This window comes from Pagrus pagrus (genome assembly GCF_965226575.1).
Source record: "Pagrus pagrus genome assembly, chromosome: 19".
In the NCBI taxonomy this organism is placed as follows: domain Eukaryota; kingdom Metazoa; phylum Chordata; class Actinopteri; order Spariformes; family Sparidae; genus Pagrus; species Pagrus pagrus.
The window spans coordinates 22,620,154-22,764,332 of record NC_140203.1 but is presented as its reverse complement, the minus strand read 5'-3'; the positions used below and the strand labels follow the sequence as shown (position 1 = coordinate 22,764,332).

General features: G+C 42.2%; 1 protein-coding gene and 1 long non-coding RNA gene across 2 annotated transcripts; one reads left to right on the top strand and one right to left on the bottom strand.

Moving 5' to 3' along the window:
• Nucleotides 1–3,623: 3,623 nt before the first annotated feature.
• On the top strand, nt 3,624–7,680 carry LOC311274988. Its single transcript, XR_014624803.1, has 4 exons — nt 3,624–4,879; nt 5,305–5,410; nt 6,197–6,267; nt 6,698–7,680. It is a non-coding gene; the product is annotated as an uncharacterized lncRNA (long non-coding RNA).
• Nucleotides 7,681–53,872: 46,192 nt separating this feature from the next.
• LOC311275151 (ephrin-A5b-like) lies at nt 53,873–135,124 on the bottom strand. Its single transcript, XM_084383444.1, has 5 exons — nt 134,237–135,124; nt 65,119–65,411; nt 56,911–56,976; nt 56,705–56,785; nt 53,873–55,217 (listed from the first exon to the last, which is right to left on the bottom strand). Exons 1-5 carry the CDS (start codon nt 134,359–134,361, stop codon nt 55,093–55,095), a joined length of 690 nt encoding a protein of 229 aa, XP_084239570.1. The 5' UTR covers nt 134,362–135,124; the 3' UTR covers nt 53,873–55,092.
• Nucleotides 135,125–144,179: the final 9,055 nt, after the last annotated feature.

Below are 144,179 nucleotides of genomic sequence, written 5' to 3'. Positions count from 1 at the left end.
CGTGGGCCCTTAGAAATTAACAAACCAAAAAATAAACAATATCTCCTGTAGAATTAAAGCTTAACACTGTATTTCAATTATGGAAAATAAATGTGTTTTATAGACAGTTATTAACTGTTACATCAATGTTTTCCTTTTTACTCAAGTAAGACCAAAGTTTTGGTCCTGGGTCCAGTCGTCCTCTTAATTTACATCCTCCCTCTTGGCCACGCTATATTTATAGACATAGCACTGACCCTGCAAACAACTATCAGAACAATGTAAACCTGCCGACCAAGATGTCACAAAATGTCCTGTAGCTGATAAGACAGAGATAATTGATCTTAGGTCAAGATTGTGTAAATACCCAAATATCTAACAGTAGTCTCTATAGTCTTGGTGTCATGTTTTTTTTTAATCAAAACCTCAACTTAAGACAAACCATTCCAGAAATATTGCAGGTCATAATGACATGGATCAGGCCAAATCAAGGCAAATCTTTTTGTAAATAATTTATGCCATTATACAGTATTGAATCTTTTGGTTGGTGGTATCTTTGACAAATCTGGTACAAACTTGACTTGATCATGCTTCATCGATGACATGCAATATAGACTCTAACCTTCTAACCAATCAGAAGAAAGCACTTTCTGTGGCCACAATATAACAATTATTAGTATTTTAATATACACATTTGCAACCAACTCACAAGCTGAGCACAGTTGTTAAAATGAGGGTCAACAGTGTGAACAGCCACTGTTGGTTGTTTTTCTTTCCAGAGCCGGCTGTATGTCTGAGTCTCTGTAGACATGGTAATGACTCCAACAGAAAGCTACAATGATAACCAGCTGAAAGACAAGACTGTAAGGGTCAAAGCCAAGGAGCTCAGATAATAGCAAGTATTTCTGCAATATTTATAGGGAAGTAAGAGTCTGGCAGAAAGTTTATTTTTTTATTGAGACAGCAGCAACATGAAGTAGAAGTCGCTGAGCGGAGGAGAGGAGAGTATTTCTTGGAGAGATAACATTTCCCCGTTTGACATCAGCGATCGCAAGAATCACATAAATTCCCACACCCTGCAAGAAAGACTAAACATACCAAACAAAACAAAAAATAAAGCTCCAGCTGCAGCACAGACCTTGACCAGTGTGCATATCTCAGTGAACCGCGAGTTGGATCAACAACTCCACACGTGGTTCAGGTCTGTAAAAGGATTTCAAGATGCTCGTCATTCTGTTAACAAGGATTAGACATCTAGGACAAAGGCAAATTGGAGTGAGACTGAACAACAGGCCGCCTCTGTCTGTCCTTGGTCCGTCACCAGACTGAAGCTTTGTTATAGAAATCATTTGTTTCTGCAGTTGTCATGTTGTTTTAGTGTTTTTTATACTTTTATCAGGGTCTAGCAGGATTTTATGTTTTAACCAACTGCATACCTCCTCCAACACAACCTCCCACACCTCAGCCAGAGTGGGTTCAAGGCAGGTCGTGAAACTGAGACACCCTACTTGAGTCACAGAGGCAATGCAAACTTCCTCTTGTCTGTCCTCACAACTAGAGGACATTGTTGTCTCGCCTTCAAGCCTGCAGCGACTGTATGAGTAGTCATAACACATTATTATCATAAAACAAGGGCTGAGCTCCGACACATATTTTCAAATATTAATTATGGTCCAATAGACAAAGATGTGTCCACCCTGTCTTGGACCAACCATGTTTGCACTGAAGAATTATGTTTTGGACATGTGCAATGTACCGTTACTAAAATGTGGCCAACATTTTATGCAAACCATGCTTTTCTAAAGGAGCACAATTTCTAAACACATCATCCATCACTTCATATGATTCTTGAGTTCTCAGCTGCAGCTCCCCTGTTTTTAGTAATGAGAGTCACAATGCTGTTAACAGACATGTCTGAGCTGAAAAGTAGCTGTGTCTATGATTTGGGGGGAAATGTGAACATAATAACAAAGAAGCACACAGAGCTCAATCAGAACAGCTGTTTCTACAGAGCAAGAACAACTTGGGATCATAAAATCTGATTGAAGACAACAAAATGGGTGACTTTGAGCAGCATAAGCGTGAACGACACTCCTACGATACCTTAAGTAACCCATTAATAAAATACATTATAATGACTAAACTGTGTTGTTGTTACAAATACTGTGACAGCATACAATATGTTAACAGACAATTCAGTGCCTGGCATCTCTTAAGTTTTGCAATATGTTTGTCAATGAACAGACATAATAGCTACATGGATAGCATGGTGCAACCTGTTAGCAATGTGGTCACGCTCGGAGCGATCGGGCTGCTCAGTGGTTCACTTCGGCAACAAGTGTTCTTTGTAAATTTCACGTGTTGAACACAACAGGCAACAGCAACTTCCGATACAAAAGCAGTCGAAAACTGCTTGGCCTGCATCCAAAAGCTACATCTTACTTATCATTCTGTCTGACTACCAGGCCCAAAGGGAATTTGCAGATTACAGTTTTCATTGATGATCCAGAATGAAAATGAGCTAAATTCAGTAGAATGTTTTTTTGCTGCTTGTTAATGTGATGGACAATGTTCATTTACCATAACAAAGGTAGTTTTGAGCATAAATAAGCACACATATTACAGTGAAACACACTAAAATCACCTCAAGCAGGCTGAAATAAATACTTAGCAGTCACTTTCGGTGATATCATCTCAAATTAAAAGGTTGAAATAAAATCTGCTAAGAATTTACAATTTTTGGCAAAGTCAACCAACCTAAAATGTAGGACATGTGGCTTCCAAAATGCAAGGTTCAATGTGGAGAAGCGAGAGAGCAAAAATTAATGGGAACCTGCAAAGACAGCAAAAGAGAAAACATGACATTCATCAATAATACTTTTACAGATGCTCCAGAACACTGAAGTGCATCTGCTTGAAATTCAAAACTATTTGGATATTTGAAATATCCTCATAACTGTCCTACAAAATTCATTTTGTCAAAAGATAACAAATGACTCAGTGAGTTATGTGACTGAGTGAATGACTGAGTTTTACCTTGTTTTGTACTAGTCTTGGTGTCTACAGTTGAACTTGACAATCAGCATCATCTTCATGTTGTTTTCAGTCAGGCACCGTCTGCACTGTGTTAGCAACATTGTGTTGTTGGAGAAAAGTCTCTACATCCACTGAGGTAGGAGGGAGGCCGAGGTACAGAGCTGCTATCAAGGCAAGAGTGGGCATCCTGTCCTCCCTGAAGGTCCAACACTGCACAGGACTGACCTCCACAGTGCCACTATCGTCAGCGTGAATGTAGCGGTGCCATTCCTCAGCTGACACCTGGGTAAAGGCAGCTGTGGTCTGGACATAATCATCAGTGCTCTTTCTAAGCCCAGTCACCTTTGCTGGATCAAACACTGGAAGGGATTTGAAGAGCTCCGAGAAGGGATGCCTTTCCATCACAGCCTGCAGCTCTGCAGAACATTCAGCAAAGGCCTGCTGGAAGAGTTGAGAGAAGGCAAACCCCGGTGACAGATGGCGGCAGAGGAGGGTCTGGATGTGTCAAGGTGGCCAAGATCTCAGTAGTGTGCTCGTCAATGAAGGTAGCATGAGCTTATATGATGTGTATTGTTGTATGTGTATCCTTCCTCTTAGGTCCCGGAGAACCTTAGAAGACAATGGTAAGTTGGGTATAAGATAAGTCATGTAGAGATGTCAATGTTCTCCTTCAGGTATCACATAGCATCAATCCAGCAGCACCATCTGGTCAGGACAGCAAAAAACTGTCATGACAGGTGGCAAGCCTAGAGCCTGCATGTAGGCTCCAGGAGACGCTGGAGGGGCTTACAGAACAGCTTCTTCACAAGGCTACACCACTGATTAATGTCCTCAAAGGTGTCGGGAAAGACCTCTAGCACCAAGCTGAACAGATGTGCCAAGCATGTGATGTGTTCGGCATCTGGAAAGAGGTCTTGCAGAACTGCGGAGGGCTTTCTTCATGTAGCTTGCTGAGTCTGTGACAAAAGCCCAGACATCAGTTGATGTTTTAAGCGATGACTACCTGGGACACAGTGGCGAAGTTTACTCGATCTAAGGCTAGAGGAGGTTTGCCCACAGGCTGCACAGGCCACAGCGACCACAGGCACCTGTTGTCTCATCCAGTATAACACAGATGGCTTTTCCCTTCACTGCATGTTGATTGCTTCCACATAACGAGGGAACAGCTCCACCAGTGCTCTTCTTTGTTCAATACGCTGATTCCCTTCAACTCCAATCCAGTTCAAGACTCTGGGGCTTGCCTGGACGGCAGTGAAGGAAGCTACTCCTTCCTACGTCCAAACCAGGGTCAAACCATCTCGTGCAACAGTGGTAAATGTGGTAATGTTTGCTCATCTCAGTCAAGACACGTTTCTGTCCTGGCCTCACAGTGATGGAACAAACTCTGCATTAAGGTCAAGGCAGGCAAACACAATAGCTGAATTTAACTTGATTAGGAATTGGCAAATAAGGGTTGTGCAGAGAAAGCATTTTCAAATACCGATGAGACTTTTTTGATGAGCAACAACTAGCTAATCATTGGATTTCTTTTGCAGGGCAATCTTTGGCAATCTTGCTTGTCTGCCAGAATCTCAACCCCATTTTGGGAAGGAGAACAAGACTTATTTGTTTTTCTGTTGGCTTCTGTTTTCTCTGTTGCACTCAATTCTAAATGAAACAACCTCTGCTGCTGTTCAGTTTTCCAGTGAAATTACATTTACTTAATTGCTTTTAGCCTTTGTATCGAAGGGACAGGTATAAGAGTCAGACAGGAAAGAGGGTGAGAGAGGGGGGATGCCAGGCAGCAAAGGGCCACAAGCCAGAATCTTAACCCAGGACGCTGCTGAGGACTCAACCTCCATTCCAGGGTCACATGCTCTACCAGGTGAGCTATACAGAAGCCCTTTACATCCTTTCACTTCAACCAGACTCAGTTAATTACAGTCTATCTATCACTTACAATTTAATTTCACAATTTTGACCTCATTCTGTAATCATGGTGAATACTGCTGAGTTATCACTTCCATTGTTACCATGGCCATCACCTTAATTACAAACCCTAATCACCAACATCCACACCTGATTTGATTTCAGATCATCAACTGGTGTGAGCCTTGTTATGTTGGACATATTTATTAAAGGACACACTGCTCACAAACAATCATTTATACTTAACCTGTTCTTCTCAGTAGACGGCTCTTTTGTTTCTGTAGCAATGAAACTCTTGATGTTTTTACCAATGTTTCTGAATCATATTTGTGGAACAACAGAACAGACAGGTTATAGCGTCATTCTTCTATGATTTCTCAGTAAAAAAAAAAGCCATAATGATAGAGGATGAGCTGACTCCTTCATGGCCGACACATCACTTTAACAAAGCCTGAGTTGCAAACTGGAGGTGTGGCGTTTGAAAGATGTGGGTATTTCCTTCATTCCGTCATGATCTTCTTGCCAGAAATGCATTAAGCTTCACGCCAATACATCACACACCACCAACTATGACGGCGAAACTGGATCACATTTTGCGAGGAGAAAATGTTTTCTGGTTTTCCCTCTGATGTCCTTTGACTGCTCTGCCTCATCTCTCTGAGATTTACAGAGTTTCCTGATGGACAGGTAGCTTTATATAAGGGCTGTCACCCCATCAGATTTTCATAAAATGGTTATTGTGATCAAAAGAATTCAATATTCTCACAATGTCTATAGAGATTTTGAAAAAAAAAAATGAGTCAAATCTATCTTTAACTGTATTGTGTTTTGTCTTTTTATTGTCTAATTAATAATACTTACAAAAGTAGGGAGGTGGAGAGAGTCTGCATCACCCTAACTGTACTTAAGTGTACCAAAAGAGCATTTACACTTAATGAATAGTTAAAAGGCAGCCGAATTAACTGATAACCAAAGAGCCAAAAGCCCAAACATCTGCCATCAATACAGTGGCAACAGAAACATAATCACTTGCAGGGAGCATGGCACAGAGAGTCAGGGTGTGAGACTGCCACAGGCCAACAGCTAACCACTCTGATGTGCTGTGATGCGCTAACCTTTAGCAATGTCGTGCTTTTCTTTCTTTCTCCACTGACTCGAACAGCGTTAGTTCACCTGTTTTTCAATCGCCTCTTTGACAATGCCTTACAGCCACAATAACTTAGCTTTCATAACACAATTAAGACCTTAATGCAACATTTCTATAATTTTCTAGGTAGCAAACTGGCTGACTCTCTCTGCCATGGTGAAATCTGCAGGAAAGCCGAGGCGAAGGTGGGTGAACAGGTGGGTGGTATCTCCCCCTTTTGCAGTTATTGGGTGTTTTGCCATGTCTGTTGGCTTTTGTTGGGCAGTAGTAAATCAATTAATAGTAGCCACACACTTAAACTATCAAAGTTGATGTAACACTAGGTTTTCCTCCTCTGACATGACAAAAAATATTTTCTCTTGCAATACTAAGAACCAGTATAAGAGTCACTATATTGTTTATAGGCCCACACTAAATGTTGGCTGCCCCTCCTGTATCTTATATCCAAAGTTGTTAAATTAAAGTCTATCAAATGTATAATATTTTTCTCATTACCGTTTAACCATCATAGACTCTTTATAGGCCTTTAATCATTGTTTATTATGTCTAGACTTAACTGAAAACATGCTTTCTCATCAGCTGACACACTTGACTGGCATTCACATGGACACGTTATTTTCCTCTCAGGAATTCTTCCCTCCTGGCGACCCGGAGAGTCTCCTCCGTGCTCACGGGATGACCGATACCTGATCCCGTCCAGGAACCTCCGAGATCTTCTTCCCAGCCAAAACGAACGCTCTGTTTAATGAATAAATAACGGTACGTCCCGGTATGCTGGATCACAGGCAAACATGTTTTGAGTTAGTTCTCTGCAGGAAGAGGCGACACAGATACTGCCGTGGAAATACGATGAGAGCAGGAATAACATTCACGGGGAAGAGAACATCAGAGCTGGTTTGGTGGAGCCCTCGCTCACATCGATACAAAAGGCAGGGTGTGTATTTGATGTGGAATCAAACTGAGAGGAGTGGGTTCGGTTCAAATGGATGAGTGTGCAGGAAGTGGTCACTGGTGGAGAATTGGACTGATGACTTACAGATATTCAACATATACTGCGCCATGTACAGAAAAACTCAAGCATGTGAAAAGAATTCCTTCCATTATACCTCATGTCATGGTCATGGTTGCTGTTGAGCAAAAAACATGTATCTCCAGATTTGATATATTTTAAATTACTGTACGGGTTGACAGTTTGGATGTATCACACAGAATCTGAACACAGCGTTGGAGGCAGGGCTCCGTTCATTCTGATGAAAGTTGCTCAGTGGAGCATAAGGCCAAAAAAATGGACTTCCTAGATTTAAAACGACCCTGATGTTCTGCACAGCTTCCACACTGCAGGCACCACAGAGCGACGCACCAGAGACCTTTGCCTCCCGTGCAGCTAACTTCCGGTTTTGCCCTCCACTAACTTGAATGTGGATAGAATGATTAAAATCGTGTGGCTCCTCTTGGCTTTCCATCACTATTGGACCGATTGGATCAAATTCTGATACCTAAAAAGAGTGATTTATCAGGGGCTGTGACGTTAAATAAAGTGTGTCTATCATTTTACAGCTGCTTCTTCCACAATGTAAGCCTATGGGAAAAAGTATTTTTGGGCCACAAAAAAGAACAATAATAAAAAGAACATGTTGTCATGAAAGGTACAGAATGTTATCCTTATAGCTGTTGTGTGTTATGTGAGTTATTTTCTTAATAAACTAAGTGTTCAGTAGCTCTATACTGAAACAATAATCACTGTTATATACTGTTTGGTTGTAACTCATGTCTCTCCTCCACCTGCTCATGCAGCAAAAGAGAAAAGAAAGAGGCTTTAAGAGGTAACATGTAATGTATGAAGATTGTTTTTATATGTTTATTGAGTGGTTTATTGTCTATAAATCACTCTAATTCACATGAAACGTATTGTCTTGACAGACATATTTGGCTGATATTTTTCACTTCTGCTGCCTTCCTCAGGATCATCTGTAATGGCAGTGATTTTGGTGATGTCTGGCAGCTTTTGTTCACTCACTACGGAGCAGTTACGTCCCTTCATCCCTCTTTACCGTCCACAGCGCCTATTGTCAGATTTCTGTTCTCTCTTTAATCCAGCGGTGACATCTGTTACTTTCAGATGTGACAGTTTTGGCCCCCAACCATGACGAGCTGTGGTCCTTTCTCTTGTAATAATCTGAGGTTATTAGTTTTCTTAGCTGACAGTGTGACCTCCAGAAGTCTCCCTGGTCACACTGGTTTCATGCCCCTCTTTTTGTGATCCAAAGACTCACTACAATAACAACAACAATTTGGCTCGAGGAGTAAGAAGCATTAGATCTCCTCCAGCATTCCTGACCTCACATACGTGACAACAACAGTTTTACTCACACTGGCAACTTTTTTGCTTTAACATCCCTTTCACTCTGCTGTTTTGTCTGCCACCCACACTAAATCTAAGGTTACTATTGAGTTGTATTTTACATAAACCTTGGATAAAATCAAATCTTTGATAAGCTATTCAGGATATAAAGTAAGTGACTTCCACTGCTCTGACTGTGCTCTGACTCTTAAGTTCAATGCTTTGTCTCCTTCAAGTATTTTGCAGTACAATATATTTCCCTCAGTTTTCAGGAGACTTGCAGACGTTTGGTTTCAGATGAAAAACGCCCTCCACTGACTCGCTTTGAACGTTCCCAGTGTGCTGAGTGATCTGACCTGTTTAGATGTCTACATATTGGATCTATGTATGTGTTTTGGAACAGAAGTCTCGAGGTTCTCAGATGAAATATTTTGTTTTGTTGAGGAGGTTCATGCATGAGCAGAAGCCCCAGGGGTCCTCTCATTCAATCGGCCCCGCTCCTCATGTCACGACCCCGCTGTGACCCTCATCACTTCTCACTTCCCGCTCCGCATTTTCCCACCAACATAATAACACACTCCTGATGGCCTCAGAGGCCTTTTTGATACGACCGCCGCCACCTTATTTAATCTAAACTCAACAGAGAGCCATAGGTCAAAGTCGTTCAAATGTGTTTTCCTACTTGTCCTTTTCAAAATAAACTCCTCCCTGCTGTTTTAGTGATACAATGAGGAGAATAAAAAGGAAGGCTTGTTCTCGGATAAAAAATGTGTGTTCAAGCAGAGACATTGTTTAAACTGCAGGTGAAATGTGTTTATAGGTCAGTTCAGAGGTTCCTTTTGGAGTGACAACCTTGTCAAATAAACACCACGCTAAGTGTTAGCGCTTGTTCCCCCATTTCCCCGCAAAAGTCAAACATGCCACGGTCATATTTTATGCTACCAGCATGCACCTCTCAGGAGAGTTTGTCGTACATGTGAAACTGAATTTTAATGACTGCTCATGAAACATATTTCCTGGAAGAAAAAGGCTGAATAAGAGCTTTGTTTTAATGAAGCGGTGTATAATTTAAATGGCTGAGAAATTTCATCTTAACCATAAAGCAAAGAGAGACTAAAGCTCAAGAGATGCACATAACATGTCCCCAGATATGCATTTTAGGCCACCATACATCTGTGAGTAATGTGCTGCCTCCACAGGGTTTATCACACGGACTCTAAGGACTTTTTTCTCCCACAGTATTTATTGCCCTTTTGCATTATTCATAGAAGTGTTGTCATGTTGAAATATACAAATAAAAGTGTAGTCCTTGTAGACATTATCATACATGTTCTTATTCTGTATGTGCATAATATCAGGGCTACAGGGTCGACTTAAAGGACGTCTTCCTCTCCTTATTTTTAAACATGGTTCTATGGATTAGCGCTGTTGGTCAGTCCACCACTAGCTTAGCAACTAATGGACAAGACAACTTTTTTACTTATCGAGTGAAATATCTCGACATCTATTGGATGGATTGGGACAACATGTTGTAGACATGCTCCCCCTAGGATGAATTTTCCTGTTCCCATCATGAGGTTAGCATTTTTATCCCAGATGTACCAACACAACCTTTAACATTCCCGTCATCCTCAATTATCCGTTGTGTTAAGAGCAAATGCTAGCGTGCTAACAAGCTAAACTAAGATGGTAAACATGACAAACATTACACTACTCACACATCAACATGGTTAGCATTGTCACTGTAAGCATGTCATAATGTTAACGGTGATCATTTAGCTCAAATGACAGCTGTGTTGACGTACAGCCTCAAAGAGCCGTTAGCATGTTTGTAGCCTTAGACATGAGCAGCTAACGTAGCAACAAGACTGTCAAAAAAAGAGCCATTATCTGAACTGCTTGCAAGGTTACTTGGCATATTCAGGTTCCCAGAGGATGATTCTTCTATGAATTTGGCAATTCCATTGACATGTACTGTAGCACCGTTCTCAGGGGACTGCCAGTTGTTGCTTTGTTTTATGGATTCATGGTCTCCAGAGGAGCAATCCGAGTGATTCCCCCCCAAATATTTTATTAACCGACCCCATGACCTTTCCTATAGTGTCAGATTTTTTAAATACACATACCAGAGATCAGCTGTTTAACAATTAATAAATAACCAAGACTGGTTTGAACATATTATTAGATTAAATGCTCTGGTACAATGTTTTTGTTTGTGCAGTTTCAAGCTCAATGTAATCAGTCTAACCACAGTTAAGATAAAGGTCGATGTAGCTTGTTTTCAAACATGCGGGTTATCTAAAGTGCTTTAATCAAGCGGCGGTGACCAACTGTGTGATTGCTGGTGTTGTTGTTGTTGTCGTTGGCACCGTTGGCTCTCCTTCTCCACTTCTTCCAGACCTGGATCTATATTTAGAGAACAGGGCTGTGGTAATGGGATGATAAATGGACTCAGGGAGGCCTAATTTCATGGGGCAGGAAATCACTGGAGAAAAGCTAAACTGTAGAGGTTGTAATTATCCTCAGGGAGAGATCAGTCACATACTACAATACAGGAAATGGATGTTTCATGATTCATGGTGAAGTAACATGTTGTACATTCAATCTTCCACGGTGATACCACCTTCACGTGCCTGCGCCCCTGTGTGTGCTTTCAGTGGGATGTTTTCTTTTTTTTCTTTAAGTGATATACTATTCTAATGACCTCATCTCATTCTGCTTCTCAGGAGACACTGGCTGTTGGTCACTCACCACTGTTTCCTCTGCAGCTGCAGCCTCGCTGCATGACGTACATGCATATTTAATGTTATATGTAAACAGCGTTTGGGGTGATATATTGCCCGATACATGTTGTTCTTTTGAATCGTGTGAGATTATTTTGCTCCATATGCTCGAGCCTGCACAGTAAAATATTGTCAGCGTGTTTTTGCATCCATTCGGAGGAATCTGGTAATAAAAACCCAGTAGGGGAGGCCGGGGTCGAATGACTACAGGTCTTTAATGTCGTAGAGTTTTCACAGCTGTACCACGGAGTGCTGAGCTTTCAATCAAATACTGTATGAAGCTACTACAGAACCTGGTTAGGTGGATGACTTTAGTCCATTAAACTATATTTTTCACCTAAAATTTGTACTCTCAGTAAACTACATACCTCAGTTTAGTAGTTTAAATGCTTCAATAACCTAATTTATTCAATTTAAAGGAATAATTGAACCAAAATGAAAATTCAGTTTTCATCTACTCACCAAATATTTGTGACCTGTTTCAAAAATTAAATACAAAAAGTCTTTGTTAATAAAAAAGATGGTATAACAGCAACCTTATCTTGTAACAGCTAAAACCATAAAACTATTAATGTATCTCAGATCAAAATATGCTTAATGGCAAGGCTGTTGATGCATCAAGGACATATGGAATACTGTGATAAAACTGTTAATAACCCGCACTTGTGAGAGAATGAACTGAGAAATTTGAGGGCACAACTCATTGGTCAAATTACTGAAGTAAGTATATTTATTTCACTATAATGTAAAGAAGTGTTAACTACTCTGCAAAAGAAGACAAGCTGCTGGTGTGAGCATTTGAATGTGGTGATTTTATGAAGAAGTTTTAAAATGATGATACAATATTTGTAAAATATGGCTGTAGTGATATGTTATAGCCTACAAAAAGTTTTTAATTACTCTCTTTTATTTTTACATAAATCACCATAATTAATGTTAACAATGTACATTTGTGGTCAACGTATGATGCCACAGTGAAGATGTGTGTTTGTTCCCTCGACCAGCAGAGGGAGCCATTCTTTGCCAGTTTGATTATATCAAGTTTCTTCTTTTGGTTTTAACACAAGTGTCAATCTTATCTTTGCCTGCTTTTCTCAGTTCTATGAGCCAGCTATGGTAAAGTTATAACTCTCTCTCTCTCTCTCTCTCTCTCTCTCTCTCTCTCTGTGTGTGTGTGTGTGTGTGTGTGTGTGTGCCATGTAATCCAAGCCGCTCCGGTCAGAGAGCTGTTTGGCCTTCTGATACTCTGGAGTAAATATGAAAATAAAGCTTTACGCAGGAAACCCCTAATTAGTCTGTCACTCCAAACTTACCGTTCAACGCCCCCTACACCCCCTTCTTCCTCCCCCACCCACCTTCCTACCGTCCCCCCTCCTCACCCGCAGTATTTTCTCCCCCTGTCAGACTCGGTCATGAGTGTCAGATTTAATCTGGTGCAGGGGTCGACCGAGCCCCGGGGTGCAGGGAGAAACCCATCATTTTGAGTTTGTTTGTGTGTGTGTGTGATGGATAGAACAGATAGACGAAGGGATTGGGCCGCAGAGAAGGAAACAGCCTGACAAATTCAATAAAACACCTCTGAAGAGCGCCGGCCGCGCCTTCTGCTTCACTTCGCCCCTCAGAATAAATATGAGTTTGTCTAAATCCGCCGCGCAGTGCATTACCGTTGTGTATAATTGTCTCATTTTTTCCGGAGCGTTCCTCTGTTCCGTTGTTTCACCGAGTGAATCCAATTACAGGTGTCACCATCACTCACGGTGGTGGATGGAGTGGATGATGCAGGGATCCGCACGACTGATTGGCTGTTTGCGGGGTGATCGCATCGATTATCCGTGAAACACGCCGGCCGACGGTTTCTATCACTCACTCCCCAAATGAGGCTCCAAAAAGCTAAACTTGAACTGTGGGGGGAGTGAGACTTTTATCTATGACGTGCCTCTATTGACGTTTCCTCTGAGCTATGCTAAAAGTAGACGCCAGATATTTGTCTTCGGATTCCTTGTGGGGTTTGAAAAACAACATATCCAACAGTCCGAAGAGATCAACCCATGTGAAAACACTTGCCATTTCCCCCAGATGTAAATATAACGGGTGTCATCGACTTTTGAAAATGAGGACCATGAATTGTGGATTCCCCAATATCTTACCTCCGATTCATGATAGAATTGTGGATTTGAAAGAGATTTTAGACTATAAAATTACTAGTATGTAGTATGTAGTATACTATACATAGCATGGGTATCTAACAATAGTCTGTGTTTGTGGATGAGAAGCCAGTGAGGGATCTCATTACTCCCTGATGGTGCACCAGCAAACCGGAGCTGGTGAAACAAAATGGTTGAGACACCGTGGATGCTTATGCTCTTATTCTTTGCACCTCCATCCTCTAACCCAGAAAGCAGCCTGCCATTTTTGACAACAAATCCCGAGATTCATGGAGCGTGGAAGCAACAACACATCTTGTGTTTTGAGCTACGCAAACACCCCTACGATCAGGATTAATCCAGCAAAGGTGAAAAGTAAATGTTAAGATTTACTTAAGTTAAAGTGTGTGCAGAAAGAGGAACAGTTGCATCAATGTCATGTTTGTGATGCTGATCATAAAATGAAACCTTGGTCAATTTCTTCTTTTTTGTCTCCTGGTCTCAGTATGGAAAACAAACATTTACTATCTAACCAAATATTTGTCCTATTCGGCTTAAAAGTTGCCGTTACTATTAACAATTAATACATCATCTTAAACCTTAAAAAAACAGATTTACTTCACATGTCGCCCTCAAAAACTAAGGCTACATTGTTTCATTATTGCTCCTTCATGTGTCTCTATCTTGTTCTTATGCACAATTTTTATTTTCTGTTGTTATTTCTATCACTGACATGCTGTGATGGCCTGTAATTGCTACCAGCAGTCACCAGGTCAGTTTTTTCCCCCTACAAAATTGCAACTTAATTGTAAGTTAATGAGGAGGTCTCATTTGGTAAAAACAACTCATCCATCCCTGCATGTCTTCCACAAAGCTGCATCCTCATTGTAAGGAGCTAAGATGCAAGGAAGAAACTGCAGTGAAAGAACTGAGGAGCCCAGTGTTACAGTGGTGTACTGGTTTTAAGGTATACTGTGTTAAAAGAATTGACATTTATTACATCGTGTACTTTCTCTTACACACACACACACACACACACACACACACGTTAATGCCAAGTTTCATGTCTGTCAGGACATAAGATTGTGTGAAATTATAATAAAGCATTTGTTACACCAAAGACCCTTCTGTTTTCAGTCCTTTAAAGGTGCGATATGTAAGAATTGACCATCTGTTGAATTTAACCCGCAAACAAAGAGGGGGCAGCATATCACCACTGTGACTGCTAACTGCTGCTAAGTGTAGCTACCATTAGTTAGTTAGCTCAGTTAGCTGTGCAGCTTGCAGTCCAGACTGGGAGATCGAGTGGTTTAACAAGAATACAAATAGTTCTCATGCTAACTTTAGTAGATATTGCTGTCAAACAATACACATTTTTGAAATAATGTCAAAACTCTCATTTCTTCACTTTCTTCTCTTGATAATTGTAGTTCCTTCAAATGTTTTTTCTTTTCTTTCTAAAAGCTGACACTCTTACATATAGCAACTTTAAGCGTCACACTGTGACACCATGAAACCATATTCTCTTTGAAGGTTATTGTACCGTAAAATTCTCAAACTGTTGCAACCCAGGAGCCACATTAGCCCTTTGGAGAGCAGCCCATCTGTCAAAGATGCACAGTAGGACGCCAAAAATGGGGCGAGTGCTCCAAGTGGAGAATCTGCAATTTAACAGCAAAAAAAGAGAAAAGTAAGTTGGCCATCACATTGACATTTGATAATTTTCGGTGGTTTATTCGACTGTATAGAGTTTTAAATCACATCAGTTTGAACTAAAGCCTTAAATGAGACACAGTGAACCTGATCCTTCTGTGGAAGACAGCAAGTATTATAAACAGCACCTTTGTTCACAAAAAGAAGAAAAACATGGATCCATTTGGTGAACTAAGCAAAAACATAACAGTGGGTGTCTGTTTTTGTGGCTTTGTCGGGGTCACAGTTAAGTGGCGGGGTTAGAGGTGCAGAGGACCGATGGCCTGCCCCGAGTTTCAGAGGGTGAGGGCAGGAATCCCTCTAATCAGTGGACACAAGCTCTCAGGATGAGTTGGTAGATTACAAACACATTAAATCCACAGCGAAGAGGATAAAAGTGACACTAATGATCCCTCCCCATAACTTCATGTGGAGTTAATTTCATGGTTTTCAAGTGTTTGTTTGAAAATGAATCAGCTGCTCCCATTACTTTAATACGACTGGTCAGATTGAAATCATTCCAGCAAGTGATGATAAAATAAAACAATACCAAACCACAAGAGCCAAATAAAACAAAGGGCAAAAATCATGAAGGCATTACAAAAACTTTTTATGATTGTGTTAATCATAGTATAATTCATCCTTCATTTTTCCTTGAGCTTTTTTCACCATTTTTATGCATCTTTTATCTTTTCTTTTACCAACAATGGAACAAATGATTATGTCTCATGTGAAATGTGTCAGCCGTACTGACAGACCCAGACAGAATTATCACCCGACTCAGCAGGTCGACTCAGCTCTAGGACCTTGTAAACTTTTTCAGCTCAGTGTTTTGGTTTTGCTATTTTGATTCCCTCTCAGTGCTCTTTCAGCCTTATTTAGAAAGCAGCGGGAAGTATTTTCATTGAAAAAGCTCTGGTAAAGCTCACTGTGCACTACCTGCTCATCATTAAATGGCAGACTAGCTATTAGCTGGTGGATACAGTGAAACAATTAGCATCTTAAGAGCAGATTTTTTTGTTCAGGATACGGTGGAGCGTAAAATAGAGTTAGTGACTATTTAACGCAATCGTCAGAATAAATGTTGGCCCCACTTTCAGTCAAAAATATAAATTTCCCGTAAGATCCTATGTGTAAAATCGGAAAGTGTAGATGCAACACGCATATTGATGCTGATGCCACAAGTATTTGCTAAAAAACAACTTTATACTGTGTGTGTCATTTTATAAAGGCATTCTGGTGCTGAAATTGTTTAGGCAATGAGGGATCGCACATCAGCAACCACACAGAAATCCAATAATTAATATCATCATGCTCACTGCCTGGTGTCAGCAAGAATCATTGAAACAGAATGGTGACGTGAAGCAGGTGCCCATAACATGAGCTATTATCAGCCCTGTCAGTCATCGCAAAGCAGCTTCTGATAAGTAAAAGGAAGACAACTTTTTTTAGTATTTTCCATGGTGAGAATTTTAATTGGACTTACCATGAACCCTGTAAAGTATGCCTAAACTGATGCGTGATACTATTTGGAGACCAACAGCAAGTTAACTAACGCACCCATTTGGATAAATCAGTCATTAGCCCATTCTCTGAAGTGTGTTCTTTGATTTTATAGAATCATTTCTTTTTTTCTTTTTTCCGAATGATTATTTTTTGCCCTTCATGGCTTTCGACAAGACAGCTTAAAGAGATGACAGGAAGTGGGAGGAGGGGGGACATGCAGCATATGGACACAAACCCTGAGCTGCGGCGGCGAGGACACAACCTCTGTACATGGGGCTAATGGTCGACTAGCTGAGCTACTGGGGCGCCGCCCCTGTAGAGCCGTACCTTCAAAGGTCATGAGACGTTGGGTTGGGGTTTTAGTCTGCTTGTACACGAATCTCCCATAGACTTTGATAGAACTAGCACCAATATCTGGCACCGAGAATGTTGGAATGACGATGTGATGTCATTTCCTACTTTGATACGTTCCTTGCCCTCCATCAGCAGTTTGCACCATAGCAAAGGAATGACATGACATCATATGTAAAGCCTCAGAATTCAGTCTTAAAGAACTCAGATATATTTTACACATGTGGCCCTGATCCTTCCGGCCACACACAGCCTAATACCACCTGAGCTACTGCTGCTGACTGTGAGTGTGAGCTTCTGATTTGTAATATAAGTGACTTACTGCAGAACAGGCTGTCATATAAAAAGGAGAGAAATGATATGTTGTCATTGTGTAGACTAGCTTTATGTTGTATTCTACACCTGCCGTTCTCTCCTCTTATCTCTCTCCAGCACCTGAGCTGCTGCTGTTCACTGTGGAAAATAAAGGTGAGCGTGAGCCTTTAATTTGTAAAATAAGTGAATTAGAAGAAGCTGACACTTACATAAAGAGAGAAATAGGTAATCATGTCAGCCGGCTTCATACTTTGTGCCAGACCTGTTTAAACACATTATATAAATCATTCAGAGGTTATTTAAGCTGTCTTACTAGCCATTATGTGCCGTCTCTGCACTTACCTTCCTCCACCTGAGCTCCTGCTGTTCACCCAGAATTATAAAGGTGAGTGGGAGTACCTGATTTGTGAAATAAATTAATATAAATAAATAAATAGGCTGTCACTCACGTAGGTAAAGAGATGAATGACATTTTGTCTTTATGTAAACTAGCTACTGCAACCTAGAATTGACCATCAGAGAAATTCATGTTTGTAATTGTCTTAACCAGTTTGTCCATTTAATAGTATTCACTCAATAATTCAAAGATGACTTGTCCTACTAACTTTTTTCAATCTTACTTTATCTTACTCAACCTTGTCTGGGTAACACATGAGTATGTAATTCTGACTTATAAAGAAAGAAACTTTAACAGACTGTAACATAAAAAAAAGAGAAAGTAATGAATGTGAATCTATCTATCTATCTATCTATCTATCTATCTATCTATCTATCTGTCTATCTATCTTATATTCTTTATTATCGTTTCATCATCCTCCATTACCTGAGCTGCCGCTGTTCACTGTGGGAAATAAAGGTAAGGCTCTGTGTGAAACGTATATATAAGCAGAAAACAATCATTTGCAAATAAACTACCTGAACTAAACTAACCTACAACAATTTGCAAAGTCTTCATGAGCCCAGGTAGTAATTTCTTTCATACAATCATGTGTTTGGAAATCCTCCCATCCTAGCATGTTAACGACTGAGCCTTCAGAGGACGGCCCTTTCATACCCAGTCATGTTCCAAACAGATGTTTTTGGAGCATTAGGCCACTTTCCCAGTCTGTCCCAACTTGTTTGTAACCTGCTGCTGGTATCAAATTCACAATAAGCATATTTATTTGACATAATTCAGTTCAGTTGATGATGTTTAACATTAAATATATTGTCTTTGTACTGTTTTCAAAAGGATTAAGTAAGCACATTCTGTTTTATTTATGTTTTACACAGTGTTCCAACTTTCTTTTTGAAAAGGCTGTATGTTCTTAAAATAGCGTCATTTTCTGTTACCCGGTTTTATGTTGCAGAAAAACTCATTTCCCATGAGAGAAGAAAATCCTTTGTGGCTGGCAACTTAATTAAAATGATAGTTTTACACTGTCTGGATACACCAAAAGCTTCAATTTGTTTCTCTTTCATATATTCACTCAAGAAGTTTCATTTTCTCCTCCACCTGTGAATTCTGCTCAATGTGCATAAACTACCTTGAACTGTTGATAATCAATGTTCACCCATAAAAAACCCGGTTGAGCCTCTCCCCAGCGCGAGGCGTGGTGGTGTCTTATTTATGAAATTCAATATGCGTGCAGAGAGAGTGGACGGCGGTCCTCGGGGGTATCAGTAATCGTCTGGAATAACTTCCAATTAATGAGCCAGATGGTATTTTCACAGTAACACCTGGGATGTCCAGGCACTCAGTAGGCAGGAATTAATTCCACTTAGAGTAATATTTCAAAAAGTGTTATCCCTGTCTCTTCGTTTTTTTCACTGGTGGCTGCTTAAAGCTGTAATAAATACCCTTTGCACCTTTCTAATGGAGCGAGTCTGTTTCGCCTGCACAGATCTCCTCACTTGTGTCTGAGGACGGTTTTAGTCTTTGGTAATCCTGCTGAAAGACGCAACTGTCCAGAGCGACTCCCAGGGAAGCACGAGGGCAAAAAATTGAAAAATTCCATTTGTTGGTCTGTTTAGAACTTAATATGCCACTCAGGCTCCTGCAGCGGGGAGCGAGGGCTCTGGCCCAGTGCACACGGGCTAAATTGTGTTAGTTAGGCAAACACTGCAACATGACGGGATTAATCAGGAATGTGAGCAAAGGCACAGCAGCCAGCAGAGACTGAGTTCAACTCACCGTATTTTGTCTTGTAATTATGACTAAGACCAGTCAGTTTGTTGACCGCACTGGCCACATCGGTAAATCCATGCCTCAGTTGTTATGAGTGAGTCACCACAGGACTATCTGGACAGAGTAATACATTTTGGGTGAAAGGTCTTTAAAAGGTCTTCTACAGGAGATATCTGTTGTTAATTGAATCAGTGTTTTAAGGTTTAGTCCAGTTTATTTTTTATTTTTCTAAATATTGGCCTATAAACAGAAAATATATCACAAAGCAAAGTAAGGAAAATGAAAAACAGAAAATCATGAAAAAACATGGAATTCAACTGCATCTTCACAAAGTCAGTGCAACATAAGACACCAAAAAAGTAACCGTCCAACCATGACATCAGCGTATCCAGTGGTGGTGTTCATTGCTCAGAAATACTTCAGCATGGGTGGTATGAATGTCAAAAACATTACAAAGCCAACAAATAAGAAGAGAAAATGACCAAGTGGAGCTCCAAACCACAGCGCTGAGGTTCGTGTCTTCACCCCGGGCTCCAGGCCTGCACAGCGCTGATCTCTGACCAGAGAAATTCAATGAAACGGAACACTTTCTGTAACATTTGTCCACTTTTATTTTTACAGGACACATCATATGATGGCCACAGAGACAAAAATGTGGTTGGCTGAGTAATATTCTCAATTGATTTAACCACAATAACACCACGGTATTAGCTTTGGAGATATAACTACAGCACTGCATCGGCTCTCTATTAGATTCGCTCCAAACCGTTGCCAAGTAATGCCGGCTCCCTCATCACAGATGGCATCTGTTCAGCTGTGACCAGTGGAATGGTCTCAGATTGTTTGATTTTCAAACTGCTGAGGAGGTAAAACTCTGTAGTGTTTCACAAGAAAGACAGAAAAAACTTGAGAAAAGATTTGAGAAAAGTCAGAAAAATAAATTCAGTTTTTTTCCTTTTAAGTAATTCCAAGAACCCCTTTTTCATCTCGTGACCCCTCGGGGGGGCCCTTCCCGCAGGTTGGGACCCCTCGATTTAGAGAAAAGAGGGAGGGGAGCAGAGAATGATGAGCTGTCTGATCAACATTCAAACTGCACTTTACTAACTGCATCATCATCATCATCATCATCATCATCATCATCCGTGCAAATTAAAATGATTTCTCCCAGGGCATAAAGAGATAGAATAGATTACTTATCCGGAGATGTCAGCTGCATAATACAGTCATCATTCCACAAGCATAATCATTAAATTTCAAGAGTAAGATTATTCCAAATATCTACACTTACCACCAAAGTGTTTGCCCCTGCTAAGAATTCGAAATGCTTCATTACAGAAAACGTGACGAAGAGATTCCAAATAATGAAACTTGCAATGTTTTGTCTGCGCCGCTTCACAGCGACATTGAGTTTATTGTCAAGTGCACAATGGGCGTGCTGTGATGAGCTGCCTTTGATGATCATAAATGAAATCAGAGTTCATTATGATGAGTCGATGCTGATCATCATCCGGCCCTTTTTTTGTTCCGCTCATAATGATCAAAGTCAGCTCGAACGCATCTCCCTGGCAAGTTCTCGTTCTTGCGGTTTGCCGTCGTCTTGTTTCCAGGGCCAGAGCTGCAGCCCGGGGGCTCAGCCCTCCATATGGAAGACATATGCACCCAGTTATTTGCTCATGTAGAGACAGACTGCCTCTCTGCCTGTACTATGTGATGTAATTAGTAGCTTCTCTTGTCAAGAATGAGCTTACTGTTTATCTTTGTCAAAGCCCGTCCATTAAATCATTATTAGCAGGCTAAATGCTGCAGGAGGAGTCAGCTGCCTGCGTGGCCGGTTCACTGAGTTATGACCGAATATCGGCCGTGTCTGACTGTCCTATAATTGATGGCTCTGGTTAAGCTTGGGCTGATCCATAAAGAGCAGTTTCTGCACTGTGGGTAATGCAGGCCTGGAAACTGAGGAAATATGAGATAGGGGAGGCAGTGAGTCACAGGAGGACACAGAAAGTCCCCACATGAAAGGCAGAATTGATATTACACAGAACCATGTAATGTAATGTTTCTCATGTCCAGCCCGAACATACCGAGTATTACCTCTCAGGAGATTAATAAGAGGAAGAAAAGAAGCGGTTCTCTACAGGCCTTTTATAGTTGCCTTTTTATTGTTTGGCCACATTCAACATTTAGGAGAAAAATATTATTTGTTTGAGCCCGTTCTTTTTTTTTTAATAGACTTATGACAGTCGGCTTGAATAAAAAAAGATTTGATATTAAATCAAACCCTATTTATTTTATGACTCCTTGCTGGCATTTTTTCAGCGATTGTCATTTAATATATCTTTAATCACCTCTCTAGTAGCTTTCATTAACCGTCATGGAGTCTGCCATTCACGTTCTGGATTATGAGGAATTCACAGGAAGCGATGCATGCATGCACTTCAACACATCCTCATACCTAAATGATTAAATATGTTGATTACCAGTGACTCTGAAAATGAAATCACCATTCTCAAACAGCATACCAGCGATAGGTGTACTGGACCTTTGTCATATAGCTGCAGTGTGGTTTGATTCCGGCACTAACAGTACTTGGTTAGGTTTAGGAAAAGATTGTGGTTTGGGTAAAAATAAGTATGTTACTTAAGAAACTTAAGTTACGTACATATGTACATTATGTACAAAAGTTATTTTATGTGATGTCTACTTTACTAAGTTATAATAACTCACTGCTGACTTTTGGATTCGCACTGGGCAGTCAGCCTCATCTGAAAAACAACCATAGAGGTCGCAGGTTATTACGACCTATATTTATGTTTCTTGTTAGGCGGTGACCTCTAGCAGCTGTAGTCATCTTTACAACTTCCAGAGTAGGAAGTGAGGAGAGGTAGTATAAAGAGCAAGAAGTCTGATTAAGGAGAAGGACCTTCATTCAGGAAACTGCTGTTCATGTCCAGTTTGAAACCAAAAGTCAACAGATAGTTCTTTTAACTTACTAACATAGTTATGGCACATGCATAACATAATGTAAGTTACTTAGGTAATGTACAGTAGATACATTCGTAAAATTAAGTTACAGAAGTAACGTAGTGACCAAGATGTTTCCCTAAACCTAAGCAAGTAGTATTCTTCCCTAAACTTAACCAATCTGCACCAGTACAAAGAAGGTCTGGTACGCCTGACGTTGGTATGCTGTACAGGTCATGCTGTTTGGGGAACGGTGATGTCATTTTTGGAGTTGCTAGCAATCTCCCAAGTAAAAGCTTCAGTCATCTGTAATAAAACAATATGTCCTCAGCCCAAGTCATCATACACACACCACTTTGTGTGCAACACGCAGAACCTTTCTGTTAGACAGCCTTTTCTAGCACGAGTGGTTAACATTGTGAAATTGTCACAATTTGGTTAGGTCAGGCTCAAAAACTACTTGGTTAGATTTAGGAAGAATGTTGACTCATTTCACCGGGGACACAAACCTGTGTGGCGAAGGTCCTGTGAACTCCTGGTCCCGAGACTTCACTGAGTTTACACTGGGGTTACCAGAGAGGCATGACAAAATGCCAGTATTTGACAACCTTAGATGAAACCAGGACAAAGAAATGCCTAACCCCACTGTGCCCTGCTTGTGTGGAAAAGTACTTGCACCACATGCATTCTAAAAATAGACTGAAGTTACTCATGGCCAATCATGCCAAGTTGGCAAAAAGCAGAACACTGATTGACTTCATTAAAACAATGTGAGCTTGTTTGGTTGTGCTGTAAACAGATAACCCAGTTGCTCTTCTGTTGGAATTCTGACAAAGTGGCTGCTGAATGAGTGTTGCCCTGATAATTCTGGGCCCCACACAAAGTTCAACAGTTTGGCCTGATTAGTTTACAATGGAAATAATGTAGCTCATGCTCCCCAGAGGATGAGCTACATTATTTTCATTAATTTTATTTCTACCGCTACAATTTTATCTTGGGTACAAGTTTTAGGAGGGTGGAAGTTCTTGGAGAACAGTTCAGGATGTCACTGAGAACATCCGGACTCATCCTCATGGAACCATGAATGTCAACAGCTTATTTAACTTTATTTTACAGTCTAGCGTGCCGGATTGATCTTTTCCATGAGATTTTTTTCTTTTAGGAGGGATTGGTGTTGACAAGCCAACAGCTGTGTGTGATGACAAATGCAGCATCTGAACTCCTGACATAAATGTGAAATATTAAAACCTCCTCACACTGTTTGATATCCACAGCTCTTGGCAGACCTATAGAGGACTCACAGGGAAACGTCTGTCTTTAGCAACTCAAAAGTGTGTGTGTGTGTGTGTGTGTGTGTGTGTGTGTGTGTGTGTGTGTGTGTGTGTGTGTGTGTGTGTGTGTGCGTGTGTGTGCACGCATATTTGTGAATATGTGTGTCCCTGTATAGTCCCAATTTGCCAGGAAGTCTGGCTCTGTGGGCAACATGCAGTGATGCATGCTGGGAGCCTTAGGCGTGGAGATATTAATTAGCTCAGAGGAAACAATAGATGACTTGCTAACAGGGAGCAGAGCACAATAAAGACATTTAAACAGCATCATTTTCATTTCAGATAAATGAAAGATCTCACATACATTTTGTGATTTAATCATTTCTTTCATTCATTGTGCTGGAGAAACACTCCACTACCTGCCATTTTTATGGTTGCACAGTATAAAAGGTTCATATTAAATTTTTACGACGGAAGATGGAAATGGTGCTCTGTAAAGAGATCCCTGAACAAATAATGCAGCTTGTTTGCAAAGTATTAAAAAGGCAAAACTGCCACAATGTGGCTCTGAGTCCGAGTCTTCATTACAGGATCTGAAATTGTTCTCCAAAGTACTGCAGAAGTGGGTGGTGCTGTTCAGTATCAGGTTTCCCATCAGGCAGTAAACATTAATTGAAATTCTTTGTGCAGTGAATTTAAACACGTCGTCATGTTCTCATCTGCTGTGGTATTTAGATTGAGTTCTTGATCTTTATTTCGTAACATTAATATTTCATTCCTGCTGCCAGGGATTTGGTTTGAAATGAGGACATTATTATACTGAATAATTACTGAATGAGATTGATTTTTAATAAATAATGTTTTTTTGTACGAAGAGATGACAAACGAGGGAGATTGAAACAAATATTGCAAATTATCTGTGACAGTAAAAAACATGGTTATCAATTTATAATGTATGAGAGCTATTAAAATGAAAGGTGACTCTGCTGTCAGCGCTTGTTTGTTGTGATTGAAGAAAAGACAAATATTATTTTTGTTTCTGTTCCTCTGGAGATCATACAATGAATGAATAATACAACTATACAAACTGACAAATTAGTCTGAGCACTATTTGTAAGCCATAACTAGCCATAAATAGCCAAAACAATATTCTTATAATGAAATATCACATTCATGATTATGTGGGTTACATCATTATAGTCATAATAATAATAATTAATTGTTACTTTTGTTTCCACTATAGTGTGTTTATATTGGTTTAGAAATATAATACTAAAATTTTATACCACAACCTCTATGATACCTTTAGTAATTATTGATTATATGAAATATATTCCTCTAATCAAATTGACTGTGTAAATAAGACTTTGTCCTGATATTGAAGGTATGCTGCTGCTATTAATGGAAATACTGTCCAGGAAACTGCTCCTATCATCTGAGAATGTCACAACTGACTTCATTTGTGATGGAGATGTTTCTGAAATAACAGAAAAACTCATACCATTTTACTTTGAACTGCTTTAGAGCCATTAAAAAGCCACGAGCTAAGCTCCAAAGCTGCTTTGTTGTTGACTACAGAAACCATCACAAATTACTTCATCTACGGCAATCTGAGGATGTCAGACCCAGTGGATTAACTTTGTGTTTTATGGAAATGTGACATAAATGTCCTCACAACGACACAAACTGTGTATGCATTTTAACATCACTGCGTGACTGCTTCGACGATGAGGTTGGAAAACGGGACTTCAAACTTGCAAGTTACAAGTTTTGCCGTGTTTTATATTGTTTTACTGTTTATTTTGTACATTAGCCTGTTGCTCTGCAAATGTTGCTAATCTGGGGCAAGACTAAACTAATGTTGCAATATTTAGGGACAGTCAAGAAAAACTGTGTGAACGTTAAGCTTCATTTGAAGCCAACTAAAAAATTAGTTGGTGGCTGGATGCTGACAAACGTTCCTCATGCTGCTTTTTGGTTGTTTATACAGCAGCTCAGCTAGCATTAGCTTTGTTGTTAACCAAAACCTGTTTTGATTCAGGATGCTCGCCAGTATGTATTTGTGTTGTTGCTGTATAAATTTACATGATAGACATGCACCCAGCAGTTAGCTTGCTAACCCCGTACAAAGGCAGTCACAACTGTGATTCAAGGACTATATTGTAGAAAATAATGAGTTACTGCAGAACAGACTGGAAGATAGTATATTAATGAATCATTAGGTAATAATTAGTTCATACCCACTGAGCAGGCAACGTCTGTGGACGTCCGAAACAGGTTGATATCATGTCCGTCGTGCCAGGCCATGATCTAGACATCCACTGACAGCCAGAATTAGTTGAGAATAGACGTTCATACTGGCTATGATCTGGACGTCCACTGACAGCCAGAATTAGTCGACAAACCACATATAAACGTCTATACAACGTCCAGAAAAGACATATAAAAAACTTTCATTCTGGCTCCCCAGAGGACGTCTTTTAGACGTCTTGGATGTCCTTAAATGACGTCTCGGTAAATATCTGTGAATCGACATACTGACCACTTTCTTCATGAGTTGTTCTCAATAACCTGTCAACCACCTACTGAGTGGCATTAACTAGTGACGACTCATTAGTTCCAAATTACTGAATCATTAGTTACTGTTTTTGCTCACCTTCATATTAAATTGATACATCATACTGAGTAGTTACTGACTAGTCTGTCATTACTTAATGATTAGACAAGTATTTCCCGGGAGTTCACAATTAGTTCTGTCATATCAGACCAAAGACAGCAGGAGTCGCAAAAAAATATTTCAATAATTATATTCACGCCACATACGCTAATACTTCACCAGCCACCTCTTTTTCCAGTGTTTAATTCAAGGTATTTGTTGATTATATTTTGTATTATTAATCTTAACCTTGAAAATAAGAACTAAAGTTATGAAATAAATGTTAGTTGAGTGATAAGTATTATATTTGCTTTGAATTGTAGTAGCAGAAAATTGAATTACTTAAGTTACAGTAATTAAAAGTACCCTAGAAGTACAGTACTTCAGTAAATGTACTTTTTACAAGAATATTGCAGGACTACAGCATATGTCTTTGCTACTGTAGAGCTGTGACTTGCTCTTTTAGTTAGCATATTAGCCAAACTGGTGAATTTAAATAATGAGACCAACAGAGGTCATACAGTAACTCCTCTTTCACACTTGTTTCCCTTTCTGTTGCCATTTTATGATTCTGACTGACACAGGACACCTGTAATATGTCTCCAACCTTTTTTTAATCACCATCATTGACACCTACAGGCAGTGAGCAGGTACAGAGAAAAAGGCGATTTACTAGTCCACTAAAAAACCTCAAAGGTCACAGCAGGATGCGGGCGGAAAAAGGCTGAGCCGATGCTCTGCGATGACGAGGTGAGAGCTGTTCTCGTGAGGCAGCGTAACGAGCCGCGGCCGCAGCGGGCGAAGCTGCGATTTCCGCCCATTAAAAACAGAAATCCCGGGTTCGCCCTGGCCGCCGTTAAGAGGCAGCTGTGTCTGCGCGGGTCAGTGCTGACACGGAGCTGCACTCTGATAGCGTGTCTCCAGCTAATTGTGAGAGCACTCATTATGTCTGATAAAGAAGAACATAAATCACAAGGCGAGGCTTGACCCGCGGCTGGCCCCGGACGTTTGGCGGGGGAAACTCTCAGGGGCTGACTGACTGAGAACAGCTAAGATCTCATTACGTCTTTGTCTTGACAAAGAGCCAGCAGCATCTTTGATACTGCCGGGGAGACCTGCTTTCATACACACTGCCTCTGTTCTGTAGGGCCGGATAAAAGCAACCTGAGACTGACACCAAATCTGGCAGTGAGTGATGCTGGTGGCTGGGAGTCCTGCCTACATCACTGAAGATATCAATGATCCGTCTAAAGGGGCCTGTAATCCAGACCAACAACCAGAGGTGAAAAATTCAGCAGTGACTCATGTACAAACTACATTCACTCTGTTTTACATTAGCAGTTATGTTGTTGGAAGAAATATGATGGTACGCTGATTCAGGACTTTTGGAAAGAAAAATGTTTAGTCATGATCTTTCATCTCTTTCAGCAGGATTGGCTCTACTGCCATAGACTGTTAATAAAATGTACGTATAGGGTGCTTCCACACCTAACCTATTGGGTTCAGTTCAATTACCTCTCGTGCTTTGGCCGTATGGTTCAGTGAGATTGGGCTGGTGTAAAGCTGTCCATCAATCCGCGGTGCACCAGACTGCTTGCTGTGGTTCTTTTGTGGTGTGAAAGCAAAGCAGATGGACCAACAGACTCAGTGAGAGTAGATCTGTGATTCTAGCATCAATTCAAAAGCTAAACCACTTTTATATCCAGCTTCTGATAATGAAAACTCAACGAAGTAACATATTTAGAAATGGCTATTTAAGCAGCTCGTAACCATGGGAACAATAAATGTCAACAAGCAGTGGTGGAAGGACTTTCAATCCTTTAGTAAAGTAAAAGTAAAAAATGTCACTGAAATGTAGAAATATTCCATTACAAGTAAAAGCCATGCATTAAAAATATTAACCAAAGTAAACAAATTAACAATATTAGGATAAGAATATACTTTAAGTACCAATTATGCATGATGGCCCATTTTAGAGTAATTTACATTATATTATTGCATTATAATTATTGTTGCATTGCAAATTAGCTTAGGCTATAAAGGCTGTGGTATACATAAATACATATATACATAAGTAGAGTATAAAGAGCAACAGAGTCCACATAGGAAGGAGGTTGGGATGGATGGATGGATGAATGGATGGATGGATGGATGAATGGATAGATGGATGGATGGATGGATGGAATGCACCCAGACTTTCACCCACGACACTGCTATTCCCTTTCCTGTGTGAAACCAAAAGTCACCTTCGACTTGTTTTTGAACTTAGGTACTGTATGTAAGTTACTTATATAACTGAATAATTATAGCCTACTTATTTGAACTCAAATCACGAACTTTTCCTAAACTTAACCAAGTAGCTTTAGTGCCCAAACCTAACCAAATGTGACCATTTCACAATGTTAACCACCTGATGAAGAAGGTTCGGTACGCCTATCGGTAATATATGTTGTTTTTGGATTCACTGGCAAATGACCCATCCATTTGAACATGTTGATCAGAAAGTTGCCAGTCGGTCCATGTCACTTCATGTTTCCTTATCTTTGGTGTTTGTAATAAATAAGTGGGACCACAGATTGGACCAGAATTACTGGACTGAAGTCAAATCGCTGTGTATACAGAATATATTTTGCAAATTGAAATGTAATATATGTTTACAAAGAAACAAATAGGGTTTTTAGATAGGTCACATCGAAGGTCCAGTTGTTAAAATCCCTGATGAAAAATGTCAGGACAGTCTGCATCCACACTGCTTTGTGCATATTAGTATAAAGACTGGATTGCAAAATAGGCAAGTCAACAGTGAGGGACTGCTGGGAAAACAGTTTTCTGTGTATCATGACCGCAAGTGATTTTTGATATCTCCCTTCGACTGAGCACCACTTCCTCCAACACAGATCAAGTCTTTTCCAACATTTCACCTCTCAACAACTTCACAGATCATTGACTTCTCTCTGTGTGCCTGGGAATGCAGAGAGAGGATAAAATGTGAAAATTGATGAATACACTATTTCACTCACTATAAACCATGACCTTCAACATGCTGTTGTTTTTCTAAGTTCTGGTCTTGAACTGCGCCAGCTGCATCAGAGTGAGACATCAGCGGGATCTTTTACAGCAGCCCATGTTGGACTCAGGAAATCCAAAGGGCTTTACTTCAGTAATGCTGATTCTGGAGCTGATACAAGAAGTTCAGTCTCGGGGGCTGTTGTTTCAGACTGTAAATATGTCATTCCTACACTGCCCAGTTGCCAGAAAAATATAATTTTTTTTGTAATAGGTATCATATTAATGTTCAGATTACATGTATATGAGCTGACTTTCAAATCAGGAGGGAAGAGGTGGTGGTGGTGGTGGCATGCCATGCGAGAGCCCCATGTTCAAGTCCAATTCAACTGAGTATTTTTAGACACTGGTCGAGACTTTTTTGCAATTCTCTGAGTCGTCAGAACCAGGTATTGTCAACAAAAAGAAGATCTTTTCCTAATCCAAACCAAGTGGTTTCCGTGCCTAAACCTAACCAGACCTTACCCACCTCATCATGTGCTCACTCCCAACTTGGCACATACGGCAGCTTGGTCATAAGCCTTAAGCAACGACGCTCTACTTATTTGCAAATATATATATATGCATTACTTAATTACATAATTAACGGAAGTTAACTTACCCACGCAACATATCTTAAAAACAATGAAATGTTGATACCCTGATCTGCTGTGGGAAAGTCCTGTGTATGACCCACTTGAATGCCTCAACCAACCCGACCTCCCCCTCAAGTCAGGGTAGTCCAGCTCTTTATACCACTACGCTAAGGGCGACTCCAGAAGTGGAGCTGGAGGGGTTACTACACTCAGAAGCTCAGGGCCACTCCACACCAGGGTGCTGTATTTGAAGCGTTGGGAGTGAGAACAGGCTGACCACAGTGTTGTCACAACATAAAATTCAAAACATAAAGAAACTTTATGGTTCAGCGTATCTGTATGATATGAAATGTGAAACTTAAAATATGAAACGTACAGACTAAACTGTCCATGGTTTGCAGAAATGTACGATGGTTTCTGGAGGCTGTCTGTGTTTCTGTTTTATTGATAGTACTTGTGTAAATGTTACATTCACCATGAGATACAGCTCAAGGAAAAACCTTGTGTCTCAGCCTTTCAGCTTAGTTATACAAAGTGTCTTTGACATTTTATAATATAAAAGAGTTCAGCATTCTTTGAACTTGTACAAGACTGCATTTCTTCTATCTTCACCCCCGTTTCATCCTTTTGTGTTGCTTAACTTCCATCTCTCCTCCCTTTTTAAGCTTCTTTCCTTTTTACTCTACTTTTTCTTCCTTCCCTTCTTTTGTTTTTGTCCCCGCTTCTTTTCCAATATTGTGTTCCCCTTTCTTTACTTCTATCCATCATTTGTCCCTTCCTTTTTTCTCTCCATATTTTATTTCCCTCTTTCCTCCCTCCCACTTCCCTTAATTTCTTCCTGATTTGCTTTTTCCTTCATTCCCTCCCTGCTTTTGTCCTTCCCTATTGGACCAGAATTGAAAAAAAAAGAAAAAAAAGTAATGTATTTATGTATTTAAGGGTTGAAAATCATGTATTTCCCCTTTTTGTAGCAGGTGCGCTTGTACTAGTTACTGTATGTGTGAATATATCATTAATACCACTAAAATAAACTATTGAAATTCACTCTTGGACTTACTGCAAAAACTTAATTTTAAAAATCAAATGCAGCTTTTTTTTATTATAATGGAGTATTCTCACATTGAGGCATGGATACTTTTATTTGCACAAGGATCGAGGACTTTTTTCGTCGGATGTTTCTTCCATGTAAACCTGACGTTGTTATGGTTGGAGAGGAAGCGGCTCTGTTCAGCAGGGGGAAGTATTGGTTTGAGGAAATGGTTGACCTTTGACCCCGGCTGGTGGGTTGACAGCACACGACGTGTTTCCAGCTTCCCTTCAAACACACCTCGGCTCGGCCCTCCAGAGGAGCGCGCCTGTACATTACTGCAGGACTTTGACGTGTGCTGTTATTCTAACACATGGCTAATTTTCTCCCCGACACATTAGAAGCCAACATAAATATTCACTTTCACTCTACTGTGTGCGTTTGGATTTGAGACCGGAGCTTTGACAGCACAGTATGGAAACAGCAGACTGGAACATTTTGCCACTGTGGTGGACTGCTGACACTCATCGGAAAAAAACGTAATTGTTTTGGACATTTATAACACTTTATTTTGACATCAGAGACGTGGATGTCTCCGTGTCTTTAGAGAGTGTGATTCAGAGTAAACACCAGAGCATTCCAACACTGTGAGCAACAAGGCGTACTAACCTTTGTAAGCCACAAACACCTCCTAATTCAGCTTTTGACCGCAGAACAGGACAAAATCATTTCTAGTTTGATTGAAGTATTCAATGTAGCTGCTTCAGTATAAATGCAAGATCATTTATATGGAGGCAGAGAGAGACGTGTGACCCTGAGTAATTTCAAGTAAATAATTTTTCTCCTTCACTTATCTTTAAAGTGTTCATGACGATTTAATCTTCCCTCAAACGTATGAGACACTTCAGTCTGCGCTGCAACCTTCTCATTTAATCACATTTTGACGAACATCCTGACAGCAGAGCAGAGAGTATTTTATTGAGACAGTGCTCTGACTCGCTGGAACCATCACTCTTGACAGCTAATCAACATTTGATCTCTACATTTAGTGACAGCTACAGTCAGTCACTTAAACTTCGAAGGCTAAGGCGAGCTAACATGTTTGCTTTGCGTAGAACAGTGCCGTGTTCTCTTTTTCGATACGACACAAGATGATGCAGACGTTTTGAATTTTCAAATTTTGCAGAGGAGCAGTCAGTATCTGTGTTTGTCGAGGTGTGAGTCATAGCAGAGCGCTCCACTGGCTGTGTCACAAACATCCAAGACTACACAGGAAAAGGGTCTTGCATTCAACCACTTCCTAGTTAACATTACCATTTGATTACATCCAGTGTGTTTTGCTTGTAGGCTTAAATGTGTGTTCAAGATGTGCGTTCATGTATAGAATTAGTATTAAACTTTCCAATGGTATCATCTAACACTGACAAACTGTACGGTAATGTTAGCTAGGAAGTGGATGAATGCTATCGTTAGCTGTTAATGGAAGCTAAAGAGTTGTCAAAGTTGTTGTTCTACAGTGAAGTACGGCCAGATGTGTCTTTTCAGCTGCTTATCAATCAGGAAGCAGCAGGAGGAGATTCTGGGCGTTTATAGGACTTGCAGCCTGGAAATAAGCAGGACCACATTTGAAGTCGTACTGCTTTGATTTGATGTCAGAGGAAAATGGCCGCCATGTGAATGTGGTCTAATGGGCATACTGGGATTCTCTACAGGACAGCCTCACTTTCTCGATCAGACACCAAAGCTGTCATGGCACTGTCTTATGACCACAATCTCACTATGAAAGGATCAGTGAAGAAAAGCAAGCAAGAGCACAAGCAAACCGAAGTGGTAGTGCCAGAATGCATTTCCGACCACCAAAAACACATGAAAGACGTGGGTGTTCTGGATCAGATGGTTGGATATGATCGGTTCCAGCAGAAAAGTTGGAGGAGGCTCTTCTTCTTCTTCTTCTTCTTCTTCTTCTTCTTCTTGGCTGTCAAATCCTACAATGCATATGTCGCTGCAAGGTGTTCTTGAGGAAAAACATTTACAGCCAAGTACAAGTGTGACTGCAAAGGGTGACTGGAGGACCTGGCACGGGAACTTGTTGCCCCAGTGACAGCAAGGAGTCCCTGAGGGGGTAACACTGGAGCATGACTGTGGGAAAGTCTCTCAGCAGCAAAGGGTCTGCAGGGAGTGTGTGCTGTCAATTAGTGGTAATGGTAAATCCTGCCAGTGTCACCGTCTATGGCTGCAGACAGTGTAAAAAGTCCGGACAGCTCTGGTTACAGTGGGATGATGACATGCACTAACTGTGTACACTGTGAACAAACTGTGGTGTGGTTATTGCAATAACACTACAGGTTTGTGACTGGAAACAACAAGCAACATTTACAGTTCAGATCAGTTATGGAACATTTTTAGATCAGTAGGATGATGCCTATAAGGACTGACTGTATATGTATATAGTTTATTTTACCCCACCACATGTGAACAAATCACTGTAAAATGTATGCAGTTTTTTAGTATATTAATTTGTTTGTGTTCATGAACATTAGGGGAAAGGTTTTCATCATTTTCAATAAAAACTAAAGGTCTGAGCTCTCTAATGGTTTCTATTTATCAGACACAGAAGCTGTAAAAATAAAGGTTTATTGTGAACGTTGACAAGTCTTATTCTGAGAAGGCTTTAAATCAATGCCTTACGTGGTTTTTTTACCTAGAGGGGTTCATATTTGGTTAAAACCCACACAGCTAATATAGTGGACTTCCTCTCAAAATATAAGTGGGGTGACATTCTATATTTTATGTTTGCAAATCCAGTTAACAGACCAGAATGAACAATGAATTGATCCGACTAATGTTGTCTGATATATCTCCTTCCTTCCACCTCTGTTGTTGGGATTAGAAATGATTACAAACACATCAATGAGCCACACTGTTGCACTGGGTGATGTGTTCCTTCATTAGCATGAACACACACACTGAAGTTAATTTTTACTCAATCCCACACACACACATCCTGCTGCTGGAAATACTTAGTGCGCCAGTTATATATTATTCCGCCCTAAAGCAGAACATTTGCAGAAAGCAACAGTGACCAGGATGTTTTAGGTTTTTTTTAAATTATTTTACTGTAAAACTTTACAGATTTCTTGTTTATTAGTTTTCATGTATGTTTTTCTATTTTTATAAACACAGTGGTTGAAAAATATTAGCAAGAGTTGACGACAGACAGTTGCCCACATTAAAACAATATGAGAATAACAAAATATTGTGAATAGGATACAGTCAGAGATACATTAGAGATCAGACACACACGTGAAGGAAAATGAGAACAGGGTCCTGCCAGACGCCCCAACTGAAGTTCACAGAAAATACAAGAGCAGTTTCATTTTTCACTGGTGATAATCGGCCGTCTCTACCTGACCTGTTCAGCCCTTTGAGAGGTGCCTTTTAGTGGTGCTGCATGACTAATGGACCCCAGTTACTCATCCATCAAACTATGAGAGCAGACGTCTGCGGGCCACCGTACAGCACATCGCCGATCCCCGGGCTGGTTAACGGCACTGTACTGTAGCATGGGAAACAGAACCAAGCGTCACCTCAGCGTAAAGCTATGCTAATTAGCCAAGCAATAAAAACATTCAGGCTAATTAACAAAGAAAAGGCATATAAAAGGAAGGAATGTCAAACAGAAGAAGGGGAGGAGGGGGGAAACTCAAACTGCGGCTCACAAAGGGAAGGAATGTGGGAGACCAAACACCAGCTGAGGGTGTGCTGAGCATGCTCCTGTGTGTCTGCGGGGTTTTGTGGGCTTTTAATTGTGTGTATGTGTGTGTGTGTGTGTATGTGTGTGTGTGTTAAGAAGTTTGTGTATGAGGCAGAGGTCATAATGTCTGAGAATATCCAGCTTCCACATGTCTCTGGGGTCTGTTTTTATAATTACAGCCTCGGCCATGTCAGGCAGATTGTTAATTTTCTTCCTCAACATTGTTTTTTTTTTTAAAAGAAAAAAAATGTTTTATTCATTAATCTGTGGGACACAATGAATCCAAGAGAGAACATATTAAAGTATAAACACAGTCCCAAGATGTTCAGCAAAATCACATAAAATTAAATAAGAATTTTAAAAAATAACCGAAAAATAATTATCACCGTAAAACTGCTGATACAAAAAGATAACAAAGATCTAACTGATGCAGATAAGTGTCTCCTCTTTAAGAACTTTTTCTTCATGGTTTTGTTTTTAGCCCTGTTCTGTCTCAAACCCACAACAACGTTACTCTTGCTGCAGAACAATCAACTTTGGCATAAAAGCTATATGGACGACCCCAGACTCTAACAGCTACGTTAAACTGCTAAATTGAAATGTTGACCTGATGATGGCGCCGGAGGAAAAGTCATTTGAGTCAGTAGGATTCATCATCTTGGAACCATGAATGTCTGTAATAGATTTTATTGCAATCCATTTTGAATTGACATGACTGGTGAACACTTTGACCTGCTGGTGGTGTTTTAAAAGTCAGGGGGTCACTTCAGTCATTAAGGTTCATCCTGTGGGAAAGATGAATGTCTATATGAAAAAAATCCATTGTTATTCCCTACTTGCACAATTTACTGTGACGTATATGCATTTCATGACCTGCAAGTCTGTTCACTTCCTGTCAACTCTACAGTAAGGTTACGTGCGCCTCCAACCAGTGGTCACACTGCTTTATCATCCTTAAGTTACTTAACCCATCACAGTTAGCTTCGTACATACAGTTAATAGCCTAGTATTCATCCTTCATTTGTGTATAGGCCCATTGTGTTTATGATAATCACTTGTCTAACATTGGAATGCTATCGCTCTTTTTTATACCCGGTGCTGGGAAGAGCTGCCAAAAATTAAACTTCATGGTGGCTTTCTTAATTTTAACTGGCCAACTTTTTCTAGTAAGGTAAAAAAACTATCAAAAATACAAAAATGCATAAAAAAAACCTATTCCAAAATGGTAGCCTCAATAATGTTAACAATATGTGCAAAGCTAAATGGTAAGGCTCATTTCTGCTCAACGTTACATACACAAAGGAAAAGTGGAGGTCCATGCGTGACAGATTTAACACTGTCACGCATGTATTGCTTTACATTTGTGCCAACCTGAAGGAAGTAAGTGGGCAGTGACGGTTATAGTGTTTGAAATGGACGCACCTTCATACATAAAGGGAGCATAAATGAGCCTGTACAGGTGAAGTCACTAACGATGAAAAAAAACACTGTGAAGGTTGGAGACAAAGGTAACGTCAGGCTATTGTAGAGTAAACAGATAAAACGGATAAGTTACACTAAATTTGCAAGGACAGAATTCATCCAAATCTTATTTATTCATTTATTTTTATAATTGCCATCCCATGGACTGTAATAATATTTGTGATTCCTTTCATCAACTTACCAACATTTACAGGTTATGAGCACAATTTTACTTCCACAGTAGGTGCACACAAGTTAATTTAGAAAGGCAATCAAGGACCTCTTTCGAGAAGATTTGGAGCTTCCAATGCTTCAACATACCAAGAGAAAATAACAATTTTCATATCATGATCAAAAATACACCTGTATTGTTAACTTGCCGCAATGCAACTCTCGTAATTTAAATCCAAAGCAGCAATGTTCCTGTTACAAAGACTTCTTTTAAATTGTTGATTTCCGCAGGTCACAACAAGGTGCATCTTCACTTTTATTTCACTCAGCAACAACTCTGTGTGTCTCATAGATTACCACACCAAACAGGCCTACCTAGTATGGTTGGTGGTGCTACAGTATGTTTCTGTTTCTGAAAGCTGCAGGCTACACAATCGGAAACAGAGCAAACCCAGCTGCAACAATGTGAAGCTGTAAAATGGACTGTAAAAAGCAGAAACAGGAAGAACTTCTGGATTCCACTACATCTGTGTGTTCAACATGTAGGTATTTACGAGAGCAGAGTGAAGGACTGAAAACCACCAGCATGTTCTGGCTGAGCGTCTTTGTCAGAGAGTTACAGAGCATGAAACAAACAGGATCTTATTAAAGGCCACACCCGCAGAGGTAAACAACTGATCACAGCTGTGTCTGTGTCTCGCTCGTTTACAATATGGCTTAAACAATCTAGTATTTCAAAATAAAAGAGAGAGAACCTGGATTAAGTCAGAAAACACACACAGATGTCTTTTTAAACATATTTTCTATGTTAGTAATTGCAACCTATCAGATTTATCTTGAGAACAGTTGACCAATAGCATTATTATACAACTCTGAACGCTGAGAGAACAATGACATCAAATCAGAGGAAGCTATCATAGCCTTTAGCTTTGTCGCACCATCCAATGTAATATTACACTAACTGGTCAGCAGTAGGAATGGTTAACAGACAGTAATGAGACAGGAGTCAAATGCACTAATATTTGTCTTGACTGTAAAAGTCCCGTTAGCATCTCAGCTAGCAAAGCTCACGTGACAACTGACAGCTCGCCAGTTAGCTTGGCAATTATTGTGACTTATTACTGCTGAAGTGTTTCCCACATGTTAGCATGCTAACCGTTAGCTCGCTGCATACAGAAGTTAGCTAACCTTGTGAGGATCACTAGGACATGTGGTTAAGCATGATTTTGCCACTTTCTGTTGAGAGTAGGGAGAGTAAAATAAAATACAGCTACATATAAATGGTACATTATATTATATAAGATTATCAGGAAAGGACATTTTCAAATGACATCAGGCATAAAATACATTTCCCTTAATGTTAAGAAACATTTCTATCAGAGCAGCCTTAAAATGGGCCCTTTTCCCCTTCTGTCTCTTTAAATCCACATTTGTGTTTTAAAATGTTGCTACATAGACTTTGCGTACTTACGCACGTACTTACTCAAATGCACAAAAATGTTTTTCTTTTAAATAACTGTGCATATTGAAATAGTGATTCCTGCAGAGGGAGCCTTTCTGCATATATTATTTCATTACTTTTCCTGGTCTAAAAGCAAGAATTAACATTTCCTAATTCTCAAACTTTTAATCTCCTTTTTAACACCAACTTTATATTGGAGAAGGCGTTCAACCTGATTATTTATCCTGGCAGGGCGGTATTTGTCCGTGATGAGCTGCTGTATGAACAGTTCAGACACACCTGTGATCAGCTGTCCTGATAGCACTTGTTAGCCTGCAGGTGTGGCTGTGAGGACCTGTGTGGTCTCTGCTCTGTGAGCCTGCCAGCCAGCGCGTTAGTGGTTTAAGGACTTCCTTGAGCTCTCATAAACTCACACATGCCTGGTATAGATTTATATGCTCTAAAAACCAGGGTTATGTCAAGCCCAATGTAGGAAATAATTTCTTCCCAACTGTGGTGCGTTGAAAGCGACGTTTGAATGTGTTTCTTGATGTATTGTTGGGAGGGAACGTGTCGTTTAACCAGGAAAACACAGCAAACAGAGCAAAACCAACCCGTCTCTTCATGTTGACTGTTTCCAGTGCTTCCTCCAGCCCAGGAGGAACTGGAGTCGTTTAAGATCCTGAAGCGCTCTCAGTGTTTTGTCTTTTTATTACAGTGTAAATAAATGAACTCAAAATCCAAACAAACCCTAATGAGGCTTAAACAGTTAGAGACAGAACAAACACAACTGTCGTAAACAGAGCGGTGGTTGCAGTGATGTAATTGCAGCTGCGCGATGAGCCACCAGAGCTTTTAAACACATACAGGTCAGCCGATGGGACTTTATTCTCTTCTGCTAAATATTAAAATGTCTTCTTAAGTGCAATCTCTTAATTAGCAGCCCATTTATTCACAGCCATCACACAGCTGCAGTGTCTCTTCCACCAGCTTCTGCAAAAACAATCTCTCTCACCAAGTTTGTATTACGAGTGTCCTAAAAGACAGAATCATGCAGATCAGTGCATTAGAATGAAGAAAAGTGACACTTAATGCCGGCTAATTTGGAAACATTGTCAAACTATGTCATCACAATGGCAGTTTTTCAAACTAGTTTTAGAGCAGACTTTATGTGAGTTGTACAGGAGACAAAAAATGATTTTCACAGTGCACCAGCCTCAATTCTGTTAATTAGGCCGACTGAGTCTGTGCATTTAAGACAACCAGGAAGATCATTCTGCCCTCAGATATATACAGGTGATAGCTACAGTGAGGACTGTCCATCGTTACAACGACCCGTCATTCCCAAACCCCAATAGTGCAAAAAATGTCCACAAAGACCTGCCCAGTGTCCCTCTGATTGGCTAAAAGTGTGTTGCTTGGGTGGGGTTAGATGGTGTGATATTTAGAAAGAAATGTCAGGGTAGGAGCCAATCAGAGGCAGAGTTGGGGCAGGCCGTTGCAGAGTGGAAAAAAATTAAGGCGGGTTATCAGAATCCTCTCTCCAGCCCCATCGACAGTAACATTTTTCAAAATACACCGCTGCAGCGTTCGAGCCTGGAAGGCTTAACACAGGAATGTGAGTACGTTCCCACAGACGAATGACCATGTGACCTGATGTTCATGAATGATAAGTCAACAGCTCTATCATGACTTTCTAAATAAAGCTGCTTGTATGTATAGACGCCATTCAGAACACAGACAGAGACAGAGTGCCACAGTCAAGATCATCATGTGAACAAAGATGACGAATGGTTTCACTGAAAATGTCCTCATCGACTGTGCACTTGATTAGCACAGAGACATTAATAGTGTTTGTGCACTTATTAGCCAGTTTAATCCAAATTTAGCCTACAGTTTCTCAGGATAGTTTTCCAAACCTTTTTTTTATTTTTGCCCAAATTAATTGTTTGCATTGCAACGCTACATTTAAGTTTAACAGGCAAATCTGTGCCCTTGACCAATGGTAAGCTTTCTTAGTGGTAACCTTTAAATGAGCCCAGTGCAGTTTATTTGGGGAAGACATTTTAATGAGAAGAGAAAGATCTTCACTGACTGATTTGTTATGCCTGAATAAGCTAAATAAACAAACTCTCTTCATTTCCATGACTGAATAAACTGAATAAACAAACTGACCTTAAAGGACAACACAATTTCATACCTTTTTACCTTGTTTATATGTGGCGGACCCTGCCACCTTTCTTGCTTCAAACAGTGTTCTGGGACCTTATTTTCCTCTGAGAACAGCTTGTTTATTCAGTTAAGGAAAACAATAATAATTCTTTGTTTTTATTATTGCCTCATTAATATTGTAAATATCAAAATTCAAAAGTTTGAATTTCTTCTACAAAACTACGTAGTGCCCCTTTAAGAGAATAGAGAGCCACAGACTCCACAGTGAGGGAATCTGCTGTGGACCAAAATGCTCCTGCCACAGTACAAACTGCTCCACAAAACAGAAATAGTTTAGACAGATATTAAAAAGGATGGTGCAATAAAAGTCTCTAGAATAAACTGTGTGAACTTGACCTGTTTGCAACCAAGCTAGCACGCTTGCTAACAGCAACAAACCCAGACAGCTGACAGACAGGTCAAGTAATTTGTAAAGATGCACAGATGAATTTTGCTCCGCCTCTTTCTGGTGTGACTGGGCCTTTAAACAGACTACAAACAAACACAGTGATGGCCATGAAATAAGAGCTGAATCAGGTGTACTGAAGCAGGAAACAACAGACTAAAGACTCCATTTTGGGTTGTTGGACTAGCATCATGTTTCCTCTGCATCCATTCGTTTTTTTCTTCGTAAATCTTGGTATGCATTTCTAGTGCCGTCGTGTTTAACATGTTCTTTTAACGTCCATTTTAACAGCCCAGCACTGTGGTGTCACGTGCTTGTACATGGAGAGCTCCTGAGTAGCTCCAAATTCAGGATTTGTGACACTAGCGTTTCCATGATAACTTTTTTTTAAGTCGCATTTTTGTTGTTCACCTTTTTGTTTAGTTATCACGCACCCAGCCAAAAAAGTTCCTTGTTTTTTTCCATTTGGAAAGCACTGTCTCATTAGTTGGCTTTGAAGGCAGCGCAGCGCTCCCTTATAATAAGGAATACGTCGTGTTTGTCGAAGCTATCAGTGTATCAACAATTTGCAACCAGCTGCTCTGGATTTGTTTCCCAGAACTCCTTGTTCCTGTTCCAGTTACTTTGTACCACTTTGTACTAATTCTACTTGGGCGGAGGTCGTCTCCTCAGCGGCAGGCTGTGTATGTGAGTGTGTGTGTGTTAAAGTGTGTGTTGTTGAGCTGCCCTGTCTGAGAGCCGACTCCTGGGATCTCGTGCAGTTACATTGTTGGGAAGTGTGCGTCGCCGTACAGTAATTGTCTGCGTGTGTGTACCTGAGTGCCAGGTGGCCACCTGAGGCCCCGGGCTGGGAGAAACACCTGCCTCTGACTGCCTGCAGCTCCGTACTGTCCCATGTGTTTCAGCTTAATGTTGTTGTTGTGTAAGAGTTACTGTAACACACTGCTGAAGGCTCCACGGAGGCATCGGACGCATTAAAACCAGGCAACGCTGTACCTATACAGCACACTTCATCAACCCTACCTCTACATTACATCAATTTAAATTATTATTGTTGCGAAGGTCACTAATGTTGTGAATCCATAAGGCTTCATGTTAAAAAGTTGACCTGATGCCTTTCGGATTCGTGCAAATTAAAGCAGGGCTTTAAAGACTTTCAGCGTCTTTTGGTGATAGTTTGGAAACTGTGCCCTCGTTACACACTGGGATGAGCTCGGGGGACTAAAAATTAACAAAATAATGACTAAGTGTCTTTGTAATCCTCTTTCCTTGGTAGCTTGACCTTTCCTAAACCTTTTAGTGCCAAAACAATCATAATTATCTGTGTGGTTGTAATCTGTGAGGGATGTGAAAGGCACTGATGTCTCTCTGTCTGTCCATCCTGTGGTTGTGGTGGATTAGGCAACACAAGCACTTTGGTTAATGTCAGGAAAAAAGTTTACAGTTTGTGAAACTGTAAACATTTCATCTGTAGGATTCACTTTGATTAAGGTGAGGGAAAGACTGCAATTCTGGATATGTTAAAGGGGCTCGGTGTTACAATTTGTAGCAATTTCCATGTATTAATCACTTTTTTATTGGCCAAATGTAAGTGGATTATAATGTGAGGTGAAAAAGGAGACCTTCACCGCCTCTCCCAGTTGCCTATACGAGCCTGTGGTTGATGAATTTGTTGAATGCTGCTGGACTGATTTCTTTGTGAAGGACTCGGTTCTGATTTTCTGCGATGATGAGACTTTATGCACGTTCTCGACTGCCTCTTCTCGGTGCCTCTCTCTGCTCTACTAACAGAGAGCAACAGTAGCTAACATTAATTCATAAATGGAGTCCACTAACATAAAGCCCCTTTAATAAAAAAACCTGTACTTGAAATGCTACTAATAGGATTGCCTTAATAGAGATGATCAGTTGTTTAATTCTCATCCCGAGTTCATCAAATACTGATGCTTGGGCTGGCATCTGACCCGAGCTGCAACCTCATGAGACTGACCTGTGATTCTACTGGCTGACAAACCTGTTAGAAGCTGGAACAAACCATCACAGTTCACAGGGATAAACAAATAATCATTTTGGACAACAATTCTAAAATTATTAATTCACAATTATAATAAAAGTTTTAAGGAAAAGAGATTTGTTTGAGACTTTAATTCTGCACCTCGCTACAAGAGTGCTCTATCCGGACAGTTTAGGTCTTATGTAAGGTCTGTCACAGCAATTTTTAGAGGATAAACATTTTTGCCTTAAAATGCATGAAGTTATTTAACTGTTTTATCTATTTATAACACAGCGTGGCTGACCAACCTCAAAACTTCAGAACCATTCTTCTCAACTTTTCTGCCGGCGCCGGCCCCAGAAGTGTCGGGTCGGCCCTGCTAAAGTCGATATCTCACACATTACAGCAGCCCCTGCAGCAAGGAGTCCTGCTAACTTTGCTTACGCCAAACTACACAGAACCCGCTCTGTGATTTTAATCTGAAAATAATTATGCTAACATGACATCATATGTAATAATGAGATCGATGCGACACGGCATAACGTTATTTTGTGGCTCTTTTGTAGAGGAACAACTAATGTTAATGCTTTTTTATGGGGAGCACTCGGGGCATGTAATTGTCCTTGTTGTAAAGCACTTTGAGTTGCATCTCTTGTATGAAACGTGCAGGACGAACAAAGATTGTTAGTGGTAATGATCAATCCTGCTGCTCCATACTGTGCCGCACCAGTACAAGAGGCCATTTTGCACATATTGATTCTTTTTTCCAAGGTGTGCTCTTTACCTCCCGGTCCTGTATGTGTCTGAATAATAGATTTAGCCCTTTTCACCAGCCTTGAGTCAATCACAGCGCCGTGCTCTGTGTTTTCTCTGGCTCGGCTCTCTCCTTTCACAGATCCCATTCAGCTCTGAGCCATCTACAGCGCGAGCACAGAGCGATGAATATGTTCTGTTCCACTCAGTCTTTATTTTTAGGTTTGAGTAGACTTACAGATGGCCTACATAAAACTGAATAGGGCTTCATTTTAACAGCGGGGCAGAGAATTGGCCGGGGTGCCATTGTGTGGTCTCTATTATGGGAATACGGGGGAGTTTAGTAATACAGCCTGTCCCTCGCTTGTCCGCGCACACGGCCAACGAGATTTTCCATGATGATTTCTGAAATGGGTTTGTCCTCCGGGTTTGCGGCTGCGCTGCCATGCGGTCGAAGGTCGCCGCCTCTGAAGAGGTGTCACGATGATATTATGTCTCGCCCCCCCCCCCCTCCGCCGAACGATTCATCTACCAGGGCCCGCCGCCCAATTCCATCTGCTCGAGCCTTCATGCTGAATTGACGAGGACAGGAGTGAAAGTTTGAAGAGGGAGCGTGGGGAATTAAAGTGGAGATACTACGGGGGCTCTCCCCTCGAGATCAAATTAAGACGAGCCACATGAGACGGTCTTATGACCAAGGCGACAGGAAAATTAATCAGGGAAATGAAGGATTATGAGTTAGAAGGTGTCAAATGGGTAACATACTAGTCTGTTCAGTGTGCTGGCTATTCAGAGATTTCAGCTCAGTCTTGCATCTCAATTTAACCTCAGTAGCTGTCAATGTATCCCCTAAGCTCTGATTAATTTTAGAGTAAGTACATGCAGAAAATCCACTGCCATCAGCGATCCATGATTTTTCCTTTTTTAATAGCAGGAACAGACCACACAGTTTTTCTGCCCTTCATGATGATCGCTGTGTCAGTTTAGGTAATTGTACAGCCACACGTTCTTGCTACGACCAGGCTGAGAGCAGTGGCACACTGATGGCCCCCGACCGATCGTAGGTTACCGTTTTTCACAGCTTGAGTGGTGATCGACAAATTGTCTCACAAAGGTCAGGGAGGGGGCAGCGCTGTGCACGGTGTACGTTTGTGAATTAAAGTGGCGCTGGACCCACGAGTCAGCCGTGACTCCTCATGTCAGTAGGAGAGTGACTGCGTGGGTGCGGCGTACATGTGTGCAGAGGGTGATGACAGCACTTACAGATGGGATTTAATACATTATGGTATAAGGCTCCTGACTGAGTGAAATGGACACAGGATCATTGTGTTGCTCTTCACTTTGTCATGTTCACAGTTGTCAAACTATGCAGAAATTCTCCTGAAATCCTCGTCTCGGTGTCGTCTTTGCAATAAAACGAGTCGTGCCCGACGCTCATTGTCACTCTCAAGGCTCATCATTTGCCATTATTGGCTTGAGTCTGTCTTTTGCATGAGGAAAAAAGCTCCCTTTTGAATCCCTTTTTTTATAATTTAAGGTAACACTTCGTTTTACAGGTCCGTACATTATACAGTAAGTAGGTGATAATTACCAAGCAACACTTTGGACTGTAATTTGAGGGTAATTTCAAAGCAATTAGCCTCACCTTGCTACAATAATTACCTCTAAATTGATTGAAAATGACCTCAGTATTATTTAATAACATTTTAGCAACATTCTGCTATTTTTTAACAAGCAGTTAATAAATAACTGGTCATGTCTGTCTCTCTGCATGTCCAGGAAACTTCCAGCTGCTTACTGCCTAACTTCTGCTGATGATGTTATTTTAATTTCCAACTAGTTTCTGTCTGACTTCTGCAGGTGAGCACATTTTTTTAACCATTTACATTTTCAGCAGTTCATTTCAGCAGGTCAGTCCAACGTGGAGCAATTTTCCAAACTTCCCTAACTTGATTCTTGATTATGTATTTGTCGATAATTGGTTATTTATGGTGCCTAACTATTCAAAACAGCCGGACAAGAGTCATTTTATGTTTTACTCTGTTGTTGTTTTATATTTTTTATACTAGTCTCCATCTACTTCAGTTGTTTAGGAGAATGCTGCAACACTGTTTCGCTGTGAAGCTCCAGAAATGTTTCATAAACTACAAAACTGTACACAGCTTTTAATATTTAATATTTGCTTCATGGAATATTATTTATTTTAGTTTAATTTAATGGTTGCCTTTAGCAGAATAATCATTTCATGGTTAAGTGAGGAGAAACTGTTGATGGCATTAAGTGTTTTAGAAGAGAACTCCCTGGTGTTACATAACATGCTCCCAAAGATTAATCAAGTCCAGCACACTTACGCCAGGTCGTGGATTGCCGTGCCATCTAATGCCCTTGGCTTGCTCCAAGCACAATGGTCAAATATATGTGGATATCCAGACATTACTACCACACTGTCTGTTGGAAGTTTCCAACATTTTGGCATTGTGACCCCTTGAAACAAAGCGATAGTTATCCAGAAATATGCAGGAAAAAAGCTGAGTCAGAGTAAGTTAAAAACACAACAGCAATAATTTTGTGCAGCACAATTATTCCAAAACTGAGGCCATTAATCTGCTGCTACATCAGCCTGGCTGCAGGAATTTGTTCCCATTCAGCCACAAGAGCATTAGTGAGGTCCAGCGCTGATGTTTGGCTCACAGTCAGTGTTCCACTCCATCACAAACGGTGCTGGACGGGGTCGAGGTCGGTCGAGTTGTCCGCAATCGAAAACATTTCTTTACGGAGCTTTGTGCAAAGGGACATCGTGTTGAAACAGGAAAGGGTCAAACACAAACTGTTGAAACAAAGTTGGAAACACACTATTGTCTAAAATATCACTATATGCTGTATGATTTCCCTTCATTGGAACCAAGGGACCCAGAAGCAACCATGAAAAACAGCCTCAGACGAAAACTACAGTGGACAGCGTCCTCATACGTTTGGACATATAGTGTATCATTTGGGAGAACAAACCCGGTGCAGCTGCTGTCAGGCTCCACTTTATCTCCTGCACTCTCTCAGACCAAACAACGGCGAACCGAACCACCAGACTCCACTTCCTGTGGCTGACATTTTCTCAAGGTGGCAGGTTTCTCCACAGCGGAGTTAATGAAGGTGACGTGGCTCGCACCTCCCACCGAGGCGTCTGCTGCGTGAGGCGCTGCACATGGAGAAAATGACAGAAAACAGCTTCTAGGCCTTTACTGTTTTCAAGAAAAAATGATGGCAGGCTTCCTAGTCACTCTCCCTTACTCTCTCAGGTGGTCTAATGCGGGATTACACAGATAATCAGCTGCGAGCTCATGCACAACACTCCCATGATGTCACATCGCTGTCCAGTGAAAATCACATCTATAGATTTGAAGTTAGAAATATTGTCTTAGTCCAATAAAACCTTTCAAATCAGCTACAGGGATGGGTTGTACAGAATACATCATCATGGTAATCAGCAGCTTTTCCAGTCTTAAGTTGATCTATCTAACAGCAGAGCAGATACAGTGAGTCTGTCTGTAGCTAACCCTGCCACTGTGAACAGGTTCCTGGATTTATCCTCCCTAATCTGACAATAAGAGTTTAAACATACCAGAATCCCTCGGTCTTAAACAGGTAGAGAACATTGATTACATGTTTACTGCTTGACACTGTCTTCATAAGGCTGAAAATCACAGCTCGCGTAACCACAGATGAGGCCAGAAAATCAGCGAGCAGAGCAAAGAGGGCAGGAAGTGTCTGACATGTACGTTTCCCTCAGACCCACAACACAGATAACAGGACCGGTTATCAGTGGGAAGTCCAGTTTGAGACATTCCCACAAAACAACATCTGTCATCATGAAATGCGGACAGGAGGCAGCCAAAGTAATGGAAACAGCTCACAGTGAGAGGACTTCAGCGGTATGATTCTGTAGCAGACTGTGATTAATGTTATGATATGTAAATTTCCACAACAGGAGGCAAGAGGTAACATTTACAGTGCATCTATAAATTGCATCAGTCAGAAACATGAAATTACTTGAAATGTCAGAGGTAATGTCATGTTTTGTGTTGTTTCTATGGTAATGTGAGGAATAGATTAACTTTAAACCTTTGTGTTCTTACTTTCTGCAGCTTTATACTTGATATGTTTTTGTACTTACGTGTACATTGCATATAAACAATTTACATCCCTCTAATTAATTGTTTTTGGGCCAAAACATCTGTGTTCATTCTAGCTTGAATGCTGCAATAACTCTGTTTTTTGTGCTTATTTTCCGTACATGGAAATAAGACTGAACGGCTCATCTAGTGGTGAGGTTGCAGATTTCAACCAACTGAACACCCCTCACCTCACCCTCCCCTATGATGGCCATTAAAAACAAATAAGTCAAAAAGCCCCTCTCTAGAGCCAGTGTTTAGTTTGTCCATTCTGGTATACTGTAGAAACATGGCGCTACAACATGGTGGGAACAAAAAGAGAATTATTCTTGGTGTCCTAAAAAACATACTTATGAAAAATCTTTTCCATTTCTGCCAATAGATCCTCCTAAATCCTACACACTGGTCCTTTAACTGCTATTGGATCAACTCCTCCAGTGCATTATGTATTAAAGTCCTCTTGAATAACGTGATGACATACTTTTTATCTATTTTCTGTTGGAACATTGATGAAATGTGTTATCATTGAACATTTTACTAATACATTCAGTATTAAGACTTGCTAAATACATTAATTAACATTCACATGTTGCATTGGCAAATGTTTAATGTTTAAAGGTAGACAATAAATCCACAATATGATCATTTTCAGGTTCACATTTTTATTTTAGGTGTCTACCAGCTAGAAAATGTTTACATGTTCAAAAAACAAATTATTTTCCTCATGCTGTCCATTGCTGCAGCACCTCTATTCACCCTCTGTCTGAACACTCTGTTTAAGTGCCTGTCTCTTTAAGACTCTCTCCCAAAAAACCCACTCAGCTCTCATTGGTCAGCTCTCACAGGCCTGTGCAGGCACAGACCACCGTGTTTCTGCATCAGCTTTGTCTGTGATTTTGAAACCATGGCCATGCTGGGGGCGTGGCTTAGGACGGCGTCTGTACCTTACAGAAATAGTGATGGCTCGCTTCTTCCTACAAAATGGAACCTTTAACATAAGTTATTTTTCTTGCAAATTTCTGTTGCAAATAAGTAGTATAAATAAAATTTCTAGCAGACCGGGTTGATAAAACATATCAGTTCCAGCCTATAACTCTCCATGAGTCATTTCAGAAATTACAGACTGTGAACTGACCTCAGTGGTAGCTATGGCCCTCATCCTAAAACACTTTTCTTAAAACAACTTAACAAAATCTGTCAGGGTGGACTCTGGCTTCATAAAGAGACTGAAGTGGTCCGCTGTGCATGCAGTGAAGTCTCTAACCACTAAAGATTCTCTCTCTCCTCTAACCACAGTCGTACTGACTGAACTGTACTGTGTCCTTCAGTTAACACCTGACCACAGGGCCGTCTGAGAATAGAAATGGCCACCTCAGGACTAAGATGGAGGATGTTCTCGGACTCGGATGTCACTGGCAGTTATGAAAGAGACAGCATCTCCTGACATCACTGATTGTTCACAGTAAGAATGCACTTTTCCCTTCACTTTTCACTGAAGGGCAATGAAAATATTCAACATCAGAAATGGTAGATGTGTTCATTTGAGTGTTGCATATTTACAGGGATGGTTGCAAAACAGCTCATAAGCATCAGAGTGAAATAAGAGAAGAAAATGATGCCAGTATGAAACCATGGTTACGAGAAGATAACATTTCCTGTTTCTGTCAGAGAGAGAGAAGTTTGTCCCAAAGCTTGCCTTTGCCCAACACCTTAAAGTGATCTCTCTCCGGGTCTTCTGATGTGGGGTTGTATGAGGTATTTATCCCAAGTCAGTGTATTACCTGCAGTAGAAGCACGTAGCACCGACGGAAGCAGACCACTGTACTGCAGAATGCTACCGACAGCAAGACAGTGCCCAAGTCCGACCCAAACACCTGATCTATGGTGTAATACAGCATGCGGCACATTGTACGGTTGAGGGAATGTACTGTAGTGCCAAAGGAAAGGGCTGTCTGACTGAACTGTAAATACTAAAATGTTCAAAATATACTGTACACTTAAAATGATTAATATTTTTGGTGGGGACTAGGTTGGACTTGCTGCTGGTCCTGTTTTGCAGTACAATGCTCTGCTTCCTGTCGGCGCTACAAGCTGCTTCTCCACACAGGGGGAGAGCTGGTAATACACTGACTAGGTATAAGTACCTCAAACAACCCCACATCAAATACCCCAACTATCACGTTGATAAAGGGTTCTTCATGTAGCTGCAAGTGTGACTACAAACAGAGTTACACCGTGTGAAGGAGTTGGAGTGGCGAGGGTCAAGCTTGAGAAAAGGCCCAAAGCCTGGACGTGAAGTTTTATAGACACTGTTCCAGTCAGGGGAGGTCTATTAAACGACAATTTCAACTTACATTATCAGAACTGTAGGTCCAGTGTTTTGGAGCTTGACCCCTTCGAGGCGTAACAAAACCTCCAGATCTATCAGCCTCTGTAGTATGTACTATATCACTGAAGTACCTCCTCAGTGTGGAAAGGCTTTTCTAACCACTGAGAGTTCAGACCGTCCAGGGCAGACATCAGACAGCACACAGTTTTGATTCAGACACCTCAGCTGCACCTTCATTACTGCTGATAAAACAGGTTGTACCGCGGAACAGTGTGTTCCTGACCTTCTGCTGGAAATGTTCCCGTTGTGTTCGTGACAACACAGTGTGAACGCTATGATAGCACGTCCAAAAAGTTTGTGCAGCGGGTTGATGAAAGGTGGCAAAGTCACCGGAGAGACAGAGGGAGGAAGAGAAAGACAGTAAAGGGAGGAATCAAAGCAGACAGCAGGAGAGGCAGAGCCAGGCGAGGAGCAAAAGACCGTGTGAGACGGAGCTCTCTTGGCAGAGCTCCCTAAAGCGCTGCACATTCCCGCAAGATTAATTGAAGCTGTTTCTGTTTTTGTTTTTTCAGTCGGTGAATTACCTCCAGATTATAGAGAAACAGCTGTTCACCCACTTCCCCCGGACTCAGCCTGTGCGATTATGCATCGAGTGACAACCAAGACAAACATCCAGCTCCACTCGAGCCACTCCGACGAAGCCTTCACGCCTTTCTGATGTTCTTTCCATTTCACAAACTGCCAGTCATTTGCATAGCCATTAATAAAACAAACCAGACACGACAATTACAACGACAAAGAAATATTTATTAAATCTTTTTTTGTTGCTTGTTTTTGTTAGTCATAGCTGCTCCAACACGTGTATTTACAAAGAAATGGCCTTTTTGTAGAAAATTCTAGTGAGGGGGTTGAGCAGGAAACAGACATTAGAATAGTTTGGATGAGTACAGGAGAGGATGGGGATCATATAGGCACAAGGTACGGTTACTACAATGTTAAAAGAGACGTGCACTTTTGTGGCACATCCACGACAAGTTTGGGAAAAATAAGCACAGTCGTGGCGAAAGTAGCAAAAGCCTTCCCAATGCTAGATGCACAGACATAAGCACACATCCTTTCAATAGATACAGAGGATGGAGAACAGACGCTGCAAACTAGGGACACAGTGGTGTTAGCTTCAGGCTACATGGTACCAAAATCAGGTGATGAAGAAGTCCTTAGAACATAATACCTGCCCTCCTCGTAGTACATTTTGCTTAATGAAACATGAAACATCAAAATTCCAGGTGGAAAACAGACTTTCTCCCGCTGCCACAGACAAACACACTGAGCGTATACACCAATAAAAGCCAATCGCACATCCTGAAGCCTGCAACACGGTCATCACAGAGATCTAAACTGCGGTTTTGGCTCGGAAACAGTTGGAGGTGAATGTTAGCAGATGACCACAAACAGAGAGAAAGAACATCCTGCACCTTAAACACACTTTCGATGCATCAGTACAATGAACAAGAGTGGGTTTTTAAAAAAAAAAAAAAAGGAAGAAAAACAGATATTGTAGCTCTCGGAGATCCATCTGTTGGTTCTTCAGGCCCTTTGATTCATGATTGTAACCTGACCGCACTGCATGTTTGCACACACACATTTACAGATAGAGGGGTGCAATGTTGATCCTGTATTTTTTCTTGTTTCATATAAAAGACATATAAAATGAAACAAAGCATTTTTTTTATATCAAACAGTGAACTTTTTTTTTTTTCTTGCTAAGAACATTAATGTGTCAGTTAAATTGCCCTTCAAAAGAGGTGTGGAAAAAAAGAGAAAGTATCGAACACTGTATGTTACAACAGACTAATTGTTGGATACACAGTATCCACGAAACTAACTGATTGGTTTTTCTCATCATGACGTGGCTAGAGGCGATGATGACAGTGACAGTGGGCTCTTAATGTTGGCTGAAGTAAAATGGCTGGAGGCTGGTAGGTGAGAGGAGGAAAGGATTTAATCAAGAAGTAATTTGAGCTGTCAAATGAAAAATGACTTCCTGACACTAATCAGGATGAAGAATGCACTTATTCACTCCCAAAACTGAGTAATTCCAACATGTCCTCAAATCCAAACGACAGATGGTCATTTGCCACAAACTCCCAAAACGACATGTGACGATTCCCAAACAAACATGATGCAAGTTACGTATGTGATGGAGTTAACGTAGCGTAACCTAACAAACGGCGATACGCAACATTAACTGCACAACATACCTGATGTTACGTAGTTAATGTTGTGCATCAGCGTTTGTTGGGTTAAGTGTCTGAATCTATTTGGTTAGGTCGAGGAAAGCAACATGGTGACGTTACATTACATCAAGTCAGGTCACGTTACAAAACCTTACGCTCCGTTTAGTTTTGTTACGATACGATATGTTACGTTACGTTGCGTTACCATACTAAGATAAATTACGATCCATTTTTCAAATCTGTCTCTTGAGATTGACTTTACTTTATAGAACAGCGATGTTAAGTTGCCTGAGTGGCCCTTTAATTGCGTAACCCTTAGAAGGATTTTCCTCTCTGACACCAAGCAGCCTTTGCACAATGACTTTTGGGGTCAGACTGCAAGATAAAGATTTATTATTAAAAAAAAAAATCATACTTGAGATTACACCTATATTACCAACATATTTCATCTTAAAATTTAAACTTTTGTAATTTGTAGTAACTTTTTTGTAAACTTATTTTTGCTTTTCTTCTAAAGTCAGTTTATTATTATCATTATTATTATTACTTCCTGTAGTATTCCAACTTTATTCTGAAATTTTGTTTCACTTTGATAGTAGTTTTTTTATTAATAAAACTTTATTCTCCTCATATCATTACTTTTTGTAGAATTAGACTTCACTCTACTTTTTCTACTTTGTAGTACTCCAGGTGTTTTTCAGCAGTGAAACCATAGGACTTTTACTGCCGTAGGTTTCATGAGGCAGGTAGTGAATATGAGTTGTATCAGTGCTGCTGAGAGTGACGGGTGGAAAATAAGGTAAAATCGTCTGTATTTTCATATCGTAGCGGTGTAAATACCAGAGATCGTCGATAGGCGATTCGTTATGGCCTCCAGCAGCAGATGGGGGGTCTCCCCTCCCTCCTTCTTTCAGTCTCTCAGTCTCATAATTTGTAAAACTAGTTTTGCGATATTTTAGACAAAGTCAGTAACAAATGAAATGCATTATTAAAAAATAATTACAGGCATTTATATACATTCACAAGTGAATTTCACTCTCCAGAGACAAGAGACAGTGAAAAAAGACCGCCAAAGTTAGCTGAACGGGAGAAGATTTGTTGAAATGACGTGGCTCACGGACGGAGAGGACAAACATTGCAGTGCAAGCTAGCTGGCTGCGAGCATCGGTGTGCAGGGCAAAGCTTCGGAGACTGTAGATGTAAAGTTTAATAAGATTGCACTTAGAGGGATCGGCAGATGAAAAAGCGATCTAAAAAGGCTTGCTTTGACTTAAAAAGCACAGTCACTTGTGCTGATTAACAGCAATCATCATCACCAGGCGCGGACATGCCACTCCACCACAAACATCTCTTGCAAATGCACAATAAAGAGCAGTTTTCAGATTCTGTTTTCTATACAAAAAAAGTTCATTAATATCAGCAGGGGGGAAAAGGAAACAGCCATCCACTCCTCAACGGTCAATAGTGGATTTGGATTTGCGCCAACCAGAACAAGCCTAGTGGAGACGATATGTTTACCGCTTGTACTACTGATCTCAGCAGGAGCACTACAACGCTCCTCATCTCGCCCTCCCCTTTCCCCCCTCAGGTCCACCAGTGGTGGTTTCAATTTGCCCCGGGAGAACAGGACACCTCGCTCTGTTTATTCCGTCTCCGCGGGTGGTCGATTTTTCATTCCAGAAATAACCAGTACGAGGGTGCCCGCGGTGTATCTTCTGTACAGACGCCACTTTACACGACATCAAAGAGGGATACTGAATCACGCATAACCCCCCCCCCCCGACCCAGACGCACTACTACCACCTGCTCTGTAACTCCGTCACTGTCTCACTGAAACATCTTTAGCCACAGAAAACTTGTGCTGCTTTATTCAGAGAAGAGTAATCCTCCCTGATTAAAAAACAATAATCTTTTTTTTTTTTTTTTCTAACCTCATGTTAGGCATGGACACATCCCTGAACTCTGTAGGAAATTTTGCCTCTATATACAACAGCTGTGTTATGACAGTGATTCACAAAAGCAATAGTGTAATAGTAAAACTACATTTGTGACATTTTTAATGACATATTCGAAACACAAACATTCTACGACTTCTACACCCTGATAGCACATCAGACTTTTTTTTCATCTCGGACATTGTTAAAAACAATTAAAAAAACCATCATCAGCCATCAATCCAAGCAGATACATAAACTGTACTCAGTGTTTTTGTATGATTGTATCAAATAAACGGCGTGTAACCTGAACTAACTGAATGGGTAAGTGTGGTTGTTTTTTTTATTGCCTTTCTACTGTACTTACAGACTAAACCAGAACAGAAAAAAGCACGAGGACTTCACAATAAATAGGAAAATACATTTCGCCTGGCAAAATACCATATCGACTCCTACGCTCCGTTTCAAATATTTTACTGTACACCCGTGTTGGCTGCTACAATTGAATTACGTGATTTATTAAAAAACAAATACATTAATCGATCATTAAATCGCCCCTATCCAAACTCTAAAAGATGAGTGCTTCTTTAAATTTTCGTCTTTTTTACTCTCAACAAGGGTCCTCCACAGTCTGAGACGATGCGTCCGGCTCCATTTCAACCTGAGAGGAAGGTTAAGTCATCAAAGGCCCGCCCCCTTTTACCCAGCACCTTTGGCAACAGTCTCTTAGCAACAACATCTTTCTTCTTTTCCTTCCTGTTGGCCTGTAAATGATGCGTCGCTTCCGAATGTTCTTTGAAAACCTCCTCCACTTTTTGATGTGAGATATAATCATGTTACATGTCAGGGGGGTTAGGTGATGTTTTCCTGAACTTAAAAAATGTTAGAAGTCTGTAAACTTTTGAGGGATCCTGCTGTGCTTCTTTGCCATTCAAGCTAAAGAGTGAACTGATTGTGTTCTGTGTGTGTATATGTTTAAAAAGCATGTATGTGTGCTTGTCTTTAACACAAAGAAATGTTTAATATCTGCATACTGTGGACGGCAGAGAGTCGAACAGGTCAGAGACTCTGTCACCTCAGGGCGCCTCCGCCACCGGCACCCACAGAGAGTCAAGAATCACACTAGTTGGCAAGTCAAAAAAACAGCGAAGGCTTCAGTGTTGAAGTCCCGTCCTCTCTCTTTTCATATAGAGAGATTGTCAGTGTTTTCTTTTTTTTTTTAAAAAGTGCTCCTTGAGGGGAGGGGTTGCAGGGTAGGGCGGCCTGTGGTCCAATCAGGACAGTCCATTCCCGTGGGATTCCTCACACCGGGCGCTATAAAGACAAGATGGCAGCCAGGAGGATGAGGGCGGAGCTGAGCAGGAGGACTGAAGTCTGGCACCGGCTGACAGAGTTCACATTCCTTCGAGCTGGCTCTGGTGACTCGGGGCCGACGCCGTCTGAAGGAAAAAAGAGATACAGGTTATTACATTTTTAATGCTCAATAAACACATCAGTTTTCTCACACTGTCCAGTCCTGCAGCTCTGTATTCCCCCTCTATCTGAAACGCTCCTGTCTCTTTAAGAACCTCCCCTCCTAGTCTCTACCTAGTCTGCTCTGATTGGCCAGCTTGCACACGCCTGACCCAACACAGCTGTGCTAAATCAATATTTGCAGCCAAAACTAGCCGCTAGGCATTAATTGTGCAAATGTGTGACATGGTGACGTAGTGTGATGTCACAAAGTCACAGAATTAAAAGGTGGGGCTATTGACGAGGCGTTTCTGTGGGACAAAGGAGTTTCTTTTTGGTGTGGACCTTTTTCATGCACAAGAACGTACTGTATATAAAACAGTGAAGGAAAGGGAATAATGAAAAAGGATAATAGGTCTCCTTTAAACATTTAAAGTTAGATGACAAGATCAAGACCACTTTCATGTCTCTCTGTCAATTATGAACCTATAGCTCAAGAGACAGTTAGCTTAGCTTAGCAAAAAGACTGATAAGGCAATAAGTTGGTTGTTTTTTTGTGTACAAAATGAGATAATGCCCTGATGAGTGAACTTTAGGGGTGCAAGAAGGTAGATTATTTGACCTTTGGACATAGGAATGCTAGCTGTGTCCAATCTTCATGCTAAGCTACGCTCACCATCTCCTGGCTATAGCTTCATATTTGGCATACAGACATGAAAGTGGCATCGACCTTTTCATCTTACTCTCTGTAAAAAAATAATAATAAGTGTTTTCCAAATTGCCAAACTACTTTTTAATAACCACATGAAGCTCAGCTAATTTTTGACCCCACACCCTCTAGCTAAATTCTACTCACTGCAGACACAAACAAGTCATTTAGACACACAGAAATACAAATGTTTAAACACACACACACACAAAAGACAGAAGAAATATTATTTTAAGGATCTATTAGCTGATAATGAGTCAGGCATTCATGCTAAGCAGTAGAGATGATTCGCCGGCTCAGTAAATAAAAATGTGTGCATCTACTGATAACCGCTACTTTACAAAAATGTATGCAGTATTTAAAGTCATTAATATACTCATACACTATGCATACTAAAGTAGATATTCCTTCTTTTGTACAAAAACTACTTCTACTTAGTTTTGTACATCATTTTAATTTATCCACTGTGAACAAATACTCCAAACTTGGTTGTATTTAGTCCATAATATAAACTTGAGACAGTTCATGACATTTTGCCCTGGAAAAAATGTCACAGAAAACCAATTTTCTTCATCATTTGATTCTTCAATTCTTTAACTCTCCTTAATACGTATTAAATGAAAGACAGGTCTCCAGGAAATGAAAAGGAAGGAATATCATCAGCAGACGTAGCAGTTAAAAGAAATATAAATTCTGTCTGTAATGCGCACACACGCGCGCACACACACACACACACACACGCATGTATTGTTTATTCCCACCAACCTCTGGGTTCTATTGAGTTGTGACTGTTGTCGTCAAAGTCGACCCCTTCCTGCACGGTCCCAGAGTTTTTCACACAATTGTCTTGGGGAAACAAAGAGGAGAGAGGATATGTGAAGATTAGAGAACTTCAACGTCAGCCTGATCGCAGGCTGGTGCACAGCAGAATGGAAAACTGGGCAGAGTAGACACAACAACCCGTGACTCACTTTGAGGCCTGACGAAGACTTTGAGTCGAAGGCAGCTTCTTCTTCCCTTGTCGTCAGTGATGGCGGCTGTGGAAACATCACGTAGAGTTCAGAACATTCCCAAATACCTTCCTGGATTTAATCTAGGGTTGCATGTTTATGGTTTAAAAGGGCAGTCAACATATTACAGTCAAGAATGAGATCATGATGAGTCATCATCTTCAGAAACAAACAGTTTTGTTAAAACAAATTGAATTAGAACATTTGATTTTCTCATTTCTAGGTTCAGACTTTTATCGTGGGTGTCTGCTAGAGAAGGTTCACATGCTTTAATGTTCAGAAAACACTTTATTTTACTTTACTTTTTATTTTTTCATAGTTCAATTGGCTGAAAAGAACCGACAGAGTCTCAGTCACAAAGTACAAATGTATATATATATATATATAAAAATAGATAAATCAAAAGATCGTGTTAGGACATTTAACATTTGAGAACTTTGGCAACTTTTGTTAAATCAAAAAAAGAGATTGTTTTTAAAAATAAGTTATATTTCAAAGGTATCGTAAGGAAGTGTTTTTCGATAGCTAGACTCAGATATTGTATCATCAGCGCCATTTTCAAAAAATGTCAGCCAGCTATGAAGGCAAACACAGTTAAGTGCTTCTCCATAATATCTTTATTAAAACAAATAATAATAATACACTTGTGTATCCACTAATAATCCAGAATCACAGGTTATTCAAGATTATCAATGTGTGCTTAACTTAGCACTTCAACTTCTAAAGTCAGTTCCTGCCGCCTCCTTCCTGTTAAACTACAATATGTATGTAGTACCAGTCTTGAAGGACAGCACACTGCATGTTGGACAGCACCAGATCACAGACTGATGTATCTCCAGGTCGAGTCACAGCGAGAGCTCCTGACCCTCGATCACCTCATCTGCATCTAAAGAGGCAAAAATATTGTGCAGTCCGACTCCGACATAAGTTTTGAGGTTCTAGTCGTGTAAACCCACTCAGCATTCTCCATTCACATTCACTTCACAGCTTCACCTGAGACCTCTTCACTCCCCACAATCTACCTTCATTCATTAACGTCGGCTAAGCAGCCAAAATGAACGCTCTCCCACAAGGTCGACAGTTTCTTCATCAGAGGTACTCCACACGCATCTCCCTTAAACACAGTCTGAAGAGCCTCTGAACTTCCCTCTCACCCTGATGTGAAACGCTCCATATTTTATGATATGAAACATCTCAATGTCACCCTCACATTTCCAGGCTAATTTGGCCAGGGGCAGTCATTTCTGCAGATGTGTGTCATGCTGCTAGGCTCACCTACAAAACCTCATTTCCCCTGTTTCCTGATTGTGAAAGGCAATCATTAAAAACTTTTTGGTGGGGTTTGCTGCGATTGTTTTGCAGCGCTACCAAAACTAATTAGTTTCCAAGTAGTGCAGGGGACCAAGCAGCTAATAGAGCGACTGAGGGTGTCTCCAGCTGTGACGAATGACTCCAACTTCTGTCTGAGCCGCTGTCAGGAATATTTTCATGTTTTGTGGCTGCGTTTACATCCAACAATAGATTTTCTGTTTTTCCTTTTCAGACTTTTCTTCGTGGGCTTCAATACTCTGACCTCTGTCATTTCCTGCTGGCTGCCAAGTCTCTCTCTCACACACACACACAAACAACCCTGAGAGTGTTTGGATATTCATGACCATGTGCTGGGTATGTATGCATGCATGTATGTGGTTTCACGACTATGTGCATCTGTCCACAGACGTGTCCAAAGTTTGTCCAGACACTCTTCTATCCTTCCGCCCAGACGCTCTGTGTGCTGGATTCTGGCCCAGCGGTGAATTCCTGATAAAAAGCAAACCGTGTCAGTGTTTCCACTGTCGCCCGTGACTCTGGCTCCTATTTCAAAAGGCTCTTTATCAGATACCGTGCGGCTGTGAGAGGAGATAAAAATCATCTTTAAAACTTCACCATGAGAGGAATATTGGAATTGAAGCAGCAGAGGGGGGAAATAAACGGAGAGAAACGGTGTCAATCACGCTGCTTCTGTCTGTGTCAGCGGGTATCGAGTAACTTACCTCACACCCCGACGGTGACTGGAGCAGAACTCACTGTCTCAGTTTCTGTCTCTGAACTCGACTGGCCAAAGCCTCGTCTCTCTCTTTCTCCGTGCCTCTCGTACTCCTTCTGTCTCTGTTTCCTTGGCTGTCATTATCGCTCTTTACTCTGACTCCTATAAAAAGTGTACTCCTGCACTCTCGCACGAACCTCGTGATGGACAGATATATTGGACAGAAGAAAGGAACCATTGTCTCGAGCTCCCATCGAGGACGGTTTATTAATCTTGTGAAATCATACCATAGGACAGCACCTTACAATTATTTTTGGCTTATTCCATTCGCACGTTTGGCCACACACAATCGGACCATGGTGCTGCGCTATGCATTTAATAATCAGTAACTGCACCAGAGATGGTCCATTATCAGAGTGGGGACTAGCCTCCAAACGGGTTCTGGTGGTGACTTGGGATCACGGACAACGCGTGACGACCCCCCTTCTCACCTTCACACCACCTGCATTACTCAACTCAGGTCTGTAGAGGAGACCAGAGAGAAAGGAGGGGTTTGACGTTAACTGCCGGTGAAAACCAAACATTTCCTGACTTTGCTGCTACAAAATAAAAGCTTTTGAATAACTAAATAAACTTTGGATGGAAGGAAATGAAACGTGTTCATGAGTGAATTAGAGGAGCTTTCTTAGCAGCTTTTCTTTAGTATGCCAGAATGTGGGACTTGTTTCTGAACTTTAATCGATGAATCACTTAATCCTTTTAGCACATTTATAATTGTGGTGAAAAAACAGCTACTAATACACAAATTATTACAGCTACAGCCTACATGTCAGCACTGAGTTTTCTTTATGCAACTGCTATCAGTGGCCTATCTTGCTTTTTTGTAATGATGTTCTGTGTGTCTATATGTTTACTGGTGTTTTACTAACAGTTGTGTGTCCTCTTCCAATCTTTCAACTGCACGCCCTGATTGTTTTTTCCTCGGCTTTATTTTGAGAATCCTTTTTATCATCTTGTTCAGATAAAAACTAACCTCTTGGCTAATTCTAGCATCTTTTAACCTTTTGTTGATTCTCTCACATAAACTAAACTGAAGTCAGTGAGCAATTTATATTAAACTGCAGGTAACCATAGCAACAACACATATGCCTCACACTATATTTAATTCCCTCTCACCTGAAGCAGCCACAGTTTGAATGGATATAAAATATGTTTTATTGCCACATATTGAATTAACAGTTTTCAGCTCCTTGGACAGGCAAGCTGTTCAGCTGCTCTCAATATTAGTGAGAAAAACTTATTTGCTCCTAATATTAAAATAAACGAGCAGAGAAAATCAAAACTGTGCAGACAGTTATATCTGCAACTTTGGTAGAAGATCAGTGTCGCGTCTAAAATCCTGCTATGCACAGTTTTAATTGACAAAAACAGAATCTAAGTTGGACAAAGTGCAGAGTCCAGACTCCTCGGTGCACTGCACAGGTCCGTGTACGTCCACAAAAAAGGGAAAAACAAGTAGCTGTGCAGCTGAGTCTGTGCTGCAGAAAGAGAAATGAAGCAGGGGCGGGAGCTGCAGTTGTCTTTTAGACGGCAAAAAGTCCTAATTAAAAGTACAAAACCACCAAAAGAATGTAAAAAAAATAATAAATAAGAGAAAATAAATAAAACTCAGCCTCCAGGGGAATAAAACAAAACACAGCCACTCTTGTTTTCAGTCGGTAATCGACCATGGTATAAGCAGGATTATGCACCCTGAGGTGTCATCTATCAGCGGAGATTATCTGGTGTGTGTTACGGACACTTTGATGTGGTGTTTTTGGAAGACTGACAGTAGGACGTGTTCTTTAAAGGAGCACTATGTAGTTTTGGGAAAGAAATTTTAAAGATCTTCGCTGATGACTGAATAAACAAACTACTTTTAAAGGACAACACAATTTCATACCGCTTACATTTGGCCACCTTTGTAACTACAACCAGTGTTCTGACTAATTATGACTATGACTTATGTAAGATTATGTGTCAGGTGACCTCTACTCTCAGAGATACTGTTTGTTCCTGAGGATGACATCTTCCAAAATGTCCTGCAGAATCTTTTCTTCCTTCTTCCTCTGTTTTTCAGTCACTTCCCCCCTCATTCTTTAACTTCGTCTGTCACACTCTTTTTCCCTCATCTCACTTTCTCTCCGCCATCCCTCCACAGGTTCAAACACACACACAATTACCCAACTGTCTCTCTCCCTCTCTCTCATGTCTGCCACTGAGGTCAGAGTCTGGCTTTTCTATCCTCGAGCTACACAGCCGTGCTTCACCATGACTGTAACTCCAGCTCTGTCTGCAACCCTAGACCCAGCGCTACTCAGGTCATCCGGCCGCCGCCTGGCCATGACAACAGCGCCCGGTCACACGCTCAGGCACATGTTACGTGTTCAGTCATGTGTTGTGGGGCCCGTGATGGTAGCGATCGCACTCTTGGGACTGGTATCACAGATCACCAAACAGGCAGGAATGCAGTGTAAGGCCGAGCTTTGGTGTGGCTGTGAGCTGAATTAGACGGATCCTGATATAGCGGGATGAGAGATGTTTTTCTTGTGATGATCGGTTTATCTTGGGGAAGAAAGCCTTTTGTCTTTGCTCCAGCCGCAGGAAGCTAAAGGGAAACTGTCGGGGCGCTGTGCTGGCTGGGTTCATGTCATTATCGATGTAGATCTGCACTGGCTGTACAGAGCGGGACTCGGGCGTTTGAAGCGCGAGGGCTTTACGGGGAGACAGTCATCTCTCTCACACAGGGAGAGCCAGACTCTCAACTGTCTCCTCTGAAAATTGGATTTCTATCCCCTGAGATTAGGATCAGGCTTTCCCCGCTCCACTGAGGCTCTATTAGAAAAACATGCCGCCCTCTGAGGCCAGGAGAAGCTCGCAGCACAGACTTCGCCGTCATCTCGGTGACCTTTGACCTTCTAGGACCAGCCGCAATACTGATCCCACACCAGGGTGGCTTTCCTCCGGGTGTTTGTCTGGCTGCCAGACGGGCATGCCCTCAGCCAACTGCAGGTGTCATGTATTTGACGTGGACCCACCCCCTCTTCCACCCTGCCTCGGGCGAATGACGATCACCACAGAGGAGGACAAAGGAGAGTCTGTCTTCACTGAGACAAGCAGACATGAACCCCCCCCGTCAACATGTCATTTACATGGTCTCTTAACAGATTCCCAAACCATATTATGTGCACAACACTGGTATTAACTATCAGCTATTGTTCAACTCTTGTCAGAGCAAGACATAGTCAACATGCAATTTGACACTGATACCAGCAGCTGATACAACAGAGTTTACTGTAACCAGTGTTTCTGGATGTGGATGATGCTGCTGGGAATAAAACAAGGATCCATCTGGAAAAATGTTTTTTTTCACATGTGACAGCAATACTTTGTTTTTTTTACTGATGTCAGTGAGTTTCACAGCACCAGGGAAGACCTAATAAGAACACATTTGAGTATAAATAAAGAATTACATTTAATTGAAATTAAGAAAAATAATGCCTTTCCTGCTAAAATGGAGGCTCGAGAAGTATAGCTCCTGTGTTTTTGCAGAGACAATACGAGCTAACTGACAGCTAGAGCTGCTATAGGCTCGCAGGGACATTAAAACTCAAGTACAAATGATAAGAAACTGCATAAAAAAATAACTTGTTCTTTGATAAAAAAAAAAAAAATAAAAAAAGCCATAGACTGTCACCAAAAGAAAAAAACTTTTTTCAAAACAAAAAATGAAATCACCAGGCCCAGAATTCTGTTGGTGCGCCGCTAACAGTGAGCTACGGGAAGCAGCTGTTTATAGTGGAAAAGCTTTGACAGATGTCGCACACTTCCTGCCCAGCACCAAATGACAGCCAAAGCTAACAGCTAGCTAAAGTGAATATAGTGTAGCATTTAGAAGCTAGATATTTCCCTTTGATGTAAATGGAAACTAAAACAAGGAGCTAATGCTAAAAAGAGAGAGTATATTGGACTATTGGATATATTGGCAACACTAATGGTTCCTTTTGGATATTTAAATTCTTTGCTGGCACTTTATAAGCTAACGTAACATGATAATATGGAAATGTTCCTGGTATGTGGCTAAACAAATTGCCAATGCTGCTTCACATAACTTTGTTTTTACAGAGTCTGGCTCAGTGTTAGATAAACTCAGCATCTGCATTGTTTTTTTCACAGCTGAGGCTCATGGGTACACAATCACCTACACAATCACCTACAAAGCAGCATTTCATAGAGACACAGGACACTTGTTTTTAGACCATTTCCATGTATGCCATCAGTAGAATTTTACTCCTTGTTTTCCTTTTTTTAAACTTATTTTTCGAGCAACATTTTGCCAGTGTTCACAGGTGGATCATGTACATCTCTGTCAAAGAACACAGAGGTTACCATTCAAAGGGGAATGTATCGGTATATATAATTCCACAAGCAGCTCCTCTTTCCAACTACACACCTCTATACATGTCGGACAAATATGGCTATTATGTGAAATGATCTGACTATAAGTCCTAGGTATTTTTCCCGGAGGTGTGTCTGTCTTTTGTTATTTCATCCCGTGCTCAGATCCAGTCTTCTGTCTGTAGTGAACGAGGATCTGATGGATGAGTCATGGATCTGAGTCAGCAAGAGATAGTCCATATGGCCTGAAACTGCTCGAGGCCATGAGGACTGTCTCTGCCTTTCTCTCTGGATGATCAATCATCGTCATCAAAGTCTCCAAGAACATCTTCACTCGGTTTCACATCAGCCGGAGCCAACTGAACAAATTACGCAGAATTAGGCAATCTATGACTTTTCTTATCAACATCCAAGGAATTGCAATAGCATCAACAAATCTCTGGCACGGCCCTCAACTTCCTCAACAATGCAGTCGCGTCAATTCAATGGAGTCAAGTAGACTAGCCAGTGGACAGAGAGATCCAACAGAAACTATGAGTGAATGTGCAAAAGATCACAATACAAAACACTGCAACAAAAATACAGCTTTGGATTTGGCTTAACCCGCATGAGGACGATCTTGATGATGGTGTGCGCCCAGATGCTTGCCCGTAGCACTGTCCAAGATCAGTGAGGCACAAAAAAGTGTTGAAAGACACAAAACAAATTTTTACCAGGCTGCCTCACAGTTAAATAAATCATCCTTGTGATCTTAATCCTTTTAAGTCTTTTTTTTTTAAGTTTTCAAAGCTACAGACCATGTCAGGATGGAATATATTTGGGAAATCACGGTTCAGATGGTTCCATCACTGAGCAGATAACAGATCAGAAATCCTGAAATGCATTTTTCCAGAACACAACATGTCCTGAGATCGGTCAGATGAGCCAAACTGTGTGTTTCTGCGAATTCAGAGTTTCAGGCAGCTTTCTGAAACACCTGCTTTGGGTCTTGTTGCAAGGCTGAAAAGCTGCACCAACACTGACGTATAGAGATAAAACTTTCCCCACACTAGTCTCCTTGAATTTGATATCTTTATTATGTATATGTTGCAATGCCAAGAGAGCACTCTTTTCACTGACTTCTACCGCTGTTTCCTGCAAACTCTGAAGTTCCTCTGACCGATGTCGGTTAAATACCAAAAATCTACCGTGGAGCCCGCTGTATCTCATTTAGTCCCTCTCTTCTGGCCCTGCAGGGCACTGACTTCACTTATGAAAACAGGACACCCCAGCTGTTTGTTTTCCCGTGTCTTCTCACGAGGAGCAGAAAACTGAGCTCAGCCAGTCAGCAACAAAAGACACTTCAGACGAGAGCTCAACAGTAGAGATGTTTTGCTCCCCCTGGCTCGTGTTTTGGCTTGGCCCTCATTCCAAGGACTTGCAAAACAAAACCGGAACGTTGCTGCTGTCTTTTTTGCAAAACTCCAAATAGATGGAATTGATATCAGTCTTCTGATGTAACTGCCAGTTAAAGCTGGATATCACTGTGAATCTTTCCACACTAATGCTGATACCATACCTGAGTTTACTGATGCTAAAACATGACTTTTTAGGCACCTTTCTTTAAGACATGCTTTTTTTATCAGTTAAAGAAAGCTAAAGAAGCCAAAGTTGCCAATGATACAGTCATTTCTGTAAATAATACAGGGAGGTTAGTGCATACTCACAGATATAATAATACTCTCTGCCAGGGCGAAACTCGAAGCCCAAAGAGAAGGGAGTGAAGAGCTGGAACTTCTCCGAGAACTTCAGCGGTCCGTTCGGCGACAGAGGCCTGTTGCACTCCCAGCGTTTGAAGCCCTTGGCCGTGTGGTCGCAGGAGCTGTAGCCGTCGTAGTTCACCATGTAGAGGATGTAGCGCTCGGCCCGCTCGTCAGAGACCGGGCCAACGTAGTGCGGGCAGTAGACGTCAAGGTAGTCGTTGATGCAGACGTCGATGTGGTAGTCACCCCGGTAGAACCTGAAGAGAAAAGAGAGAAATGTGAATATATGCAGAGTGGTTGAGGGAAAGTCTCTCAGGTCTCTGAATGCTGATAAAGTTACAGTCCTAAGTCAAGTCTTTAAGGAGTCCTAGGTAAGTCAATGCTGAAGCCCTTATTTTCATAATTCAAAGGCAATCTGTGGAGTTTCTGACCACTAGTAGTGAATGGAGCAATGTTTTTACATGTGGATCTCTGTTTTGTTTTGCACACACAAGCACATGGGTGCCATGGTTTCACACTTTCCTACTGATGGACAGGTGGTGACAACATGCCAAGAAACCAGAACAGAAGAAGCAGAATAGAAGACTGCTGGCAAGGACAACGTCAACAATGTGGGTATGAAAATTACCCCAAAATTGGCTTTGCAAATGTTTTGAGGACAGAAAGGCATTCACATTTGTTAGACCTTCATTTCACCATGTTAATTCAGCCGCTAAGGGTCTCTATGTCAGGAGTCAGGTACAGAGCCAGACCTTTTGAAGGAATAAACACCTGGTGTCACACTGGATTCTGATTGTTCTCAGAGAACCGGAGCCTGGTGAGCACTGAGATATGTGAGAGGCTGATCTGAGTTCAGACACACGGACACATACAGTTGCTTAGTTAGTTTACAGCAAATGTACAATGATGTAATCTGGCTGATCTTCTGTTTACAGCTCTGTGAAATACAATACTTTAATAAAATCATGTTTGCATTTACACCAACATGTGACTGCATGTGCTTACTTGACTGTTTGAACTGTGTTTATAACCCACAGTGAGGGCCGGTTTGTGCATGTCAGCAATAACACTAACATGATTAATGTATTATTGGTGAGGCGATTGTTCTACATGTTAACATGCAGGGATAATTCCCACAAGATACCACATCATGTGATCTTGACCTTTATTTACCCAATGATAATGTGCTGAGCGTGCATGTTCGCTCTGCACCAGCCTGCTTAATGTTTTCTACACATTTAACACCGGGATCCCCTGAAGCAGCAGTGCTCTGCTCAAGGGTACACTGGCAGCAGCTGTTCAGATGGGAAGATAGTTACTCATTGATTTGTTTGGGGAGTCTCTCGCCATCATGCTCCATGATTGTGCGTTCTCCAAAGAGCTATGAGTGCTCCAACACCTGATGACAAGAGATGATGCTTTGGGTCTCTAAGTGAAGGAAAAGTTCCCACATGTGTTCGGAAACTGTGGAAGACACAACCAGGCTCCTCTGGTTTGTTCGCAGGGTCTCATCATGTCACTCTCGATCATCCCAGAGGCCTCTTGTGGGACTCATCCGAATCCCCCTGCAATACACCCGCCCCGGCAGAAACCTCTCCCGACACACGCTAGTCAGTCCTAAGCCATATATCAATGTTAGTGCTCAGCAGCGATGACTTATGCTGGTGCTGAAATTAAAGTCCCCTAGCGTTACAGGGCTAATCCCCTGGTTAGCATGTGCCTTTAGCAGCTTTAAGAGGATCCCTCTGTAGAATGAGATTTTCATTAGCCCAATATGACAGCTTGATGTAGGAGCCCCTTGTGGAATCTCCGACTCTGGGAAAATGAGGCCTGTTTCTCAAGCTTCGCCTTGAAACAGCCCCAAGATCTTGCGCCTGGTGTTTACTGTAAACCGAGCGGACAGGAGAAAGGGGAAAAAGTGCAGCGGCGAGATATGCCAGGTATTCATTCCTGAGGAGAGTGATTGGAAACACATATTCCCATAGGCGCCGTATAAGGTTGCATTTCTGAGGCTTTTAGCGGAGACAGATTAGGCTTGGACAGCCGGCTGCTTGTGTCTCTGTAGCTGCTAATGGCCCGCGGTCCAGTATCACTGACATACTGCGGATGTCTTCAATACTCCACCTCTGTCCATTGACACAGTGAGGGCCATCAGGGGAAGACAGGCCAGAGATCGTGTTGAAGCATGCAGCAGCCTGATGATCCGATACGGGTGAACACGCCGGGGGGTTTTGCTTTGACGTGTCGCTGCCCACGGATCAGATATTACACCTACTCCTGCTCCACGCCAAGGGAAAGGGATGTACCAGTCAGCTGATCTGAGGCCAGGTGAGGCAGGAGGGAGGGGTTGAGGCGCAGCTGTTGCCGTTGACACGAACATGTTGGGGCTTCGGGAGGCGTGAGTTAGCATAAAGGGAGGTGTGTGCTCGCCGCGGCCTGCTGGGGGTATCAGGTTGTCGTTACACAGATTGTAAATGTGCTGCAGGATTAGTGGCAGTCCTACTGTGTTTGTATGAGAGGATGTGTGTGCGCGCGTGTGTCTTATGGCATCAGCAGCCGTATTCTAATCTTTTTCTCTCTCTAATTATAGTCTGGTCAAACGTGAAACCAAAGCCCTTGTTTTCTCTCCCAGTTTTTCCTTTTTTTTCTCCTTCCTCCAGCACCAGCTGAGCGCTTTGGCTCCAGGCAGGCACAGCATGGCCTCCCTCAGCCTCGGTTTCAGGGCTGCTCGCTGATATTATGACTAGCAGGGGTCAACCGGCTCCGCGGTATCATGTCCTCAGCCAGAGGCACTGTGGGAGAGCCTGCTTTGTCCTGCCGTGTCTTTACAAAGCCTTAAATGTTAGCCGCAACCTTGCAAGTGTCAGGGGCTGTCAATCAAGCCTGACCCAGGAGGAGCGGCTCAGATTAGGATTAAGACAGTTTCTGACTAGTGGCTTTGTTAGAGATAGGTGGGGGAAAGTTTGCGAAAGTGAAGATAATTGTATTCAGATACATCCTGATCGCCTGCTTTACTCCTGGCATCAACAAGCAGCTTAGAATCAGTCTCCAGTGACCACTTCTGATTGGATTTCACTTCTGGACTCAATACAAATCAATGCAGTCATCGCCACTCGATGCTGCAGTGCATTCTTTCACTGAATTGGTTAATACTAAGAGCTGCTGCACCTGTTAAATTATGATCCTTGTGCAACTTTTTGCATATTTTTTCACTATGCAATACACGTGTGATCGGGCCACTAAAACCACAGACAGTCACACTTAGTTACATTTTTGCGCAGAAGAATTTCATAATGCTCTCGTAAAAATTCTAAATCACATCTTGACAGCGCCATATGATCCCAGTGAGCATTCTGTTGCTGAAAAGACGTCACGGGTGAGAAAATGGTCAAAACTGGCACAAAAGTTTTTCAATGACTACATCGACTCACCGACGTTGATTAAACGTCCACGGTTAGACTGTGTTCCACCAGGATTTGCATTCCTGGCATTCAGCTCAGAAATTTTGAAGTGGTTTCTTCAGTCAGGCTCCAAAACGATGACAGAATATTATTTACACAAGAAAAATGTCTCTACTGCAAATCCTGTGATAACCTAATGTGAACGTCATTTCACTGCAGGGGTAAGGGATCAAACTACCAACCTCCTGATTAATGTGCAGGCGCTTTGTGTTCTTAGCCACAGTCACCCCTTCTATTATTTGAGAGTAAAAGCCTCACACAATAACCTAGAAGCTTATTGTTGGCAGCTCACAGCCTCATGGTTCCAAATTTAGGACATTATATATGAAAAGCTCAGTGTGTTGAATGGGTCTGCATGTAGAGAACATTTTGCCAAACAGTCAAATATGACTTTGGAGAACTACCTATCGTTATGGCCTCTCTTTCAATCTACTGAACAAATGGTCAAACTTGAAGAGCACTCAGCAGAGCGCCTACCTCCACCGAGGCCAACAGTTGCTTTTAATTAAAGCCATTAAAGGCTATCAAAGCTCAATAGCCCTGTATCACTCTAAATATTAAACCACCCATAACTGCTAAACCATAATTTAACCTCACCAGATCTGCATCAAAACTGCACTCACTCATAGATACCAGCCACCCAAACACGCTGTTTTCATCGAGATCCATGCATCACGCCCTGAGAAATGAAACACAATGTTGAAAAACGCTAGCCCCTATCTCACAATGTTACAGAAAGAGAGAGAAAAAGAAATCCTGGAACCGTCGCTTTATCTGGATCAGCACCAAAAGTTAATGGGCTCTATTCTGGACTGAGACCCATCCTCCATCCAAGTTTTGGAGAAATCTGCTCATTAGTTTTTGTGTAGTCCTGCTGACAAACCAACCAATCCATAAAAGGACACGGGTGAAACCATGATCTCCTTGGAGTTAATTGTTTTTTATCAGAAATGAACAAATTTGTGTTTTGTGACAAATTGATGCTGATGCACCTGGTTGAAAAGAGGGCGAAAAGACGTCTTAGATGTTAGATGTCTTTTCCACGTTGTTTCCATGATGTTTAGTCAGTGAAACAACTTGACAGTATGGCAGTGTGATAGCTATAAAATACACTTGAGTCATCGAGATTTGTTGCCACCGGTGACATGACCAAACTTTTTAAGCTCCAACTGGCTGAAAGCTGCATCTGAACTGTATTTATGTCGTGCTGTGAAGTTGGTCTGAGGCCGTACTAAACCTTCCTGCCATAAAAGATCAAAACAGCTGATAAAACAGTTAATGAAGGACTCTAAATAAAATATTGTGCCGTGGGAGGGCATCAGGGACAGGCCCGGAAACAACAAGCAGCCAAATGTAGCTTTTGTAATCAGTTTCTCATCTTTCCTTGGAACCATGTGCTTTTTTTGCTATCTATTCACTACAGATGGGTTTAGAGAGCAGTCAAATGTGGCCAAACATGTGCAGAGGAGAGTCTGTGTACATCTTAAGTCTAAAATATGGACTGTAGGTGTTTATTACAAAGGATGATTTAAAATGCAGTGTGAGAGTGCCAGCAGATGTTCCAGATGTTTGCCAGATGGAGGCTATGAGGAGGTTTTTGAGTGGCAGAAATGAAATATTGATAAGACACGGGGCCATAAACACACAGCCTGGCTCAAGATGTGGCCGGATGGATGACATTTAATCTCTCAATGTCTTCTGGTTTCTTCTTTTGACTTTCCCCTGCTGGTCTCCACTCTGACGTCTCTACTCTGAGACCCTGAGAGCATCCGTCACCCCCCCAACCCTCCTCCGCCACGGGCTGGACTCAAGTGTGAGAAAAATTCATTCATTTACCGAGCTGTAAACCCTCAGCAGCGTTCACAATCTTCCGCCTTTTTCATTACCGGCAAGACTTATTCATCTGTTTGTCTAAATGGCTTTGTTGTTACAGGCTATTTAGTGAGTCATTAAGCCTTCACAGGGCCGATCGAGGCAATCTCAACAGTTGTGTTTTCCTTTTGGCGCCTTTCTGAGCAGCAGGACTCGGTGAAGGCTGATCGCCAGTTTGAGGGCTTTAAAAGCAGGAGGCAGAAAGAACGATCAGACCTTGGCGAAAAAGAAAAAAACAGCACGGTTCAGCGGTTCAGTGTCAGTTATAAATGTGTCATAATGAGCCATTAACAAAATAAAAGCACCTAAATCCTCAATTCATTTGTCTTGGGGATTAATGATCCCTGATTGGCTGAATTACTCACAGCCAGTTGGAGGGGCTTATCAATGAATCAGTAACCGGAGCTCTTAACAAAGCACACATCTACGGGTAATCCCTCTTTTCACTGAGCTCCCCCTGCATGTTTGCTTTCTTTATCCCCTTCTGTTGTGTTATTGTCGCTCTGCGGCCTGGCACAGGTAAGGTATGGCAGAGCCGGTGTAGACACAAACAGACGGAGTGAAAAAAAAAACCCACAGAGCTGATGGGGAGGAGAGAAGAGAGGGAAGAGAGCGGGGGAAAGTAGAAGAAAAGAGCCACGAGAGTGTAAAAGTAAAAGACAGGAGAGGTAGTGGAGGAAAGATATTGTCACCAACAATGCGTATAACTTAAACTCTAACTAAAGGATCAGCGTGAGAACTTTGTCTCTATTTGCTCAATATTTAATGGCAGATTACATGACCGTTTCCAGGAAACTTCAAAGGAAATTCTTAGGAAATTGGAGAGCCGTACATCCCATAAAAGTGTTACCGTTTTATTTCCTAACTTCAAGGACCAAATGCTGTTTTCAAAGTCCTCTCCAAATTGCCCGGAAAAATTTAATTCTGGTGTAGGAACAGTGAACGCTTTGTGTTTTTCTGTTTTATGTTGTTGGCAGGAATACAAAAGAAAAGAGAAACTCTTGCGAACTGTCTCCCTCACTGCTGGTGAACACTTTGGTGAAGTTGGGCTTCTTATTTAGATGTGCAGACATTTTTTTTTTTATTATTTGTTGACACTAAAGGAAAAGTTCACCCAAAAATGAATTTTCAGTAACAATCCTCTCACACCCATGCTGATGAAAAGTCGGGTAAGGTTTCTTAGTCCGCAAAACATTTCTGTTTTCTGTTCTCCTAAACAACTGAAGCAGACAGGGACTTGTTTTAAAACGGAAAACAAACAAATAAGTAAATAAATTACTGAATTGTCATTTTTGGGTGACTTTTTCCTTCAAAGTAGTCAGCTTTAGTATTTTGAGTTGGAAAAACAAACAAACAAACAACTAAAATCAGCCAAAAATATTTAGGTCAGTTTGAAACTGTAGCACATCACAAAGGAGAGGATATAGAGATATAGAGAGAAATAAAAACTAGACAGGGGTTCTGAGAAAGAGCGCGGAGGAGCAAGTGAAGAAGCGAGAGAGGAGAGGGAAAGAAGAAAGAAGAGAATAGAGAGAGATGAAAAAAGACTGGAGGAAGAGAAAGTGATGGAGTGAGGAGCAAAGAGATGAACACAAGATAGTCGAGGAGCAGGAGACAAAAAGAGAGGAAGAATACCAGGAATGTAGAAGACATTAGAGCAAAATAGGGAAGAAGGGAGGAGGGAACCGAGGGAAAGGAGGACAGAAGACAGTAGATGGGGGGGGGGAGCTCAGAGGAATGAGGGGTAGAAAAGAGGAAAGATGGTGGAAGGAAAGTAGTCGAGGAATGGAAAAGGATAAGAGATCGACAAAAAGAAATGGAGTATGTAACAAACAAGAATGGGGGACAGAAGAATGGGGAAAGAAGAGAGAAGTAAGAAGAATGTAGACAAAACAGGAGGGTGGAAGAAGGCAGAAGGGAGGAGGAGGAGAGGAGGAGAGGATAAAGCCCTCCTGTTGTTTCCTCATGAACACAGTTGGGTCAGACAAGGGGCAGCTTCCCAGGGCTATCCCACAAAGACAGAAGAGGAGATGCTTTCAGCCCACAGAAACACATGAAGCTCCTGTCTCAACACACACACACACACACACACACACACACACGGGATAATGTCTGCACTGAAAGACGCAGACCGCAGAGTGCAGACCTCATGTTGCTTCTATATCAAGTCCCTCAATTTCCTCCTCCACAAACCGATGTGTACTAACTGTCTTTCTAAACAACACCATGGAAACCTGCACTTCCTGATTACAGCCTCTAGGGGGAACTCTTTATGGGGCCAAAAAAGGGGGTAATCAGGTCATGTGACGTGATGTCACCAGATGGGGTCTGTCTGTCCCGTTGCCCTCAGGGTGGGGAGGTCTGATCACCCTCCCTCCACCTGTCCCATCATTCAGCTTTGTTCGCCGCTGGGAGGTTAAAGCCATTATTACTTAGCTGTCTAATTACATACACACACATCTGTCCGGAGACTCACAAACACACACAGAATGTATTTGAACACATAATGTGTCTGCCAGGGGGCTCAGTCCGACTGGGCGTTGACAGCGCGGAGATGGGAAAAATGGAGGCTGTAAAGTATAGACAGTTCTCTGTTTCTGTGTTTTTCCTGCTGGGAACAAAACCAGAGGAGGTGAATAATTGGCCTCAGATTGAAAACACATTGCTGCTTGTGGGAAGGCACCTCGGATAGTTACAAAACTAAAACAGAGGCTGGAGAGAGTGGAAGCGGAGACGGGGGGAGAATGAGAGCGGACGGTCTGTTTGTGGACGGCGGTGGTCCTGACTGTGCCAATCACTAAGTCGTCCTTCAGTGCAGCTGCAGACACACTGTGTGCCAGGCTAAGTGAGTGCACACAGACAGGGAATGTCTTATGTAAAGCTTCATGTATATTCCAAACTCTGTCTGTCTGCAAATGAGGACCTGCTGCCTCTGAGGCGCGTGTCTGTGCACACTGTAAAGAAACAGATAAAACTCATTATGAAAGCAAAACTTTCTTCAACACATACGTTTAGGAGTATAACAATGTTTTTCTACATTGTTTTTAATTTATTTAAAAAACAAATCCTCAAATATTTTGTCGTAAAATGTTGTTGAAATACAAGCACTCTAGTTCGGGCTTTATTTTTAAGGGCTGTAATTCTCTAATAATAAAGTTTCCTGGAAAAACTACATAATTATACTGTAGTGTTAAAAATACAAGTGTTGGAAAAAGTACAGAGTAAAAGTAAAGACAGTGTGTTAAAATTTTACTGTGATCAAAGTGAAAGTCACCCGTACGTTACTACTTAAGTAAAAGTATCTGGCTTGAAATGTATAATACATGATGAACATTTACCCGCCTGATTGATTATTGGCTCTGATATTTTTTCTGATTATCAGATAGATATAGATGAAATGAATGAATGTAAAAATGCTCTACTTTTGCTCTGATGCACACATAATCTGCAAAGAAACTAAAGTTGTAAATGTAGTGGAGTAAAAAGTACAACTTTTGACTCCTAAATGTAGTGTAGTGGGAGTATAGAGTAGCAGAAAATAGAAACACTAAAGTAAAGTACAAGTACCTCGGAACAAGTCTCGTTTTCACTTTGAGGACATCTCGCTGCAGGGACGGATCCTTTCTCTTGTATCCGGTTGTTTTTTCCTCAAATTCAGTGTTTATTTCTTGTATTTTAGCTTTTACTTTTTTGCAGTGCATGCAACTGTTGTCAGAGGCTGAGAATTACTAAGCATGACGAGTAAATTGATCCTTTGAGTTAAATTGTATTCATTATTGGAATCTTTATGAGAAATGACACCAAAGCTCAGACTAACAACAGTCTAAAGGTCTTGCAAAAACTCACTTTTATGACTCTATAACTCATTAGTAGTGGACTTACTTTGTCAGCTGACCACTGTGTGTATTTCCCCCAAAACACAGCTGACAATCAGAGCGTGATTTACTTGATTTGAGTGAACTGACCCTTTAAGGTGAATATTGCTGACTGTGTCAGACAAGAGGGTCTGGATGAGGCAGGTTAATTACTGACAATGCTATTCTGGTGTCAGGGGGGTCAAAGCAGCAACAGAAGCATGGGGTTAGTGTCAGTCAACACACACACACACACACACACACACACACACACACAAACACACAGCATGTCTCCGTCATTCAGTCAGTGTAAAACCCCATGGGGCCGACAGAGCGACTCATAAACCCCCTTTGTGCCAAAGATGGTTGTTCAGGTTGCCATGACGCCGGTTTACAACAACACAATGTTCCGACCACAGAACCGGCGCTTCCGACAAACACACAGCGTTCATACCTGCAGGTGTATGCATGCAGGCGCGCATATGTGTCGGCCCAGACACACACACACACACACACACACACACACACACACACACACACACACACACACACACACACACACACACACACACACACACACACACACACACCACCAGCCCTAACGTCACATAACTCCAGGAGGCCCAGAGCCGGTCCTGTTAAAATAACCCCACTGAAATATGTCCCATCAGCACCTGCTGGACATACTGAGGAACATGATGCTACAGATCACTGAATACACACATAGTGATGATCATACAGTATAGTAAGTGGATGATTTTTTTTAATCTCGCTTCAGAGCACACGGTCAGCGTGTGACCTCCGGGAGCAGCTCAACATCCCAGGATGCCTCCCATCACACGAGCTGCTCACCGCGCTCGGCTGATATCGATCTGACACCTTAGACTCTGAGCTGAGGTCAGGGGTTAGTGACAGCCCATTATTCAGCCTCAGAGCCAGTGTTTGGCCAGAGTCTGAGCCCAGGTGACAGAGTGACCTCGCTGTCGTCCATCTTAGGAGCTGCTGAGGGACGGAAGGTGAAGTTTAAAAAGTCTCTTAAAAAAAACTCAATTCCCCATGAAGTGCTTCACGCTTCATTCACTGCTGTGTGTCCTTCCTGTAATCTGGACTCCTCTCTCTCTCCCTCCTTCTCTCTGACTCTCTAACTGCTCAGAGAGAATCCCATCATCCTCTTCTTGCTTATTTACTAAAGGTTTCTTGCTAAGGTATCTTTAAAATAGAGCTGCAACATGTAAGTAAAGTCCTTGTTAACTTCTAATGATTCCAGCTTTTTAGATATTATATAAATATTATATTACATATTAAATAAATATTAACATTATATCATTTTCTGTTTTCTTTCCTAACTTTTCATTATTTTTTAAACAGAACACATTTTTTTTCTCGCTGTCCTGTGGGCACAGCTGCTTTGAGTGACATTTAAAAGTTAAGACTCCAGAATGGACCCTCGGGCTGCAGCTAACAATTATTTTCATTGTCGATAAATCTGTTGATTAGTTTTGATGAATCAATTAGTTGTTTGGTCTTTTAAATGTCAAATAAATGCTGAAAAATATCGATCAGTGTTGCCCAGATCCCAAGATGACGTCCTCAAATGTCTTGTTTTGTCCACAACTCAAATATAATCAGTTTACTGCCACAGAGGAGGAAATAAACCAGAAAGTAATCACATTTTTTAAAGCTGGATTCAGAGAATTTAAACTGTTTTTCTTAAAAATAAATAAATTAAAAAAAAAGATTAATTGTTTATCAAAATATAGATCAATTAGTAAAATAATTGACAACTAATTTATTAGTTGTTGCAGCTCTCAGGGACACACAGAGCAGACATGCATGTGGTTCTGTTTTTCTGTTCACAAACGTGCAGTAGGTGTGCACAATGTGCTTACACCCCCGAGTGCATGAGCTGATGATGGACAAACTCAGAATGTACAATTTGAGTTTAAACAAGAAGCTAAAACAAGAAAAGTGACTCTGACTACCTCCAAGTTATTAGTTTAGTCTAAAATTAGCATTTATCTTTCCTTTATTTTATTAATTTGATGCTGCACATGTGTGATGTAAGCCAAAGAGCAAACACTTACACTGGATGAATCTATATACTGATGTAGATGCGGGCTGCGTTCATGTGTAAGCACACTTTAAACATTGATTGATTGATTTCCTCAACACTTTTCAGGAGGAAAAGGATAAAAGTAAAGCAGAAAGATAAGAAGAATACGAGGAGGGATACTTAACCCCACAGAGGCAAGAGGAATGCACGCGCACACACACACACACACACACAGAGAAACCCAGATGCGAGCTAACCTAAGCAGAAGTGAGTTCTGCAGGAAGGCCCCACCTGAAGCTGACTTCACCAACACGGCCCTGATCCTCGCTCTGCAGGCCCCGAGACTCAGACCTCTGACCTCCCTCCCCAGGGGCGATCCGAGCCCCCTGCGCTGCCCTATCACTTTACTGCACCCCAGGGAGCCGTGGCCCCACCCGCCCCGGGCCCAACACACTCTGAACCCACAACCAAGAAGAGGGGGGGAGGGGACGGCGGTGAGGAGAGGAACCCACAGCGTCTGGACTCAATCACCCGCCCATGACAAGCCTGCAAAGCTCTCACACACCACCACCGCTGCATGCACACATACGCACACACACCAACACCAGCACTTATCCACCAGTGAGGTCTCGCACACATCAAAGTGCGGTGGGGCTGACTTGGTTGAGTAATAGGCGTTCTGTGGGGAGATGGTGAAATGCTAAAAACTCGGGCTCGGAAAATTTGTTGTGTTCATGGTTCTGAGAAGAGAGGGGGCGAGGGGAAAGGGTGAGAGAGGAGTGTAGTCAAGGTTTGAAAGGGAGAGGGGGGGGGGAAGAGAGGGCAGAGTGAAAGATCGACTAGTGGGAGAAATGTGAAAGAAGAAGCCAAAACAATGTGAGAAAATGTGAGAGAGGGGAGTGGGAGAGAGCACATCGTTGATTTAAAACTCCCATAGGTGCAGTATAAGAGCTAGGAGGTCTCTGTGCATGTGGGTCTGAGAAAGCTGAGTTTAATTGTACGGCCCGGTATCAAGGCTCTAAACATCAACAGCTCCCGACCCCACACAACCTCTCAAACAAACTCCTACAGACAGAGAAAGAAATAAAAACCTTTGTGTCCATCTCAGACATGTGTCACTCATGTATTTCAACTCATAACTTTCAGGCAAGCGCTCCACGGCGGGCGGATGACAACAGGGAGACTCTCAAGAGGTCACCGCGTCATGCATGCCGCGGGTCACGCACCCAAAGTAGGCCGCTGAAGTCATCGGTAGACTACTCATGATATAAAAAGGTAATGAGCAGAGAAGCCGACATCAGACTGTCCTTGAAGTTCAGCTTTTAGTCAAAAACGAACCAACCTTTACTGTGAGATGTATTAAACAACTTGTCAGGTTTCTTCCCTCTATAATTTGTCTGTGATTACAGTGATTGCTGTGACTCACACGTCACGGTGGTCCTTACTGCTGAAAAACACTTTAACTTTTCAGGAGATGTAGATGTGGCCCTCTTGTCAAATTGCCAACTAAGTGATGAGAGATTAGAGAGGACCACACTGTATTCCTCTCTGTCCCCGTCGTTTAACGCTCCCAGCATCTTAAGCACACGCCGCACCGTGTTAGAGAAAGGCAAGCAGTCGGCCGTATGTGTGTGTGGGCACGCTGCTGCAGGTACAGGGGAGGGGATGACCCCCAGTGTGCCAACGCGGTGATCCCATTGAAATGAATGAGGTGGTTGCATTTGACACAGGGCTTTTACTGGTCATTGAAAGCATGTTGAAGTTACATTAGTCCTTTTTACAAGTAGAGTAAGTGTCAGGGATTCAGGGTAAGTGCAGAAATGTAATACAATATTCTTCATTATGTTTTCATTAAGGTATAATCACCTCAAACTGAGAATGGTCGTGTTTTTAAATCTACAGAGGGAGCAGGTCCTCTTCCGCGGAGTCCGCCGTGTTGCATCGCCATGATTCTACAGTAGCCCAGAACGGACAAACTAATCGATGGCTCTGGAGAGGGCTTTGGTGTTTTTGTGCGTTTTATCGTCCATCATAGGGAAGGGTGAGACAACGGGTGTTCGGTTGGTTGCAGTGTGTAACCTCACCACTAGATGCAACTGAGTCCTACACACTGGACCGTACAGCTGACACTGACACCACAGTGCAAAGACATGTGGTGTTTATGGGGTCAAGGACTGAAGTGGATGCTACCCTTCATCATGGCTCACATTGTTTGCTATCACAAGAAGCAGTCACGAGACATAAATATGCATTAAAGACACACAGCGTGTTTCTTCACTTTAGTACAAAAAATGAGAGTTCTTGTAACGAGAGCTCTAACGTTGCATGCTGGGAAGTTTTTTAATATGCTGCTTAATCTGATGAGTTCAGTGAACCCTGGGCGTGCATGTGTTAATCTGAAAATGAACAAACACTTTTGTATTTATATCTAATATATATTAGTATTTATTTATAATATATATATATTTGTATCCAATAGATGCAGTGTGCAGTGTCCATTGTAAAGGCTACAGTGGGAGAAGCACTTAAGAGGCTCTGCCCCCTTTACATCCCACAGCAGGCCCAGAAAAAACAGCACATGTAACATCATGTAAGGACTAAACATAGACGCGCCCTCCGAGTGCCCCGCATGCCAGCGCAGAGCCGTACCACCTGGCCCGCTCAATCTGCCCCCCTCAGGGCCCCATCACGCCCCTCGCCCCTTCCCCTTGACACAGAATGTCTGTCATAGTCTCGTCCATCAGCCCGCAAACCGGAGACTACCTCAAATCTGCACATGCCACCTTAAGAGAGGCCGGCTCGGATTCACACGCGCTGCCTTTAGAAGTCCGGGGCTCAGATTCACGCGCTCCACCTTAAGGGGCTGTATTTCATATTCACACCCGCTGTAGCATTCCGGTGTCAGCGCCGGCGGAGGCCATGTTCCTCATTCACATATTCAGCGCAGAGCACGGCGTACTGTCAGTGAGGTAATGGCCCGTCTTTTGGGACTTCCAGTGGGCAAATTTCAATGCATATAAAACGGTTTCCCACTGCTACAGAGCATAAATGGGCCTGAGAGGTGCTCCAAAATTTTAAGCACATGTGAATATATATACAGTAAGTGCAAACACACACACACACACACACACACACAGACTCACACATACACATAGAGAGGCAGCAGGAGACAAAGGTTTAGGAGGGGGGAGTAATGACTGAAAGATTGCTAGTTTGAATATCTCACTGAATGGGTCAATATGTGATGTGGAGGAACACACACTTTCAGTAAAGTAGTGCCTTTAGCCAGTTAATTCCATTCATTGGACATGAATCGAACCTCAGTATTAAATGTAGATGTCAAATCTGAGCTTTGCCGAATCCTTTATCCAATCTAGAAGGTTGACTGCAACTAAACGATTATTTTCATGTCGAATAATCTGTCAATCATTTTCTGAATTAGTTATTTGGTCCAAATGTCAGGAAATGATAAAAAATGTCAATTAGTTGCCCAGGGCCCGAAATGACGTCCCGAAATGTCTTCTTTTGTCTACAACCCAAAGATGTTCACTTTACTGTCGCAGGGGAGGAAAGAAATAAAAGAAAATATTCACAATTAAGATGCTGGAATCAGAGAATTTTCTAACTTTTTGAAAAAAGATAGTTGATGATAAATCTAATAGTTGACAAATAATTGATTAAAAGAATAATTGTTGCAGCGCTAAATATCATCAAGGGTCATTCAACCAAGATAACAAAATTAAGTATTTTTATTCAAGGTACTTCTCTGTCAATAGTTTTTTAGGGACTATTTCTTTGGGAAAAAGTTGTCCCAGTCCAATCTGTTGAGTGTGCTGTGTATTCTGCAAAGTAATTGGGATATCGTTCCTGATTTTCAAAAAGAAATATTTCGAGGACCATAAAAAAATTCCATCCACCACCACTGTACAGGACTGGAGACAGCTATTTGGGTGGACATACCCTTAATGAACCAGAATATTTTACCAACCTGGAACCAGATCCGAACTGAATCCACCTCTCAGAACTTAAGACCATGTGCAACAATTAGACTGTGGAAGGAACTCTGTGAGCCTGAAGCAGGGCGTCGCCAACAGAAAAACCTCCCTGGATAAATAACAGTTAAGAAAAGATACACACATACAAATCCCTCCGCCCACATGTACATGCACTTTGCAGACACAGCTCTTATTATTCTGAGCAAAAGGCCACAGAGAGCAACAGAAATCTGGCCCGGGACAAAGCGGTCCGATCCGACAGGGTGGACCAGCCAAAGGAAATATCCCCAGCTGCTGTCCAACAGCTGATCAGCATTAAACTAAACCGAGCCCACTCACACACAGAAACACGCCTTCCAAATGTTTGAATAAACTCACATCCGGCCCACATCCAAGAAACAGCACGAGCTCCTCTTCAACAACACCTGACGCCTACCCAGTCTCTATCCACCTCCCTCTGAACTTCACAACCGACCCCAGATCGGCTATCAGCGCGTTCCTCGCCACGATGAGCGTCGCCTCGGCTGAATCCAGGCCAGCTGTGAAATCCCCAGATAGGAACCACATGTCAGCAGCTGCATGTCGGTTTGAGGAAGGATTTACTGCTTGGATGTGATGATGGAGAGGGCCATAAAGGAGAGATAGAGCCGCTGTTGATAGATCATCTCACCGCGGGCCGGTTTCCATCTCTCTGAGAAGACTTCGCCTCCACACCTCGCCCAAGGAAAGGAGACATAAGACAGATGTGTATCTATTTTCTAACAACCCCAAGTGTCGGAAACTTCCTTTTTATCTCCATTCACCGACTGCCACAGTGTGTGTTTTTACATGTACAGTACGAGCCTGGGTTAAATTAAGCATTTCGCGGCAACCGAATCCTCCCCTCTGCCCGTCATTATTGCTGCGTTTTAGGGAGCAGACTGCAGTGATTAGCCCCAGCCGCTGAACCGTGGGCCACCTCATTTAACACACCACTTGATGTAATTGTTATTGGAGTGGAGATACTAGCCTGCTGTTCAGACTGCAACACGCAGCAACACTTCTCTCTGTCTCCCTCTGACAGTTGCTGGCGACACTGTCGCCGCCTGTCCTTGTTTGTGAGTCGGAGGAAAAAAGAGAAATCAAGATTTGGCAGAGGCGGCAGAGCTCAAACAGCGTACGAGATGTATGAATGGAGGCCAGAAATACAGTTAAAGAGACCATCTGTTGAGCCAAACACATGAAGACGCAGAGATATCCAGTTTGGGGGATTTGTTAAAATATGTTTGTTAAAGAAGTTTAGCTGAAAAGTTAAGTTGTTTTTTTTTAATTACAGTATTTGTTTAGGTTACATATAACTGTTGTTTCAACAGTATTTGAATGCGAAGGTCTAACATGTAGACTTACCTAACTACAAATTAGACCTGCCAATACATACATTTAACGATATATTTTGTAATATTTCCGCATTAAAACGACTAGAGGATTTGGCTGAGTTGTGCACTCATATTATAAACGTTTCCGACAATGTTCAAACCCAGAGAAATCTGTAATGGGTTTCTGAAACGACGTGTTTCATTTGCTCGCTTGTCGCTACAACGTTCAGGAGAGAGTCGGAGTGAGGAGGGGGGTCAGTGAACGAGACATGACGTGAATAAAACTATGGAACAACCTCTCACTTGAACATAGAATATATGGATAGAATATAAAAAGGAAGTAGTTTGTTTGACTGTGCTATAAACAGATACAGTGTGATGTTGTCATTGTCATTGACGTTGTACTGAGACCATCATAACTATTGTTGGTTCAGGCCGTCATTTCATCTTACCAAAAAGTGCACAGCCGGAGCAAGATGTGGCTGATTGAATTAAGTACCGGACTCCTACCCGGGAGACTGGGTCTGGACATTTTATACCATTGTCCAATTATTTTTACACGAAGCTCACTTATTATTTTCCTTTTTTTCAGTTTTCTGTAGCAGATTGTTTATTGGTTTTTGTGAGCTCTTGGAAAACATGCTTTGGGTTAAAATAGAGTGTTTTATGATGTTAATGATGAGCTTGAGAGGATAACTTCTCCCCTGTGCCTATTTTTCCGGTCTTATTCTGGATTCCTTGCAGTCGGAAAGCTATGAAATTTCAAAAGCGTCATTGGTCAGTTTTAATGATGGTCCTGGAGCAACATTAATTATGATGTTCGAGCAACAACACCATCATGGGGATATCAGATGGTGCACGATTCTGCACACCTCTGCCTTACTGAGATACAGATCACTGCTCTAAAAATACCCATATTAATATCAGAATATTGATTTCATTACACTTGCAAATCACCAAATCAGTGCCTGGAGCGGGAAGGAGGTGCTGGGGGGGGGGGCTAAGACAAATAGACAAAGGGATATATTTAAGGTTAAAAGAAGAAGGGAGAAAATTGAAAATGAAAGATTTAAAAGAGGAAAAAGAGGAAAGGAAAGAGCTCAAACAGAGATAGAAACATATTCAGAGAGAGTCAGCGGAGACGGCGGGGTGGAGGGTTGGATAAATATACTCCCCTTCACTGAATGACAGGCATTCTCATCTCTCATCTACCCCCTGGGGAGACAGAGGGAGCGGAGCAGGGCTGGTCCTGCCATCTTAACCCTTCCTCTCTGCTCATTTTACACCACCATCCCTCTCTTCATCTCACCGCCTGCTCGTCTTCCACTCGAGCTCAGGGCTGCCATCTTAACCCTGCATCTCTAATCGTTTTAGTACAACCCCTAACCCTCTGCCTCTCTCTCCCTCTCTCTGTCCTTTCACTGCCATTATAACCTCTCTCTCCCGCCCTAAATGGCATGTGACCGCCATTATCGCCTTGTGGAAAGAGCGGCGTCATCATGTGTGCCATCATTTTCATCCATAACCATTAGGAACGTTGTAAAAAGATACGACCACTCACACAGCGTCTTCAAATAATGGACTGTAGGCACACGGTTGGACTGTAGTTGCTCGCCAACATCAGCAGACGCTGTCATTACTTTTTACGACTTTGAGTACTTTGGCCCTTAATGTACATTCTTCCTGTCCTTCAGTGTTGGAGCCCTGCAGATTAGCAATGGCAGAGACCATTTGGTTATCAAAACAGCCGCAGGTTCGATCTCTGCAGCAATTAGCAGAGCTCTGTTTTGGAGCGGAGTCCCAGCCGACGTTATTTGACCGGGGCGTGGCAGCAATTCAATAACCTCGTGATTGTGTTTCTGTAGAATCACATCATGATTTAGCTCTGGTGTCCACTTGTCGAATTGATATTAAAGGTCCAGTGTGTAGGATTAAAGGAAATGGAATACAATATTCATTATAATGTATCCATTAGTGAATAATCACCTGTAACTAAGAATTGTTGTGTTTTCGTTACCTCACAATGAGCCTTTTATAACTACAGAGGGAGCAGGTCGTCTTCCACGGTGTCTGCCATGCTGCCACAGTAGCCCAGAGCAGACAAACTAAACAAAGGCTCTAGAGATACATTTTCCATGTTTTTAGCAACCACCATCGGGGATCGTGAAACGAGGGGTATTTAGTTGGTTGCAATCTGCAACCTCACCGCCAGATGCCCCTAAATCCTACACAGTGGACTTTCAATACAAAGAAATACTGACTATGGGTGTGTTCAAGTGTGTGTTTAGTGTGTTTGTAAGAAGAGTCTTGAACAAATTTTATGACTTAAAGCCTGTAGAAGTTTGTTACCTTTGTCATCTAATCCTTAGGTTGTTGCTCTAAAGCACAACACTGAATTACAGAAAAAGAGTCTACAGTCGTGCTAACACCTCTGTGAGGCTGTACTTGGTAACAACAACAGTGCTTCCTGCTTGAGCTAAATGCTAACATCAGAAAGCTGACATGCTCACAATGCTATGTTAACACACTAACGTTCAGCATCTTAATTTATCATTTTAGGACGCTAACATGTGCTTATTAGCGCTGAAAACAAAGGCTGTCATCATATCAGATTTAAACTACATGATTATTCACAATGACAATATTATCGCTGTGGTCGTCGTTGTGGTTGTAGCTAGCTAGCTAAGGCTACTATGACAAAGCAAAATTGAAAAGAAGCTATAACTATTTAAGCAGCGCTCGATGTCTATTAACACAATATCAATATCATCTTTAAATATCATGGTTATCATATAACAGTATGTCACAACACCCCTAGGCTGCAGCAATGTCATTTGGACATATTAAGAAGTTGATCTGGTTTTTGCATCTGGATATTAAGCTTCCCACTTAGCAGTTAGCTAATTATGACATTATGCTGTGGCAGTGACTCACAATAACAGTGAGAGGGAAATACCCAGCAAAGTCGGGGGAAAACACAAAATGTCTGAAAGACAGCAACAGCCCTGAAAAGTCACGAATATCTGTCACTTCTGCAGCCTAATATATAAATGCAGTCACATCCTGGAGCCACTGACTGGGAGTGAGACACTGTTAAGTGTTCCTGCTGATTGGCTGACCTTCAGATCTACGACCACTGAAAGAAAACGTCTGTGTGCATGAAAGAGACAGTTTAGGTAAGAGGGCCAGAGTTTAAAATCACTCCAAACCAGCGTCAGTCAGCACACACACACACACACACACACACACACACACACTGCACTCAGCACTCACATTAACACACACACCGAGCACTTCACATGCTCAACACTTCTCAGATAGTGTTTACCCTGCGAACAACAGCCAATTACATGGACAGGGAGGCTTTGAGCGGCTGCACTAGAGGTATTTTAATCACGCAGACACAAACATTTGGACATTTTTCATGTTATTCTACACAAAACTGTGGGTGAGATTAGGTACAAATCAAAGTGAACAACATAACTCAGCGTGGATGTAAATACACTCACTCACATACAGTTAACTGTTAATCATCCTGAACTCTGTTAGTGTTATCATTCATCACATCTACTGTTTTGCCTTATTTTTACTCTTTTTGTAAGGGAGTCTGGTAAAAACTCAAATAAGACTGGAAGAATGGCCATGTTACCCATACCAACCATCCACTCTACTGCATACTGCAACAGTTATAAGCTTTATTGTGTTCTTCTACTTTGGAAGACTTCATTTTCGAATAATCTGATTGATTTTTTACTTGTACTTTAGTGTACTTGACTACAGTTAAGATCACATCCTTTGTTATCAGGTCTCCTGTAGACTGTAGTCTGGCTGCATCAATTCTCATTACAGGTAGAAAAAGAAGGTGCTGGCTTGTTTGTATTTCATCAAACCAATCCCAATATTCTTGGGCGGCGCAAAACCTGGAATGCAGCGACGGTGCCCCGGCAAAATAGTTTAACTGGGAACTTGTTTTACACATGGGGCAGCGCCTCCTCACTTTGAAATGGCTAAATCTTTGGAAAATAGAAAATTACAACTGCTAGCTTGTTTACCGTAATCTACCGAGTTAGGGTTAGGGTAAATTTGCATTTACAGAGCGTAGGTTGCTACCTCGGAGGTTGTTGTTGCTTGCGGTAGAGACAGAGATATTGAAAATAGTAACACGCAGATAGCAGAAGAAAACTTAAACCAACATGTCATGTTTGGAATTACCAACATTCTCCTTTAATCTAGTTTGAGCTCTCTCGGTTATGATAGCAAATAAATAACTACTTAAAACTTAGTTGTTTGACACGTACCACATGAACATCGTCTCAGTGTTCCTTACAATCGGTACCAAATGACACTGTGTTTTCTGGAATAAATAACAGCAACATACCAGTTTCTCTTTAGTAAATTCTAAGAAACTTCAGGACCACTGGAGCCATTCACAGATGAATCTCTTAAAAATCTAGTTTTCCTGTAATGACTATTGACTGATAGCTCATTCCACATAAAAAGACCATAAAAAAAGACTAATTGTGTAAAGCTTTCTTGGACGAGTGAAGATCCTAATGACCAATTAGTTGAGTAATCGACCGAGAGGCAGCAGACCTAGAGTCCAGTTTAAATGAACCTCTTTATATTTATGCTTACATCGATATAAACTACTGTTTTTTCTTGAGCCGAGTGTCACAGAGGAACAAAACTCGCTGCATTCACATCGACTTCACCGCTGCTGCCGTGGCTTGGGGTCAGTCACATGGCTTAATCAGTTATGTGCCAAGAGTTAAGATGTCATCTCGCACATTCGGCCTGTCCGATCGCAGAGCCAGGTCATCACAGTCGAGAAGAGGTCTCAGTTTAACACCTACAGGTCACAGGGTGCACCTTTCCTCTGTCATTAGGCGCTAGCTGAGCCTAACCCAGGGAGTAACCCGAGCCCTACCCTGCAGACGGCTAATCCACCTCAACAAAGCCTTTCTGCTGCTCTGACAGCCTGAGCGATCATCAGTCAGGTAAAGCAAACTGCTTCGTCGTGACCATTATACACACAGGTGGCTTTACCGGCCACTCTGTGTGTTTGAGTGGGTGGGTATTTGTGTGTGTGTGTGTGTGTTCCTGGGGTGGTATGAGGTCGCAGGAAACACAGTTGATAAACAGTGTGTCCCTGCCTGACTGTGCGGTTGTATATACGAGTGTGTGACATGTCCGGACCTGTTAGGTTTCACAAGACATGAGACGGTCGGACGCTGAAGCCGAGGCTGCAGCCATCACAGGCAGGCACACTGATTAGGTCGCCTTTTCTCACGGCAGGTAAAGACTCAAATCCCCATAATCCCTCAAATGATTAAGCTCAGGTCAGGAGTGACAGCACACGCACAGAAGAAAAACTCAGCTCTTTTAATGAAGCTTGACAGCTCATTCATATAATAAGTAATAGAGATGGAAATGTCATTTAAATTAGCGTTTAATGACTACATTGTTTCTGATTGGTTGGAAGGTGTTCATGTAATCACAGTGTCATTGTTGTTCAAAGCCACGCCGTAAGGAAACCTTCCACCTTATACAATGGAAAATGTATCACAGACCTTTAACAACTTCCTATTTAACGTCTTGTGTATTTGAAACACACTACGGTGACAATAAAGTCGTGAAATCCATCCATACCAAATAATAATTAAGACACTTAAGGCAGAATGTGCAACAGGGGAGCCGTCGCTACAATAAAAGGAAGTGAAAGGCTTCTTATGAGCAGGCTGGTTGAGAATCTCTAAGAGACGCAGGTTAGCCAGAGGCAAACAAAATAAGAAAACAACATGTATCGCCTTCAACAAGCTAGTCGGATGAATTCTTCCATTCTTAACCCGTGCAGGGAATGAGGGAGACACACGCATTAGGAGAGTGTCTGCTGCATTCCTGTGCGCCTTCTGGCTCTCGTCCCTCCGCACTTGTCACCGGACGGCGCAGCGGGGCCCTGCGGTGTGTGCCGGCCAGCCTGAAGAGGCTCTCACAGGCCTGTTAGCATGCAGATGGTGTCAGGTGACAAGAGCCGGAGCTGCACCGCGTCTGACGGTAGAGGTGGAAACAGTTACTCGACTTCTATTCTATTCTAACATATTTCAGATATTTGATATTAGATTTTTTATGTGGACTTAAATTCGCTTTTTAATTGTAGTGACCAAAACATACTGTGTGGGAGGTTTTTCAGTTAAAATTAATGTGAAATAAAACATTCCAAGAAATATATTTTTACTTTAAATAGAATTTTTTAAGATCATAAAAGCTTTCAAAGGGAAAAAAAAATAAAATCACCTAGAAAACAAGATGGATTTGTGTAGCCTTCACCCAGGAGGCCACTGTGAGTGAGCGTAACTTGACTACGCGACAAACGTACTTATTTTAACCCAAACCATGATCTTTTCCTAAACCTAACCAAGTAGTTTTTGTGCCTAAACCAACCAAACTGCAATCGTACTGCAACGTTAACCACATTTTTGTGTAGTACACCTGTTGCTAGTACTCTCCAGCAGTCATGTATGTCATTTTGGGAGTCTTGGGGAAACAAATACAATTTTAATATGCTTTACAATGACAATATAGACAATTTGGTAAATTCAGGGTTTGATCAGAGTGTTTGAGCAGAATGTGCCATTAATAAAAATATATCTATTCATGTTTAGTACAAGTTAAACATGACTGATATCTGGGTAGACAAAGCCAAAGCCAGACAGACGGACACTCAGCGGTCAGTGCCAGCGGCTGTGGTGATGGTGATGTGTGCGTTGGGGGGTCTTAATTGGTAAGAACAGCGTTGCTCTTTTCAGCGCAGCAGCAGATGTGAAGCAGGTTTCAGACAGACAGCACATGAGGGGAATGTAAATGACCTTTCTGACCTTTTCACCTATCACACTGAGATCTCAGTCTCCTCTGGCTCGGTTTTGAAAAAATAATCATAAAACGGTTTCCCAAACTACGGTATCAAAAAAGTCTGTAGTGAATCTCAGGTGATGCACCAAACATTAGTTTTCTATACAGTATTGTTTTCTGTGGTATCATAGTCATATCACATATTTAGGAGAGCCAACTTCCTCTTGAAACCTAAGCCAAAATCCTGGCACCTGCACACGAGTGTCTGCCTACGTGCCCAAGCACCGTTCACGCTCCTTACATGGTTTCCCAGCTGATTCGAGGTACGAGCAGAGGAGGAGCGGTGAGAGTTTGGGAGCTTCCAGGAGGAGGCTGAGACCCTCTGAAGGGTCACAAAGCAGCTGTGCTCACTTGGCTTCATCACTCAGGAGGAGAACAGAGCGAGGGAGGAGAGACATTATGGGATATAATAGACAAAGGAGCAGAGATAATTGACTTTTGGTGGTTTGTGGGCACAAACACTTGTCAGCTATAATGTTTATACAGTCTGTAATAAGCACAAAATCCACTCTGTTGCAGAATATTGAATATTTATATGTGGCAGTGTATGTATAGTCTACTCTACAAGGTATACTATGTCTTGTCATGTCTTTGTATATTGTATGCACACTTCTGTTTATATTTTACCATATGCTTCAGTATAAACTGTTGTCAGAAGGACCCTGTGGCAGCGTCATTAAGACAAATTCTTGCCTATTTAATGTTTTCTGGTGATTAATTGATGCTTTAACCATAAAATCCTTGTTCTCGAATGTAACACCGATCAGAAAAGATGGAAGATGGCGACACAGATGATTAAAACGGAAAAAAAAACTGTACATCTTAATAACTGCTAATGAATCTTTGACACTGTCTTTAATTCAGAATTTCTTCCCGGCGCTGTCTCATCCTGTATTTGTCTTCATAAAGAGGAATTTCCCGTGTTTGGCATAAATATTCACCTCTCTGCTTCCTCTCTTTGAGGCGATGATCTGACACCGGAGATGAGAGCTCATACTCGTACACACACACACCTCCAGGCTGTTCTGCTTCTCATTAACACTGCAATGAAGTTCACAGATGTATGCATACAAAGGCACACACGCACACACACACACATTCTGAGGCATTTGCGCGCGCACACACTGAAAGCTCGCACGTCGCAAATGAGGGTTCTTTCAGCAGAATCAGTCAGCGTGCACATCACCCAATATTTGACACAATTCTCTGCTTCTGACACACACATCACAGCGGGCTGCGTTCAATCACTCACTAACCTACTCTCACAAACACTCCCGAGCTCTGCCAGCTCTGCCTCTGGGCCCCTCGTCATGACTGAAGCACTCACTGCGTCGCCGTAAATGGATGAGAGCGTCGGGGTGGCCCTGCGGTCAGCGGGGCCGGCCCACAAATGACATGTCACAGATTTGGTGCCAATTTGGACGGCCGATATGCGCATCTGTGGCTGCATTAAGTGGATGGTGTTGACAGTGAGCGCTGCACAATAGGATGATATTACAGTCGATGAGTCTTTAAATGGCCCCGAGTGGATTTCTCAGCACACAGCGTCAGTGTTTGTCCCAAGGTTGCTCCGACGCCGCGGATGAACACGAACAGTGTGTTGGCTTCTGAGATCAGAGATGTTTTTAAATGCTGCTGAAGCATGAAGCTGCTTTTCTTCACTGTTTCATTCACTTCTTGATGGAACAACATTGCACCATTTGATTAAACTGTTTTCAATTGTCCACCAGTATCAGTATTTTCATTACTGATTAATGTGTTGAGAACTTTAACACATTACATGTTGTCTATAAAATGTTGACCGTGGTGACAACTGAAAATGTCTTGTTTTTATTGACCTTCAGTCCAAAATCCAAAGCTCAGGAAAAGCTAGTAAGTAGAACACACATTTACTCCTGTTTTTGATGCATAGTTTTATAACCTCTTGACAAATATTAAATGACAAATGTTAGCCTATTTCGTCATCAAACTGTAGCTCAGCTTCTCAACTACCATCCAATGGTTTCACTGAGTTCTGTGCGTGGGCTTTGCTATCATCCAATGATCGTAGCTGAAGAATAATTAAAGCAGCTTGTCTGTTTTGTCTGTTTCTGCTGTCAGTGCAGTCTATCCAGATTCTCAGCTTCGGCCCTCGACCTAGGCCCAGACTACGGTTCCTGAGGAGGATCTCTGATTTGGTGCCATTTATCAATGTCAATGACAAAGATTTGATCAAATAGACTTTGTCGATCGTTCTACTCATGTTAACTTGTCTTGTCTTTCACAATCAAACTACCTTTTGTTCTGTTTTCTTGTGCATTATATATACAAAGCGCTATATAAATAAAATCTTGCTTATAGGGATGTATTCTTCTTCTCTAGGACCCGTCTTGGGCATTTTTAGGTCACCCCAGAGGGCAGGAGACTTGCTGAACCAGCTTTAATTTAAGCCATGAAGCCCACACTTCCGTCTCCAGTCAGCTGAAAATCGCCAGAATGCCAGGCACAAGGTTTTTTTATTGGTGTGACAGCTGCGAAACGTCCTACTGTACCCCTAAGAGTAAGAAAGTGGCTGATTTAAGGCAGAAGAGGAGGGAGGATGAGTGAGGGATGATGGGTGGCTGGGAGGGTGCGAATCATCCTGGCCCTTCACTGAGGCTCTAATCCTCCTGGGCTCAGGAGAAGGTGTCGGCCTGGAGAGCTGGCCTGTCAGCACCCAGGGACTCCATCCTCTCCCCTTTATCCTTCCCCTCCCAACATCCCTCTTTCTGTGTCCCTCCATCCCTGACCTCACTGCATTCCCACATTCCTCAGATAAAATGGCAGGTAGAGAGGAAGAGGAGGAAGGGAGAAAGTTGAAGTCACAGCTGTGGCGCGTTGGGCAAAGCCCACCACTGAAGCCCTGATAAGCGTATCTCCCTCCCTCATGTGTGCCAGACAAAACCCATTTGTTTCTCATCTGTTCCCCTGATTTAGGCCTGACAGCTCGGGGTGAGCTGTGGAGGACCTGCGACAGGGTGATGGAGGAGAAGATGGGGAAAAAAGAACATGCCTTTCGTTTTCCATACCTTGCTGTTTGGTATGTCGGCAGCGTCTGTCCATCCGTCACACGCAGTATCACGCACCACTGACAGGACTTTGATGGTGGTAAAAGTACATGGAGTGGATTTCGTGTCAGAAAAATAATTATTCTGGTGGACAACACATTTATTCTGTAGCTCAGACGTTCATTCTGTGTGACAAAATAATCAGTACTCCAGCTTCACTTATTAGCTCTGCTGGAGCTTTTTAACTGCAACAAAAGATAGTCGTCACTGAAAAGTGTTGTCACATGACTTGGAAGCAACCGCAGAGTCGGGCGTTCACATTAAACATCGACATTAAAGAATGCTCTGCTTATGATTATATTGTCCTGTATGTTATTTACCCATCAAAGAATTAATCAACAAGCTTTCTTTAAGTCTAAAAAGTCTGAAAAACTGAATCCTCAGATGAAAGTTTTTCCCCAAACAGGAGCCCTCCACAGTGTGCACAGTCCACACACACACAAGACATGTGGTGCAGGCGTGACCGAGGCAGCTGTCGCGGGAAGCAGGACGTTACTACTAATAATTTACAGAACTGGCTGCAGAGAGGGACTAATGAGGAGGAAAGAAGTGTGTGGTCCTGCACAGCTCGACTGGCAGAGCATGGCACCGCCTCCGCCAGGGTGGCGGTGGTGACAGGGGGCTGGCGCTTCGTTCCCGGCGGAGCCACCAATGCACAAAAAATGTATGCACGCATGGTACGGTGAGGCACACGGGATAAAGGCGCTCGCTAAAAGGTGCAGGAGAACAAAAGAGAAGAGGAGGCAGGAGGAGAACACGCCTGCTGTTTGTAAATGGACTCCTTCTCTCCGTGTTCTCCCCTTCATCCTGTTTTGTGTGGATGTAGGTCTCTCATCCCTCATAATCCCTTCCCCAAACACCGATGAGTAAGTCCTGACACACAGCCACATTGCCTGCTGCTGGGGATTTACTACCTAAATAAACACTCCACATACACACACAGAAACACACACGCGCATAAAAAATAAATTGAAGCAATAAATTCACACTGTCGTCTGTTATGGGAACAGTATCGTTGCAAATGTTCTGATTCTAATCCTGATGCAACACCTGAGAATCTGTATAGATTGAAAGACGATACTTTCTGTGATTCCTGACTTCCAGGAATATAAACTTTGTCTTATTGGACCATTTATCTCTCCTAACTTGAGGTGATATGTTCATATTTTTCATGAAAGGATCGCACTTGGTGCAAGTGAACAGTTTGGTGCCATGAACATTTTCTTTGTGGTCCCCCATGAAGAGATCCAGGCTAATTACAACATCACACAATGCACTGGGGCACAAAAATACTTTTTTCCATAAGCTTACATTGTGAAAGAAGCCTCTGTAAAACGGTGGATACATTTTTTTTAGCACCACAAGCCCGTTTGTCGTTTGACTATCATAATTTGAGCCATCCAATCCAATAAAACTGGAAAGTCTAGAAAAGCTGTAAGATTAAATCATTTTATCTCTATTCAAGTCATCCAGGCACTAAACCCGAGCCCATGGCCGCCATTTTACTTTCCAACCTAACCAAATTATGTACTTTGCATCATATCTCCTGAAAATGATAACACGGAAATGGTGATGTCTCTGTTTAGAATGATACAATGAACAGCTTCATAAACTGTTAGCTATTGTAACAGCAAACTCCACACAACATGCACGCAACAGAAACTGTATAAGTTTAGCCTCGGTTCTCAGATACTGTGATCACTGAATACCCCATTAACAATTCATGTGAACTGTTTATGATGTTGCCTCTGGCGTCGGTATAAGTATTGACCATCAACACACAGGGGTACACATCACCTTTTCTGCACTAATCATGTATGTTTTAGGAGATATGATGCATAATAGATCATTAGGTACTGGCGGAAAGTAAAATGGCCACCACGGCTGCCATGTGGTGTTTTGCGACGGCTCCATTTCTGAAACTGTTCACGGCACCAAGCTGTTCAAGTGGACCACTTATCATGCTGTTATGATAAAGTGAACTTTATTTTAATCACCTGGACTATCAGCAAAGAGTGACAAAACCCTAACGTTAGCAATAGTCAAATGTTTATCGCTGGCAAGACTTTTGTCAGTTAAAATGATAAATATCAGCAGCAGCAGTTTACATCAGAAGTAGCTAATTAATGTTAATTCCATTTGTCTGGGTGCTGTGTTAGCTAGCGTCACGGACGAGTTCAGCAGGACCGACAGACTCTTCACTAGAGCGGTGATACAGCTGATCACATCACATGAACTTTAATAGAAATTTCCAGTCAAACTTTCAGGCATATCATATCAATATTCAAAAGTGGTTCTTAAAGGTGCAATACGCAACAAACGTCCAGCTTTAGTCAAATTCATACTCAATAGGGGCAGCGTATCACCAGAATAACTGCTAACTGCTGCTAACTGCAGCTGCTGTAGCATGTCACGTGTTCTTCTTCTCCTGTATCGTCTTATTCCCAGCTTGCACTGACAGGTTGTGAACATTTTATTATGACTCAGAACTACTTTCTGCCTTCTCAACCAACAAAACCTGATAACAGATCATCAAGTTAGAGTTATTAATACTTCCTTCCAAACGCTCGAAGCTAAACCTAATTTGATTTCATAAGAGGATTTGGATTCAATAAGTGGAATTTGATACTGGATTTGATAAATGCAAACCCAGATAAACCCAAATCCTACAAACAAGATTAAGAATCTGATTCAAAGCCAGCTATTTGTACTCACACCTTCCTGTACCAACAACGTACTGAGGCTCAATACTATCCGTTCCTCCTGCAGATGAAATAGGTGTTGGCAGAAAACCTGCATTCACTCCAGCATCCCTCAGCATTTAGCAGTCTGCACCTGAGATGTCACACCGCCTGAAAGAATTTAATTAGCATCGGTCTCAGTGGATCTTTAGTGGCACATCCAGCTCGATGCTTGTCCAGAGGCCAACATTAATTCTGGGGCAAGACCCGGTCTAAAACAAAGTTAAAATCTCATCTAAGACAATATAAAGTTTTATGTTCCTCCTAATGTGATACACAGAGCCGGAGAGACGAAAGGCTCCCAGGAGGTTTAGGTTTCCCTCGCAGTTTTACTTCCTCCTTCCTCTCTCGTCTCCTCTCCTCACCCTCTTCTCTCTAATGACCGTGCTGCTTGCTGGCTCATGGCCCGTGCTGATCTATAACCACCCATCTGGCCTGTATGTGTGGGTTTTTGATGAGCCTATGATGGATCTAAAGGTGCACATGAGGAATGTATGAATGAATGTGTGTGCGTGCGTGTGTTTAATGTTTTTTTCCGGCACACCTGCTACATGGAACCAGCGCACGGCCTGTTAGCTCCTCTCAACACTGTGCATTGTGCCGTCAGCCAGCGTGGCGTTGCTAATCCGCAGTGTTCAGGGTTAGCTGGAGGCTACCGCGCTGCTGTCTTTACACTGGTGTGAATGGGAGAGGAATGTGGCACAGATGTTCTCTGTGTAGACCTGGCTGTTGGACTGCATGTGCACTTGGCTCAGACACGGACTGTCGGTGTACTGACATGTGTCGCCATATTAAAGAGTAATGAATTTTTAACATGGTATTGTTGTTACACGGTCCATTTGTGGGGCGTATCCATTTCCTTGTTAGTTGCATATCAAGATTTACTGTAAAACTCTAAAGCTGCAGGTTCCACTACTCATATACAGAGCTGGGGATATCTTTAAAAAAACGTTGCTACCGGTACTGATGCCTAGACTTCTATACTGGTTCCTGATTTTCCAGTTTTATGAAATCCGCTGTAGCAAAAGATTACATTTCACATGTGCGGGGTGACACATGTCCAGTTCGAGAAATTGAATGTTTCTGGGAAAAGCTGCTTTGTTTTTTTCCAGCTTGAATTACAGTGATATATAAGCACTTCTCATTTAAAAAAATGCATTGTGAGCATTCATCCACATTATACCCCATGACATAACAGCCCACCAGCAGCGTATGGTATGAATCACAACACCAGGGCCTGTTGTTTTCTGTGCAAGCCCACTCACCCTCCTGTCATCTTGGCCTGTCATGCGACAATGTCGCTCCCTACAGAAGTTGGTGATCTAGAAAAAACAACTGTTTAATCACATTGGGTACATGCTGCTGTACCATGACTACTTCTGCCTGTATGACACATCCGTGTGTGTGTGCTACGGGCGGCGAGTGACATGACACAAGGTGACAAGGCTGCCGCGTGCTGCCCTGTAGCTACTGGCATGTTGTGAAAGCCTTGTGGGAGCTGTAGTTGTTGGATGCTAACAAAATAGTATTTTTTTTTTTTCCTTGATTAAAACGACAGGTGTGTAATTTTAATTTTTTTTTATGCTGTACACACTTAGATTTTCTTTTTTAGAATATGAACAGAAAAGCACAGGAACATGTTTGAGCTGGAACATTTAGAAAAGAAAGGCTCGAGGAGAAAAATACATCTGTAATACGGATGCTAGTTGAGGTAAACTAGGAAAGATGGTCGGACTTTGACCGTGTATAATGATGTAGAATCTTCTTTGCATTTCCCTTGTACACACACATTACTTTTACCTTACTTTATTAATGTAGACATAGCTTATTATATAACTATCAAATGGAAATGTTAGCTAGGAAGTGGTCGAATGCTAACATTAGCTGTTATCTATGACTAGCCATGGTTGTCAAACACGTTGTTTGGTCCCTCTGGATTTTACTATCCATTGTCTTTTCAGTTGATGGTCAACCAGGAAGTGGTGACATTTGAGCCTCCAACCCTTAGCGTCAGAGGAAAATGGCCACCATGTGAATATGGTCTATATTGAGTAAAATAGACGGGAAAGCAGGGTATTCTTTAGGGCGGGGCTACTTTGTGATGCTACCACAGCTGAACTGGGGTCTCTCAGTCAGATCCAATCAGTATCCACACCAGCTCAACCCTCTTGTCCTAATATGGTCACTTGCGGCTTGCAAAAAACAAGATGGCGATGGCCGTATTGCCAAACCTGAGGCTTCAAAACAAAACAGAACCAGTGGGTAATCAGTGGGTCAGGATAGATTTACTTCTCCTCTTAACATATGAATGGACACTGGCTGTTGCAGGAATCAAACCACATGATGCGACATTGAATCCTCAGCTTACACAAGCACCAAACCTGCAGCTCCCACGGCTTTCCAAGAAGAAACACACAAACAACTGCAGCAGGAAGACAATGAGGCAATAACTCTCCTGCCCTGAAAGCATGGTTATTATGACAGCAGGCCCATTAGCTAAATGGAGAAAGAGCATGTGCAGCATGTAGCTCCGGCTATATAAATCTGCATCCCTCACCCTGACCTCTAACCGGCGCTCCCTGGAGGAGTCAACCTGGGATAATTCCAGACACCCCATGATGGCCTTCCCTAGGTCAGGTCGTGGTAAATCTCAGCCTCATCAAGACCAAGTGACACCCGGGAACGTCCCTTTTCTCCACGGCAATGCAACGCCAGGGGCCGTGAGGCATGTCAAGGACTTTGTCATGACCAAAAAGTGCTTAGCTGGGCAGCTGGTGGTCAGGAAGCGACTGGAGTCACGTGTCCTCGCTTTTAGTTTTCCACTCAGGATATTTATGTGTCTCCCGGTAGGCCCTCAGCGAAGAGACAGAAAGGGATTAACTGTGGCTAATAGCCATGTTTGCTAACGAGTCACACGTGCGCAGGGGTTACAGAATGACTTCCCCTCCGTGCTTTAAAACAGATGAGGGTTGTGACCGCACAGTCGCACAGTAAAAAACAGGACGTAAATTAAGGCCTTCTCCTTCTCCTCTGGTGGAAAAGTGTTGGGCGAAAATAACGGTCTTAAATCAAACGCTCCAGCAGGCTTCCAGCTCTGGGAAGCTGGACCTCAAAAATCCTCAAGTAATGGCAAAAAGATTCATACCAAAGACATGTGCTGGAAGGACGCAGGCAACACATCAAGGGGGAGCGCTGACATGAGCCGATCAGATGTAGATTTACATTTTAGGTTTAGGAGAGGGAAAGCTAGCGCTGACAACATGTGCTCCGACTCTGACTTCTGTACATCTGATGTATTTAATATAATCAGGCAGAAATCACAGAGCCTCCATTTGCGCAGTGAGCACAGAGCTGTCATTATTCTGTGTAACCATTTAACCGAACAGGGATTTGATTTAAAATCTGCAAATATTACATGAAACTTCATACTCACAGTGTGATTCACTTTAATTTGATGTTTCTAAAACCTTTATAACAGCTTTACAAGTATAAATGGTAAAAAGTAGCCAATTAAATACAAACTTTTTTATCAAGGCACTGGAAGGACCTGTCTGTTGACGAGTCTTTGGTTCTGTGTGTCAGGGATGAAAGAGAAAAAAAACAATGACGCGAATATAACGATGCACCAGGATGAGCCAATACTTTTTACACTCTTATAATGACATTCCTCATCCGGATGATTGACTCCCACATCCTGCTCGTGAGCTGATTTCAGGTCATCAGTGCAAAACTTTTCACGAGGTGTGACGTGAAAGAAAGAAAGAAAGATCAAATACGTCACCATTTCTGAGCAGCATGATGAAACGACTACAGACTACAAAAAAAACACCACTGAGTGAAACTAGATGGAAAGTACGACTGTGCCTGAGATACAGACTTTAGATGCACAAGGACATCAATGCGCAAACCATCCACCATCCACTGTGATTCAACAAACGTGACTTGTTGAATGCTTTTAGCACTTTACCAACTGAGTCACATCCAAGATGGAAGATTCCTTTATGTCACGATGGCACTCAGCTTGTGCTCAAAACGCCAAAGGAATACATTTGAAATACTCAACAGCAGTGTCGCTGTGATACGAGAAAGAAAATAGTTCCTACACGAAACTGCTAATAACAAGGTCTGTGAATTATTACAAGTAACTGGGTCATGATTTTCAGAAACAGATACGATGTTGCCCAATCTTCACACAGTAACACAGTACTTCCAGTAGAGTCCTGACCCGTACAGGTCACAGGACCACAGGACTCTAACAACACACAGGTCAATGGTGGGACAATCACATTGACATCCAGCATTTTATCGATATCAGCTGTCTGTCCAGGTCACCCCACGCTGACAGGAACCCAGTGCTTTCAAAGAGTCGCTGACGGATGTATTGAACTGTTTGGGAGCATTTCCTCTGATCGGCTTAGTTTGAGTGTGTGTGTGTGTGTGTGTGTGTGTGTGTTTGTATTGACGATCTCAAGAGCAGGAGGGGAGGGTGGGATGCAGGAGGAGGCAGAGACGCCGTGATAAGGTCAGGCCCCCTTACATCTCTGTGTGCTGATAAAGCAGGACACACACTCACTCACACACACTCAGACACTCATACCGAGGCATCAAAGACTGATAACACACCTCTGTGTTATCGTCTTGTGGCTTTGTCTCCTGCAACAACACCATACTCCTTTTGGGAGTATGCACTTTTTTTTACCAGAGCAGGGCAGTAGGAGGCTTCAACAGGGCGGATCTATCTCAAAGTGTTTACAGGAGATCAAACGCATGCTTTATTCTGATGAAAGGTTTTACTCAAAAACAAGATTTCCATCAACTGTAAAATCTCAATCATACAGATTACAGATATCAAGAGCAGAACATTAAGATGACGGTGCTTTTCAAAGAATTTGAACTCTTTCCCGCAATTAAACTCCTTTGCTTCTGTCACACACCAACGTGTGATAGCCTGAGCATGTAATCATTCAATTTGTCTGACAACGCAACGGCAAAATGCAAAACTATGAGATACAGTGTTCCTGTTCGGAGCCTCTTTGTGTTGGAAGTAATGATTTTCCTCTCCTATATTGGGCATTTTGTTTGAAGGTGAACTTAAACACTAAGTCATTTGTAACTGCTGCTGATGAAAGAAAGCTAAAGTCAGACTATTTGGCTCCACGGTGGAAACCCAGCAACTGCTACACCAACAAGGTAAACTGAAAATCCTTGGGCATTTTGACAAAAGCTCAATCCAGACAATAGTCTTATCCCTCATCCAGTACAAAGCCCATTCAGTCAGCTCTTTCATCTGCGCAAACAGGGCAGGGGGGAACAGAAAACATTTGATCAAGTCAAAGTTAATCTTCCAGCAGTTTGAACTCACCGAGCTTTGTTACGCTGGGAGCCGTAGGAGGATTTTGCTGCATAGTCTCATGGAAAGAAAAGGTCTTTTCTGTGTTGTTACCTGGTGTCCCTGGGTGCTGGTAATGTATTTTTGTGAGTTTCATATCAAAGTCTCATCAGTTTTTCTTCTTTGCAAGCTGCCGCTGTCCTCGCCAGCGGACACATCATGCACTTGGAGGTTTATGACATTCCATTTATTAAGATTACGTAAGAGTTTTATTACCAACCTCTCATCATACACTGTAAAACCTTGTAGGTCTCTCTTTATATTTTAAATTAAAGGGGCAGTAAGTGATTCTGGAGATGGTTGATTGTTCAGGTCCAGATTCCATTGCTCCAGTGTGTCTTTATGTAGCAAAGAGTTGTTTGCTGCTGTTCAAAATCTCTTATCTTTAACCTTTAAAGGTGCAATATGCAAGAAATTCATTTTAAAAAATTCAAACATGTTCTTTAAATATCAACAGAATATGAAAACATAAGAATTTGGATGTCAATGTAAGAAGGTCTATGTGTTGTTTTGCAGAAATGTCTGAAGTTAGCATGCTAACCAGCTAGCCGTAGCACATCCTTTCTAGTAAAACCACTCCGAGCTTCCAGTCCGGACTGCTAGCCAAACAGCTAACTCAGCTAACTACAGGCAGCAGCACTTAGGAGTTAAATCTGATATATTGCACCCTTAAGTCTACTATCGTCAAACCAGAACCACATTTACAAGAAGACAGGTTATTCTTGCGGTAGTCACATATAGTACAAATGTGTATGTATGGAGCCCACATATTCTCTTCACACTATACTCAACATGTGTGGGGCCCTTCAGTTAAGTTGTCAACACATCTCTGTACCAACAGAAAACAAATCCCTCTTAAAATCCTTTTAACGACAGCTAAACCGATTTTTAATCCTGAATGTCAAGCTTATACCTGTGAAAATAACTTTCCTCTAACTTTCTGGCAGTTTGCTTATCACCGTTGACTTAGAAAAGATAATCCTTAACCCCACTTGCATAGAATAAGAAGAAAAATTCAATTTTCAAAAAGTCTTCTGGGTAATACAACCGTTATCTGAGTAACTCCAGCACTTTCTGGAATAAAAGTCAAGAGAGACCTTCGGGTACCTTTGGGAAACTCTACCCTGATAAAAATGGCCATGGAGCACTTGATAAGGACATTAACTTTAAGTTATTAAAGGGCATAAAGTAAACAACCGGGCTGAACTCGACTCCCCTGGCCCCTGGCTGGCACACTGGGCAGCAGTGCCACCCGATCCTGGAGCCGCGGGGCCTCGCCGCCGTAAATCAAGAGGCATCCGAGACGCTGAGCTCGCGGGTGAGACGAAGACGAGACCGCAACCAGACAGACAGGAACGCTGATGTGTGTCTCTGATAACACTCATACTAGGGATACACACACACACACACACACACACATACATGCACGGATCCCTGCATTTCCCTCAGCGTTCCCACTCGGCTCACAAAAGAGTCCCACAAACAGTCGAACAAGAGGAGATCACAGGACGACTGACATAGTTGTGTACACACTAATTAGGCACACTTGCACGACCACAATGGGCTTTTTCATTGCCTGCATGCACGAATCACACACACACACACACACACACACACACACACACACAGGATGGGTATCAGGGTCGGGATCTCTGCCATGTTTGCTATGATACCCTCTTTGATCAGGGGTGAGAAGTTCTCTGCCCCCGCTAATAAAAAAAAAGAAACGAGACAGCCGGGTTTTTGAGAAGGTGGCAGCGTTTGTTGGAGTGTCTGACAGTCCCAGTGTGAATGGAGGATGCTGTGTTTTGTTCCGGCTCTGTATGAACAGGCGTTTTGTTTGCCAGATGACATTTAGACAATGGCAGCAGGACGGGTGGGAGGAGGGAGGGAGGAGGAGTGGGGCGGGGGGGGGTGCGTTGTCGGCAGCGATCATATGAGCAACGTCTGAGGCTTTTGTGGACTGCTGAAGAACAGAGGGTCAGCAGGTCAAGACCGAGTGACCTCTGCTGACACTGAGGCACGAAATAACACAAGGAGCGAGGGACCAATAATGTTGGTTTTCCACCTAATGCCTCTTGATTTAGCATCATCATTGTTTTGCCGTCAATCAGCCGTATTTCCACCTGTCACTGCTGCTCTGACGCCTGCAAGTCTCGCTGCTGGTGTTTCGTTAAATAGAATACATTTTACTGTTTCTCTGCTGTGAAGAGCCGCATAATTCAAATTATATTGGAAACTGTTCCACTTTGTTTACAATTAAACACTAGTTGGTACATTTGCTGTTTGCTGTAACTTCCAAATCCTACATTTGTTGAATCAACGAAATTTATAGAATTTATTTTTTATTTTTTGAAAATAAAAGCCATTTGTGGTCTCAAAGAGTGCAAAATGCATCAAATCACTTTGCTGTTTTGTGAGTTTTCTTAAAGAAACAGTTCAATATTTTGGCAAATATGCTTTTTGCTTTCTTTTAGAGAGTGTAATAAGATTGATACTACTCATAGTAAACATGAAGGTAGAAGTCATGTCATTAACGTGAGGTTGCCAGTTGCCAGAAAACCAGTGGAGACTCAAGAAAGAAACTGCGACTGGCCCAAACCTCCTGGAAGTCTGCCGGACTTCGGTGCCATTGTGACATAGTGGCCAGACCATGTAATTACAGCGTTACGTGATGCACAAGGAAAATTATTCAATTCACTATCAGAATTCAATCCAATTGGTCCGATAACATTTGGAAAATTTAGAAAAGCCACGTGTTTAAATCATTTTATCTCCATTCGGGTGAGCGGCGGGCTAAACCGGAAGTTAGCCAACCGGCCGCGGGGATATCCGTAGTGCACTAATCTATGGGCTATGAAGATATGTGGTAATCTTATACCTGGAAAGTCAAAACTATTTTGGCTTTGTGCGCCGTTGCGAGACTTTCATAAGACTGAATTGGGCCCCATCTGCGATGCCATATCCAGATTCTCCTTGATACATCCATAAGCTTAGCCAAGAAACAGTCTTGCACATAACTCAGGGTAAAAGTGTTTTACACTTTGTTTTGGTTCAGATCATACAAACAAGATATGTGCTCAGGAGAGAGCTTTAGAGGTGCTGGTAGGCAGATTTACTGATGACCAAAGCCAGACGAGCTGGCTTCCTCTCTATGAGCTAAGCTAACAGCTGCAGGCTGAAGCTTCATATTTACTATACAGACATAAAAGTGGTGTCAATCTTCTCATCTCGCCCTCTGCAACAAAGATTAGCACATTTGCCAAAAAGTTGAACTAGTCCTTTAATCTTTTTCATCTATTCCTTACACATTGACATCAAACGGTCTTCATCATGCCCGAAAAAGTACAAAAAAAAAAAAATGTTTTCCCAAAAGTCAGACTGCATTTTTACAGCTAATTCCAGCAAACCTTGTTTTTGGAGCTCACAGGAGTTTAGTCTCCGGCTGTGTGTGTTGAGTGACTTCCTGCTGGCTGTTTGTCCTCTTATCTCTGAACCAGAGGCTGATCACTGTGATAAACACACACAGGGTCATCACACACACACACACACACACACACACTAACACACTCATGTGCAAACATTCAGGTGACTCCAATCAAGCTAGTTTGTTGTGTCGCAGTTATTCGCCACAGGTGAATCAGATATCAGCGAGCACACTTCAGTCAGATCATCCAACACACACACACACACACACACACACACACACACACACACACACACACACACACACACACACACACACACACACACAGGCTGAGAGGTGCGGGTGAAGTGGCGGCAGACACCAGATTAGGGCTTGATTCGCTGCACATGGTGGGACCTCGGACTCTCACGACTGACAGTCAGATCTGACTCAGCGTCTCAGTCAAAATGTTGACGCGGGGACAGAGATGAAGATAAGATGGATTCAATCTGGTCTGTGTCCTCTCCTTCTCCGCGCACCTCTTCACTCCCTCATGCACTATGTGTGAAACTATGAACGCCTTCCAGGACAGACTGTTTGAAAATGTGCATCATTATCCTCATATCGTGTCTCACCCCTCTCTATGATGTATGAGACCAGCATATCCTCCCGTCTGAGTGAGGCTGACATGATGGGACAATGAATGTCTTATGAACTCATTCAATCCTCGCACAACCTGGCCCTGTATAACCTTTTCACGCCTTTTTAATTGGGCGATTATTCAGGCATAAAAAGGAAGGTTTAACCTGGTCACTTATTTTCTTTGTGATGTTTGATGGGGTCGCTCTTCCCTCTGTATTAAAGGACTCCAATGATAAGTCAAGTACTCTATAATAGAAGTAGAAAAATAATCGCTTCTTGTTATTTCGAAGAAAGACATAAATTATCATAAATTGAACATCTTCGAGTCTTGGACTGTCTGCCAGCTAAAACAGGACATATGATGTTTTCGGAGACAATAATCGTTAGTTTTAGCTCTACTTCAATTATTTTATTATCTACATTCAGCCCAGTCACCAGAATAAAATGTCGGTAGTAAACGTTTCTGCATGGATACGTTCCAATTTGTCAATATCATTCGTACCACATTGACATTTTTGAAAACGTGTCAAATCATATTCAGATTTCATTTCTAGAGGCTTAGGGGTGAGGGAGTTGCAGCTATGCGAAACGGCTGCCAAGCCAGTGACCACAGTTTGAGACATTTGAAACTATGAAACCCCTGGATATTTTTAAGAAGACCTTGGGACAATTTCCAGCTGTGTTCCTGGTGACAAAAAGTGGATATTTTTGACGAGCAGTCGAGACATCTCCAGCTGTGTTTGTGGTGTGAAGACCAAGTATTTTAACCCAAAACAAGATGTTTTCCTAACCCCGACCGAGTGGTTTTCATTGCCTAAACCTAACCAGACCATTAACACACACAACATAAAATTGAAAATGTGACATTAGAAGTTAGAGCAAAAAGAAATGCAAAGTTTCGACATGTCTGTAGTTTTCAGAAACACACATTGCCATCATTAACTCTGGAGACTTGGTTGCAACATTAACCGTTCATCGCGCCACACTGTCCCAAACGTTACCCGTCTCTGTCTGGAGCATTTGTCCTGCACATGTACCCATGTGGGACTGCTTTCCACTTCGCACAGACTGTTCCCTTCATTCTTTCATTCTCCCTGATGGAGAAAAGTTAAAGCTTGTCCATCACGGGTACAGAGAGGCTATCACAGCAGCCCTACGCTTGGCCTCTATCCCCCCCTATTTAAACACCTCATCAAGCCGGCCTTACACCTCCCCCAGAAATAGACACTTTCTATAGATAGTAAATAAAATAAACAGTTGTGACTCCGTCTGCCTCCACTGCTGCCTGGCCTCCGAGACGATTTCTGTGCTATCAGCTGCTCCGGGGCAGCGGTTAAAGGGAATCACATGTTTGGCCTGACTTGAGAAAAGTCTGTCAGATGAGGAAAACGAATGACACTGAGGAATAAGTGAGAGAGAAGAGGAATGACTGGTTGCACTGGTTGCCTTCCAGCCCGACTTCAACTTCCAGCTACGTGAGCTCTGACCAGCGACGTGAGGTAAAGAGAAACAGATCTTTACAGGAGGTTTTACTGCGTGTAAAATATTGGGTGTTGATAAGGCGCCGTGCGGTTGCAAGCCTGAGAAAAGAGCAGAGGAGAAAAGAGCCGGGGTTTTATTTTGGGACTTAGTTTCCCCCATCAATTTCACTCGAGCCTCTAAAAGGTCCATTAAGGCGAGTTGAGCAGAACAGCGACAGAGGGCGACCTGACATCCATCACCTCTGCTGCTTCAGAGCCTCCAAAGCACACCCCAAAGAAAGCTAATGAAAGAAAAGTTGGTGAAGTTGTGTGTGTTGCCGCGCACAAGCAAAGCGCCTTCTTTTGTGTACAATCCTATCAATGTCACAAAGGTTACGCTCCCTCAAGATAACCCGCCGAGATCGCCGTGGGCTCCGGCTGATTTTTTTTCACTCCCCTCTTTTTGTGATTAGGTGTCAGCAGAATTTCCTTGGTGTGCAGACGACGGCTTTCATGTCGGGGGTTTCTCATGGTCTCATGGCCTATGGAGCCGCCCATTCAAACACCATGCAAAGCGGCTGCGAAGCAAAGTACACAATGTCTGTTTGTAGTCCGGTCGCACAAGCACGAATCCATATTTATCCGGGCACAATGACTCTCGCTCGGAAAAAGGCTGTTTTTCTTTTTTCCTTCCACAAATTAAAGTGAAAAATCTAAAGTGTAAAAAGTATTTTTCACATATTTTTCAGAAAAACCTTGAGAGCCTGCAGTAATTTTAGCTGAAGCAGATGGGAGAGATCATGATAAAATCATCCTAAAATCACAATCTTACCGTCTTTGTGCTCGACATCCTCTGATTGAAAACATATCTGCATATCTCTGGGAGCGGAATGTAGCAGAAAAACTTTGAGTGGGCACAGATGTGGCAGAACTGGCAGCGTGCTGTTTGGCACTGACACAGAGTCTGGAAATGAGATTTGTTCCTCAGCCACCACTTGGGTGGACTGTGGTTTGGTTGGTATGTACTTTCTTTTTTACATAAACTTGTCATTTAGTGCAGTAAACATCCTGGAAAGACCAGTGGCACAGCAGAGCCGGAGAGACCAGGGCTCCGTGTCCTTCGCGGATCCAGCTGCACTCACTGGTCTTGTTTTTTGTTTTCCAGTTTATTTCAGTAGGTTGTGATTATAAGATAAGTAATGGATCACTCGCAAATTTAAATGCATGGTCACGAGCATTATCAATGAGAATCTTTAAAAAAATAAATAAATGAGAGAAACTTTACAGATTGTTGAAATAATGAATTAAACGCAAAAGTTGTTTCAACTTTTTGTCGAAATTTTAATTTAAAAAAGGTGTTGGGATGAGATTTTGTTTGGGAAAATCCCTGATCGACTGTGTTAGAGTGCTACATTTATAATAGTACTAGCTGCAAACAAGTACAAAAGTACACATTTTCTATTAAGTCAAAAATGTGTTCATTTAATTGCAAGCTCTAATCAAAAGCATTTGTTCTGAATCCAAATTTTTATACCAATTATAAAATGGCAAGTTACAATTTCCCAGTTAGATGAACAGATAGGCCTGCTAATGTCCTTGGTGGAAGCAGAAAACATGAAAACTATTTGGAAAAATCTTCCAAGTCAACTTTCTGGTACTCACATGATTTATTAAACCTCCTATAAGGTGAACTATAGTCGCTAAACACCAGTTTCATGTCAACTGTCAATCTAAATAAAGCCTGCCTTACTCACCTACACATGTTTGATCAATCCAAATGAACCCTCTATACATTAATGCTACTGTAATCAACAAAGTAAAACTAACTTCACCTTCATTTCATATCATCAAGCATTTCTTCAATCTTGGCCGTCACCTTTTATCAGTCAAGACCTGTAGAGCTGTGCTCAGACTGCAATAGCTTCCTTTGCTACCTCGTTCATTTCAATGCTACAGTGTTGTGTTCCACAAAAATAGCAGCATCACTGTCTGAAAAAAAGTTTAACCTTACTCAACAACAACAGAGAGGCGAAGTCCCACCTTCCTGCGGACCATCATGCGTCCTTATTTCAGAAAACATGTGTATGGTTGTTAATGCCGAGAAACACTAACTCACTAACTGTGCCATGAAGTACACAGATGAGTGTAGTGAGTTTAACGTGGGTCTAGCTTGCTCACAAAACGGAATAACTCTCGGCAGCTGGCGATAAGTCCACACTTTTTGTGGATTTTTCATACTTTTACTGCTGAGGTGACGGCCATGTTGGTGTTGGTGACGTGTATTGAGAGGGAAGATGTAGTTCACTGGTATTTTATTACCTTTAGGACAAACTGTGACTTTCTTGTTTACAAAATGATCTTTGAAAGTGACAAACATCGCATGTGTAATTACAGGCACAATTGAAATGGGTTAAAAAATGTCTCTTACCATCGTAAATATTTTTAGTCTTGATATTTGAATATTTACTGGTTGCTTTGTTTTTCCCATTTACATTTGCTCAATGTGTTGTCTTATCTCTTGACTTGATTTGCGAGCTTAGTCCTGTGGTTGGAAACATGGAAGCTCTCTTGAATCATGAACTCGATCTGTTATTTATCTGGGAGGAGAACTTCTGTAACTTTCCACCGTTGTAAAATCATCCCTCGGAGGAGCCTAACAGCAGTAACATGTGTTGCTGTTTGATTCACCTTCAAGCAGTCCTCCCAGTTCTCTTTTGACACCAGTTCGGGCCGTTATGGTTTTTTAATGCAGTGCCATTGTGGGCCTGAACACAGCCTCTCCCATAGTATTCTTTGCATTCTGGATGAGGCCTCAAATGTAAATGTGAATGTGATTTACCATGGGAACTTCATGGCATTCTTCTTGTTTTGGAGGACTGTGAAAGGAACCGGACTTGAGCCAGCTGAAAAGAACAGTGAGGCCTAACAGCCAAGAAGCGGCTGCAGTGAAGCTAAATTGAGAACGCCATATAAATCTTTGGCTTTTTGGAGCCCAACATCAACACGCAACCCCGCACACACACACACACACACGCAGACAGACACATGCACAGCAGCTCCGCAGCGACAACTGTTTACAGCTGATATGTTAATGGTTGGACCGAGGCTGGTTTGGTGCCAGGGTGCTCTACACCGGCCTCTGGAGAGCTGCGATTCTAATGAAGACCAGTTCACAAAACTCATTTACACGTGGAGGACAGAGGGGAAGGGTGTCCTGTAACTGAACACTGGCCTGCCAGATAGTCAGTGTGTGTGCAGGCATGTGTGAAAGAGAGAGAAGAGGGAGCTGGTGGTGATAGACGGGCGAGAGACAATGAGAGAGCAGGAGAGAGAGAGACACAGAGAGAGAGAGAGAGGAGTACAAGTGTGAAAGCCAAGCAGCCATCCCAGCGCTAATACACACCTTGAGCAGATATGTCAGAGGAAAACTGGAGAGGAAGGCATACGGGTGAAGAGTGTGGGAGAGTGTGAAGAGCAGCGCATGAGAGAGGTGGACAGACTGAAGCAGCAGCAGAGAAAGAGAGCAGCTCATCTCACAGAGGGTGGCGAGGAGGCGAGGGAGAGTCGGCGGCTGGTGTGAGGAGCCGGAGGGGGGAGAAAAGGGGATTTCCTGGATTGTGATGTCACAGGGTGGAGGCCTCCACTACAAAGCTGACCCCTGACTGCCCAGGCCTGCCTGATCCTTATCATGCCAGTGGTGCTACCGCACTGTGATCCAGACAGTCTCTCTTACAGTTTGAGCTGCAGCTCAGCTGCTCGCTGGCATCATTATCTCCGGATGTGGGGAATACCTTTTCCAACCAAGCGTGTTATTGAGGTAACCCAGTTTTTGACTGTCATAAATCAAAGCTGGGGTAGAAAAACCAAAGACAAGCATGTGAGTAATTTTATCCAGGCTGCATACGAGCAGCCGAACGCTAAAAACCACGTTAGAAGTGATGACAAACCAGATGGCCAAAATAACGCTTGCAGCACACATCGTGTCAATCGATGTGAACTAATTGATTCCCACAGCACACACTGTCAGAAGAAGAAGCAGCCGTGGTTAGAGATGTACTGGTAGTATTTCTGTCTTTCCTGACAACGATCCCGATACCTGAACTTTGTGTATCTGGCAATAGATTTATTTTTGTACGCTGTATACTACTAAACCTCTATGGATGTTATGTTGTGGATGTGAAGTCGCTTGCCATTTATGGATATGGAGAGGTAAAATCCCTCCACTCCCGGAGGACCACCGCGGCACCATATATCAGAACAAATCCATATGGAAGTGAATGGAGAGAGACAAAAACATCTTCTATCTCGTTTTTTTTGTCAAAATAAGGTCCCATGGGGCACACAGGGGCATAGCTTGTGAGTACAGATGCTAGGTAGTAGCAGCGTCCCATGTCCAACAAATAAATGACATGGTATTGGATCGGTATATAGACTTATGTACTCGCCGATACAGCAGATTCCAGCATTTTAGGCAGTATTGGAGGCATTTCCATTACTGGTATCAGTATCGGAACAACCCCAGTCATGGCACAGTGTCCGAGGTGTGCCAATCTCTGGTACGGATGTGATAAACCGCTGCTTTTCTGCAGCACTGACACATGCCGACAAGGAGAAAAGGGGCAGCATCTCATCGTGATGTGTATTCGTGCAGCAGAAGGCATGAGCTCAGATAGAAAACAGCTGCCGCGGACATTTTAACGTGTGCCATATGTCGCCAGTGTGCGTTACCGTCAATTATAAAGGAGCTACATGCCTGATGTAGTTTGGTCTAAATCTGGGTTAACTAGATTTAACTAATGATTGTTTTCATCTCAGATGAATCTGTTATTTGGTCTTTAAAATGTCAGAAAACGGCGAAAAAATGCGGTCAGCGTTTCCCGAAGCCCAAGATGATCTCAGATGTCTTGTTTAGTTCACAGCCCAAATATATTCAGTTTACTGTCATAGAAAAGGAAAGAAACCAGAAAATGTTCACATTTAAGAAGCTGGAATCAGAGGCTTTGGACTTTTTTTGCTCAAGAAAGTGCCTCAAACTGATTAATTGATGAGCAAAATAGATGCCGATTGAACTTAATAGTTGAAAAGTAACTGAGAAATTGTTGCAGCTCTCTTAGCAAGCAGCTACACACATCTGACAGCATCAGGACAGCTGATTTCAGCTACTTTTCCATTTATTCACGCTAATGGAAATACAGAATAGTGTGTGAATGCTCCGGGTCATAATAACGGGATGTTATTTTCCCATTTTCTCGCTCCACCAACATGGTGAGATTGCAGAATTAACAAGAGGGAAAAGTGGAAACTAACATGCAAAACTTTAAGAGAATAAAACTAAGAACAGATTCAGGTACTTTTGGGGCTCATTAAATAGTTTAATGATCTTATACACCCATCATTAACATATTTGTGTGTTTAGTTCACTGCATCAGCAGCAGCGTGTGTCACAGACTTCAAGGCCGAGGTAATGACCAAACACAGAGATGCAAAACTCTCGCTGCCACTTGTTTATTTATTTCCTTCTCTGGGTTTTCCCTCCGTGCTCCGGCTCAGTCTGCACACGCTAACTGCAGGCCAAGGCCAAACACCCGCAGGGAGCGACCCTGTCCTCGACACCGCCGCCCAACACATCATACGCTTTCTCTCTGCCTCCCACTTAACCCTCACCGCACACACAAATATGTTTCCAGCTGCCCAGAGACACCAAATACTCCGAGACCAGATAAACATGCCGAGCTGGTGAGGAAATGCGAATAAATGCTGAGATGTAGGACGAAAATCGTACAAAGCCGAAGCCAGGCAGGCTGAAGCAGTACTGGCGATGCACCAACACTCACACACACACACTCAGGTCTGCAGCAGAGCGAGGTGTCAGAGCCCGTTAGAGGCCTTTGGCTGGACGCAGCTCCAGAACAAGCTGGACAAAAGCGTTGCCTGTCTCCCCTCATTAAGTGATTTAAGATCCCGTGTTCCCCCGACTCCTTTCATCGCCGTCCAAAGTGAACACACTCAAAAAGCCCAACAAGACTGCCAGGACCTGCTGACATGAATGGGGTGAAGAGGGGCAGGAAAGCCAAGTTCATGGCGGAGGACCAGGGTCTAAAGCTGAGCTACGCTAGCCATGCCTATTAGGGCTCCACGCAGATGGAGGGGGGAGCCTGAATAAACTGGGGTACGGCGGAGGCTTGGCCCCCGGGTGGGAAACAGCAGCCACTTAATCCATTAACAGTTCTTCCTCCACAGAAGAAGCAACGTTTTCCCATGAAGGTTTAGTATAGCAGAAATGTGCCGTTTCCACATTCCTGGCTAACAAGGCAGCGCTATCTGGGGAGGTGGGAGAGGACGGAAAGACGGAGGAGGTGGATGGAACATCAGAGCTGCATCCAAAATCAACCTCATAAGAGCGCCGGTTTGGTTGAGCCGTGTCATAATTATGAGTGATTAACGCGGGCGATCGTATATCACACAGTTACCAGGATTTGCAATGAAAACTCCATTATGTGGTCAGGGCTGGGTCTGGATTTGTCAGCAGAGTTGGAATGTACCAAAGGTTTTAGCAGCTGCTGCAAAAATCTCAATCTCCGAAAGACATGTTGGTATATTAGCGTTTAGTGTGAAAGCTAGAAATGTTCTAGAAATGAGGATCAGCGTCATGAAACAAGTTAGTGAAAGGCAGAAAGGCAAAGCTGCTGTCTGGTTTGTTCAGTCCAGTCACAGAGTAAAATGTTGACATTCTACACTTCTGCAGACCATGGATATGTTAAATGTGTACGTTTCATAAGCATCCACATTTCTACAATATATACATATGATATAACATTCAGATTACATGTATATGAGCTGACTCTCATGGCAGGAAGAGGAGGACGCTGCCAAGCGAGAGATCACTGTTCAAGTTTATTATTTTTATTTATTATTATTATAGTCTTCACAAGACGCTGGGACATTTTCTAGCCATGTTAGTGGCAACAAAAACAGATTTTTTTTAATGCAACTTTGGGACAATTTTCATCCACTAACCCTAACCCATGTCTGTGACAACAAAAGCGAGTATTTCAAGCCAAAAACATAATTTTTTCCTAACCTTAACCAAGTGTTTTTGTGCCTAAACCAAAACAGGACAATAAACGCAGGATTGTCACAGCATAAAAATGGAACTTAAAGAAAAGTTTTTTTCATTTCATGGGTATGATATCACATTTATACAACATGTTCACATAACATGTATATGGGCTGACTTTCATGTCCAGAGAAGGAAGGGGGGTGGCAGTGTCGTCTGCAGAGCGAGAGACCACTGTTCAATATGGTGTTTTAACATTTGGAAGCATGAATCCACTGGATATTTTTAGCGAGATGTCTGGACAAATTCCAGACACAGGACCAGGTAAGCCAGGACATGATTTTTTCCTAATCCTGACCAAGTGTTTCGGTGCCTGAACCTAACCAGAGCATGAGCACAGTGTTGTCACAACATTAAACTGAAAATGGAACACGGTAAAGTTGCAACATATCCATGGATTGCAAGGACGTACATCGGTGACATTTATTCTTGTGATCGGGTTGGTTTGACCATTATTGACCTCTCAAAGCCTTGTTTTATTAAAACCAGTTAAACATCTTGATGTTGTTTCAAGAATGAAATGATCAGCTTCAGGCTTATTGAGGCTGTTTCCAGTCAGAATTTAGACCTCCGAAGGATTTTGCAGCTGCTGCAAAAGAAATCACCCTCTTATTTAGTTAATTTTGTATCTTAAGCTCTAAATTGTGTTCTGTTAAAACAAAAAATTGTGAAATCATAACCCATGAAGGCAGATTGCTGCACTAGCTTAAGGAAAATGATGCTTGTACATAACAAATCCAGCTGATTTGTACCTGAAACTAGTCGAACTGCATGTTTTTTAACTTATCTTAACAAAATAAATATCTCCAGGTCCTAATAACAGACAGAGGTCGCATGATGAGACAGAGAGTTTTGCATCTGTGTGTGCGTGCAGGGGGTGAATTTATAGCAAAAATACACACTCAGATACACGCACACATAAACATACCACACACAGCTTCAATTAACACCTGAAAGGCAGCGGGCTGCTCTGGGTCACCGTGTCATCTGTTAGCGTTCAGTCTGAAGCTCGGAGAACGCCTCCTCGGATGCCTGATCTGCACTTAAGAAACCACTTTCTTCTGCAGCTTTGATGAGCACAGACGTGTGTTTGAAGCTGGTCAACTCTTTGAGAGATGTGACAGGCAGAGGGGAGACCTCAGCTGAGCTGAGCATCAAGAAACCTTTAATTCAGACTCGTCTGATTCTGCGTAGCGCTGCAGCAGAGACACCGTGGCCTGGAAGAAATCTTTAATGTGTCCGTTAAAAGAAGGAGCCTAATTGGAGAGTGAGTGTGGTCTGAGTGGACAGTACAGGGAGAATGCAGAAAATGCACTATTTGGATGTGGAAAAAACAAAAAAAAAAAAGATCCTCCGAGCAGCCAAGATCCAATTAGTGTGGTATACGATGTGGGATCCAAACATTTGTTTACAAGGGGCTGTTTTTTTCCCTCGCCTCTCTCTCACAAGGACGGGGAACCCTGGTAGGATTCCACGGCGGCTCCACAACAGAGTGGGTGTGGCTACACCGCACAAACCTCGGGGCCTTTTGACATTACACTGCGCAACCATGAGGTCAGAGGAAGGCTCTTTCTTCCGAGGCACAAAGGAGTGATTTTTCACTCGCCCCGTGAGAACAGCGGCGAATAATGAACTCTCGGGCCCCTGGTATCACGTTCGGTTTCACACGCGTCAACTCCATTCTGGAGCGGAACAAAAGGGCAGTAGGAGAAACATTTGTGGGGAGGGAACAGTGTGCCCAGGGTGCCACGCAGGGTGAGTCTGATGCATTTTAAGGCATTTTAATGGCAGTGATACTCAGGAGATTAGTAGGAAATTGTTTCTTTCAGACGTACAGAGAAACATGTGCAAAAAGGCGACCGGGCAGACATGCATGGAGGTGTTGTTGAACCTGCAACGTACGGCGGCAATACAGCATGAGTAAATCAGTCGGACATGCTAGAATGTGTCCAAAGCAAGTATCTGGACCCTAACTGTGACTTGACGCTGGGCCAGATGTTGGGGGCTTTAAAATCACTGGAGAGAAGAAGAATCTGTCCAAACAGTCTTAGACTATACGCAAGTGTAGCCTCAAACTGATTCATCTTGGAACCAAGTGAAAAAAACGATTTATTGCAAACCAAAGATAGGAAACACATGGCTGGAAAGTAATGCTCGCCAATTGGGTTTTTTCGCCAAAGAATACAAACACTTTTAATCGATTTTTTGACCGATTTCACCTCAGATCTTACATGATGATCTCTGACCACACCCAGACAAACGTCGTGTCCTCTGCCTCAATAAGTCACTTTTAAGATTAAAAAACGTCCTCTTGTAGCGAGTACGGCTCCGATTGTGCTTCATGTTGTAGGAATCCGATGTTCAGTTGTATTTTTTTTTCACCATCTTTATGGATTGTCTGGGTTCCTCTTAAAAATAAAGACAGACAATAATGAGCCCTGCCTCAAAGAAGAAAACTATAAACACACAAAAAAATGTGGGCTACAGACTGCAGCCATTAAAGCAGCTATGGCATTTTACATTTCACCCCTAACTGAGCGACATTGGCGACATGTTAATGTGTCTGCTTCATGTGCACTGCTGCTGCGTGTGGAGGAAACCATCAAGGTTATAGCAGCAGGCAGGTCTGGCTCATACGGCCTTGAAACAATATTGCAATATTTTGAGTCTATGTGGCAAAACATGATATTTATATCAAGGTACTGTGAGACCTCCTCAAATGTAGAGCTGCAACTTATGATTGCTTTCATTATCGATTGATCGCTCATGTCTATAAAATGTTAAAAAGATGTCTCCACACAATTTCCCAGAGCCCAAAGTGACGTCTTCAAACCGCTTCTTTTGCCCAACAAACAGTCCAAAACCCAACGAGGCTTCATTAACTGTCACACGTGACAAAGAAAAGCAGCAAATCCTTCCATGGAACCAGCAAGTGTTTGACTTTTTTGCTTGAAAAATGACTGAAACTATTAATTGATTATCAAACTATCTGGAAATGTATTTTCATTAAATCGATTAAACGACTAATTGTTACAGACAAACTCAAGTATCACACAATTTTGAACAAAAACCTCAACATCGGGATGACTATTGGTACTTCCACAAAATACTATCACATTGAGATTTTTGAGTAAAGACGAGTATTAGAACAAGTAGAAGAGTCCTGTGAGTTCAGTTTATTGTAATGCAGCCTTTGAAACCATGAAAAGACAAAATTTTGGCTATTTCATTATATAACGATATCCAAAATCTAAGGTTGTATATAATCTCATATCACTTTAACGGTATAATATTAATATATATCGCCTAGCCCTATTGCAGCAACATATTAAGACAGATGTTCAGCCTCACAGTTCATACCTGTGCCATCATCAGCCTAATTGATGCCACTGACCAATCAGCACCTGGTATTTGTTGGCTGCTGTGGCTCTACCTGCTCTTAATGAGGATTTTAAAGCAAAACTAAAAGCTTGAAACAGGAAGTTCTCTAAACTTTCTAAATATGAAAGAACCTTATCGCACTTTTCTCCGTGAAACAATAACTCACAGACTTTAGCCTCTGTAGAGTCGTTTCCTTTCGCGTTTCGGCTCCTTTGGGTCTTTTCCTGCTGCAAATCTCTGAACCTTCACACCTCACACATTTGTTATTGACGAAGGAGGGTGCAGATGCCTCTCTCGATCAGATTGTGTCAAAAGTTGCTTAATGAGAAAAATAAAAATATCCTCCCAGGCGCACATTTAATGAGTGGGGCAGGAAGTGACTGTGCTCAGGAGACAACTGGGACTAAAACCTGCGACTTCCCAGTTATGTGACACTATAATAGCACCAGCGGCCAGCAGCCCCGCTCTGTCATCTGCTCTGCTCAACTATAAAGCATTTGGGAAAGGCCAGACGGATTAGGCTGCAGTTACTCTGACATGAAAAGCTGCACTTAATTCCAGAGCTCTCATGGCTGATTAATCACAAATTATGATCAAACAGCTGACTTACAGGATAAACATATGACACCCCGCTCACAAGTCTGCATCTGTGTGCGTCCGCCCTGTGTGTGCAGGCATGCGTGGCCTGCGTGTGTGTGTAAAAGCATATGTGTGTGTGTGTGTGTGTGCGATCACACCGTCTCCCCAAAGTCTGCAGACTCATTTTCCACAGCAGATTAAACGTGTGTCTGCACCCACAGAGCACACCGCCAAATTAAAGTCCCCAATACGCCCGACATTCATCTGTGCAGCATGTGAAACCTTTTTATGTGAAGGAACACGACCAAAACTATTCCCTTCAAAGAAGATCTGAAAAATAGTCTGCACTCACAAACAGCCTTAAAGTGCCTGTGTTGTCTGGAGGCTGATCGAACGCTCACATCCATAAGCCAGGACAGAAAACGTCTGCACACACGGAGGAAGTGACTTCACCTCAAACCTGGCGGAGAGTGGAGGAGTCAGCTGAGTGGTCATGAGTGAAGGTGGATGTGTTTTAGGGTGTAGAACAAAGAGTTGAAGTCTGAGAAGCTTTAATCGCCCTCCTCATATCTGATATCAGAGCAGCAGGAGTCAGCAGCTGGATGGAAAACATCTGGACGCGGGGGTTAGCAGCTCAGGGCACCGCGGCCACAAAGGGGGCTCTGATTGTACGGGGAACGTGAAGTGTTCCTGGATTCTCTGTTACCTGTTTGTCATTGATTGCATATTTTAAGCTAATAATATGAAAAATATAGTTTTAAATTGCGCTATAGCGTACTAGCTTGGCAGACATTTTGTAATTTCTGGGCGCTGCGACCCATTTTGAGGGAATTCTCTAAATGTTGGAGTTTTCCGGTGCTATAAAAAAGATTTTCTAAAAAATGACACATTAATAACACATTTTGGTTTACTACAATGTGTGTGAGTCTAAGTTTAGTACGTATATTAAACACAAATTTTGGCCCTTCCAGTAAAACATTTCTTTATATGATAATAAAACATATAGCATTCTACACCAAATGTCTGGGTGTTTCGGTGCTTTCAAATTTCGTATCACAAATAAATTAAATTTACGGGATCTGTTTGCTTGAAAACATATTTTTCGGTCATGGCAAGAAATGTTTGTGGGCCCGACCTAGGAAATTCTGTAATAATAATAATAATAATAACAAAAATTTGGCAGCTGCTTCACCAAATCTGGTATTCTGACACCATAAAAATTGGGATTATCATAAATTTGCTATCCTCTGTCACCAGTGTGTCAATGTGTGTGTGTGAGTGGGTGAACGCTGACTTGTGCTGCTAAGCGCTTTGAGTGGTCGCTAAGACTAGAAAGGCGCTATATGAATGCAGTCCGTTTCTAAAAAAACACATTTCAGGCACACTAGATCAAACTGACGGGAAAAATGTAAGACCACTTACAAATGTGAGGATTATAGAGTTGGTTCTTCTGCACTGCATGTTGTGATTCTGTGGTAACGCATTTTTGCAGTTAATGCAAACGGTTAGTTTTAAGGACACTGCAATTTTAGGTGATTTGCATGAACTATAGCATATTCTTTTTTTTATTTATTCTATTTTTGTAATTGTAACAAATTTCGGGCAGCTAAACCAAATGGTACGTTGGATTCTGACACTGTGAAACATTTTGCAATTCACTAAAATAACACACCAAATTTGAGGAATTTGCGTGCATTGTCACATAACTTGGGATAATGCCAAAAGTGTGTTGTGGGCCCTGTAGCAAATTTGTTATAAATTACAATTTTAGGGGTTCCTAAGACACGTTCGGGAAGTTTGGTGCTTTGGGAGTATTCCAAATATAAAACTTTAGGAGCAATACGCCAAATTCGGGGGATTCGTGAGTACTGTGACATACAGTATTTCAGCAGAGTGTGGGGACGACATAAAAACTAAATAAAAACTAAATACATATCAAAAATGACACAGTTTTGGGATCAGAATATTAGCTTGATAAAGTAACAGAGTTTGGGATATAGTGGCGCTGTAAGAAATCTGAGGATGATCACAAATACTTAAATTTGGGGGTTAACAGCCTGGGTTTTGTATGTAGCGGTTTATGAGTCGTTTCTGAGGCTAAAAGACTTGAGCTTCCTTGAAAGGAAAGATAGAGAGACATGAGACACACTGGAAGAGATAATGAGCCAGCAAGAGGCATGAAAGAGAAAGCAAACTCAGCTCCCTGTAACCTTCTAACATTTATACAGTGGCCGCCTCTGCAACAGTGTGTGTGTGTATGTGTGTGTGTGTGTGTGTGTGTGTGTGTCCTTGCCACAAAGAATAGATACGATACAGATAGTGATTTATTCAGATAGTTGTTGGCATTTCACTTTACATCCCCCAGAAAGCAGCAGGCTGCTGCAGCATGACTTCAACATGCTGCATTAAGAGCTTTGCTCCCTTCAGGCAACAGGAATTCTGGGTTATTTCTACCCTGGTGTATCTGGCACAGTTTTGGTTATCTGTGCTCAACGGGCCAATGAAGGCACAGCTGCTCCGCGGCTCATTGGCTGCCGCGGGGTAATGGGTTAATCCTGATTGGTGACTTTCTAAGAGGACACACCCCTGATTTTGGGGTTTTTCTTTGGGTGGGGTGATGGGGGAAATTAGCATATTTATCCATTTTCACTGTAGTGTGAAGGATTTGTAACCTAATTTTAAAATTTCTGGCTCCGAAGGACGTGATATCACCAAATGTAAAAATTGACCTCTCAGCTGGTGCTTCGCCCTCCAGAGTCGCTCCTCAAACTCTTAGTTCAACACAGGAATAATGATTAAGAGCGTTTTAATCGCCTCAACACAAACTTTATACCCGCGCAGAGTTTTCGCTGGGCTTTGAAACAATCAGAAAATAATGTGATTTCTGATTGGAAAAGTCAAACAGCATGTCAAACAGTGGTGCTGCACCATAGCACCACATCTCCCACTACACTGCTGGGTTGCTGGGCAAAATTTAGAACGGGCCTGCCTCCATACAGGAGTGGCTTGGTGGATGGTAAATGTGTGTGACGTCTTAGCCGGCGTGTTTCTCTAACCCCCCTGTGTATCGCGTGTCTAGACCTCACCAGCACTACTTCTGGAAAAGGACCATGTGACCCAGAGGAGCAGTCACAGGACTTCAACATCCACACTCTCAGGCCCGTTTTTTTTTTTTTTCTTCTTCTTCGATCAATTCTTCCCTTTTATTCCAGCCTATAATCAGACAGGTTCAAATAAGTGAAACTGAGGCAAAGTGACAGAAGTGGAACCCAGCGCCAGCGACACATGGCTGCATCAAAGTGAGGTTCAGCCCCGCAAAGACCAGCTTGCTTTGAAAAGATTCTTTTTTTTGGTACAGCAGCAGTCACAAGGCTTAATATCAGATTAATTTTAAAAACTATGGCGAAGACGGCAAAACTCTCTTATCAAAAAAGTGAAAATTACTCAACAAAATTACAACAGATGTAAAATCAATACATTGAAAGTGATTTTTTTTTGTGTTTAAATATTATTTCTCACTGTGGAAATGCTGCCTGAACACAATATGCTAGGTTTTATTCACTGTGGGTTGAGCTAAGTTTAACTGTAACGTCATGTTGCACCCTGGAAATACGACATGGTCTTGCAAATGCATATATGCATATACTAGTCAAACGTATATACAAACTATACAGGCATATTTGTTCTGTATACTGTATATGAATACATTTGTGATAAATAAAAAATGTATTTTTGCATGTGGTGTATTTTACTTCCAAAGAAAAGCAGGACCTAAATTTAAAATGTTAAAAAAATCAAATTTGAATTTAAATTTAAATTTGGTATTAAACAAGTAATTTTTTTATTTAAGAAAAAATGTTTATAAGGCACTATAAATAAAAATAATACAGTAAAGAATTGACTATAAGCCATGATACATAAATAATAACAGATTATCCGCGTAGATGCAAACAAAAATAATCTGATTATATCGATAAAAGTCTGACTTTTGTGGGATTTACTTATCATCGATGATTTAAATGTTTAAAGGCGCACTACGTAGTTTTGGGGAAGACATTTTAATCAGAAGAGAAAGATCTTCACTGACTGATTGTTTTTTTTTTATGCCTAAACAAACTAAATAAACAAACTTTTTATTTTCAACAAACTGATCTTAAAGAGAAACACAATTTATACCGTTTTACTTTGTTTATATTTGGCGGACCCTGCCACCTTTCTAGCTTCAAACAGTGTTCATACCTTATTTTCCTCTGAGAACAGCTTGTTTATTCACTTATGGACAAAATAAATATTTCTGAGTTAGTATTATCTTATTAATATTGAATATAAATTCAATTCTGGGGTTGAATTTCTTCTCCAAAACTACGTATGGCCCCTTTAAATAGAAACTGAAATAAATCCTTATTGCATTTGAATGTGTTTCTCCTGTGATGTTTAGATTATAACACCATAAAATCAGCCTTTAAAACAGAAATTCCCTGCAAAGCCTCAAACTGCAGTTAAAAAATAAACATAAAAGTCCAATAACGAAAAAGAAAAAAATAATTAGTGAACTTTTGGTGACCAGGCTTCTGCTACTTACAAAAGTCCACTAAAACTTAATAGTCACCTCCATCGAGAGACAGAAATATGAGCACGGAGCCATTAAAACTTCTGATGGAAACCTAAGCAGCCGGCACACTCAGGAAACAAATAAAACATCTTTATGAGCGTGATTTTATGATCTTAATAGGCACAGTCCCGGTCCACTGGCCTCTAAGTGCTCTGCTGGACAGGTCTGTGCTTCAGAGCCGACTTCAGACTGCGGCTACTGTCTGCACCGCCACACACAAAACTCTGCACAACTTACTGTCTTCATTACCCCGGACGCTGGATAATTAAAAGAACACTTTCACTGCCCGTGAAATTACAATAAATTCCTATTAGCTGGCTCCAACCTTCATTCTGCATTTTAAGACACAGCATATAAAACTGATACACAACAAACACTGTATGTAGGAGTCGTATGGTCTGTGTAATAACAGGCTAAATGAATTATTTCAGCACATTTGTTTGAATGTGTGGTTATCACAGTGCAAAAAAAAAAAAAAAAAAATCCAGTTTATTTAATTCCAAACTATATTTTCTGAAAAGCAATCTGCTAATGAGCGAGAATTATTTCACTTTCCAGGACAAATTTAAGCATTTTCTAGATTAAAAAGTCATTTAAAGTCGTTTCTTAACTTTTCTTAACTGATTATTAACTTTTTAAGAGAAAATGTGTGCTAATGTCTCACCACTACTGGCAGTATTTCTTCTGTTTGTAGGATTTTAAAGGATCACTATGAGATTAAAAGACTTCTTAAAGTGGCTGTTTGTTTTTTATTTGCTTTTTTTTCTTTTAATTGCTCTGTGTTGTAAATTTGAACAAATTATTACCGCTGAAAAGTCATCAAATTAAAAGAAAAAGTAACATTAGATTTATTTAATACAGTAAATAATCAAATAAAAATAAAACCTATTTACATTAAGTACCAACTAATACGTAATTTGTTTATTATATTTTTGTGTATAATTTTCTTATATTCTTTTAATTCTCCGGCAAAATCATTTACATGTGTATTTTTTGCAGTGATTGAACATTTTTCATGTAATTTTTTGTTTCCCCGTCAACATTAAAGTTGCACTGTGTAGTTTGTAGAATACATTTTAATAAGAAGAGAAAAATCAGAGCTGAATAAACAAACTGAACTAAAAGGCCAACATGATTTCATTCTGTTTTACTTTGTTTATATGTGGCGGACCCTGCCACCTTTCTAGCTTCAAACAGTGTTCTGGTGACCTTATTCTCCTTCAAGGACGGCTCGTTTATTCAGTGATAGAATATTTCTGAGTCTGTATTTTTACCTTATCAATATTATAAATACAACACTTTTCTAGTTTTAATTTTGTTTCTAAAACTACATAGTGCACCTTTAATTTCAGCCATTTTCTTTAATGACTTTGACATTAAATCAGATTGAAACTCTGGGCGAGGTTGGAGGGTGACAGCCGCCTCGTCTCCTGGTTTTTATTTGTCCCCTCAGAGTTCGTGAGTCTCTTTGAAGCAGGACGGGGCAGGTTATCTGTGACCTCGTCCCTTTTGTTCAGCAGACAATACAGGCTTGTTGGGCCATTAGTTCGTCTTTGTAGGTGCTCGTCTAGGTGTGATATCCGCCTTGTCACTGCTGATACCGCAAAGTCGACTTCAGAGTCCACTACGGGGACAAAGAATGCTTTCTGAGGGCAAATCTACCCCGAGGTGATTCGCGACATTCCTCTCCAGTCACAGTGGAAGCCCCAGTAAAATGTAATTATCTCAATTATACATCAGAATCAACTTGAAGCTTTATTACCCCAAATGAGAAGGAACAGAAGCCGACAAGAGCTCCGATAACCGAAGAGTCTCCGATTCATGAGAGCGTAGTACTCCGCTCAAGTGGAGACATCTGATTGGTGGGGAAGGGGAGAGCAGCGATTGGCTGGGGCGGTGACATATTCTGTGTCGACTCAGCGCTGGGACCTGTTACGCCAGATGCCCTCCTCTCGTCCCCTGCAATGTTTGCAGCCCCACGCACGCGATCCCTCGCTCCGCTTGGCTGCACCCTCTCATCGCATTACTTCTGCTATTCTAACTCCTCCATCAATTATGCACTAGAATAACTCAGGGCCCTGATGGAGCCAAGACATAAAAGGGGATCATCAGCGCGAGCGCTCGCAGCGTCTGCCCGCGTGTTCCCACCGTGCTGCTGCCGTGGCCAGTGATATGAGCGCCAACGTGCCCGCTCTATAGGGCAGCACACACCAATGGGTCTGTGCATAAACAAACACATCACGGCTTGTATCATCATCGTGTTAGTGGGTCAATCAGGCTGCAAAATCGACAACAACAACTCAACAAAGGCATTAAACCTTTGTCCAGGATCACCGCAGCTAGCTTTTTTTTTTTCATCCAAGTTAATCTCGTCATGTTGCTCACAAGAAAAACAGTGTTCAGAGTGTCATATCTCAAACATCAGCCGAGACAGAACCGGGTGACTTCAAAAGACAGAAACAGCACAGCAGGCGTCTCATTAACTTCTGAACTTAAATAACTGAAGTTTGATGGCTCACATCGGCTCTTTCTGACTGGTTTAAGGATGTCACTGTGCTCCGCAGAGGCCTCATTTTTAGGTTAGTTACAGGAAATCTTGTCATCAAGTCATTTTGTCAGATTTTTTTTTTCCTCGATGCAAGAAAACTGGATATTCTGAATGTTTGTAGAAGTGGATTTTTTTGCAGTGTACTTGTACAGATAATGCAAAATGCTAAAATAAGCATAAGTGCCCGCAAAGTTTCATCATTTCTGCAGAGAAATCACATTATTTCCTGCTATGAATGAGTCCTGAAACCACAAATGTATTTAAAAAGAAAGATAAATATCAGCGCAGATGAACTTTATTCCAGTAAAATTCAATAAAAATGTCATATTTTTTTAAAGAATGTCTAATTTTTGAAACTCGAGGAGCGTAAAGCATTTCACTGCGCTAGAATCAAGAAAAAGAATCAGGAAAAACATCCGAAAATCCTTCAAGTCTGCATTGAGAGCGATTAGAATCAACTTACAAATTTCACATTTTTGAAAAATCAGTCTTGAAGAATTCGATAACAGACGTGTGTGAAATGTTTTCCAGACATCAGGCTCCAGACATCGTTTTTTTTTTGCAGCTGTTGAGTGCCGGATCAGAAAAGATCAGAAAAATGCTCAAGTGACATCCCAGGATTGGTAACCTACTTTTTGTTCCTTAAATCAAAATGGAGTCGACTTTGGAAAATGGCTGCCTGAGCTCCGCGCTCCGCCACACACCACAGAGAAAAGGCGAAGCGGAGGAGAAGTCAGCCACGTCCATGGAAAGTGTACAGACCCTGGCAGTCTGAGATTTCAATTAATGACCCTGCAACTCAACTTGTGCGATGATAAAATACCAACAACAATTTAATCGCAGTCATTCATCAGCAGAGCAACACAGGCCAGGAAAGAATTTGTGAAAAAGAGAAAGAACAGCCGACGTGATGTCGACCCCTCTATTAAAGTCATGGCGGTCCTGACCTGGATTTCTCCTGGTTGCGTGTGAAGGTTTGTCCAGGCGCTATCGTGAGATCACAAACGGCTTTTTTAATATTTCATGGCTCCCAAAGCACCAAGTGTGCTGAAATCCAACAGGAGGAAACACTTTGAGTCTCAACGGACCAGAGAGCCACACGAAAGGTCCCGCAAAGTCACACCAAGTTCATGAAACAACAACTGCTCTTCACACGCAGATAAATAACATTTGTCTTCTTTCACCGCGGGAGTCGGAAAACGGCCAAACAACCAAAAAACTTCTCCTCTGTTGTGGGACGAAAAACACCACCGTGACATAAACCCTCATACCCAAATGATTACATGAGACATATGAACCGGAGAAACAAAAGCAATTAGACGGCAGCAGTGTCTCCCACAAAAGCATATTTTGCCTCATCAGAGATGTTTTGGTTCGTCTCTGAGGCCGAGTGAAAAACTAGCTATCCTGTGTGCCGCTCGAGGAGCTTCAGTTCCCCGTGAATCACACATGATTCACAAACCTTGACTGGAAAAGTAATCCTCTCACACATCAGCTTTGTCTAATTTCTTCCAAGATACACAAAAAGCTAAGAGTCAGCAGCCATTTAGGATCAGGAAATATCGCCCTGATGAGGAGGCGCGCATACTTTTTGTTTCAGGCTTCGCTCCAAAGCCGCACTGACCCACATATAGTTCCAGAAACATTTAGCTGGAGGTTTGGCCCCCGCTGTCAAAATGATCACATTTGCTTTTTATCAAGCATATATTTCAAGCCAATTTACGTTTCAGCAGTGATCGTGTATGATTTCTATCTGCTCATGTGCCAATTTTCTCGTTACCTCCATCCGTCTGAAACCAGAAGAGACAGCAGGCCCTCCCTGTCAGGATTACAGCGCCATGTAATAAAACTGCTGACACCGCAGCTAACAAGTCAAAACCACACACGGCTTTTAGTCCAACATTAAACTTCATAAACACTTCAAGAGAGCGAGCTGCTTCGAAATAATGTGCTTTCACTCAGTCCTGTTGAATCGACTCATCCTTTTTAATTTGCTCTACTTTGCAGAATGCACCTTTAACTTCTACACTACAGAAATCTGTATGGTATGCAGAAAAGACCTTGTGTCTATAACGACCCCCGAAAGTCTCCATGAACTTTATTTCAGCTCGTTTCAAATACAAATCTGCTTCACTGGACTCTAGTTTACACAGCAAGTCTTGACAAACTTCATAAACTCATGTTTCATGGTTTCTTGGTGTTGAGGAGACCATACAAGGCCGGCCAGGCACACACTCTGCCATCTTTGATACTGTGTGATGCCCTACAAACAGCAGCAGTCTCGCTGGTCTGTTAGCAGCTTAGTGGCTCTTTAGGTTCTCTTTGGAAGCAGTTTTTAGAAGCTTTACTGCAGTCATTAGGAGCTAAGGCTGATTAATGTGAATGGTCAGGCAGGGCCTGGCTTTCTGAGGGAAGAACAGAGAGGGGTGAAGGGTCCCACAGGAAGTGTTTTGTGTCTCCACACAAAGGGAGGTCTGACCTCTTAAGCCCCTGAGAGCCTCTTTGCTAATACCCTCACCGGTGCCTACAAAGACACAGGGGATGCCATTTCACCACTCACATTTAAACAGCATACACAAGAAAAAAGCCCCAGCAAGATTAAAACGGCAGAAAAGTGAACCTCTGTGCAGCGGAGTGAGACTGTGAGATTAGGCCTGAAGAGTCCCCCGCTAATCCATTGACTGTCGCGCATATCAAACGCAGGAGGGCCGACTCACACAGCATCTGATCTGGACACAATGGATCTCATCAAGTCGCTGTTGAATCATTAAAAAACATGGATTTTTTAACTTCCCTCACTGTACTGCATCTTCTGTCAAGACACTGAGAATCAACTCTGGGAAATTCATGTAACAAGTTGACTTCTACTGGAATTCAATTGCTTCACCTGTAGTGTTCTTTACATGTACTAAGCATAAGTGCTACATTTAAGTGTCCTGATGCTCCTGCTGTGATGTGATGTGTTCTTTCTTTTTTCCAAGATGCTGACACTAGATCTAAATATATCTTGGAACAAGTTGATTTGAAATGAAAACAGGTTAAGATACCAAGTTAAGCTTCATTCTCTTGATTTAAGTGTTAATTTCCCTCATTCTGTTTTGTCCGCCTTCAAGATAATAACAGTTCTAAAAGAAATAAGTTCATTATTGTATTGAAACAGGTTAAAATAGGTTTTCTTTAAGTTTTCTAGATGAACAAAATAATTCCATGCTTATTCTGTCTTCTTCCAAGATGCTGACGTCAATTCTAGAAAAAGATTATTTTGAAACAGAAACAGGCTAAAATGATCCGCACAGGATAATCGAGCATATTTTAATTTTCTAGATCGAGAGGACTTTCAGTTCCAGAAGACTGTTGAAACAGGCTGATAAATATTTCAAACAGGTTGACATTACTGTGCCGCATGAGCAAATATTTTCACTAATGAGCAGTATTTTCTTAGATTTTTTCTTGATTCTAGTTCAGAAATGTGACGAATTCTGTCTTCTCTCAAGATCCCAGCACTCAGTACTAATCATTTCTCGAAACAGGTTGATTTGTTATGATAAAGGTTTCAGATTCCACGCTGCCGCATGGTCGGACTGTTTCTCAAATTTTTTTGATTCAAGTGCGATTTTTCGTGGTTTCAGGGCAGCAACTGACCTCATTCTGTCTTCTTTCAGGACAATAATCATTTTAGAAGGATTCTTGGGACAATGTTCACTATTGTACTGAAATAATGACATTTTCCAGAACTAAAAAGGAATTCTAGTGCTACGATTTACCTAAATCTGTCTTCTTTCAGCATCCTAACACTCACTTCTAGAGCCTGAAAAGATATCACACTGCGCAAGAAGATATTTCTTATTTAAACTTAAAAACTTCTAAATTTTCTAAATCAAGCGGACAGTCTGTTCCAGAGGATTCTCAATTTGTATTCCAATGCAGGCTGCAAGCGTTACTGTGCTGCATGGGCGGATATTTTCAGCAGTAGAATTTCCTGGCGTGAAGCTTGTGACTTTTCTTGATCCTAGTGCAGCAATTTTTCTCATGTGTCGTCTTTCAGGATGCTGACAATCAGTTCTGGAAAATTCTTGCAACAAGTTGACTTCTATTGGAATCTAACTGAAATAATCTAATCAGATTTCTTCACATATTATATCAAGGAACATTTCTACAGTGGAGTGCAGTTTTTCTTGATTCTAGTGGAGCAATTTAGACGATCCTGCCGTCTTCCAAGATACTGACACTGAGTTTTAAAAGATTCTTGAAATAAGTTGAGAAGTAATGAAACCGAGTTTGTTACACCATGCTGCATGGTTTTTTTTTTCTCTTCAGCTACGTTAAATTTTGAGATTCTGAGAAGATTTTTCTTGCTTTGTGTTCAGTGATTTACCCAATTTCTCAAGACACAGGCACTAAATTCTGGAAAACAAGTTGACATCTATTAAAAATTGGAAATAACTGGTGCGGTGGGTGATTTTTGCTCTTTTTTTAAGGAAAGAAATGATGAAAAATAAAAATATTTAAGAAATAATTTCCTCAACTTGCAGTGCAGACAGTGATTAGTGCATTCGCTGAGCCAGAGCTTGTGAGAAATCTTGCCGTGAACCAATAAAGCCTCCACACTTATTAGTAACCCCTCGTCACTAGTTCCTGTCAATCAGGCCCTGGCAGCCTGAGGGCCTCGCCTTATTAGTCACAGCGTACAGGGAGGGCAGGGGCAGCTTCTCTCTGCAGGCAGGGTCATAGAGAGCATGAGGAATGATGGGCGCCTCCACGGGACAACTGTTCCCCCTCTGCACAAAGCTTAGTATATGAAACTCGCAGCTTAATTGACCCGAAGGTTCAGTCTTATTAAGGTCATTCCGTAAGATGCAACTGATTCAAGCACACCGAGTGGTCGCAGAACTGACATGATATGAGAAAGTGAATACGGGAGATTTCCTATCTGAGATGTGACGCTCTTTCATTTCATGCGCTGAGAGCCTGAAGTGCTGTGAGGAGGCTTAATGCTCCTGCACTTTGTAATAAAATGGAAGGTAAACCTCAGATAAGAAGCCTCTTATCCTCACTTTATTGATAGTTTCTGAACCCTCTCGACAGGAAATCACATTCAGTCAGCTCTCTTTGATGTCTTTTGAGATTGACACTTCCTCGGGGTGGAAACACTGGTTCTGACCCCACCCCAGGACTCCGCGGCCTGGAGACCGTTCCCCCGCCGTAGCCTCTGGCCTCTAATGCGGAAGTTTCTCTCACCCCCGAAACTGTGCCGTCCCTCCAGTTATAATCCCCCCGCCCCACCTCAGATAACTTATGCACACTCTCCACCACCACCTCTCCCGTCTCCTCCTTCCCTCAGTCTGTCTCCCTGCACAGCTAAAAAGCCGGCTATGGGCCGCTGAGTAGGAGCGGAACAATAGCGGCCTTTCAGGAGCTCTGCGCCGGCGCTGGGAGAGGGCTGCGGTCCTGAGACCCAGTCAATATTTGGACGTGGTTGCCTTTTTGTGTCCGTTTTTAATCCAAGCGGAACCGAGCGGCAGGGAGCCGGGAAAAGGCTGAGAGGGGAAAGCAAGGGTAAACACTGGGAACAATGCAAACAGGGCAACTCACAATGCCACTGGGAAACTATCACAACATCAGCTCGCCACCAAGTGAAAAATGGAGTATTGTTTCTTTAAGTGGAGATTAAAAGGAGAGCAATGTAAGAAAAGCAAATAGCGGAGGTCATTCCGCTATGAGAAAGTGCGCAAGTGTCAAGTCGAGGAGCGAACTCCCATTCCTGATGTATTGCCTCAACCAAAAATAATCACGCATGTTCATAAACTGAGAGGGAAAAGAGCATTTTGATCATCAGAGGGTCTTTTAAGTCGATAACCACACTTCTATCCAACACTGAAACCATTCTTTGATTGTCTTAAGGAGAAATATGTTGCATCTGCTGGGGAAAGGCTTTGGATGGACATTATCAGGGATTAAAGGAAGCCCCTGGGGTGACAGTGCTCTCCCCGAACACTGGAATCCCTCTCTCCCCAGCTGTCAGGTCGTTAGTCCCACCCAATGAGGTTCTTTGATGACGAGGGGTATCAGTTTCCATGGCGTCCGAGACACAAACAGCTTGAGAGATTAGGGACGGAACTCGGCCCTGATTCTCCGTTGATCCCACCTATCAGCAACAAATAAACACCTTGGGCCACGGCAACGCCTGCGTGCGGACCATATGGACCCGGGTGGGTTTTAATGAAGCAGCTAAATAGCTGGTGAGCAGGGAATTCGCTAATAGCTCCTTGTCAGAGCAGCAGTAAATACCCCACTCATACACTTTATTCCATCATTGGTTACCGACACAGACGGCGAAGCTGACAAGGAACATCTGTGACTCATTTTTCTTACATGAGCTTTTCCACGGCGGCTTTTATTTTCTGGCTTTCGATTTCTCGTCTTCGCTGGGATGTTTCTGTCCTGGTGCCACTTTCTAATAAAACATAAGTTACACGAGATTTATAAGCTGTAACTCATGACCTTAATAATGTTTAATAAGCTGTAATTAATGACTTTAAAAATGGTTAATGCATGTGTTAATAACACTTATTGATCAAGTGCTTGGATTCTTTTAATCAGCCCATAATGTAATCAGGCATACTTTATAATGAGTTTATAAATTGTAAATGATGCTTTATTAATAATTATGAAATCAGTTGTTAATATTTGACATCACTGAGGATTGTGTCTGGACTAAAATCCATTTATTAACTACTTTTTCTGTTATAAAGGGTTTAAAAGTTGTAACTAATGCTTAATTACTAATTAATACATCAGTAATTAATACTTAACACATCTTTAATAGCCTATTACTCAGAACCGTGTACGTACTGAAATACATTTAACTAGTTTTCAATATTTACTTTCTAATAAGGCTTTCATTATGAATGGTTTATATGCTTTATTAATGATTATCACATTATTGTTAATGCTTAACAGATCTTTAATAAGCTATTACTAAGGACTGAGTGTACTAAAATCAATTTATTAACTACTTTTTAACACTTTCTAACAAGGCTTCCTTTATAAAGGGTTTATAAGTTGTAACTAATGTTTTATTAATGATTATTACTCAGTTATTAACACTTAACAATCTTTAATTAGCTACTACTCGTACTAAAACACATTTATTAACTACTTCTTAACTTTTATGTTGTAAGACTTTATAAAGGGTTTATAAATTGTAACTGATGTTGAATGGTGGTTAATAAATCATCTATGAATGCTACATCAGACATTAGCATCTAGCTAATGCTGCCACAACCTTTCACCTACAATGTTTTTGTAAATTATTCATTAATCATTTGTTACAACGTGTTAACCTTATTATCCTGCTAATGCTGGTGCCTTGTCAATATGACAGGGGACAGCACTCACACATTAGACTTCATTACTCTTTCATCACAACATCTGGAACTACACCGTATCTGCTCAATTGTGTTTTGCAACGTGCAGAAAAATCTGTTAAATTCCTACATTTTAAGTTTTATGTGTAAATCATCGATAAGGGTTCTTCCACGGCAATATTGCATCAGCACTGCAGCTGTAAATGTCGATAATATGCTAATAAATGGGTTTGGTCTGCTGGTTCTGCAGCCCTTTCACTGAAGGCAGGAGGTGCATTTGTCCATTGAGGAGGTCTACTTTATCACAACTTGGCAACAAAAAAGTTGTTTTGACATTTGGCTTCTCAAAACATTAAGAAATAATTTATCAACATCGAAAAATCCAAGTGGAACCAAGTACTTACAACTTATAAACTTGGAGACACTGCTATTAATACCTGTCAACGTGAAATGGGAATTGTAGTCCTGCCGCTACACAAGCCTCTTCACTCCTTGCTTGTCTGAATCCACCCTGGTCTACAGCTCAAAGGAGTCACAACAGTATTTTTGTGAAATCCCCTCATTTTTTCATGTAATATCCTAATTAGGATCATTCCCAGACTTTCCATACCTCGTTATGTGCAGGGTTTGTGCACATATCATCCCCTGACTCATGGACTGACTGAGTAGAGAGAACAATGCGAAAGATTTCACTGCAGCCTCGACACCCACTGAAGTACATCTGACTGACGAGGACCAACATGCTACAATAATCTGAAGCCTTTTTGAGGAACGTGACGTTAAAAAACAACTAAGAGTCATTACATCAGCTGTGTCTCGGCAGTTTCTTTTGAACGAGGCTCCCTGATACTGGAGTTACATTTAATTTCATTAAGTAGCTTATACGAGCACAGCTACTCGCTGTCACTGTGGGAGCTTTGCAAACTCCAGGCGAAGCTGAACCGTCCTCGGGGCCGTAAATCCCTCCTCCGCTGCTCAGAGTCCTGCTCTTCTGAGCCTAATCAGCAACAAGCATCAGCACCAGGAAGATGTTTCCCTGAGATGAAAGCACAGCAAACGCGGACACACGTTTACCTAAATTACAGACAGCCTCCTTTCGGCCCCATTGAAACAATAGAAAAACATGAAAATGTCATCGCATTTCCATTTTTCACGACTCACTTCCCATTTCAATTCCACTGCTCCTGTAGGGGATTTCATGAATGGCTGAGTATGGACTGCTGCTCCGGATGCCATTTTTCCCCACTTTGGTCAAATATGCAGCAGAGGAGGCAGAGGAGGGGGGTAAGAAAGCTCATCTGGAAGTTGGGACTGTACCGCAGCAGGTTCCCAGAGCTCCAATACTGAGCATGGTTACATTAAACAGCAGGGATCCGGGGCCCGCGAGCTTGTGTGGAATACTGTAGGGTTCTGCTGAGGGTCAGGGGGCCCCGAGGCTTTAAGTACAGCCCTCTCTTACATTATACAGCCCGGGTCAGGTTTAGATTAAAGTCATGAATGAGAAAAGGAGACAGTCATTTAGAGTTACTCATTTATTTAGCCTCCATTCTGCAGAGACAAAGCCCAGGCGGGGTGCCGTGCCGGGGCCGTCACCGGGCCCCATGGCCGGCGGTACTGCCCCGGTTTTGACCCTGACAACGGTCTCCTCTGTGCTGCTTAACCCGCAACTCGCCTGGTTACTACCAAGTGTGTGACCTCAGCATGTGTGGATCTCTCACAAGACGGAGCATCACGCTGCGCCTTGGCCGCAGCTGAAATACCCCTGTGTACCCCCTTATTGTCTGCCCCAGCGTGGGCCGGGAGGGGGGCAGAGAGGGTGGAAGGCGGGGGACACTTGGACGGGGGAGCATGGCAACCAAGAAACCAGACTTGGGAACTGTTTGAAGGCCAAGAGAAGAAGAAAAAACAAAAAAAACAACCTGCAGCCTGTGAGTGCGACAGAAAGCTGTTATCAGATATCTGTCTGTTAGCGGAGCAGGAACTCCATCAGCCTTTGATGCCACCACCACATTTGCATTTGTATCATGAACATCTTGTCAGTTCAGCTCCTCTGAAGCCCAACAAACCAGTTTCTTGTCCCTGAGCAAATGTTGATATAATATTTTCTTTGACTCATGCCGAAACTGTTGCCAGCTAATACCAGACAGAGGTGAAAGTAGTCCTGTCCTACTAAAACAAAGTGACACACAGTCATTATATCAGTGCCAAGAGTGGGGAACTGAGTCACGGAGGGAGGTGCCCTGACACACAGAAGGGTGTTAAGGAAGAGAAATGTCACTTTATAGGTTCAACTAGAATATTCTGAGCTCATATGGAAAGACTGTTCGGTCAAACTTGCAATAATTAAAAACCAGGAAGCAACTTTAAGTTTTCAGCTGCACCCAGCACGACTTTATCAGCACTTTCTGAGCAAAGCAGCGTGTCACTTTGATTCTCAGATGAATAATAAATCATATAAGCTCTAACTTGCCGAACAAGTCTCAAAGGATGAGTCTCCATTTGGCACAAAAACAAATCTGTCAATTCCAATCGATAGCAGCAGACTACAGACTCAGCATTATTTCAGCGAAGCGGCGGCTCAGCCGAACACACTTCTCCCAGTAGCGCTCGTAGCACTCCTCGTGTGTTGCATTTTCGACCTGAGCGCGGAGCAAACACCGAACATTAATGCGTAATAGCGCGTAATGGTGCGTAATAGCGGACAGCCTGTGTGAAAATGCCTTGTTGTTCCTCTGCCAGGGATGATTGATGCTGCTCGGTGTGCATGGTTGATTACAGAGATGATTCAGATACGGAGGATTATCAAACTGTAATCACAACAACGATCCATCAATGAAGACAACAAATAAAGGTTGTAGTCAAGACTGAACCTAGAAAACGCTCCATTTATCAAGCTTGTGTGTGCCGGAGAGGAGTTCATAATGTTGGTAATTGAAATAAAATGTCATATTATTATAATCGTTGTTACAAATGGTGTGAGAACAGGTTAGTTTTTAAATTGTAGATATATTAAGTGAGGTTTTGTAAAGTGATTTACTTTGCATTTCCGCACTTGTGATGCCTCAGAGTGGGATCAGAGTGTAAAGACTGAACATCCAGACTGAACACCCAGTCACTGAACTACTGTAAACCGGTCAGAGTGCAGCTTCGACCGGGCAACGTCAGGGTGAAGTCCGCCGCCTGCTGCGGGCGGAGGAAGCCCTGCGTGCCGGTGCGTCCATGCGGGAGAGCGGGCGGGGAAGGCGGGTTACTCACCTCGGGTTGGTCCGGTTCCAGAAGACTGCATAGCGGTCGGACACCACCTTGGACGCCGGGTCCTGGCCGTACACACACATCCCGATGATGAGGATGAGGAAGAGGATCATTTCCACCTGCGGCATACTGTTCGCTCTGGAACTCCGATGAAGCCAAACTGATTACAGTCCGTCCTCCGGTTCAGGATCAAAGATTCTGATGGGTGTAGTTGAATGAGGCAGGATGAGAGTCCACTTCAGGCTCTTTGCCCCCGCACAGATGTAGCTCTCTCCTCTGTGTCTACTACAATTAAAGCGCAAATGTCCTTCTCTTCTTCTCTTGCTCAGTCCGCACTTTGACAGTCAGATCAATGACTTTGCACCAAACGGTCACTCTTCACGCGCTTGAATGAAAGACAGTTCTGCTCAAAGTAGCTGAAAATCCGCTGTATTTCTGCTTGAGACGCGGACGATCTTCCTCCGGCTCAACTCCGCTCCGCGCAGCGAACAGTTGCTCCAACTCGCATTGAATTTCCCAGAGAGGAGACAACGTTGAGTGCGCAGTGGAATAAAGATATAAAAACAGAGAGTTAATGTTCCGAGATGCAAATATAAAAAAAAAGGCAGGAACACGGTCCCTGTGCCGTCAGAGTCTTCGGCTCAGGATCTCTCCTCCAGATCTAAAAAAAAAAAAGAGACTCAAACCAGCAGCTTCTGCTCCGGCTGATCCCCGCAGCTGCCCTGCGGATCAACAACAGCACACGCAGTAAATCAAACCTCTCCGCCGCGCGTAAACGCACACAATCTCCGGGTTAAATGTCCCCTGACGAGCGGCACGAGAAGCGCTGTTATCGATGTGGAGGAACCAAACCAAGTCAGCAGCGCTGTGGCTCCTGCGGCCATGCTCTCCCGGACCAGCCCCCCTCCTCCAGCCCTCCACCCCCCCGCAAATCCCTCTCTCCCTCCCTCCCTTCCTCCCTCCTACTGTGCCAGCCGGGGCACGCTGCAAAAAATGGTCGTCTTTAGCAGTTCGGGAGCAGAGACTGTTGAATCTTCTGGGGTGCGTTTTGTCACATTAAATTAATAACGACGCGGACGATCAGCGCTGCTCTGTTTCCACTTTTTGACGCCTCACGTCCTCGCGGGTTGCAGAAAAATCTCTCCAAAGCGGATCAGTCCACTTTGAAATGCGCGATAACAATCTTTTCAGTCTGTGCACGAGCCGCACGGAGGAGCCGTCGTAATCAAGTTCATCGCGGGGCCCACGGAGCAGCCGCTGCAGCGCTGCCGGTCGCCGCGGACACTTCTTGCAGCGGACAGTTTCACGGCTGCTCTCGGTCTCATTGGCTTGGATTTTGAATGACGGGCGTCTCGCTTACAAAAACAATGTCCCTCCTCCTGGGGGGTATCTGTGCTTCCCAGGCCGGCAAGACGGATCCCAGATCAGTTCATGAACCTGCTGCACAACAAGCTCCTTTCACCGGAGTACAGTCATGATGTCGGTCGGTCCGAGCCTCGCTTCTTTACAAGTTGCTTTTATGCAAAAGTCCAGCTGATTTCAATGGAAAGTCACCTAAAACTTAATAATAAACATTATTAATAAACAGTGAATGAATAGTTAATTACACATTAGTTATTCCACTGTTAACAACCATTCAGTGCTTTATAAAGCATTTATTAAGCAGTTGTTTATTGTAAAGTAGCAACTGATGTTTATAATGCTCTGTAAAGGGTTAATAAATACTGTGTAGGTCATCTATAGACATTAAAAGTAACAACCAATGTTAATAAAACTTTGCAGTTGCTGAAAAAGTAGTCTTTCACTGTTTGTCAACGGTCAAATAACTATTCATTAAAGTTTAAGTCACTTTAATTGAATTTGACATTCAATAATTGTTACTCTCACTCCTTTCATGGGTTGGCTGGCATCAACTGTCCCTGTCAGTAAATACTGTGTCCTGTCCCGAGACATGAAAGGCAGCAGCTGGTTCCATGACAGTCCTTTAACCGGCTAAATTGTCCTGAAACCAGTGAAAGCACCACGAGTATCTGAGCTGGCAGAGTTCTCACTTGCTTTGGGGAAAACAACATTTCCACTCTGCACTAAATGGCCTGAGATGAGACATTTTATTGTCAGCACAAAAGCAAAGCTGCTTTCATTTCCTCTAGTTTACGACTTTATGTTTTTATGCACTTCTGTTGGCCACACATTCATCTCACAGACATTCACCCCCCCTCACACTCCAGAGCTGTAGATCTTCACTGTGCTGTGCAGAGGTTTGGGTTCATGACTCAGTGCGCCACGTAGTGGTGGTCATGGGAAAACCATCATGAACCATGTGAGGATCCACAGGGTCTCTTTAAGAGGAATTCAATACAGCGCTCATTAAAGAAGAGGACATTTGAACTGCTCCTCTGCTCGCATGGAATTATTACAAGTATGTAGACTACATAAACATCACCAGGTGGAGTTTAAAGATTGTCCATTAGTGAGCCGGTGCAGACGCAGACAGACTGCAGCCTGGTAGTTGAGCTAATCCTCCTCATGACAACAGTACCACTGAGGGAGCTCGTCTGAGGGCCGCTGGGCTCAACAGGAGGACTGTAAACTTTACAGAGACACTGAACAGCCTCGAACTGTGGCTTCTGTGTGCAAACAGCCTGATTTATTCCACCTGAACAGCCTCGTTGAACTGCGTCGGAGTAGCTCTCCATCTGTTTAGCCCTTGATGCCAAAGTGTGTACACGTATTTCAAAACTATTGGGTTTCTCAGAGCACAGAATGAAATGGTTTCTTTAGAGGCAACAGCTAAAGGGGTGGGTAGAAACACTTTCTCAAAGTGATGAGATATTTTATTTTATGAAGACAGCAGCTCTGAGGTGATCGCCTGCAAAATGAAGTGATATAGAAAGGGCACGGGTTAGATATCACATCAGATGCTTTATAACGATCATATCAAATGCTGTAATGCCTGTGACTGAGTGGCACAGTGGGTAAGGGTTCACACCGCTGCCCCGGAGCTAAATTACTTCAGTAAGTTTAAATCCAACAAGGACCTTTATTGATAAAATGTGCATGTATGTGAGACTGTGTCTGCCTGTAGGTTGGTGCTGGACGGATAGTACACAGTGGATTTAACAGGGCTTCAAAAAAGATCCAAAGAGCTTAATAGGTTCACACAAGGTGTTCTGGTGAGAAACCATAAAGGTAAAAGATGTCATTATAATAAAACGCTGAGGGGTGCTTCTCAAAGGAGACGTATAAAAGCCTGCCTCGAACAAAGTGAACCAGGATTAAACTGTTTCATAAAGTCAGAGCTGATGAGGTCAGATAAAGTCACGTCTGCTTTATTTATTTATTGATTTTGAAACACAGAGCTGACAGATTACGCATTGATCACATCTGTGGTGTTCGCAGCCACAGAGCAGGACACAAATACTGTGTAATGAAATGATGTACTGTTGTAATTCTCTAAGCTACATACACAAAAACTTCACAGACTAATTAATGAATAATAATCAAGTCACGACTACTCATGGGGGAGTGATGATGAGTTCAGGAGCCTCATTACCTGAGGTGAGCTGCTCCGTAGTCTGGAGGACCAGGTGAGTCTTACTTAGGTCAGGCTTATTCAAACCTTCTTCATTAAAAACACCATTTCCTGAAAACTAACCTGACTTACTGATTTAAGTCTGGGCTCACCTGCTTCATGAATTACCTGTAACTGCCCCTGAGCCACTCGCCCACACCTAAAACCATGTAAACCACAGTGACGTGCACCTGCTGAAGCATGAATCCTGAAAGCAGTGGTGAGCGAGCTGAACCCAAACTCCACAGCCTCATGATCATCCTCCTGCGGGCTTTGTTTACAGTAAATCCACCTCACACTGGGTTTGTTTGGGTGTCGTGGTGAGCTCATTGTGTGTGTGCGCGCATGCAGTGTGTGTGTGTCCTTTGAATGCATGTATGTGTACACACGAACCTGCAGGTCTGGGTGTTTTGGGTGTGTGCTTGTGAGCTTGAGCGCAGCTTTAGTGCATGCGGGTGTGTGTGTGTGTGTGTGTGTGTGTGTGTGTGCATGCACATCAGACTGATCATCCACCTCAGCCAGACTAATCCATGAGCTATAATCACCTCATCTCCCCAGCTAAAGTGCCTGTCCTACTTCATTTACGCCTGATATACGTCTGTGTTCCCCAAGACAATGGAGTCATTATAAATTAGGGTCAGTGGGGCTGCCAGCACAACACACAGCGGTGCATCCTAATGTTTCTCATGGCCTTATGAGTCCACTGTCACATGCGTGGAGCTCTATATGAAGTATGTTGACACGGGACGCTGAATCACAGACATGCTCACCAGCAGCAGGGTGAGGGCAGCAACCAGAGCTGCACATTGTTCAGATTTATTTTTTTCCCCTGTTTATGAATGCAATCTGCAATAAAGCAGTGCCATCAAAGTGCCACTGAGTGTTTATGTTGTGACACAGGCATTACAGCCGCTCAGTCCGCTTCCATTAGCAGCTCGTAAACACACTGTAATCACGTTCGGCTCTGCAAAGAAAAATCCATTTCGAAATTCCTATCTGCTAGCGAGAGGTTTCTTTTTCTTAACACAAGTTAAATATCCGCTGTAAACACTTGGGCTGATTATATTTTGTTGATTAATTTGTTAGTTTAGATTTAGCCAAAGAGCTTTTAGTGCTACATGGTATTAATAGCCCTGCTTGGTTTTAATATGATCTGTGGAGAGCCTGTTTGTATAAAAACCAACACTGTAGGGCCAGCTTGGTAATCAGGAAGTGCCAGGTATGTACTATGGAGGATGATTAATGCGATGCGGGGGGAAAAACAAGAGCAGTACATTGCTTTTATCTAAATAGTAATTTTGGGAACCAAACTCAGTCAAATTCTTACAATCATTTTTTTTAAAAAACAACTTTAGGAGATTTTATTTGCTTTATGAGATTCTGTTTTACTCTCTCTATGTTTAATGTGTTCGGTTTTCATGGTTTTACCTTGTATAATTTGGATTATAATTTGCTTTATAATTGTTTTTTTTTTTGAGAGTTGGGACCTGAATGAGCCTTAAAATACTTCCTCAGCAACCTCCCGTCTTTCATTTTATTCATTTATTTATTCTTCTTGGTTGGCTGATTGCTCAGTCCCTTCCTTGGATTGGAGAATGTACTGGGCCATAATATAGCTGTTCAATAAATCCACGTGTCAAATCTGAATTTTGTTATTTTGAATTTTAAATTGTATGGTAATGTCTGATTACTTACTTTATTTATTGTTTTCTTAAAGAAACATCTGAAGACAAAAGTGTTCGACGTGTTAATGAAGAAGGGATTCTTCTGCTTCTGGATAATTCACTTAAGGGTCTCAAAGTTGCACAAAGCTACAGAGCAAAGCAATGTGTTCAGTCATTATCACTTTCTTCCCGCTGAAAATCGGCATTCATTTTATTCACATTAGTTAAATTAACACATCTCAGTATGCAGCCTTTGTACCTGCCTCACTGACTAAATATATCATTGACAGTGCTGGTGATGTCGCAGTTAGAACGTTTAAAAAAGCAACACTTTTTTTTAATATTCTATACAAAGAGACATACATTTGGTAACATTATCATTCAACATAAGGTGAAGGAAACCGAAGCTGTTCCTACCTTGTTAGACTTTTGGGGAATTTAATATAACGTCAAAGTTTTTGGTGCATATCAGATGCAAACATTTCAATAGTTCTCCCTACAAATGAAATGTCTGGGAGATCAGGCTGGGCTGCTATTTAAACTTTCCGTTTAAGTCTAATGAAAGCTTGCTGCCTGCTGCTGGCTCTGGTCACTTGACATTCAACAAGCTCCTCTCTGCTTGTTTTCAAAAGCAAACAGTCAGCCATTGTAATCAGAACATATTGCGAGTCTGATACAGATCGATCCTGACAGTCATGTACTTCTGTCTCTTCTACTCTTTCTGTCCATTTGATTTCCTTTTACTTTCACCTCTTTTCTCCTTCCCTCGTTTTCAGCCTGCTTGTAATGCTATCGCCATCTCCTCATGGAAAAGTAAATGTTTATCTCTCCCCCAAGGGAGAGGTTTATTCCTCCGTCTCTCCCGCTTCATCGCTCCGTCCAAAACTCCAGCGTGAACCTTCCCAGCTGGCCTCGCATGCAGCCCAGCACAGGACGTGGATGTTGAGGTTATAAGAAGAATAGGCTCCAATAAAAGATTTGGCCGTGGTGAAAAATACACAAATTAATGTGAAATAGGAGTTGAGAGAGGAGGGGTGTGAGGAAGATGCATGATGACAGGCTGACTTCGAGCCAGAAAGACGTGGGAGGTCTGAGTTATTCCTGTCCAATCTGCACTTGTAGGTCTGTGTGTGTGGCACCTGGTTGAACTCCCTTTGTATACATGACCTCTGCAAACACAAATACACAAACTCACACTTGCGCACAAAAGCTTGAGAGTGTGTGTAAGCTCACACAAAGGCATGCATACACACACACACACACACACACACACACCTCATGTGGTTTTTATGGAGAAAAAACTTCTCTCCATCCATGTTTTCATAGTGATGTTTCCCTGCATGTAGGTAAGTAATGTCTGTGACCCGTGGAGCCTGCCCTGCTTAAAGTCATTCAAACTGAGAGCTGCTGACACTGGAATGCTAGCTATGTTGTTGGTGGTGGGTAGCTGCTCACCAGATCTGTGCATTTATGCCAGTGGCGTGCACAGAGGGTGGTGGTGGGGTGAACTGCCCTGTTCTTTGTAGCTTTAATCAGCTTGGCATGTGTCTCAGTCGTAAAGAGACAGTTTCAAGCTTTATTTTTACCCTAATGTCACAACAAAAATGTACTTGGGTGTCCCAAATGCCCTTCTGGTCCACCAAAGTACATAGTTGCTTGACCAAAGCTCCCCCAAGTACCCCTCTAGTAGGCCCAAGTGTCCTTCTTGTTGAACAAAGTCTCCCTGTGTGATCAATCATAGCATCTCTATAAGGGTCCAGACATACCACACTGACATCATAGAACTAGCAGTGGTGACGGCCTGCTGTCTCGGCCAAGAATTTCTACTTGAACACTCCAGCTGAAAGTCAAATAGCTTGCGTGTTCTGTTCTTGTGTGAGAGGAAATACACCTCCGTACCACTGGGAGGCCATAGTCTGCACTCGGCGTTCAAAAGGGGAAAACCGGAAGACTCAGGACAGCAGATACAGTATATGAATTATTATGATAAAACAAAGTTTTTTCACACCACTATCACTAATATAAAATAAGTAAAGTAACCACACTAAATGGGTGAAATCACATTTTCTATAGTGACATACTCAAAGGGCTTTCCCTTTATTTTTCTCTTTATCTTGTTCTGCACCTATATGCTTAGCTGAACAGCCAATCAGAGTGACTTCTCTCACCAACGGGCCCTGCCGCCAATTGTACATGCTCAGTTGGCCAGAAAGCCGCCTACAAGGGCCAGCTACTGCTAAAGATGCGTAACACACGGCAACAACAAGGACGCTCACCAGCGGCCTGATGGGCGACCATAGGCTTAGAATGTCAGAGCCTTTGTGCCCATCTGTCCCAAGCACCCCTGTGGTGGAATAGTGTCCTTCAGGTCGACCGAAGTGGCATGCTGGTTGAATGGACGAGCCCCTCGGTTAACCAAAATCCTTGTGTTGTTGACAACCCATAAGTACATTTTTTATCACCTCAAATACCCCTCTGATCAACCATCATGCCCCAAAGTGCCTTAACCTGGTTAAATTTAGCGCCCCTCTTTACACCTTCTGGTCGACCATAGTCCCCCACTAGTCAACCAAAATGCTCAAGTGCCCCTCCGTCCAGCCCAAGCGTCCCTATAAGTCAGCCAAAGTGCCTCGCAAGGGAACCAGCATTGCATCCGAATGCCCCGTCTAAAACCGAAGTCCTCTCTCGTTAAGTGCCCTAAAGTCAGTATCTTCCATCAACACATTTTTATGCACATCTTGAAGTATCGCATTAGAAAAGATTCTGAAAAATTGTCCTCATTTTCAAGTTTTTGCGGTCAACTCAGTTGGTACTAGCCATTTTTGAAAGAGTTAATTAGATATGAAAACACAATTCACGAATAAGTTTCGACGTAGCAAAAACTGAACTCCCATGACTGATCGGCTGTTTCTGCTTCTGCCCTGCTAAAGAGACAAAAAGTAGCGGCAGATTAAAACAGTCTCTTCACAGATATGATGTAACGTCATTTTGGCCCTCACACGAAAAACAAACATACATTTTGTATTGTGTTTTCTTTATTGTATTTCAATGTTTGAAGTTCCCCTGCTGCTCTTTTTAATTACACCATCTTGTTGTTACTACGTCTTCTGCAGGGGTATAATTGTTTGGATTGGGTATGCCTACTGTTTATCTGGATGAACCCTAACCCTACGTCTTGATAAGCGTATCGTGGTGGTGGATGGAAACAGCCATTTATTACCATTTTCTTCTTTGAAATTAGAAAGTATCTGACAACATTACAGAAAGAGTAACTACAGAGAAAGACCTTTTAGTTTCTTTTTGTAACCAGAAACACGTGTCTCGCTTGCGGAGAAGTCTCTCGATCTGAAATCTTGTAAGAGGTGAGTTGTCGGGGAGTTTCCCCGGGGCATCTGTGAGCAAGAATTTATTTCCATAGTCACGACTATTTCATTGATTTCGACAATCTAGATAAGGCAACAACTGTAACTGTAACACCGCGCAAGATTTTGATTCCTTGAGCGAGACTCGTGATTCTGGTAAAAAAAAAAAAACGGTCTATTCACAAAAACCTCCATAGGAATGGTTTCCGTAATGCCACACACTCAGAAAAACAATCTTTGTCTGTCAGTCGCAAACTTTACTTTGAACGTAACTTTTATAGTTGGAGTTGCCCCAAAGGATGACACTGCAGCCATTGCAGCCTTGTCGCGGTTGTCAGCTGAGGTGATCTAAATGACCGATTCATTGATGGTAAGTATGAATCATTTACTCAGGAAAACATGTAAATATAGAGTCCAGGACTAAAAATAATGTGATTTCCATTTAAAATGTGAGATAGATTTGGATAGAAGTCTGGGTAATATCCCTGCAGTCAGGGAAGATCACTGAAGATCTATCAGTGATCTTCTGTCCTGTGTTAATGTCAAATGGTCTTTTTCCCCCAATGCCTTTGTTATGTTTGAATCTTAGTCACACAATCTGTGCACACCACTGATTCATACAGTTCATGTGGAGGCGACCACTGCAGACCCAGGATCAGATCTCTGCAACCTAAATTGAGAGCTAGGAACAGTCACAGCTGTGGGCGACCGCCCCAAAAGACTAAATGAGAGGGTGTCATCCAAATCGAAGCCAGACCTGCCTCGGGGAGTCATACTCTGTGGAGCTGAGCGTCCAGCGCTCATCTGCTCATTGATCGGCCCTTATTGCCCTTTCAATCAATCCGCTCACTCCCATTCTCATAACACAATTTTGTCAGTCTGAGATTAGCTTATTTCTAAAACTGTAGGGGTTGAGATTAGATTTGGGGAGAGGACTAAAGACAGAATGGAAAATTGCCGGAGAAATTTACATAATATTGAGTCATATTGTGTAGCCGGTGCTGAGGTCTTAGCCCTCTCATGGAAAACAGAAGGACACCCTGTACAGTACGTGGGACCTGTAAACAAAAGCAGAAATTAGCTTGACATAAACATGACCCGTTGAAGTAGCTCTTTGAGTTAATCTCTATCAAAGAAATTCATTATACACACAGCACTTACACCTTTTAGTTCTTCAAATGAAATTAGCGTATCCAGCTTTTGTTCATTAGCCTTTGATCTGAGGCATTTCAAGCTGAAGTGGGCACTTGATCATAACAGGAAATCGAGGAGCTGTGAATCAGACTGGTAGAGCTAAATCACTTCGAGCACGTACAATTGATCTGAAGCGAATGATCGAAAGGACTCAT

Bases quoted from the DNA above. Each gene is read 5' to 3' on its own strand.
- LOC311275151 (XM_084383444.1), bottom strand. From the start codon at position 134,361: ATGCCGCAGGTGGAAATGATCCTCTTCCTCATCCTCATCATCGGGATG. The intron at 65,412-134,236 runs GTGAGTAACCCG...TTTTCTCTTCAG, and splicing joins TGGAACCGGACCAACCCGAG to GTTCTACCGGGGTGACTACC. The intron at 56,786-56,910 runs GTGAGTCACGGG...TGTTTCCCCAAG, and splicing joins AGTCTTCGTCAGGCCTCAAA to ACAATTGTGTGAAAAACTCT.